The 144,179-nt window shown below is 44.2% G+C and overlaps 2 protein-coding genes across 8 annotated transcripts in view; both read right to left on the bottom strand.

Moving 5' to 3' along the window:
- Window positions 1-31,350: 31,350 nt before the first annotated feature.
- Window positions 31,351-109,026, bottom strand: septin9b (septin 9b). 5 transcript variants are annotated; one of them, XM_084164520.1, is made up of 11 exons: window positions 108,946-109,026; window positions 77,346-77,996; window positions 45,724-45,900; window positions 42,991-43,119; window positions 42,820-42,901; window positions 42,590-42,727; window positions 38,153-38,270; window positions 35,513-35,608; window positions 35,302-35,398; window positions 33,192-33,243; window positions 31,351-33,043 (listed from the first exon to the last, which is right to left on the bottom strand). In XM_084164520.1, the coding sequence occupies exons 1-11, from the start codon at window positions 108,968-108,970 to the stop codon at window positions 32,860-32,862; spliced, it is 1,749 nt and encodes a 582-aa protein (XP_084020646.1). In that variant the 5' UTR covers window positions 108,971-109,026; the 3' UTR covers window positions 31,351-32,859. The 5 variants fall into 5 exon arrangements, with proteins under 5 accessions (XP_084020646.1, XP_084020647.1, XP_084020645.1 ...); XM_084164521.1 differs by lacking the exon at window positions 108,946-109,026 and adding an exon at window positions 93,124-93,184; XM_084164519.1 differs by lacking the exon at window positions 108,946-109,026 and adding an exon at window positions 86,200-86,417.
- Window positions 109,027-129,216: 20,190 nt separating this feature from the next.
- The window catches only part of LOC311130529 (uncharacterized protein), a 15,859-nt gene continuing 896 nt past the window's right edge, over window positions 129,217-144,179 (bottom strand). Inside the window, exons 2-11 of one of the 3 annotated variants that reach the window (XR_014613359.1) lie at window positions 142,048-142,130; window positions 141,494-141,838; window positions 140,377-140,697; window positions 139,356-139,490; window positions 136,893-136,940; window positions 135,805-136,490; window positions 130,838-130,950; window positions 130,386-130,715; window positions 129,891-130,060; window positions 129,217-129,552 (exon numbers count right to left, since the gene is read on the bottom strand). Coding sequence is in view for 2 of the 3 variants with exons in the window: in XM_084163293.1 (XP_084019419.1) it covers window positions 136,447-136,490; window positions 136,893-136,940; window positions 139,356-139,490; window positions 140,377-140,697; window positions 141,494-141,838; window positions 142,048-142,120 (966 nt within the window). In the remaining variant the exon portion in view is untranslated. Of the gene's footprint in view, window positions 129,553-129,890; window positions 130,061-130,385; window positions 130,716-130,837; window positions 130,951-135,486; window positions 136,491-136,892; window positions 136,941-139,355; window positions 139,491-140,376; window positions 140,698-141,493; window positions 141,839-142,047; window positions 142,131-142,233; window positions 142,318-144,179 lie in introns of those variants that run through there. The other 2 variants (XM_084163294.1, XM_084163293.1) reach the window with 2 other exon arrangements.

Below are 144,179 nucleotides of genomic sequence, written 5' to 3'. Positions count from 1 at the left end.
GAAGGGGGCAAAGAGAGAAATAGAGACAGATGGGCATGCCAGGCAGGAGCAGGGGCGCCACTGCAGCTCTCATTTCTGGCATAAGCTGCATGTGTCTTGGTGTGTGTGTGTGTGGGGGGGAGGGTTATTGATGGCCCTCCATCTGATTCCGGGGCCGAGAGGGAGGAATAATACAACACCAGAGCTCTGACACCACTGGACTGCTGCTTCCTAATTAACTCTATATAAGACAAGAGGCAGAAATGTGTGTGTGTGTGTGTGAGAGTGAGTGAGTGAGTGTGAGAGTGAGAGTGAGAGTGAGTGAGAGAGAGGAGTGGGTTTGTGATACGATTAAAACAAGGGCGCCTATACCTCTTCACGTCATCCCAACACTAACACGTCACCACATCTCATGCTACACCTCACACTAGTGTCAGTTCAACTCTCTCGGGATTGAGTACATTATGTTCCTCGTCTGAGGGATAGCCTGCAGTAGCACTGGCTGTTTTGTGTGTGTGTGGTGCCCAGGTCATCTGCAGTGACGAGTGACCTTTGAGTCTAATCTGGGGTTGATGACATTAATCTACTGTTGTTAGTCATGTCATACACATATACATAGGGTGGGTTGTGGTGGCGGAAGGGTACGTGTGTGTGACAGGGACACAGAGGGGTGGGGGGGGGGGGGGGGGGGGGGCATAATGGGGTCAGTGAGCCAGCGGAGTGTCAGCGAGGAGGGCTAGTTGCGGTTCGCTCGAGACAACCAGAGAAATCCCTTGACTGCTTCCCCTTGTATCAACACCCTAGTCAAAGTGCAGCCAGGGAGAAAATTAATTTCTTATTACCTGATTATATTATTAGGTTTGGCTTGGAGTGTCTGTTAAATATTCCACATCAGCGTTTCATCAGTAGTAGGGCAGGCAGACCAGGGCTGCATGGGTTAGGGCTGGGAGGGGAGGGCTGTAATCACCTGAGCCGTCCCCATGAATATAAAGACTGGCGTTGGCAATATGCTGGCAGAAAGTAATTTTCTCGAGCGCTATTCCCTCTAGTCTATACTCGGCAGGCGCACACACACATCCAAATCAATGCCCGTTCTTTCACAATGGGTCCGGGGTGTTCCGCTCGAGCATTTAGGCGCACACACACACGGACATACACACAGACCCACATGAGCCGTGGGCTTTCTTTCCAATAAACTCGAGCTGACTGGATTCATCAAGCCTGCCCTCAGTCCACTTTTCATTCTTTCATCCCCCCGCTCCTCTCCTCCAAACAGCGAGGGTTAAAGACATGTGCCTTGGAGGGCCCCCCCGCCCACCAAGATGCTTGCCAAAATTCCACAAACACACTACCCTCATGACGGAGTTTAGAGGGCCATTAGAGACGAGGGAAAATGAAAAAATATATATATTTTGAAGACCGCCCCTGGCAGCAACAACCCCCCAAATAAGTAAATAAATAAATATACACACATTACAAGAAAGATAGACGTTTCTAGGCCTAAATCAAATCTTAGGTTATGTACCCATGGCTTAAAATAGACTGGTAAGAGCTTTAAGGCGGGTAGGGTAAACAAAATGTATCATTACCAAATTCATGAGGTCCAGAAATCCCAAACGTGGGTCTGTATCTTCCTACAGGGCAATGTTATTATTTTTCTCTACACCGCAACAAATCTGTGTGCTCAGTGACCAAGTCTCGGAAAAGGGCACATTTGCATACAGTCCATAAGGAAGTGAAAATCTGATCATATAAATGTAAATAAGGTGAGCTTAACTTATATTTTCCTTGAAAAAACAGTGATAAGATGAGTGAGAGGCAGGGAGAGAGGGGTGGATGGGGTGGAGAGGGCTCAGAGCGGGCTCATGAATCAGAATATGCATTAGTGTCAGAAATAAATTAGCTTCAGTCCATGGTGCTGGTAAACAGGCAGGAGGGTGAATTACTACCAACATACAGCAGGGGGCAGTGTTGCAACACCATCAGCAGAGCAATTGCCTATGCACATTTGTACTGAAATACATGAGCACCGCCAAATTGATCCCTACCAAAACATAGGCTGTGAATTCTTAAAATGAATAAAACCCTGTACATTGTTCCCCAAATAATCTACATTCACAGATTTTGCTTCAAAAAGAACATTGACGCAGCAATTTGCTTTAGTTTCACAAAAAGAACAGAGTTGTACCTTGCCTGCTTGCACTACAGCATGTGATGTAGCTGTAGGAACAAACATCAACCTTCTGAGAAAATGAAAGGACACAGCCTGAAGCACCGCTGCCCATCTTAGACGGCAAGAAACAAAAATACAATCTGTGTGGATGCCAACCTGGTCTATCCGTATAACTGCCTATTTCATTGACATGACTTTCACAGCACCGTTTTTTTCTGGTTTTTGTCCTTGGTCTATGAGGCCACCCTTGGCTTGCATCTGCCCACCCCTTACCAACCCCCTACTCCCATCTCAATACAAACATCCTTGGTAGGGTTGGCCCCTTATCTCTCTACTTTCATTGTTTGTGATTTATTATGCACCCCCCCCCCATCCTTAATACGTTCCACTGGAGCTGGCTGCATGCCAACAGTCCCACCCTCCTACCCTCACCCACCCCTCTGGCCTCACAGTGTGCACACCCACCCATACCTCATCCACGTCCCCTTAGTGGACCCATATACCACCACCTTAGCCCTCAGGGACTGCAAAGGGGACAAACTGAGGAAGACAATACACTTTGTTTCAAGTGTTGACGATGCATGGGGAGAAAGCAAGCACTCCTTTATTTGGTTCAAGGACTGTGAAGCGACAGTTGCACATTTCACCTCCCAGTGTAACCAAACCTGAGACTTGAGGCTTTGCAAAGCGTCTGTGACATCACAGAACCATTGCATTCTAGCGTCAGTCTGTGAATGATTTCACTCTCAATTTGTCTTGCTATCGTCACACAACACATTTGTGTACTACTGTGTTAGCTTTACCCTCCAACCAACGAGCCAGTCCAGTCCATTACCCCCCAAAGCAGGCCCTAGGCAGCTCTTATGTTCCACTCTTTTAGCTGCCTGTTTCCATCTGAAAACAGCAAACACTCACAACATTCACTAAGCTAAACAACCCTCCACCTCCCTGGAGATGCAGCATGCCTGATCCTTGCTTCCTTTGTGTGTGTGGTGCCGAGTTTAATCAAATATGCAGCTGTCTTTTAATCAAAACTAGGCTAATTTGTATACGGGCAGGGCGGGGGCGACGGCCCCTCATCTCCGAGGGCCGTCTGAGGGCTGGCTACGAGCCAGGAGATGGAAGCCGAGGGAGTGTCCTGACGTGGTTATGAATGCCGGGAATGAGGGGTTTGTATGTGTGTGTGTGTCTGTGTGCATTTGTATATGTGTGCTTGTGTGCGTGTGTGTGTGCATGTATGTGTGTGTGTGTGTGTGCATATGTGTGTGTTTGTCGAAGGGTGATGAGGGGGGTGATAACATGGCTGGAAACAAGCAAAACCTGAATTAAGTAAACGAACAGATGGACGATGGGGCATTAACATAGATCAACAAAAAACAGGGGTACGGAACGCTCAGCCGTTTGGGGAGCAGGGCTCTCAAGGGTAAAGTGGGCAGAATAAGTAGGCGACAGGGTGTCTGGGGGGTGGGGGGGTCCCGCCGCCACCAGATGAACCGGGGGTGTCGAAAACCACCCAAAACACTAATTTTCAAGCAGCTTATTAACAAACGGCGAGGGACAGAAAAACAAAACATTCACGCCTGCTTTAAATGCAATGCCATTAACAATCCCGCAATTAATTAGCGACAAATTACCTTGTGTTGATTATTTGCGTCGGGCAGGGGAGAGGAGCGGGCAGGGGTGGCGATCGTTTGTTTTGGCTTGAATGGGCTGTTTTTCGCAGACGACGAGGATGGGGAGTGGTGACGACAGACTGACTAGACTGACTTCTCCTGTACTGCGTGTCTGAACCTCTGGAAGAGAGACTGAGAACGAGAATCACAGGACATTTCCTCTGGTGCTATATTACCAATACAGACAGTGTATCAGCCTGTCAAATCTGCCTAGCAACGACATAGCGAGCAATCAGCACGACTACATGCAGAGGGATTGTAGAGGCACCAGACAGTTAACACTGTGACTGTATGTACGCCGTCTTCCCTCTCTGCTACCCAAACAACGCTTTCTCTATATGATGACACCGTCTGTGTACATACGATGACAGGATTCAGAAGCGAACCGTCTCTGTGCCAAACGACCATGGCACCATGCCACGTTAAAGCAATATGTTGTGAATACGGTGTTGCACGCATTGATGCGGTATACGAGTCCCTATAGACCCAACTCGCTGTTACACTTGGCATGAGTACCAATGTTGACTCAGCACTGGAGGGAAAAGGTGTGGTTCGGACAGTTCCCCTTCCTGAACGCCACCCTCAGCTCAACATTAGTGCTCAAGACGCCATCACTCACTCTCCCATTGCACTGTTTCTCGTGACAGACTGACTGTTAACAAAATCAAGATTTAGTTCTGGGTTACCCAAGATTATCCATTGCATTGATTTATTTACACAACTATCAATTTCAATGCTTTATTTGTGACAAAGAAGTCATTGCATTGCCAAATCAACAATGTTGAACTATCTGACTAAATCCCTTCCGCTACAAAGGCACAGATAGTCAACCACAGACCACACACCCTGTCAAGAAAAATCGGAAACCTTTTTGAACCCCTGCCAAATATGCATGTCGACGTCAGCTGCCCGCAGCCTCCAGCTTATGTACATTAGACTGTGGGATTGTCTCATTAATGCAGACCACCCAGTGTTTCTCAGTGTCACACCATGTTGACTCCCCTGGTGCCGTGTAACAAACAACACTGGCACTGCAGCAACATGGGGGCATCGCCCTGACACACACAGCGGAGGAGACACACCCATACAAAAAGGAGACACACACAGCACGCACACACACACACACACACACAGCGCCAGAGAGAACTGTCTGGGACACAAGACTAGGGCTCCCTAGAGCGTTATAAGCTCAATGGGGTTTCTTGCTCCGTCTGACAAGGGTCGCAGATACATGGTGGAAAAACAATCTACAGCTGTTTGATTACTAACTAACAAGTATGGTGCTACACTGCCCAGCCTCTCGCGAAACACACACACACACACACAAACAATCCATCGGGTCTCTGCGCCTGAAAAGTTTCACTGAATGGCAAATTAATTTAATTACACAACGGTGCTTTGGCAAATAAAAGGGAGGGGAGGAGGGAGTGTGTTTGGGAACTGAGTGAACGCTCTGCTGCTATGGATCTGAGAGCAGCACATTTCTCTCTCCCTCTGTCTCTAAGGGATACGCCGGCGGCACTGTGTTGGAAAGCGTGTGAGAGATAATGAGCTGCTCTTTACCTGGCAGTAGCAGACAGTGTGAAATCCTAAATGTACTAGCCAGAGGAAAGGCCGTGAGAGAGGGATAGAGAGCGCCCGCCTGGCTGGCTGGTTCAGAGAAAAAGGTGAGAGGAGAAAGAGCCAAGGCGGGCACCATTTTGAGTGCAGCGACCTCGACGTCTCGCCATTTTACAAGAGAAGAGAAGGGGCATGAAAAGTCCCTGACCCACACACACTTCTAAACAAAAGCATTTGCATACCAACACAATAAGCTTCGCTGTTCACTGCCAAGAGGATTCAGTTAATTAGCCAACAGACGACTTGGGTTGAGGACAGAATGTTTTCAAGGCGTCCTTTAATGAGGGTGGTGGAGTGGTTGAGATAACTACTAAGTTGTGCTGCGTTCATAACAAGTGGGGAACTAATTGTAAACTGGGAGCAACGAGTTGTGTGTGTTCTCGTGCTTTGAACTCGTTGAGAATGCCATTTGGCTAATGGCAAACAAGCTTCATCAACTATAAACGAAAAGTACAGCTATCGTGCTTGTAAACGATTTATAGTGTTCAAATACCATATAAATAGATTGTCATTTATTTCATAAATAATGTTTTGTTGCTCCATTTAACGCTGAAAATGCTGTTATCCAGGTCATTTCCTTAGTAGGTGACGTCAGGTCTCAGCATGTGGGAGAAGTTGGAGCTCAGAGATGAGACAAGTTTAGTAATAATAATTACGAGTTGAAGGGGCGTTCAAGTGGATTTTTCCAGGTCGTATGCTCATATTTGCGAATTTACGAGATGTTATAAACGCAGCATTAGGTACCATTCTGGTATAAGTACCAATATATCTAGGATATGGCAGGTGTCATTCGAATATACAACATTTCTCTGTTCATCATTAGCCTAGTGTTACACAGCCAGCATGCCTTACTAACTTGAACACAGTTGTGTATAACCCATCAATCACCTCTTATCCTTAGTAGTAGTCAGCATCTGCATCAACGTCAGTAAAGCAGATGATTAGGCTTCTTCCGTTTTCAGGCAGGTCTTCCAGAAGCCTGGGGGGTGGCAGGGAAAGGCAGAGAGGGAAAGTGTGAGAGACTGACCTCTTCAACTGACCAGCTAGTTAAACATGCCAACAAGGATTTAGGAACTGATGGTACTTGGCAGCTGAGAAACGGTGACAGGAGAGGTATGAATGAGTGTACCCAGTGTTGCGTGACCAAGGTGTCATGCATGAAGCTCCTGTTTGAAGCTGGACATGGCCTGTCTTGAGTTAGTTGCTATATTCCCACTCTCCCTGTCTGGCGTTGACAATTGAAGAGTTGTCAGACCTGCAATTCTACTAGGCTACTGTGAAATGACTAAATCCGTTCTAGAAAACAAAAAGTAGCCTAATGTCTTCTGTTGTAGCCTAGACCTACACTTGTTTGCCTTGGAACATTTTGGAATAACGTTGTAGCTTCTCTATTGTAGTTTATTATCCAACATTGTTTATTAGGCCTATAAAAGGCAGTTAAATACATTGACCACCTTCCAATACTAGAATGTTTCCATTAATTAAATTCCCCAAAGATGTGACTGATGTTTACTTGCAACGGTACAACTACATCATCACCAAGCTAAAAATATTCAGAAGTTGTTTACATTTCATTGCAATTTGGTAGGCATATTTCACCCCCATCAGCCCACTTCCAGTACCATATTGTTTGATTGTTTTCTAAATACCTTGTAACTTGGTTCTCCTCGTTATGACTTTGCAAAAATACTCCGTTAGGACAATAAAACACAAACTTCAAAGGCAAACGCGACATAAATGGTAAAGCTTTGGTAAAAAAGCCTTTCTGGTAGTTTTGGAAATGAACATGTGAACTTGTTTTGCAGGGTTTAAGACATGCCAAAATGCGCATGAGGAAAGGGGCTTTTGTGATTGGTTGAGTGAGGTCAATAATTGGCAATCAAGACAGAATAAGTGTAAACAATAAAATAGTCTTTATTTCTTTGAGATAGCATATCAAAGATAAATCTTAATCTATCATACCATAAATTACACAACAATAAACATTGTATTACCTTTTGTCATTTTTTATGTAACGTAAGCTACATTGATGAATTAATAGTACTCTTGGTTTTGACCTCTGTCCATGAGTTTTTGGCTGAGTGAAGAATTGTGTTTGGCTGAATGGCACATTTATGATGTTTTGGAATTAACGTTTAGTAGGGAAGATAAGGAAGTTATACATTGACTACACCGGGAATGCAAAACTGTCGGGGAACTAAATATTATTTCAAGCTGTGTATGTAGGCTACATATTCAACCTACCTGTAGTCCTATTCTGTATCATGTCCAAAAAGACAGAACATAAATCTAGATTCATACAATTCCCTATAAATACAGGGGAGACAAAGTATGAGGGCAAGGAGATACTCCTAAATACAACCAAAGAGGGTCTACATAGGTTTTCCTTTCCTGGCTAACCAGACCCCTTGATTCGGTCAAAGGCTACGCCCACGGACATTAGTTTCTTCTCGGTAGTGAACGACAGAGCCATGTTTTGTGAAGCTTGAATTCAATTGCCCCTCCCTGTGGCACACAATTTTCCATTCCCCTGTTACAAGGGGATTTATGGCTGATTTAAGATTAAATAGTCAACCCTGTGATGGTCAACCGTTACTTGATTTGGCATTTAATAGGCACTTACTATAGTAATTTTTTTATTTAACCCTTTGAGATGGGGAAAACGTGTTTTTAAATTAAGTTGAACATCTGCTCTTTATGACAGAATGTTAAAATTAGGTGAAATAAAACTCTTCACCAAGTTACACTACCCAAAAGGGTCTCATTTCGTGGAACAACCCATATGTGCGTGTGTGTTTCTGGGGTGGTTAGATGTCTACATCTCATGGGTCAGAACTGTGCTGTCACTGCGTTGGCCTGCTGTGGCTGTGGGTTGACCAATGTGTTGAGTGGCTGGCTGTTGGGCTGGGCGTTGGTCTCATTTAGCCTGTGTACACAGTACACCTCGTAGTGGATGCTACTGGTGATGTCTGTGATGTTCTGCATGTGGGTCCTGACAGAGCGGAAACGAAGATGGGATTTAGTTATAAATGTTTCCCAGAGAAACATCAACCCACTGGGCACACTGGTTGAATTAAGATTGTTTCAACGTCATTTGTCAACCTATTGTGACATGGAATCTACGTGGAAAATACCTCTGGATTTGCAAAAAGTCGACCAGTACTGTTTTCATCTAATTTCAACCAGCATTGTAAACATTGAAATTAGATTGAAAACTTCAATTGAAATACAATTACTTAACCTACTAACAGGTTGTTGCATCAATATTTCAACATAGTCATCAGAACTATGTATACATTGAAATTGCGTTAAATTCCACGTAGAAAAGTACAAATCCTTTTCATCCTATATTCAATATATTTTGGGTGGTTGAAATTATGTTGAATTTCATATTTGATTAGACATTTTATTTGACCTTGTTTCAATGTTGATAGTAAAACGGTATGTTTGAATCAACATCATAGTTTCAAGGTCATGCCATCAACCTAAATAGAGGTACAGTATATTTAAATAAAAGGTGAAGCCACAGTCCAATGATTCCTGCCTGAACAGTGACTCCTACTGGTATATGACAGGTACTGCACTTAAGTGAGAACGAGTCTACCATCCAGAGGCCTACCTCTATGTACCTTGCTTAGCTTTGGAAACAAGCTGTGTTTGTTTTAGCTGAGCTATCATGTCATAACATTTAGACATTGATCAGCTTCCATACTCATTTGCGTAGACTACCTAAATAACATTGAATAGTTGAAAGTAGCCTAACGCTAACTTTTCTTACACAAGCTGTATGTGAAAGTACATTTGGAGTGAGGTTGGGTTTATGTAGGCTATTGACATCTGATTTGCCCAAAGGTATACTATCATTCATCCATGGTTGATTGGGACTTTGGAAGTTATCAGTTATCCTTAGCCCTATGAATAGGATGCCATATTCATGATATTAAAACTAGAATCCGCAGTTGAAACCACAACAAAGCCACAACCCTGCCGTTGTTTTGATTAAAAGCTGAGGGATGGGCCTCCAGAAATGTAAACATTAAATTCATAGACCGAGCTATGGCTGAAAGGACGGACCATCCATGATATCGAAATGATAGTTTTAACCATGTTTTGAGGCTATACAGTGCTTGCTTAAATTTACATTGTTTACAAACATTGGAGTAAAACAATATTGTATTTAGGGTTTTAATGGAGTACAACAGTTGAACTAAGCTCATGAGGCATTTATAAGTTATATTCTTCAAGAATCAATTGATTTATACAATTAATTTATAAGTCAAAAAATTGATTAAGCAACTGCAGATTGCCTCTTTAATAATACACTTTTACCTTTAGATAGTATTTTATGTGCCTTCAGAAAGTATTCACCCCCCTTGACTTTTTCTTATGATGGAGATGCAGACGTGCCCAGCAGCTCTCTTCCTCTCACTCGCTCGCTCCCGCCATCCACCCCTCTCCCACTGCCTGAGCACACCGCCTGGCCAGGGGGCAACCACATTTCTCACATCCATGCTCCCACAAACACACCTTTGTCTAAAGTTCAATTAAAGTCCATGGGTGTTTTAACCCCATGGAGTCTAAACCTTGGGGCAAAACAGATAATAACAAATTAAATCAGAAGGAAGTATGTTTTGAAGCGTCTGTCCTATATTTTTTGCCATATTTAACCCTTTTTTTGGGTACAAAACGACTTCCATACACAGACGACTCTAGTGAAGCTTGTGGGCGTCGTAGAGCAAAACAACATGTTCGTTAGAGTCTCAGCTTTTGATAGTGGGGTCATATGAGTTTGTGGCTCAGACCGAAGTTGGCACACTGTCGGTACCGAAAGCCTGTGGGGGTCGTAGAGCAAACAAAAGCCCAAACTGCTCGGACTCTGCAGACGTTTCAGTGAGAAAATCGATTTTCGGGATGTCTCCTGGTCTGACAAACACCGCTGTAGCTCTGCCACCTTCCAGCACAGATGTGGAAGGCCGATTGAGAAGCAGACCTCTAGATTAACCTTTACGAGATCGGTGTCCCATATATGGGACGGTTGAGCTAACGTGCGCTAATGTGATTAGCATGACTGTTGTAAGTAACAGCAAACTTTCCAGGATATAGACATGTCTTATATGGGCAGAAAGCTTACATTCTTGTTAATCTAACTGCACTGTCCAATTTACAGTAGCTATTACAGTGAAAAAATACCATGCTATTGTTTGAGGAGAATGCACAACAAAAAACTTATCACGGCAACTGGTTTGATACATTCACCTCTGAAGGTAAATAATGTACTTACATTCAATAATCTTGTTCTGATTCGTCATCCTATGGGTCCCAGAGATAAAATATAGCATAGTTTTGTTTGATAAAATCAATTTTTACATTCAAATGTAGGAACTGGGTTCTACAGTTTGAACCCCTGCTGTCTCTGGCTCCACACCCACCCCGCCCGGCCATCTAGATGTGTGAAAGTTAGTGTATAATCTAATGATACATCATGTATGACATTCCTGGGAGTGTGTAAACTTATTTTGTATTACCATATCATTTTTGTATGTTCTCTATAGTTATGTACTTGAAAATGTATCAATTTAGATTTTGCAGTGTGTGTGCAAAGTTTCAGATTGACCAATTCGGCACATTTGGGCAGACTTGATACAAAATAGTCCAGTATTGCAATGCTTCACTGGATCAATCTGAAACTTTGTATACACAATGCTGCCATCTAGTGGCCAAAATCTAAATTGCGCCTAAACTGCAATATTATATTGTGGCCTTTCTCTTTTTGTTTGTATTATCTTTTACCAGATCTAATGTGTTATATTCTCCTACATAAATTTCACATTTTCACAAACTTCAAAGTGTTTCCTTTCAAATGGTATCAAGAATATGCATATCCTTGCTTCAGGTCCTGAACTACAGGCAGTTAGATTTGGGTATGTCATTTTAGGGTCCGATCCTTAAGAGGTTAAATAGACAGATTATTTTTCTTATGCTAATTAGATTGAAGAGCGGGCGGGTCAATCGACTATGGGGTTGTGGGTTCGATAAAATAATGTATGCACTAACTGTAAGTCGCTCTGGGTAAGAGCGTCTGCTAAATGACTAAAATGTAAATGTAATGTAAATGTAGGAGACGTTGCTAGTTCAAGAGCAGGACCAAAGTACTAGAACACTAGAAAACGATTTATGCTAAGCTCACTGGTTGGTTGGTCCTTTGAACAGACCTAACAGCAACAGAGGTCCAGAATAATATAGCTGCTCTTCAGCCGTCTGTCTACAAGTGTGGAGTGATGACAGGAGCATTCACCCAGGGCCAAGAGGGGCCCTAGAGGGGCCAGGTGCAATCTGGGAAGGAGACAGTCGGTCCTCCAGTAAATAGGAGCTTTGACATTCCCCCCCCCCCCCCTTTTCAGACCTCCTCCTCCTCCTGTTTGTTCTTCCCATCATCATCTCCCCCTTCGCCCCCCCCAGGGACGACCCCCAACTTGGCAGTAGGATTGCTCAGTGTAGTCCAAAAAACGTAAACACTATGATAGTTTGTGTGTGTGAGTGCACGCATGCTCTCAACTACAGTATAGTACACCTGTGTCTGTCATAAACATAAAAAATCAGTAGATAGTGATAGCACTGACGTCATCCACATATTCCTATGGAAAACTCCCGATGGCGCATGAAGCCGGAAGTATTTTAATTTGAAGTGTGCAATATTGCTGAATGGGACTGAATGGCAGCAACAACAAAAATCGCTAAGGATCATGGTGAAAGTGACCGTAACTAGCAAAGGATCATAGTCGATGTAGTTATTTTCATCCTGCCTGAGAGAGTCAACTGTAATGTCTACGGCATGAGGGTGCAAGCCTCCTTGTGTGGACAAATGTAGTAGTCAGAATGGATCACTACTTTAAAAAATATCTCGATTTGTAGCGAACTTTAAAATAATTCACCGTGGGGATCGAATAATAAACACACTTTAAAGGCCAAAATGACGTAGATTTGTTTTTTTGGGGGAGCGTTCTAGCAATTTTATTTTACATAGGCTTTCTAGGGTGGACCAGGGCTTTTGGCACCGCTAGGTTGCTATGCAGTAGCCGACCAGCAGAGCTCATGACTTTACATTCCAGACCGGACACTGGGGGCCTGGTGTCTTTGCACAATTTCCCAGATTGTGACCCGGAATCAGACGGTTCGGTAAATCGTCCTCCTCGCGTCTATTACTCCTAAATCTGTTTAGTCACAGACAGACCAGAGAAACGTGGATATGAGTTAGACGACAGATGTTTAAATCAGTTGGCTGGGATTTAAACATGTATTGGCAGCAGTAACATAAGTATGTATGGTTGAGCTGCTGTACTGTGCAGTCCAGTCAGGCAAATCTGCTTCAACCCATTTTACATGATTCATTTGACAGGGATAGTAATGGATGTGTGTGTGTTGAATTACCTTCTATGGTGCCCCACTTTGTTTTTCTGCCCAGAAGCTTCTTTCCATTGACCTGGTACTCCTGATCCCTCCCCACCACAGCAAATGGGATCATCTCCTATGACACACACAACACATAGTTTAAGACCAACAATGCTTTATAATGAATCCATGCGTCGGTCGGTCAGTGGTGTGTGTGAGTGTGTGCGTATTTACAACACTGTAAACTCCCCGTGATCTTCTCATTGATCCATCCTGTCATCAGCATCCTCATCAACCTCCTTCTGAAGGTAGACGTCGATCCCGTTGGCTTGCAACTCTTCCCTGATCTACACACACACAGAAACACATCAGAATCTAACAGCAGGTTGCAGTGTTACATCAATGTACTGTAGAACAGCAGTCAGGGCAAAGACCAGGTCTGAAACAATGGCTGTTTCCACCTCATATCATCCACCAAGTAATCTAGTCCTGGAGGTGGAGGAGTGTGTCCTGCCCAGTACATCACACACCAAAGCCTTTCACTCACCACCGGGGGAAAGACCGGGGAAGGGAGGCTGTGTCACATCATAAAAATTATTGATGTAGATTTCCAGATACCCTGATTGTATAAGGTCACCATGATTGAAAAAATATACAAGTATTTAATCTCAGAGAATATGAACTGATTTGAACTGATGAACTACATTTCGACCATACTGTAGCTCACTCGGGTTCCACCATAAATACTCCATCATGCTGTTAAGGCTGGTGTTAACCTTAAACAATCTATAATGTTCTCTAACATGGAGACTTAATGTGGAGGTTAACAACCATTAATCAAATATACAACCAGACACAAAATGGCCGCCTTCTTTATAATGACTGGAACACAGACAGGCTTCTTCTGCCAGCGGTGATGGCCTTTAAATGAATGACCGTTCCGCTCACAATTACTACTTTGACAGTTTCCACTTGGTCGATGATCAAACAGATTTTCTACATTTCTCTGTTTATACTTCTTGGAAAGTTTAAATGTGTAACTTTTTTAACTTTCTCAGCCTTAGGCCTACATTATAGGATGAACTGTAAACTGACAAAAAAAAATTAAGCTACAACAGAGCATGCACGCACACACTGTTGGACACAGATGGTAAAACTTTAATAAAAAGCTCTCTTGTTCCCTTTGCATGCATGTCAACTGCTGCAGGGAACAGAGAACAAGAAAAAAAAACATCAAAAAAACATTAAGATCACAATCCCAGGGTCGTACATTGCCCAGCCCATGCAGCCAACCAAAACAAGCAGGGTTACAAGCCCCAGAGCTTCCACCTTCGCTCTGCCTTGTTCTCATTGGCCGTTGTTGGGGGAAACGGTAGCCAAGTCGCCCAGCGTGTTTCCTCCTCCAGAATTAATAAAGCTGTGTCGCAGGATGCCAGAGAGAGGGAGACTAGCGTCCCTCGAGAGAGTGTGTGTGCGTGTACATGTGCATGTTCCTTTTCTTGTGTGTGTGTGTGTACATGTTCCTTTTCTTCTCCCAGGCTGACCACTGGCCAACAGAAACAGAGGAACAGAGGGGGGTGCAGAGGCCTCTTTAGACTGAGCCAAGCAGGTAGTTTAGGCCTGTGTATCCTGGTATGGTGTAGAGTTAAAGTGATAACAGGAAGAGAAAGCAGCATTTGAGAATTCCATTGAATTCTAAATCATTTAAACTTCCATGTAAATCAGCAGAGGGCCTCTAGACTCTGTACCATAAGCATGAGTCAGTCATCAACAGAAAGGGTTATGCTTTCTATCATGGAGGAGTAGCTACTAGACAGCCTCTACCAAGTAGCTACTAGACAGCCTCTACCAAGTAGTTACTAGACAGCCTCTACCAAGTAGCTTCTAGACAGCCTCTACCAAGTAGTTTCTAGACAGCCTCTACCAAGTAGCTACTAGACAGCCTCTACCAAGTAGTTACTAGACAGCCTCTACCAAGTAGTTACTAGACAGTCTCTACCAAGTAGTTTCTAGACATCGTCTACCAAGGAGTTTCTAGACAGCCTCTACCAAGTAGTTACTAGACAGCCTCTACCAAGTAGTTTGTAGACAATCTCTACCAAGTAGTTAATAGACAGCCTCTACCAAGTAGTTAATAGACCGTCTCTACCAAGTAGTTACTAGACAGCCTCTACCAAGTAGTTACTAGACAGTCTCTACCAAGTAGCTACTAGACAGACTCTACCAAGTAGTTACTAGACAGCCTCTACCAAGTAGTTTCTATACAGACTCTACCAAGTAGCTACTAGACATCCTCTACCAAGTAGCTCATAGACAGCCTCTACCAAGTAGTTACTAGACAGAATCTACCAAGTAGTTTCTATACAGGCACTACCAAGTAGTTTCTAGACAGCCTCTACCAAGCAGCTACTAGACAGCCTCTACCAAGTAGCTACTAGACAGCCTCTACCAAGTAGCTCATAGACAGCCTCTACCAAGTAGTTACTAGACAGAATCTACCAAGTAGTTTCTAGACAGCCTCTACCAAGTAGCTACTAGACAGCCTCTACCAAGTAGCTTCTAGACAGCCTCTACCAAGTAGTTTCTAGACAGCCTCTACCAAGTAGCTACTAGACAGCCTCTACCAAGTAGTTACTAGACAGCCTCTACCAAGTAGTTACTAGACAGTCTCTACCAAGTAATTTCTAGACATCGTCTACCAAGGAGTTTCTAGACAGCCTCTACCAAGTAGTTACTAGACAGCCTCTACCAAGTAGTTTGTAGACAATCTCTACCAAGTAGTTAATAGACAGCCTCTACCAAGTAGTTAATAGACAGTCTCTACCAAGTAGTTACTAGACAGCCTCTACCAAGTAGTTACTAGACAGTCTCTACCAAGTAGCTACTAGACAGACTCTACCAAGTAGTTACTAGACAGCCTCTACCAAGTAGTTTCTATACAGACTCTACCAAGTAGCTACTAGACATCCTCTACCAAGTAGCTCATAGACAGCCTCTACCAAGTAGTTACTAGACAGAATCTACCAAGTAGTTTCTATACAGGCACTACCAAGTAGTTTCTAGACAGCCTCTACCAAGCAGCTACTAGACAGCCTCTACCAAGTAGCTACTAGACAGCCTCTACCAAGTAGCTCATAGACAGCCTCTACCAAGTAGTTACTAGACAGAATCTACCAAGTAGTTTCTAGACAGCCTCGACCAAGTAGCTACTAGACAGTCTCTATTAAGTGCAAAACCCTTACCCTAAACTTTGGAGGGGAACTCCTCATCTGAGGTCCTGTGGTGGTTTCTCCATCTCCTGTACCCAGTAGCTTCTTGCTAATAAGAGACTAGCCTGCTACAGTACACTGGCATCTGTGCAGAAGTCAGCTGCCTCTGAGGTTTAAAGAAAGCTGGAATACTGCAGTGTAGCCCCGTTGTAGCTCAGTTGGTAGAGCATGGCGCTTGCAACGCCAGGGTTGTGGGTTCATTTCCCACGGGGGGCCAGTATGAAAATGTATGCACTCACTAACTGTAAGTCGCTCTGGATAAGAGCGTCTGCTAAATTACTAAAATGTAAATAAACACTTCTGACTCTCTGTGGTCACTAAAGATCCCATGGTGGGGGGGGGGTGCTTGTGCATCCTACTCCAAAGATCTCAAGTCTTAGAGCTTCACTATCTACTCTCTCTTATATACCTTCTCTCTTCCCCATCTCATCTCTTTCCTATATACTCTCTATTCTCTGCTCTCTCAGAGTAGAATGCATGAGAATGTTCAGGCTATAGCTAGCCTGGCAGTGCCTCTGGTTGTTCCATATGATTCTGAAACACATTTTCACATTAATTTATTCAACATTAAAATATTAATATGAATATCTCAAAACTACCCTTTTTGATTTTGTTCATTTTAAGACATATCGTTTGGAACAATACTCTCTACAAGTACATCACAATTACAGAGTGGGCTCTCTGTTAATTTCTGAATTTCTGATAAATTGTATGAGCACCACCAACAAAGTGAACGGTAAATGGATTCAAAAGGGAACTCTCTCTGCTGGTGATTTGCTGAATGTGCAATCCTAAAGGTTGGCTATGATTGGTTAATGACCTATTACGTTAATTTCTGTGTATAAAATGGGCAATATCATTAAAGGTACCAGAGAGCCCACTCTGGAAATGTGATGTGTATGAAGAGTATATTGTTCCAAACAATATGTATAAAAGTAAAGGAAAAAAAGCTAAATCAAAAAGGGTAGTTTGGAGATATTCATATTAATAGTTTTAATGTTAAATAAATTAATGTGAAAATGTGTATTTCAGAATCTAGACATACTCCATATGTTAGAGCACACTATAAGGAGTATAATGACACCAAGATGTCTGTATCATGTATGGTTCACAGATCATTGGTCTTACAGGAGGCATGTATAGGTCAAAAAGGGCCTAAAATGGCCACTTTCATCATGATAAAAAAAAAAAATGTGTGATTCAAATGTAAAAAGCATTTCAAACATTCTTTCTCCCAATTAAGTTTCTATGTGAGAATTGCCAGAACAATCTGAGATACCCCAAAATATTTTCCGCTCCCGCTAGCGTAGAATCACCCTGCATCCACTTCCATTGACTATGCCTGCATCCCAAATGGCACCCTATTCCCTATATGGTGCACTACTTTTGACCAGGGCCCACAGAGAATAGGGTGCCATTTGGGTTGCAACCATAGTCATTTATCTCAAACCGCTCCAGCTAGTAAAAGGAAACCTTGATGTTGAGGCACACACACATTAATAGAAACAACATGACACACATTTAGTCCCTCAGCAAAAACAGATGGCACGACAGGGGATGAGGGGAGACGCACTAAAACAATGTGTTGAGTAGCCAATGCTGCTCTTTAAGGAAATATGAGGATATAACTCTCAACCCTGGTGTTCTACATTTTTACATTTTAGCAGACGCTCTTATCCAGAGCGACTTACAGTTAGTTAGTGCATACATAATTTTTTTATTTTTTCAAACCCCCTGTAAGAATCGAACCCACAACCCTGGCGTTGCAAACGCCATGCTCTATCAACTGAGCTACATCCCTGCCGGCCATTCCCTCCCCTACCCTGGACGACGCTGGGCCAGTTGCGCGCCGCCCCATGGGTCTCCCGGTCGCGGCTGGCTACAACAGAGCCTGGATTCAAACCAGGATCTCTAGTGGCACAGCTAGCACTGCGATGCAGTGCCTTAGACCACTGTGCCACTCGGGAGATGTTCTATAAGGACTATAGATCTTACTGTGGGTGGAACCTGGCTCATGTTCTAGACTTGAGAAGCTTCTGGAACTATTTTTAAAATTCTCCCCAAAAACCAAATTCTCCCCATTCTTCTTTCTCCATTCTTCTTTCACCCCAGACAGACAGTGAGATACCCATAGTAGTAGACCTCTCAGCAGGTGGGGCAGAATCCAGACCAGTGAGTGTGTATGTCTGTTTCCTGATTCACACTATAGAGGCTGATCCGAACCATACACTATCCTTTTCATAACGTTTCCAGCAACTATGGTGGATGTGTGACCAGGTCAGCACAGTGCAGCTCAGCTTGGCTCAGTAGTGTGAAAGAGGTGTATGCGTGTGTCCATAACTCACCAGTGTCCAGTAGGTGGTATAAAGTATAGAGTAACACAGTCATAATACCCATAAAACTTAGCGGTCAAACAGGGAAATGGTTCCAATCGTTTTTTCCACCATTCATTTTTCCCATAGGTGATAGATTAATTTGTATTTTAAGAATAATGACTAAAGGATTTCACCCCAAATACAGTATAAATGTGTGAACGGTGTTAGAGTTATAATGTAGTGGCAACCCACTAACAGAGGGGGGAGGGACTAAACGTTCCAGGGTGAAGGGGACTGAGAAAACTGGTTTAAAAAAAGCCTCCTAAAGGTGGGCGGAGCAAAGTGCCTTTGTTTGTCAAGCGGTATAAAGCTGTATGTATGTTTTTTGGCGGCAGAGCTCTCCATGATTAAAAATACAGATCATTCTTGCTGGTTGTGGACCTTGAATCATTTATGATTATAACCAGAGCCTTACAACCCCTGGTAATGATTCAAGCTTGGGTTGAATTAGAGATAGAAATTCTCATGACAATAGGGGATTTTTGAAACACTTAAAATATGGGCTGTGTTTCGTGTAGGCTTACCCTGGCGTGAGGTTTTGTTAACCGTGTAAATCTCTCTAGGACAAGGTGACAAAAAAGGTCACACCCATCTATACATCCTTTACATTGTTTGCGAGATCAGACATAATATCACTATAATGCGAGTGTTCATTTTCTGAAGTTGTTTTCATTTCAGCGCATCTAATTTGTAAACATTTCTACGGTATTAAATTATAACTTTTTTAAATTCCACAGAAAATGAAGTTCTTTCTTCTCTTTCTTGTGATGCAAGTGTTGAGACGATGCATTAAATCCCAGATAAAGCTTTAGCGTTCTTATTAATGCAACGGAAAGACAATATATTCATTTTTTAAATATTTTATTTTACTGTGTTTGACAGGTCATTACAAACATTTCCGCGGTCATAACATTAACGTGAAAAAAACTACATGCACAAGCAAGAGAATGAAAGAGTCGCAGGAGTAAAATGAAAGCAATCAATCCATCGAGATTTAAGTGACAAGTGGATTTTGCAGCCTTCAAACACAGGAAACAGCTGGCTGATGGGCAGGGAATGCGCATTGCTAGTATAAGATTTACGGCATATTTATTTGTAGTCTATGTATATAAACATTTGAGAATATTGCCTGTTCAGAATTCCCTGATCTGTGACTTGGAGGTGGGGAGAAGGCATTCGTGGCAAGGGTGCCCTCTACCCAACTCTATGGTCACGTGAGTACGGAGGGCACTCATGGTAGGTGTGCCCTCTATATTACTCTATGGCCAGGAATTTATATGGGCAGCCAGTGAGGGTGCCTCCTTTTCAATCCGGGTCCTTCACCCAGTGAGAGTTGAGCAGTTGAACACGCCAAACAACTCTCTCACAAGAAACATAAGGTTACTTCCTTACACTCTTGCGAGTAGGGGAATATGGCGAGATGTCTCCCATAATATCAGAGAACTGGGGTTACGCAAGTAACCCTAAGATCTCTTTAAATGATTTGTTTTGACATCTCACAGGGGGATATGGCCAACTCCCATATCACACATGCTCTCTGGAGCCAGGTAGTCTCCATTCCCTTTGATGGGGATTCCCTCTGGACAATACGTCTGCTCCTACGTTCAGTATGCCCGGGACATGAGTCGGGCGTAGTGACAGTAGATGTGCTCTGCTCCACAGAATAATCCTGATGGATAGTCTAAATGCAGGGAGCGAGTGCCACCCTGGCGCTTGATGTATGCCACTACAGTCGTATTGTCCGTTCTGATCAAGATGTGCCAATTCTGAAGAAGGTAGGGTAAAAAGTGTTTCAGTGAAAGAAGCACTGTCAGCAATTCGAGGTAATTTACGTGAGCAATGCAGAGTTGTGGAGTCCATACTCTGTTTATTGCATTTCCCTTGTGAACTGCGCCCCAGTCTGTGAGTGACGCATCTGTCGTCACCACTTTTCTTTTTGCCACTACCCCTAGGGGAGTGCCAGAAACGATGATCGAGGGGCTCTTCCAGTGACTGGGAGCCAAGAGACATGCAGATGTCACCTCTATCCGGCGACTGACAGACGACAGGCAAAACCCAGCGCTGGAAGTCTCTTATCCTCAGTAGGCCGAGTGGTACTACTGAGATGTTGGACGCCATTAAACCCAGCACTCAGAGGCACGTCTTGAACATGACCGAGTGCCCCCTGTGGAATAGGGAGAGGCACTGTCGGAACGACGCAATGCAGTCTTCTGAAAGTGTTGCCCGATAAGAGAGAGAATCCAGCATTACGCCTAGGTATTCTATTTTCTGTGTTGGCACCAAACAGCTCTGTTTCTGATAGATCTTGAACCCTAGCTTGGAGAGTTGGGTTAAGCTTACCATATACTTCCCAGTTTAAACAGTTCGCACATATGACAATTTGACATTTTTGTTCATTTTGGTGTTCGGCAGCGTTCGGCAGGGGTTCCAGCACACAACAATTTCTCTTGAGGCAAGCCGAAGTTCGGTAGCCGAAGTTTACGCCCCTTCGTCGGTGATTGGTAGGGATTCTTCAAATAAGTGTTTGTCATTCAACAACAGACTATTCGTTTTATACAAATATTTTCTATTTAAGGGAATATGCGAGGCACATACATTTGCGTCGCCTAGCAGAGTTCTGATAGGATTAAACCGAACCTAGTATGCAGACGCCTTTACAAGGGAAGCCGTGTCTCGTACCGCTTGCTCCCGGGATTGGGAACAAAGCAGGTAATCGACTCTCAGTCCCTCAGGAATGTGAGAGCTGCCTCTACACAAATGCTGAATGTTTGGGGAGCTAGCGCTAGCCCAAATGGGACAGCAAGGTTTTCATAGGCTGTGCTTTAAAAGCAAACTTCAGAAACCTCCTGTTTGCTGGCAGGATGCTTATGTATTGAGGACCCATAGGTCCAGAACAGGGTGAACCACTCCCCCTTTCTTGGGAACCAGGAAGTACCGGCAGTAGAAACCGAGGTGGCTCTCTGCCACTGGTATCGCCCTGATAGCCCCTTTGCTTAGTAGAGAGGCGATTTCCTGCTCTAGTATGCGTACCGAGTCGCGAGTCGCTACTGATTCCAAAATTCAGTTGAAAGCGGGTGGTCTCAGAGCAAACTGCAGTCTGTACCCCTTCGTCACTGTGGACCAGATCCAGGGCTGGACTGCATGCCAGTTCCCTGCTTTGCTGGTGAGTCACCCACAGGTCGATAGACTCATGGTCACCAGTGGTGCGGTGATGGATCGAATCTCCTTTCATTGTATTTTCAATCTGTGTCTGTGGATGCCTGGATACAGCAGAGTGAATGCATCAAAATGGGTCGCTGCACAGATGTGCCCCTTCCCCATAGTGGGGTGAACTGTTGGCTGCCCCTCTCTGCCGCGTACCCCTAGGTCTGGCACCCCTTCCCCGCAGGGGAATCAAATGGGCGGAACCTCGATGCTGCTTCAGGGAAGGAACTTTTTCCCCAATGTCGGCCCGTTAGGGGATCCGAACTGTGGGGTCGATGACCGCTGTGTCGCTGGGGGCTTCTCGCAGAAAGCTCTGCCAGCAAATTGCCCTCTCTCTGCCACGAAGCCTTGGCTTCTTGACGGGTTGGCCGGGTAACCACGATTCCCAGATCTACGGGGCAGACAGAAGTTGAAGGCTTCGCCCTCCTCCTTTCGAAGTTTGCACTTCTGCCGAATGATGGTGACAAGTGGTCCAAACAGTCATTTCAGCTCGACAGGAGCGTCAAGGAAATCTGCTTTCTTCTTGTCTGTTAGCCACAGGGCTCTCTCCCCTACCACTGCAAGGCTCATGGCATGACCACAGGCTTGAATGGCACCCCTGGAGGCTTGGAGGTTGAGATCTGTGACGACACAAATCTCTTCCCAAAGGTTTGGGTTAGGCTTGCCAATTGATAGGAGATTATGCATCTCCAGCATCAAATCGGCCTGGTAAGATAGTAGTAGGGACATAACGTTCAACACCCGTAAAGAATGTGCAGCAGAGACTTAGACATTTTGGTAGATAGATGTGGAGAAGCGGTTTGTCTTAACAGGGAGAGAAGTGCCCGTCTTTGACGAGGTACTGGGGTTGAGGTGGTTGGCCAGTGACCACTCAACCACCGATGGCTTGTCCTTGACATTCATTTTGGCAAAAAGTCTGGTTTGGACATTGCCAGTCAAAGGTTTATCCCAATTGCATTTTGCTTCAGCCACGCAAGCTGGGAGGAGTTGTTTGCCTGGGATGGTGCTAGAGGGGAGTTTACTAATGTCGTACCACTCCCTCTCTGTGATGCCACCCCCCATGGGTATGAGTCACTTAATACGCTGCACATTTGCTGACATCAATGAGCGAATATCTCATCCGCCATCGATGCCCCGCTAAGCTAGCAGGTTCCATGGCTCCAAAAAACAGCTAACAAAGTGAAACGTAACTAGCGTTCACAACTTGGGCTAGTAGCCTAGCTAGTTAAGAGTGCTGGCCAGAGAAGCTAATCCTTTAACAATGTGAACGTAGCTAACGTTCGCCACGAGGGCTAGTAGCCTAGCTAGTTAGCACAAAATTAGCCAAAGGAAGCTAGCACTATGTTGGTCATGCGACGAACAAAAGCGTGGCTCTCGACCGATAAGCAGTGACGCTAGGATGGTAGGTCTAGTCAACGCTGATGAAGGGTTGAACTAAACGAGAGAGCAAACTAGTAATTATACCCTTCCAGATAGCTAGCCTTGCAGCGAGTTAGCCAGGTTAGGTAAGCCTTGCAGCTAAGCTAGCCAAGTCTCCGCAGCTAGCCGTGTGATGCTAGCTACTAAAGGAGACAAAGGAAGAAAGGCGCTGAAGCAAATTCTTACCCGAAAATATCACCCAACACAAAAGACGAGAGCTGATAAGGTTACGCCACCGAGCGCAGGGTTAACGGCACACATGTGAACAGTTAAACAGGAAAAATTATCAAGTCGTGCTGAGGAGAGCCAAGTAGAACTCTTCTGTGAGGAAGAGATGTGAGAATGATAAGAGGCCAGGTGAGTGGCTCTTTGGTATGAGAGGAAGGGCTCCCTCATACGCCACTCGACTGGTCTGATTAGTCCTTCGAGCTACTTACAGGATTCTAGTGAATCCCAATGAGATGTCGAAACAAATAATTGAAAGAGAACCAGTGTGCGTCTGACATTTAAGTACCTGCCCTTTTATCATGTAGAAGAGGATAAGAAGAGAACTCCCTCACCATTGTTGTTCATAGGCCAAAGAGCTACAGTATATTTTCCTCTCATACAACAAATGTAAATACATTTTGCACTCCCGAGTGGCGCAGTGGTCTAAGGCACTGCATCGCAGTGCTAGCTGTGCCACTAGAGATCCTGGTTCGAATCCAGGCTCTGTCGTAGTCGGCCGTGACCGGGGGACCCATGGGGCGCCGCACAATTGGCCCAGTGTCGTCCAGGGTGGGGGAGGGAATGGCCGGCAGGGATGTAGCTCAGTTGGTAGAGCATGGCGTTTGCAACGCCAGGGTTGTGGGTTCGTTTCCCACGGGGGGCCAGTATATAAATAAATGTATGCACTCGCTAACTGTAAGTTGCTCTGGATAAGAGCGTCTGCTAAATTACTAAAATTTTAAATTTAGAAAATGTCAAAATATTTTTGATGTGCTGTTAGCTTAGAAAGAATACATTGATGATTAAACATAATAGGTTTGTGCTGTACTGACATAGATTGTTTAACATAACAGGCTGTGATTAATGTGGGGAACTATTAGGGGGTAGGCTGAGATAAGGCTTGTGTCTCACATACACACTGCCTCTTTGTTAGAACGCTCAAGGACATGTGTTCTGCTACAAAGATGTCTGAGGTTGCTGACTCGAGACAAGTTGCAAAACAACTAAACACCTGGCAACAGTGAAGCGCCAAGGGGATGGGACCAGCCTGTGCGCCAACGATAGGCTGAGTAAGTCTAAACCACGCTCAGCCTCTACTCTGATAGGCCAGCAGGGAGCGGGAACTATCTCTGTTAGAGTATTTAAAGAAGAACTTATAACAATGGACCAGTTCTCTGAGTGCCCTGCGTGGTTTTTCAGTGGACCCGTATATACGAACATCATATTTACCATTGAAGTGTTTTGCATTAATTAAAATACTAGTCTATTTTAGAAGACGTGTATTGACCTCTTTTTGTTCCAATACCAGATTTGAATTGACGCATTATTTTATCAGGGAGTCATACTGAGACCAAGGTTTCTTTTACAGATGAGCCTTGAATTTCATAAATTACTGAAAATAAACACATCAATATAAATACAAAATGCAAGAAGAAAGAAAAACAGTTCATAACTTTCTGAATTGCCCTAGAGGCACCAAAACATAAAATGTAAGAACATTTTGAAGATTGTTCCACAAATAAGGTGCAAGAAAACTAAAAGCTGATTTACCTAACTCAGTAGAGACCAAAGGAATTTCCTGAGTTAGCCATCCCTGAGACCGGGTGTAGTAACTCGTATGTCTAAAGTTTAGTAATGATGTTAGGTACAGTGGGACTTTTTGTAAAGAGGCTTTATAAATGAAAACATAGCAATGCATCAACCTACATGTTTGGGCCATTATGCTTCCACTGGTCCTGCGGCCCTTGTTAAGGTCAACAGCATAGTGAACTACCCAGTACCAGGACATTTTAGCCAAAAACCTGGTTGCCTCTGCCAGGAGACTGAAACTTGGCCACAACTGGCTTGTGATAAGAGCGTCTGCTAAATGACTAAAATGTAAATGTAAATTGTACTGCATGACAATAACCCCAAGCACACATCAAAATCCACAAAGAAATGGTTAATTGGCCACAAAATCAACATTTTGAAATGGCCATCTCAGTCTCTGGACTTGAAACCTATTGAAAACCTGTGGTTTGAATTGAAGAGGGCAGTCCATAAGCGCAGACAAATTATATCAAGGATCTGGAAGGATTCTGTAAGGAGGAATGGTCTAACATCACTCCCAATGTGTTCTCCAACGCATAAATCGTTTTAGAAAAAGGCTCTGCCGTTATTCTCACAAGGTAAGGTATTGAAAGGTATTGAAAACAGGGGTGTCAATCACTTTGACCCCTACGTTTTTGAAAAAAAAGTATTACTTGTTAAACAAAATCTCTTTCTCTGAGCCATTGTATTAGTATAAAACAATATAATTTCCCAATTTTTTTAGCATACAATATAGCTCAGTATTATAATTATTTATTTTATCCAGTCATTTTTTGCTAATCTTTATCAAGGGTGTCAATATTTTTGGGCACCACTGTATGTGTGTGTTACCGTAACTGATGGACTTGATCTCGATGGTCTTGGGGATCCTCTCCTCGGGGGTGGATACCACAGACTTCCTGCTGACCTTAGACTTGAACAGGGTGTTCATCAGGGTCGACTTCCCCAGCCCACTCTGACCTGTTAGGGACAACCACACCCAGGGGCTTAGTTTGCTATAGGTCTGGACGGACACGCACACATACACACACACACACACACACACACACACACACACACACACACACACACACACACACACACACACACACACACACACACACACACACACACACACACACACACACACACACACACACACACACACACACACACACACGATTTTCCGAGTTCATACATGATAGCAATGAGAGAAATTAATACTTTTTGACTTTGCCCAGATAGGTCTTCATTGACATTCCCCAAACACTGTTTGTAATGGTTTAGGATCTCCTCAGAACCACTATGACATCTAGTATGTATACAAAACACACTCCCGCAGGACTCATATACAAACACACCGTGTGTGTGTGTGTGTCTGTGTATGCGCTCTACTCTACCACCATCACCACGCACACATGAATACCGTTGTATCAAGTCTGACACCAACAGGCTCCTAAACAGCTTCTATCCCCAGGCCATAAGACTGCTAAATAGCTAACAGAATGGCTATGAGGACTATCTGAATTGACACAACATGCACACACATTTATACTGACTCCACACATGTGACATTAAAACTTGAAACTTAAAACACTGAGTGATATCTAAGCAGGGAAGAAAGACTTAAGGTCTTTCAACATGCTCTTTGTTGCTTCAATCACTTCTCAGTGTGTTCTCACCCCCCTAGATCCATCTGCTGGCTCAGGCTCTGCACACTCTTGGATTGCATCCTACCTGGCAGGTCGCTCCTCCCAGGTGACGTGGAGAGGATCTGTGTCTGCACCACATGCGCTCACTACCGGTGTCCCCCAGGGCTAGGTTCTAGGCCCTCTCCTCTAAACACCAAGTCACTCGGCTCCATCACAGCCTCACAGTCTCACCTATCATTGCTGTGCAGATGACACGCAACCACTTTTCTCCTTCCCAAACCTTCTGACACCCAGGTGGTGACATGCATCTCTGAGTGCCTGGCAGACATCTCAGCCTGGAAGTCTGCCCACCACCTCAACCTCGACAAGACAGAGCTGCTCTTCCTCCAGGGGAAGGCCTGCCCACTCCAAGTTCAAAGAACTTTGGCGTGACCATGGACAACAATCTGTCATTCCCTGCAAACATCAAAGCAGTGACTCGCTCCTGCAGATTCATGCTCTACAACATCCGTAAAGTACAACCTTTCCTCACACAGAAAGCGACGCAGGTCCTAATCCAGGCACCTGTCATCTCCCGTTTGGATTACTGAAACTCTGTTGGCTGGGTTCCCCGCTTGTGCCATAAAACCCCTGCAACTTAACGCCAGAACGCCGCAGCCCACCTGGTGTTCAACCTTCCTAAGTTCTCCCTTGTCACCCGCTCCTCCACACACTCCACTGGCTTCCAGTCGAAGCTCGCATCGACTTCAAGACCCTGGTAATTGCCTATGGAGCAGCAAGAGGAACTGCCCCTCCCTACCTTCAGGCTATGCTCAAACCCTACACCCCAACCGGAGTACTCTGTTCTGACACCTCTGGTCTCTTGGCCCTCCCACCCCTAAGAGATATATGCGATCGTATACAAATGTAAGCAAGGTTTGAAATTATTATGCTTTAGTCAAATGTTATATCCGTTTGGGCTTCTTGCAGTTAATTTGCAGTCTACAAATTATTTGTAATAATGTTCCGGCCCCCTGACCATCCGCTCAAGAAAATTATAATTATAGTTGATGATCCCGGTCATACACATACGCGGGCGCACACACACCCACGCTCACTCGCATGCACATGCACACACACAAGAAGCGCATGCAACATTTCTAAAAGGCAATGTTGTAATAGGCTGCGTTTATGAGCCCCTATTCTGTGTGTGTGTGTGTGTACGTATGTATGTGTGTGTGTCTCTGTGTGTGTGTGTGTATGAGTGTGTGTGTATGGGTGTGTGTGTGTGTGTCTGTGTCTGTGTGTGTGTGTCTCTGTGTGTGTGTGTGTGTGTGTATGTGTGTGTGTGTGTGTGTGTCTGTGTGTGTGTGTGTATGGGTGTGTGTGTGTGTGTATGAGCCCCTATTCTGTGTGTGTGTGTGTATGTATGTATGTGTGTGTGTCTCTGTGTGTGTGTGTGTGTGTGTGTCTCTGTGTGTCTCTGTGTGTGTGTGTGAAGAAAGGGCACAGATTTGGTGGTGGCATTTAATTGGCCCTTTTGAGCTGTTGATGTTCTCTTAATGAGTGTGCTTCAGCTTGTTACAGTATGGGCATCATTACTACTCCATCTCTCTGCCTGACAGCTTTCTTTTATCTACTGAAGGATGCATGCCACTATGTGTAGTGTGTACCAATCTCAGGGGCACTCGGGGTAAGGGTTCCCCAATGGGGTTTCATGCTAGTATTGAAGAACAAGCTGGAGTGTGTGTATGTCTACATGCATATTAAATGCCTCAGCAACAATCATGATGTTGAGCTCAAAGCCCTGTTTCATGGCTTTCTTCCTCATCTGCTCCAGGGCGGTATTGATGCCCAAGTAGCTGAAGTCGCCAGCGCCATGTAATGGCAGGGTGCGGATGTGGTGGGATGGACATGTTACTGTGGCTCGGATTGACCTCTGACCCTGATGAGGCAATAGGAGAGAGAGAGACCAGTTAGTCAGGGTTCTGTGACATGATTTTGGAGGAACCCGTTTTAACTGATGCTTTGTCAGCATGGAACATTGTAAAGGAACATTTTAAATAGGATAGCTCCATGCTGACACACATTATGATAAATATTTTCCATCTCACTCTTTTGAATGAAATGACTCAGACATCCAAATCCCTGAGGGATCAAACCGAGCCAACAACCTGCTAAAATGGAAGATTCCAGAGGGATCAAACTGAGCCAACAACCTGCAGAGAACAGTAAATCACACAGAGCAGCTTACAAAACACATCCGCTCCCTAGCGTCGTATAACTCTGAAGATACAGTGGGGAAAAAAAGTATTTAGTCAGCCACCAATTGTGCAAGTTCTCCCACTTAAAAAGATGAGAGAGGCCTGTAATTTTCATCATAGGTACACGTCAACTATGACAGACAAATTGAGAAGAAAAAAATCCAGAAAATCACATTGTAGGATTTTTAATGAATTTATTTGCAAATTATGGTGGAAAATAAGTATTTGGTCACCTACAAACAAGCAAGATTTCTGGCTCTCACAGACCTGTAACTTCTTCTTTAAGAGGCTCCTCTGTCCTCCACTCGTTACCTGTATTAATGGCACCTGTTTGAACTTGTTATCAGTATAAAAGACACCTGTCCACAACCTCAAACAGTCACACTCCAAACTCCACTATGGCCAAGACCAAAGAGCTGTCAAAGGACACAAGAAACAAAATTGTAGACCTGCACCAGGCTGGGAAGACTGAATCTGCAATAGGTAAGCAGCTTGGTTTGAAGAAATCAACTGTGGGAGCAATTATTAGGAAATGGAAGACATACAAGACCACTGATAAGCTCCCTCAATCTGGGGCTCCACGCAAGATCTCACCCCGTGGGGTCAAAATGATCACAAGAACGGTGAGCAAAAATCCCAGAACCACACGGGGGGACCTAGTGAATGACCTGCAGAGAGCTGGGACCAAAGTAACAAAGCCTACCATCAGTAACACACTACGCCGCCAGGGACTCAAATCCTGCAGTGCCAGACGTGTCCCCTTGCTTAAGCCAGTACATGTCTAGGCCTGTCTGAAGTTTGCTAGAGTGCATTTGGATGATCCAGAAGAGGATTGGGAGAATGTCATATGGTCAGATGAAACCAAAATAGAACTTTTTGGTAAAAACTCAACTCGTCGTGTTTGGAGGACAAAGAATGCTGAGTTGCATCCAAAGAACACCATACCTACTGTGAAGCATGGGGGTGGAAACATCATGCTTTGGGGCTGTTTTTCTGCAAAGGGACCAGGACGACTGATTCGTGTAAAGGAAAGAATGAATGGGGCCATATATCGTGAGATTTTGAGTGAAAACCTCCTTCCATCAGCAAGGGCATTGAAGATGAAATGTGGCTGGGTCTTTCAGCATGACAATGATCCCAAACACACCGCCCGGGCAACGAAGGAGTGGCTTCGTAAGAAGCATTTCAAGGTCCTGGAGTGGCCTAGCCAGTCTCCAGATCTCAACCCCATAGAAAATCTTTGGAGGGAGTTGAAAGTCTGTGTTGCCCAGCGACAGCCCCAAAACATCACTGCTCTAGAGGAGATCTGCATGGAGGAATGGGCCAAAATACCAGCAACAGTGTGTGAAAACCTTGTGAAGACTTACAGAAAACGTTTGACCTGTGTCATTGCCAACAAAGGGTATATAACAAAGTATTGAGAAACTTTTGTTATTGACCAAATACTTATTTTCCACCATAATTTGCAAATAAATTAATTAAAAATCCTATAATGTGATTTTCTGGATTTTTTTCCCTCATTTTGTCTGTCATAGTTGACGTCTACCTATGATGAAAATTACAGGCCTCTCTCATCTTTTTAAGTGGGAGAACTTGCACAATTGGTGGCTGACTAAATATTTTTTTCCCCCACTGTATATATTCAACTCGTCATGCCTTACAATAGCCATTTATTATGTTTGGATTCAGACTTTTGCGTTCCCCAGAAGAGCATTTGGTGAACAATGATGGGAAGCTGTAAAATGGAGTGTGTGTATCTGTAGCTGGCTGCAATGTGTGTTGGGCGTATGCGTGTACACACGTGTGACTGTGTGCTTGTCACTAGGAGGTGGAGTAAGGTCCCCTACTGCAGTGGTTCTCAAACCTCTCCTTGGGTACCCCAAGATGTTTCACAATTTTGTTGTAGCCCTGAACTAACTCACCTGATTCACCTACTAGTCAAGGGCTTGATGATTAGTTGACAAGTTGAATCAGGTGTGCTAGCTGTGGAATAGTTCAAATACATGGAACGGCTGGGGGTCCCCGAGGAGAGGTTTGAGAACCACTGCCCTACTGTGCAGGCAGCCTCTCTGAAAACTGAGAGACAGGGTACAAATAGGCACTAATGATGATATTAAAGTTCAAGCTTTAGCCATCCCGCCTCTGGGTAAAACGACAGTGCCAGCCAGCTCCCCCTGTGCCATCTGCTGGGTTATGTGACGTCTGTGTTCTCCAATAATACAGCTGTGTAGTGCTAGGGCAAAACCCAAAAAGTTCACCCCTTGGGGTCCCCAGGTCTATGGGCCCTTGGCCATGAGCTTGTAGACATGAAAAACGTTGGCATTTGAAGATCCAATAAATGGGGCATCAAACTTTTATAGAAAGCATTGCCTTCCTTTTATGAGTCAGGATAGCGGCCAGGCGTAAACATTGTTCTACAGAGCACTGGTAGCCTTTGAAGCCTGCTGGGTCCAGACAGTCAGACATCTCTGGCTGAATCACCTAATTGCGCGTGAGCATAGGGGCTTTTGTGATTGGTTAAGAGGAGTCACCTGCACAGGTGAAACGGATTGGCAATCAAGACATAATTGTAAACAATAAAAATATCAATCTTTATTTCTATGACATAGCATATCAAAGATAAACCATACTCTCATCATACTATAACAAATTACACAATAACTATACAACAGTAAACGTATTACCTTTTGTAATTTTTGATGTTATGTAAGATACATTGCTGAATGAATAGTACTCTTGGTTTTGACCTCTGTCCATTAGTTTTTGGCTGAGTGAAGAATTGTGTTTGGCTGAATGGCACATTTATGACTTTTTGGAATAAACGTTTAGTAGGGAAGCTAAGGGAGTTATACATTGACTACACCGGGAATGCAAAACTGTCGGGGAACTAAATATTATTTCAAGCTGTGTATGTAGGCTACATATTCAACCTACCTGTAGTCCTATTCTGTAACATGTCCAAAAAGACAGAACATAAATCTAGATTCATACAATTCTCTATAAATACAGGGGAGACAAAGCGTGAGGGCAAACAAATACAACCAAAGAGGGTCTCTATAGATTTTCCATCCTCTCTGGTACAACTACTCTCTGAGAACAACGGGCGTGTGTAGGCCGACTGGTAGGCTATATGAATATCAAACTCAATTAAAAAGTGAGTACATAACAAGCATAAATATATATTTATAAATCAATTCTATATATTTGCTTCTCTTTAAAACAGAAATGGCATTTATTTGGTTTAGAGAAAGGTCCGATAGCATAGGGATGTCTGTTCCCTACATCCCCACCATCCAGATAATAAACAATACAATATTATAACACAACAGTAAATGTAAAATGCACTGTATGCATGAACATGATACGTTTAACATATGACATTGGCATATTGACAGGATGGTTTGGCAAGAGGTCTTAAAGATATGAAAACACAATTGAAAAAGAAAGGGATTTCAAAGCTGCTCCACACCGCATTGCTGCTTTTCTGGGCAGTGCAGATGTGTCAAAACATACAAAGTACCTAAACCCTTCCCACCCCTACCTCCCAATATCTCCCATATCTAGACAACACTATACAGCACAACACACACGTAGAACAGGTCATTTCGACCAGTTATTTCTAGTTTAGCTAAATGATGATGTGCTATACTTAGATAGCTGTTCTGTACACATCTGTATGCTATACTATTGTGGCATCCCATCTCCCTAGGGGACATATTGTACTGTTTACCCAACAGCTCTGACCTACAACTACCTACACTAGAAATGTCAGGTAACAGAAACTCTGTTTTGGCAGTTGGTCATGTAAGAATTGTTATTGGTACCCTCTTTGGAGTGTATACAGTTTATGTCAGCCAGTTTTGATGGGTGTTGGTGTGTGTGGATGTGTGTGTGTGTCACATGTGTGTCACGTGGTGTGTTTGCATGTTTGTGTGTGGTGTGTCACAGTATGCCAACCATTTTATATATATATATATATATATATATATATATATATATATATATATATATATATATATATATATATATATACACACACACGTGTGTGTGTGTGTCTGTGTGTGTGTTTCTGCAGGTGGTCAGACGTCTACATCTCATGGGTCAGGACTTGGTGCTGTGCTGCCACCCCATTGGCCTGCTGTGGCTGTGGGTTGACCAGTGTGTTGAGTGGCTGGCCATTGGGCTGGGCGTTGGTCTCATTTAGCCTGCGGACGCGGTACACCTCATAGTGGATGCTACTGGTGATGTCCTTGATGTTCTGCATGTGGGTCCTGACAGAGAGGAAACGAAGATGGGGATTTAGTGAGAAATGTTACCCAGAGAAACATCAAGCGTCATCAAAACACCGCTCAAACACAGTCCTAAATCACAAGTGAATTACTCATTATCCCCATCACTTAAAACCCTGTTAATATTCACCTGATGAGAAGGTCTCGCAGATAGGCAAACTCGCAGTGTGCAATGTTCTCAACTGCAAAAAGAAAAAAAAAGATGTTTTTTTTACATTCTATAGGATAAACAGCAAGTGTTTTTTGTTTACAGTTACTTAAATAATATTCAATCCAATAGCCCACGTACCAAATATTTTGTGTATCAAGGTGTGTATATTTATGCATAGTCACTTTAACTCTACCCACATGTACATATTACCTCAACTAGCCGGTGCCCCCGCACATTGACTCTGCACCGGTACCCCCCTGTATATAGCCTCCCTACTGTTATTTTATTTTACTTCTGCTCTTTTTTTCTCAACACTTTTTTGTTGTTGTTGTTTTATTTTACTTTTTTATTAAAAAATAAATGCATTGTTGGTTAAGGGCTGTAAGTAAGCATTTCACGGTAATGTCTACACCTGTTGTATTCGGGGCATGTGGCAAATACATTTTTATTTGATTTATAACAAGTTCAATGCCGTGTGCTATTCTACACTCTGCCACAAGATGGGAGTGTTGCGCCAAAGACAGGTCAAGGATGCCCATTTAACTTGACATCTGCAGCAATGTTCTTAAATCAAGATTACACCCTCCACTACAAGTAATTTAATACATCTAGGCCCCCTTAGCAAGTCAGACAGTTTAACAAACTCTCCATGACAATTTGCTGGAGTCCACAAAGGGTCCAACACATGTTTGAATGATAGATTATGTCAAGTCCACAAAATGAAAAAGGAGAGCTATTTATGTGAAATCGCAGCGCAGGAAATTACATTTCATCCCTCCTAGGGAGGGGCAGGGGAGAGGAGGGGGGGAGAAGAGGGTGCTGCTGTGTAACCACCATAGTCTGTGAGTGATTAATGTGGTGGTAGGTCTCCCTTAATTTAAAACCAGGCTGGTCTCTCTTTACAAACAGGGGATTAACACAAGAACCCATGTCAAACACACAGAGACGGACACGTTTTATATATGTTGCTGTATAGGTACCAGCCCTCTAGATATGTATGACTGTTATGGAATGGAATGAGGAGGAAGAACGGTAGCGAATGTGAAAGAGGGAATGACATTGGGGCAGCGGTAGAGACGTGCCCAGCAGCTTCCTCTCCCTTTCTCCCTCCCTCCCTCCCTCCCTCCCTCCCTCCCTCCATCCCTCCATCCCTCCATCCCTCTCTCCCACTGCCTGAGCTGGCTGGGCTAGATTCATTGTTCCCTCAGCCAGGGGACAACCACATTTCCCACTTTTATCACATCCATGCTATCACAAACACACCTTTGTCTTAGAGTTCAATTACAGTCCATGGGTGTTTTAAAGACACCTTGACAGTTCAAGAGCAGGTCCTAAGTACTAGAACACTAGAAGGCTGTGTATGCTATGCTCACTGGTTGTTTGGTCCTTTGAACACACCTAACAGCAACAGAGGTCCAGAATAATATTGCTGTGCATCAGCCGTCTGTCTACAAGTGTGGAGTGATGAGAGGAGCATTCACCAAGGGCCAAGAGGGGCCCTGGAGGGGCCAGGTGCAATCTGGGAAGGAGACAGTCAGCCCTCCAGTGAACAGGAGCTGTGACATTCCTCTCTTTCCCCCTCTCTCTCTAGACCTCCTCCTTCTCTTTGTCCTCCACATCATCACCTTCCTTAGATGCCACCCCCCCCCTTCAGGGTCAAGAACACTCACTTGGTACGACCCCCTTCTTGGTAGTAAGAGTGCTCAGTGCAGTCCAAAAAACATAAACACTGTATGGAAGTTGTTACTGTGAATTGGTGTGTGTGTGTGTGTGGTACAGTATCTTTGTCTGTGCACATTTCTCCCACTGTGTTATGGATGCAGACAGGTCAGTAGATCCTCCTTGTGTCTGTGACTTAAAAATGTCTTTAGTCACAGACCAGAGAAACGTGGATATGAGAAACACTTGCTCATAGTCACACAAAAGACTACATCATTTGGCTGGGATTTAAACATGTACTGGTAGCAGTAACATGCATGGTTGATCCACTGTACTGTGCAGTCCAATCAGGCAATGGCAAATCTGCTTCAACCCATTTTACATGATTCATTTGACAGGGATAGTAATGGATGTGTGTGTGTTGAATTACCTTCTATGGTGCCCCACTTTGTTTTTCTGCCCAGAAGCTTCTTTCCATTGACCTGGTACTCCTGGTCGCTCCCCACCACAGCAAATGGGATCATCTCCTATGACACACACAACTCATGGTTTAAGACCAACAATGCTTTATAATGAATCCATGCGTCGGTCGGTCAGTGGTGTGTGTGAGTGTGTGCGTATTTACAACACTGTAAACCCACCCTGATCTTATCATTGGTCATCCTGTCGTCAGCGTCCTCGTCAAACTCCTTCTGAGGGTAGACGTCGATCCCGTTGGCTCGCAGCTCTTCCCTGATCTGCACAAACATAAAACAGAAACACGTCACAATCTAACACCAGGTTGCAGTGTTACATCAATGTACTGTAGAACAGCACCAAGTCATCTAGTCCTGGAGGTGGAGGAGTGTGTCCTGCCCAGTACAACACACAACAAAGCCTTTCACTCACCACCAGGCGAAAGACTTGGCTGAGACTTGTGTCACATCAGAATCCATCAACAGTAAGTAAGCTTACTCATTCTTCCAACTCAACTTTCACTGGCTAACTGCCAACAATAAAAACATAAATTATTCATGCAGATAGCCAGATTGTTAGACCAGTATGAGGTCACCATGACTGAAAATATAACAGAATAGGAAATGACTGACTACAATTCTAGTGTAGCTCACTGAGTCCATCATAAACACTGCTAAGGCTGGTTTTGATGTTAAATGATCTAGAGTGTTCCCTAACATGGAGGGTTAATGTGGAGGTTAACCACTATTATACAAATATACAGCCAGACATTGAGGTTTACAAAATGGCCGCCTTTCTTCTTCTATGACTTTATAATGACTGGAACACAGACAAGAGAGAGTGAGAATGACTTCTGCCAGCGGTGATGGCCTTTAAATTAATGACCGTTCCGCTCACAATTACTACTTTGACAGTTTCCACTCGGTCGATGATGAACAGGTTTTCTAAATTTCTCTGTTTATACTTTTTGGAAAGTTTAAACTTTAACTTTCTCAGCCTTAGGCCTACATTATAAGCCTACAACAGTCGGGGGAACCTGAACAGAGCACACACATGCAAGCCCGCACTAACTGTTGGACACAGAGGGTAAAACAATAAAAAGCTTGTTCCCTTTGCTTGCATGTCAACTGCTGCAGGGAACAGAGAACAAGAAAGAAACGTCAAAAAAACAGTAAGATCACAATCCCAGGGTCGTACATTGCCCAGCCCATGCAGCCAACCAAAACAAGCAGGGTTACAAGCCCCAGAGCTTCACCTCGCTCTGCCTTGTTCTCATTGGCCATTGTCGGGGGAAACGGTAGCCAAGTCGCCCAGTGTGTTTCCTCCACCAGAATTAATAAAGCTGTGTCGCAGGAGGCCAGAGAGAGGGAGACTAGCGTCCCTCGAATGTGTGTGTGTGTGCGTGTTCCTTTCTTCTCCCACACTGACCACTGGCCAACAAACACACACTGGACAGAGGGGGGTGCAGAGGCCTTTTTAAACTAAGCCAAGCAGGTCCTTTAGGCCTGTGTATCTTGGTATAGTGCAGATTTCAAGACACAGCAGGAAGAGAAAGCAGCAACTGAGAATTCCATCGAAGTTGGCCTCTATACCATAGACATGAGTCATCAACAGAAATGGCTGTGCTTTCTTTCATGGAGGAGTAGCTACTAGACGGACCACCACTGGACAGCCTCTACCAAGTCGTTTCTAGACAGCCTCTACCAAGTAGTTACTAGACAGCCTCTACCAAGTAGTTACTAGACAGCCTCTACCAAGTAGTTACTAGACAGCCTCTACCAAGTAGTTACTAGACAGCCTCTACCAAGTATTTACTAGACAGCCTCTACCAAGTAGTTACTAGACAGCCTCTACCAAGTAGTTACTAGACAGCCTCTACCAAGTAGTTTCTAGACAACCTCTACCAAGTAGTTTCTAGACAGACTCTACCAAGTAGTTTCTAGACAGCCTCTACCAAGTAGTTTCTAGACAGCCTCTACCAAGTAGTTTCTAGACAGCCTCTACCAAGTAGTTACTAGACAGCCTCTACCAAGTAGTTACTAGACAGCCTCTACCAAGTAGTTCCTAGACAGCCTCTACCAAGTAGTTCCTAGACAGACTCTACCAAGTAGTTTCTAGACAGCCTCTACCAAGTAGTTACTAGACAGTCTCTACCAAGTAGTTTCTAGACAACCTCTACCAAGTAGTTTCTAGACAGACTCTACCAAGTAGTTTCTAGACAGACTCTACCAAGTAGTTTCTAGACAGACTCTACCAAGTAGTTTCTAGACAGACTCTACCAAGTAGTTTCTAGACAGACTCTACCAAGTAGTTTCTAGACAGACTCTACCAAGTGCTGCATAACCCTTACCCTAAACTCTGGAGGGGAACTCCTCATCTGAGGTCCTGTGGTTGTTTCTCCATCTACTGTACCCAGTAGCTTCTTGCTAATAAGAGACTAGCCTGCTACAGTACAGCTGCCTCTGAGGTTTAAAGTAAGCTGGAATACTGTGCTGTAAATAAATAACTTCTTAGAATGCTCCTTTCTGGCTAAAAACATCAGTTGTTAAGTGTTCCAGGGTTTCATACCGCTACTCCCTAGACTGGGCAGAGTACAGTAGTTCATCCAGATGGCTGCTGTTTGTAATGACTGGCATGGCTTCATACCGGCCTGTGTGTGTTCTTACCCTCGTGTTACCCTGCTGTAAAGGCCTAATGCCAGCCCAGGTCAGGTTGTTGTAGTGCAAAAGGGACTAGTTTAAAAGCAAATCTACAGATCAATGTCATAGGCTATTTGTGTACACACACGTGCATGTATACACATTACGCACGTGCACACACCTTACCGTCTGTTTGAAGAAGTCCCTCTCTTCCAGGGTGAGTGTGTCTGCCTTAGCGATGACAGGGACTATGTTGACCACTTTACTCAGACGACTCATAAACTCCACATCCAGGGGCCTCAGACTGGAGAGAGACAACATGGAGGGAGAGAGAGAGGGGGGAGAAGGAGAGAGAGAGAAATATGTTAATAAGATAACTTCAAGAGTAAAGGAGATATTTTCTTGGTAGGTTACATTGTAATGCAGCACTGTGGTATAATTGAAAACACATCCAAAACGTGTATTCAATCACAAAATACATTTATTTTGAGACGTATGATAAAGCAGTGTATTGTGAGGGAATATATGTCACATCCACTGAAGACTCTTCAGTCATAGATGATATGAGACAGATATACCACTAGGGGGAAATGATGGTCCACTGTCTATTCTTTTCTGATCAATGACAATGTGATTGTGCAGCAGTGTGCCAGTATAATCCTAGTTCTCAAATTTAAAAAGCAAATCACAACCTCTTTCCAAGGTTAAACACAAAATGGTTAAGAACTGAAACTGATATAAGCCTGCAAACAGATAATGGTCCTCTCAAGATGTTCCTCATGGATGGCAGTTCTGGGAGCTAGAATGTGTGGGATAATGCAATTAAATACATATCTATATTGAGCAGAATGTGATGAGGAACCTTGACCTCATATGACCACTCACACAAAGCTTGTGCATCCTACTCTGGATCTCAAGTCTTAGAGCTTCACTATCTACTCTCTCCTATAAAACTTCTGTCTTCCCCATCTCATCTCTTTCCTATATACTCTCTCTTCTCTGTTTTCTCAGAGGAGAATTCCTGAGAATATTCAGGCTATAGCTAGCCTGGCTGTGGTTCTGGTTGTTCCATATCGAGTATGCCTAGACTCTGAAACACATTTATTCAACATTGAAAATATGAATATGAATATCTCAAATTCACCCTTTTTGATTTTGTTCATTTTAAGACATAGTTTGGAACAATGCACTACAAGTACATGACATTTACAGAGTGGGCTCTTTGATCATTTTGAATTTCTGCTAATTGTATGAGCATCACCATAGTTAGCCTGGCAATGCCTCTGGTTTTCCCTCCTCTTCCTCCTCCCTCCTCCTCCTCTACTTTCTCCTTTCTATATGCTCCCTCTCTTTCCCCCCCAATCTCTTCTCAGTCTCTCTCTTTCTTATGGTATCACCACTCTCCGCTTGGCTGGCAGTAGTGCCTCTGGTTGTTCCCCTCTCCAGCTCCTCCTCCTGCTCTCCTCTCCCCTCCAATTATCCCAGCCATGCCGGGTCACCCTGGTTCAAAGACCTGGAGCAGCTGGAGTGTCGAGGGGCCACCTCAGGAGAGAGGAGAGACATGCACACGGAACACTGAACGGGGCGGAAACAGAGAACCGTACACGTGTCAAGTCCGAGAGAGACTGGTAAGAGAGAGAGAGAGGAAGAGAACACCACTTCATGTTAAGGGACAGAAAATGAAAGAGAGGGATGGTGTGAGAGAGATCCCCAATAGACCAATGATGCAGCTCTCCTGGGCTCCTCCTATAATGTGATCTACTGTTCCTTTCAGGAGTCGTGACCTCAGCTTTGTGGACTGTAAGTCAGACACACACGTGTTACATGTGCATCAGTGTTATGTCCACACATCTGTAAATACATACTGTAGATGTTTGACTATGAAGATGTTCACACGCTTCTGAACAAATAGATGAGAGGTTACAAATTGACGCACTGCACAGATAGACATGCACATGTCCACACACAATATAGCCATACTCCAGTTCTCTAGTTAAATGGGAAATTATCAACAAAAAGGTCAACACACACATGAAATGCACTCCTACACACTAAACATATGTACGCAGACACACGCCATATGCTCAAATTTCCACTTCAAAAGGGAAGTAGTCAACTTGGTAGCTGTGTCTGCAGAGGGAGGGCTGAGCTGTCACTGCTAATTCTCTGAAAGCTGTTCTGTGGTCAAAATGGAAGCTACCATACAGAGGAAGGGGGTGACCACACTGTAGACAGCTCTCTTCTTCCTTCCTCTTTCTCTGATGCCTTTGAAACCACCTCACGGGTCAAGAGAGTCCGAGTGCAACATTGCCTGGCGTAACCGTGGGATACCCTGGTAGTTCTCAAGGAAAGCATCCTTCATGAGGTAACAAGAGGACAGCATTGAGGGAAGGAGTCAAGACTGCATCAGCTTCCGTTGGCTACAGGTGCGACCAAAATGGCATCCTATTCCCTATATAGTGCACTACTTTTGGCCATAGCCCACAGAGAATAGGGTGCCATTTGGGACGCATACTACGTCTATCGAAAACCGGTCTAGCTACTAAAAGAGACAGCAAATTGCTGACACTTAAAGTACTCCTACTAACCCAAGGCCTAATACGTTCAAATTGCAGTCAAGAAGTTTGACAATAAAAACACAGAGCCACAACCATTGGGCTATAAAACTTGATATCTCTGCTATTATTTGGTAATATGGGATACCATATTACTGAATATTCAGCGGTGTCTACCATCGAATACTTTTTTTCTGCTTGGGATTTCTCCATTATGGACATAATGGCACCAAAGCATGGAGCTGTCCTAGACACATGGGTTGCTTCCCAAATGGTACCCTATTCCCTATGTAGTTCACTACTTTTGACCAGAGCCATAGGGGCCCTGCTCAAAACTTGTGGACTAAATTGGTAATAGGGTGTAATTTGGGACACAACCATGGCTTTGGCATTGTGTGTTAGTAATTGGTTACAGGCCCTTGTTGCAGACCTCAACCATAGAGGAGGAGTCATTTGTAAGAGCAATGAAGAGGAAAGAAGAATGGGAGTTGGAGTCTTTTGGTTTTGGGACAGTTTGGGAGAATTGTTCCAGAACTTTCGAGTCTAGACCATGAGCCAGGTTCATCCCACAGTAAGATCTATAGTGCTGTAAGAACACCATGACACCAGGGTTTCATCCTTAGATTGTCCTGTAGATGAGCATTGGCTACTGAACACATTAGTGTCTCTCCCCCATCCCGTGTCGTCCCATCTGCTTTTGCTGACTGTGTGTATGTTTTATACATCCCTATGTGTGTTGCTTGTGTTCTCTAGCCCAGTGCCAGGTTGTAGCTTCAGCCCCACAGTGAGTGGTGGTGAGTGGAGGAGTAGGACTTCCTCTTTGTACTCCTGCTCTGAAGTCTCCTGTTGGCAGTAAAGAAGATCCTACTTCCTGCTCCCCCCGTTTCCAGGCCTGATTAAGAGGGCCCTAGAGGGGACAGGTGCTTGGAAGCTTCCAAGAGAGCCTGTTTAGGGGGGTTTTAGGGGGACTGGCAGAGAGGGAGGGGATGGCAGGGGAAAAGAGGCATTTTAGCTTTTGTGACGAGAGAGAACGAGGGAAAAAGCCTTGGCTCATGCGAAAGAGGGTCTGGACAATGCACTGACTGTACAGCTGCCACATAGGCGGATACAACAACCCCCCCAATATGCAGCTGTGGTGTCATAAGGAGGAGGTGACGGAGTGTGTCAAACAGTGGGATACACACACTCAATACACTCCAGAGAATCACTAGTGGACAACTGTTCAGCTACAGGTCAAGGAAATTATGTGGGAGGATGGAAGAGACAATTTTGAGCCAGTAGATGGAGTCATGATATTTGCTCAGACGGGGTGTGTGTGTGTGTGTGTGTGTGTGTGTGTGTGTGTGCATGCAAGTCCACCCAGGGGGCACACAAGGACACTTTCATCCCTGTTAAATGAATCTAACAAACTGCAGACGTGAGTAAAGGGAACATTTGCTAAATCACTAGCAGAGCGGCAGGGAGCAATGTCGTTGGTATTATTAAGACATGAGAATGTGTCTTTGCAAATGTCATGAAAATTAAACAAATGGCCACCATCTGGGTGTTTAATACAATTCTGCTAGTAATGTATACATGTGTAGAAGACTGCAGGACGTTGACACAATCTTGTATGCTCTGAGACATACTGAAGTCACTTATCGATTTCCCCATCTATTAGAATAAACGCTTTTAACTTTGCATGAATGTCTAGGATTTTGATGTCTATATTTCGGTTGGTTAATATGAAGTAATTCTCTAATTTGCCAAGTCGCGGTTCCTGGTCACATACACAAATGTCTCCTAAATGCTTTGTTGTACATCATCTTAGTCTCCCTGGCACACCCTGCTTGCTTTCACAGTCTATAGGATTGGGTACACTAGTTTTCCCAGACAGTGGGTACTCTAGTTCCTAAAGTCAAAGGAGTCTTTGTGAAACCTGATTCCCAAAGCGATACCTCCGTGTCTCTGTGGACATGATGACTTCTACATGTGGTCGAAAGAAAAAGGGTGGTGGTCAGACTAGAGGAAGTGGTGAAGTCCCAGACGTGCTTGTGTGTGTGTGTGAGTGTGTGTGTCCATAACTCACCAGTGTCCAGTAGGTGGTATGAAGTACATGCAGCAGTGAACCCGTGAGTCTGGGATCCTCTTCTTCCTGTTGATGTTGATCTCTTCCTGCAGGTACTGCTCATACTGGTCGTTGATGAACTTCATGATTGGCTGCCAGCTGTTGGGGGGCATATGGGAAATGGAGTTCACAGACAGGCAACGACACATAGACATTCACTCTGTGGTAGGGATAAAAGAACTACAACTCACCAGTTCTCGTTGTTGATGTGGTCCCCAAAGCCGGGAGTGTCGATTACCGTTAGTTTCATCCTCACGCCCTTCTCTTCGATGTCTAGACAGAGAGACAGGAGAAATCCATGACATGTATTACATTGTTAATGTATACTGCATACCACAGATCTCTGTGTGTGTGTGTGTTACCGTGACTGATGGACTTGATCTCGATGGTCTTGGGGATCCTCTCCTCGGGGGTGGATACCACAGACTTCCTGCTGACCTTAGACTTGAACAGGGTGTTCATCAGGGTCGACTTCCCCAGCCCACTCTGACCTGTTAGGGACAAACACAGGGGGGTGAACTATAGGTCTGGACACACACATGTATTGGACACACACACAAAAAACAGAGGGGCTTTTCTTCAACCAAGAGGCTCTTCTAACCTGTTGTGAATGTACAATAGCTTTCCTGACTCTGAACAGAGACCCTACACACAAGTAATGTGAAAGATCGAGATAGGCAAAGAGTGTGTCCTCATGCACTCACTGACTATGACAATAGGGTCATTCCAGCCTGCTGTAAGTTCATTCTAGCCTGCTGTAGGGTCATTCTAGCCTGCTGTAGGGTCATTCCAGCCTGCTGTAGGGTCATTCCAGCCTGCTGTAGGGTCATTCCAGCCTGCTGTAGGGTCATTCCAGCCTGCTGGAGGACAGGTGGACCGGCAACACACTCCTCACCAAGACCCAGAAGAGGACTGGCCACCCCTCAGAGCCTGGTTCCTCTCTAGGTTTCTTCCTAGGTTCCTGCCTTTCTAGGGAGTCTTTCCTAGGCACTGTGCTTCTACATCTGCATTGCTTGCTGCTTGGGGTTTTAGGCTGGGTTCTGTATAAGCACTTTGTGACAACTGCTTATATACATACATTTGATTTATTCCTCTACCTCCCCATAGGCATCCATCAGCAGCAGGCCTGATAGTGGGCATCGGCAGCCCAGCCGTGCCAGCTTAATTAGCCTTTATGCATAGGGGACACTGCTGCGGTCTAAGAGGCTTTAGGGCTGGGATTAGGGTAATACATCTCATAGAGAGGCCTTACGAGATTGGAGTCTGATTACATCTCCACTGACCTTTCACACAATGCCTTTAGAGAGGGACAGAGAGTACTGCTGCTGTGTCATAGAAGAGCAGGGTTTACCAAACTCTGTCCTGGGGCTCCCCATGGGTGCACGTTTTGGTTTTTGCCCTAGCACATCACAGCTGATTCAAATAATTAAAGATGGATGATGAGTTGGTTATTTGAATCAGCTGTGCACCTGGGGGGTGGGCAGGACAGAGTTTTGGAAAAACTGTCATAGAGGATAGACAAAATGGCCACTTCAAAACCAATCAGAGTTAGGCATTTGTACAGTAGTAAAATGACTTCACATCAAGTGCTACCCTGTATACTGTAGGTCATTGGATCAACTATATCCCTGTAAAAGGACAACCTTATAAAATGTCTTCTTTATCTTAATCATCAGGACTTGATTCATAATCATACTGCTCATGTATATGGACAGATCATATGAACAGATAGGGACGCGTCAACAAGCAATAACCCTCTCTATTCTAACCTGGAATTTATCATGTGATTCCAATATCCACTATAACATGTATGTGCACAATTGCACAACATACCCTGGGCTTGTGAACACAACTATCACATTCACTACAGGTCTGCCTTTCTCCAACGTTACAACTCCAATTCAAGTGGGCACACGTTTCTGACGTCTCTGATGTAGCGCTGACTGAATGCTGCCCTTTTCCAAAAAGAACTATGAGGATTGGGATGCTTATCAGTGACGGTGTGCCAACAAGATAAAGATATAGCCTAGTCAGAGATTATTAGCAATGACAGAAATTAATACTTTTTCACCTTGCCCAGATAGGTCTTCATTGACTTGGTGCCATGAGATGCCACCCTTATTTTAAACAACATTCCAATGGTTTAGGATTTCCTCAGAACCACTATGACATCTAGTATGTATACAAAACACAGTCCCGCAGGGCTCATATACAAACACACCGTGTGTGTGTGTGTGTGTGTGTGTGTGTGCGCTTTACCACCATCCCCACTGACTGCCACGCAAACACAAATACACAGAGACATCTAAGCTGGGAAGAGAGACTCGAGGTCTTTCAACATGCTCTTTGTAGCTTTAATCACTTCTCACCGTGGTAAAGTACAGGTAACTGCCAAAATAAAGGAAACACCAACATAAAGTGTATTTAATAGGGCGTTGGGCCACCACGAGCCAGAACAGCTTCAATGCACCTTGGCATAGATTCTACAAGTGTCTGGAACTCTATTTGGAGGGATGCGACACCATTCTTCCACGAGAAATTCCATCATTTGGTGTTTTGTTGATAGTGGTGGAAAACGCTGTCTCAGGCGCCGCTCCAGGATCTCCCATAAGTGTTCAATTGGGTTGAGATCTGAGCCGCACGCACGCGAGCTGTGGTGAGCTGAGGACAGAGTAGAGTGTGCTAGAGCTGGTCAACATTAATAGGCATCATTACTCCACCATCTCTCTGCCTGACAGCTTTCTTTTATCTACTGAAGGATGCATGCCACTATGTGTAGTGTGTACCAATCTCGGGGTAAGGGTTCCCAAATGGGGTTTCACGCTAGTTAGTCCTGGAAGAACAAGCACTCACTCCAGGCTCATTTCCCAATGACAGTTTGGCTTTGAAAACATTTAAATGCAGTGTACAGAAAAGAAAGTGTCTCTCTCTCTCTGGCGATGGGTAGATGTAACAGATGTGATGTTGAGGATGTGTGTGTGTGTGCGTTCAAGGGTGGGTTCAACACCACTTATCCACTACCATGATCTCAAAAGGGTGTGTGTTGCATGTGTGTGTGTTTTGCTTGTGTGTGTTCACTGTTCAACACCACTCACCGACAATCATGATGTTGAGCTCAAAGCCCTGTTTCATGGCCTTCCTCCTCATCTGCTCCAGGATGGCGTCGATACCCACGTAGCTGAAGTCGCCAGCGCCATTTGATGCCCCCTTGGCAGGGGGGTGCGGATGTGGTGGGGCGGACATGTTGCTGTGGCTCGGATTGAACTCTGACCCTGATGGAGAGAGAGAGAGAGAGAGAGAGAGAGAGAGATCAGTGTCAGCATGGAACATTGTAAATAGGAGAGTTCCATGCTGAGAAACATTATGATTCATTTTTTCCATCTCACTCGTCACTGTAGCTGCCGATCGAAGAGTAGATATCACGACTGTTCACTGAATTTCAGCTGGTTATATCAAACTGTACTGAACTCAAACTACACCAGACAAATGTAACTTCAACTGATTCTAGTCAACAGTAGTGGCATGTTTGGTGAGTCGTGGATGCCATGCTTCAGCAGCATCAACATGAGTGTCAACTCCACCTCACACAATAAGTCAGACTCTAACAAGAGTCCAACTGTAGCCACAGAACAAGTCACTCAAACAACAACATAAAATAGATGCATCCGGATCCCTCAGGAATTAAACTGAGTGAGGCAGCCAACAACCTATAGAGACTATAGCCCAATAAATTACACACAGAACAGCGGACAAAACACATCCTCTCCCCAACGACACATAAATCTGAAGATACTGTATACATGTGTGTTTTACAATAGCCATTAATTTTGTTTGGATTCAGACTTGTGAATTACTGTGTTATGGTGGACAATGGTGGCAAACTGCAGCTGTAAAGTGGATGTAGTACTCACAATATTTCAGACTACAAAAGTTACACAGATTCTTGTTGTAGAGGAGTAGCAGTTACAAGTTAAAACTCACCTGAGCGAGTGACTGGGAGGCAGGTAGATGAAAGGTACAGTCTACAGTGAAATAGACCTAAAATAGTGCAAAGTTGTTGAAGAGAAGGTATGACTGCCTATCGTAGCAAGGCTAACTGCCAAAGCAGTGTCGGGACGAGCCTACTGAACAGACAACAAGCTGCTTTCAACTGTTGCATGTACACACACGCATACACGCTGGCGCACGCACACACTCACATGTTAGCACCGGCGGGGTGGGAGGAAACAGTTGGGGGTTTTCTCCTCTGACAGTGTGCTGTGGTATTATCTGCTGCTCAAGGTCTACAGACCCTCCAAATCACAGACAGAGACATATCACAGCCACTAAAATTGCTGTGAATGAATTCAAACCCTCAAGCAGAAGATACACAGACAAACTTTAAGACTAATGCACATACTGTAATCACAGACCACTATGAACATACTCCAGATAAGGGGAAATGTGGCTGTTGTTTCCAGTGCTTTAAATTCTAGTTTGTACAGTACAGTACACTCACAGTAGGAGAGAAAGTATAACTCACTTTTGCGTTTGATAATGTCAGCTCTAGCTGTATGTGACATGTCATTGTAACCACCTCACCCTGCTCCTGTAGCAGTGTGCCTGTTGACCTGATGAATATGGATGAGTATCAACAGCCATATCTGTCTTCACAGTGAAATCTTCACCGCAGTCTCTGGGTTTCCTGTTCATCACACTAGCATCCACATCCTCTCGCTTTGACAGAGACAGACCTCCATCTCTGGCAGAGGAACAACAGTATCTCTCCTTAGCTTGCTGGGTCTGATGATTAAAGTGTTGCGTTTTGTTTCACCTTGCACACTGGAAGTCATTGTCACACTGCACCTTATTTCCTGTCCAAGTCTGATAACGACAATTGTGAGTATGCCCATAAAACATGACGCCTCAGATCTGACACTAAATGCAATGCCATGTATAGAAACTTCTCCAATGGCTTTCTACACAATATGTAACCATTTTGTTTAACCATTACAGTATGAGCTTTCTTTTGACTAGGAAGTAGTAAACTTTCCACAAGAAAGCCCCGGGAAAAGTGCTGCTAATAAACTTTGAATAAACACAGAGCTATAATTTCAGGGCCGAACCCGGACCCTTGTCCAGTAACTACCACACGCGCATACATCGCCTACACACACTTCCCGACCACACACCCTTCCAAACCCACCCACTCAGACACTCATCCCAGAATGTAGGACTCCCACTCCCAGTAGAATCTCTGAACGACTGAATCTCTGAACTGAATAGTCAGACAATACAACTGAAGAGAATGAGTAGGTGGTGCCAGTTGGGTTGGACCACACCTTCACTAGCCAGTATCTGTGAGGAGCTGCAGTCTCGACCTTCAGTTTCCCAGACCCTGTGATGATTGATGGAGGCTAAGATACCACAGAGCGGCTTGGCTGAAACATCCTGGGAACATGAACTTTGTAGAAGAAAAATCCATTCTTCTTTACCGTCATCAATCAATACACATCACCGTCAGAGTATTAGGTTTTGTTTTTGTATTCCCTCAACCGGCAAAGCACTCTTCAACTTCTTTATGCTTCTTCATTAAGCTTACATTAAAACTCTGACATTAAACATTCTATCAAATGGGGAAATGTGAACCCTTTGGTCGGTTGAAACCGCATTAGCCCCTACTGTATATGTGAGAACAGACAATCCCCTGTAGTGGGAATAAGATGTAGAAGAACACACAGAGTGCTCATTTGATGGTAAAAGGGAGATACAGCATGACACAATGGCATGTACAGGGCCTGTGTTGATGTTATGGTGTCATGTGCACATCTGGCAGGGTGTGTGTGTGTGTGTGTGTGTGTGTGTGTGTGTGTGTGTGTGTGTGTGTGTGTGTAGCATGTCTCGGTAGAGCGTGTCTCAGCAGCATACCACCCTGCATCCCATTGCTGGCATGCCTCTGAAGCTAAGCCGGGATTGGTCCTGGTTCGTCCCTGGATGGGAGACCATATGCTGCTGGAAGTGGTGTTGGAGGGCCAGTAAGAAGCACTCTTTCCTCTGGTCAAATAAATATATCCCAGTGCCCCAGGGCAGTTATTGGAGACATTGCCCAGTGTAAGGTGCTGTCTTTCGGATGGGACTTTAAACGGGTGTACTGACTGTCTGTGGTCACTAAAGATCCCATGGCACTTATTGTAAGAGTAGGGGTGTCCTGGCTAAATTCCCAATCTGGCCCTCATACCATCATGGCCACCTAATCATCCCTAGCTTCCAATTGGATCATTCATCCCCCCTCCTCCCCCCTGTAACTATTCCCCAGGTCGTTGCTGTAAATGAGAATGTGTTCTCAGTCAACTTCCCTGGTAAAATAAGGGTTAAATCAAATAAATAAAAGAGTAAGGACCCTACTGCGTAGGAGGCAGCCTCTCTGAGAAAGAGACAGGATACAAACAGGCACTAATGACATATTAAGGGTCTATAAGCCATCCCACCCCTGGGTACCACAATGCCAGCTCCCCCTGTGCCATCTGGTGGGTAACGTCTGTGTTCTCTAAGAATAGAGACAACACACACACACACACACACACACACACACACACAAAACACACCACACAGAGAGGAGAAAAAGGGTGCAGATGGCAGTAACGTTACTCAGGCTTAAACAGCGGTCTGAATTCTCTGTTCCTGTTTGACTGGCACAACAGAAGAGAACGATCAGTTTCGCTCTCCTCAACAGCAACCACTGATAATGTCCACTTCTTGTCTCATCTCTAGCCTAGTCTGGCCTTAGGCCTAGCCAGAAACATTTCACCTTCCAAGGACCCTTCCTCATCATGTATGATCTACAAGAAAAACAACATTGGCATTTGAAGATCCAATAAATGGGGCACCATCAAACTTTTATAGAAAGCGTTGCCTTCCTTTTATGAGTCAGAATAGCGGCCAGGCGTAAACATTGTTCTACAGAGCACTGGTAGCCTTTGAAGCCTGCTGGGTACAGACAGTCAGACATCTCTGGCTGAATCACCTGATTAAAACTGACCAGTGAAAATATGACTACTACACATTCTAAACTTAGCTCACGCTAATGAACCTAATTTGATGTGAAGCTCCCTCCAATACACGTTGCATCCAAAGTGAAGACGAAGGGCCCCCTAAGCCCAACAAAGCAGCTGTTGCTTATTCAAATGAAATAAGATATTTGACCTGTAAAAACCTGTGCCTAGCTGACCCCAGAATGAACCCTCATAAACACAACATCAAAGCATTTTCTCCACTTATTAACACTTCAAACTGACTACCAAACACAGTGTTTACCAGAACTCTGAAAACAGACAACTGTTATGACTGGGGTCGAAAAAAGGCTAACTGACATTTCTGACTTGAGTGTGAAAAGAGATTGAAGTATTAACGGAGAGAACGTGGCGCTTTCCTGAATGGACATAGCTGAGTTTAAAGGTTCAGTCCATCCTCCTTTTCCTTGCATGGATGAATGAAGGAATGGACGAGACCCTAAGAGCTGCTGTTTCCAGACTCCACATCCAGATTCGCTCCATTGAGAAACACCTCTGATTCATCTAAACACTGGTTCATTACACTCATCCTAGATCAATGTGGACCATATGGAGACCCAGCACCTTGGTCAAATGAGGAGGATTCTATTTAAAAGACATGAAAGGATAAGGGTGGAAATAAGATGTTTAGAAGTTGAATTATCTTGTGTAATGAAGAGGTTGAGATCTGAATGTTGAAAGCTAATCATGCTACATAGTATGGTAGGTGACCGCATTTCTGGTGGTTATGGCTAGGGTATGGGATGGTACCAGTGTCTGTGTGCCACATCTAACCTCTTTACTGTCATGTATAATGAATGTGAATGAGAATATGGGCTCATACAGAGATATGTAAATCTGTGTTTTCTAGTAGAGATTGAGCATGAGCTACATTTTTCAACCCCATACATAAGGTTTCAGGCTCGGTGGTAAATTCATGGTTTCCTGTTTGTCAGTAGAGACACAACGGAAGAGGCCTAGACGAGACAGCGAAAGAGACATCAATGTGAAATGTATCAACTCATATGCCACCTGAAGACTATAAAGGTCAACGTGTTAAAAAAATAAATATATATGATACAACATTTCAACATCTGATAGCACTTCTGATTCATTTCAAATGATAACTACACTGACCATTTCAAGACCTTAAACATAATCCCCCAATTTCCCTGTTAATAATGGCAACTGACAGCAGTGTTGCACTAGTACTACTATAGAGTTTCAAACCACAAACCTCCATCTTAAAAAGCACAGCCACCACATTCCCCACTCCCCTCAAGGGTTGGGTTCAATACCAATTCAATTCAGTCAGTAATCCAGTCAGTGAACTGAAATTCAAATTCTGCTCGTTGAAAAGCAATCCCCTTACCCTAAATGCACCCTTTGCCCACCCGGTGCTCCTGGCCAGCCAACACGGCGTTCCCAAAGGAATGTTCTCTCTCTCCGGAATCTCTCCCACATCCCATTCGGATACAATCCGCCCACAGTCTGCACCGGAGGATCCCTTACTGATTTACATACACCCATAACCAAATATTGTTCTGCTTTCATTCTGCCATTCAAATATTCATAATATCAGGCACATCCTGACCCAAATACAATATTCAAAGAGTGTAATTCATATTATGAATTTCATTCAAACTTGTTTGTAGAGTTATGAAACAATGGGTTGGTTGTTTGCGGAGAGCTGTGCTTTCGGTTTGTTTTGGTTTTAATATATTGAATATACTGTAATACAATTTGGCGGAACCTTATTCAAAACGCGTTAAAAACCAATAGGAAACTCCAGAACCTTTCCAATTTAAACCACAACCTCTTTAGTTGCCTTTCTGTTGTGAATGATATGACAAAGTGTTTGTTTTTCTCCCTTCTTTGAGGCAAATCCAACCTTTGATGACAGCAGAACTCTGGATACCACAGAGAAGTAAGGGGAAAATGGAGGAGAGAGACCATGACAATGATTAATCTCATGCACAACGTGTAATTTGGCCTGATGTTGGGCCATGCTGTTTAAATTGTGTGGTCAATGATTGAGCTGGTCCATCAGGACTGGTCTGTGGGAGAGAAAGAGAGAGATCTGGACCAGGACCACATGTCCTCCTCTCTTCACAAGACAACGGTTCATAAAAAATTTGAACTCTACAGCACCAGTCATCCAATCCAGTTTGAAGGTCTCTGGACTTCTGAGGAGATCACACCAGTTCAGCTGCTTCCTCATAATTGGTGAAACACACATTGTGACAGATCCTATTTGCATGGCTCAGATTAGAGACAGTCTATGCCTCCTCTTCAACCCTCTAGCACATGGATGCCAAGGATGTCATGCCTCTCTGTTTGGGCTTTGGGAGGAAGCCTAGGCATCATCCGCTTCTTGGTCACACACCGTTACTGATCCCCTTAACAACACGGTCTGCTCTTTTAAAGTCCCAGTTCGTAGGGGGTGACCTTGTGTCCCAGTAGCCTGGTCCCAGATCTGTTTGTTCCATCTTGCCAATTCCATTTGTGTCAATGTCACGCCAGGACTTGGCAAGACAGCACAAACAGATCTGTGATGAGGCTAGGGTCTCAGCCCTGTACCGACCAAATGGTCAGACTCTCTCTCTCCCTCCATCTCTCTCGCTCACCCCTTCCCCCTCTCGCTCCCTCTCTTTTACAGGAGATGACATTTCCATAGATTTGGCGGCTGTCTCTCTCTTGAGGAGGAAGCGATCGTTAAGCATTCTGCTGTCTTGAGCAGATATATGGATAGTCGGATTACATGGGGCAGTGTGGGAGAGAGGGCTGACGGACAGGCACGGCAGGAGGGCACCGGATCCTACTATTGGACATAGAGCAATAGAGACTACTGCAATAGGAGCACCTCATCCTCTGTATAGATTACTGTACAAGACACGCGTGCAAGAGGAATTCTAGACTACATAGAGTACAGTATTGTAAAGTCATTTACGAAAGTTCAAATCAGGAAGGCTGGTCTTAATGCTGGTTTAACTTCAAGCAGCATAACATAATTCACTCGGTTTCCTATTATTCGGGCCTAGTGGGAATGAATAGAAACGTATCATCAGCATCTCATTCTTCTCCTCTTCCTATTAGCCATGTGCAGAATGTCATTCACCTATTGACCTTATAGCCTATAAGCACGGCACAATGATACACATTCCACACGCTAGCTGTTTAACCTATGGGCTCACTCTTGCAATTATCACTTTCCTCTTTCAACCAAGGGGTGTAAATCTTGGGATGTATTTATATGTCAACTTACCCATGTTCTTTCACTTGCTGGTTTTCAGCAACAGTTTGACAACCATCCACCTCCCCACCACCAGTTATAATAACCGTGAGGCCCGTCATTGGAACTCCTTTCCGCGTTCGATGCCAGCTGCCCAGCAAAGGGCCACCTGTCATTAGCATACCCCAAACTATTTAATAACATTCCATATTGCATTCGGTCTCTGTTGTTCATTCACTTAGACCTGTACTTGATTGAACTTGGGTATCAAGAAACCTTCAGATTCTAAGGTAGGAGATATCTGGCAACCACTGGAAACTACTCCTGTTGGTTAAACCCATGCTGTATACTGTAAAAGTCCTTGAGCAGAAAAGAGTGGAGAGCAATGATGGACACCCTGTTTCCCAAGAGGACTAAGTAAAGTACTGTGTTTCATGTTCCAAGTTTTATTAGTCGTATGCACAGGATAAACATGGTATACACCGTCCAACGAAAGGCTTACTTGCAGGTTCCTTCAACAATGCAAAAATAAGAAATAATAAAAAATACAAATAAAGTAAATGGCTCAGTAGAATAGAATAAACATTTTAGCATTAAGTATAATACAGGAAGGGTGAACTGTGTGATGGAGATAAATAGGTAATGTTTGGGTTGGTAAACAACTGGGGGTCAATGGAAGGCTGGAACAGTCAGTAGAGGTGAGGCTAGGTACAGTAGGAGGATATACGTAACTGTCCTGTAGTGTACATCCAAGAGGATATCCCACTCACTCAATCTCCCATCCGTCCTTTGAACCAAAGGGAACCAGCTGATTAAGAAAGTCAACGTGTCTCTTTACTGCAATAACACCGTGGCAGGCGATACAGTGGGCTTGAAGAATAGAACAGTGGACACACACACACAGAAGCACTCCCCCTGCCCCCTCACACATACACACACCACCGCTTCAGATGAAGGTGGGTGAAGAATGCTACCGGCTCACTTCGTCTTTCACTCCTGCCGTTGCTCGTCGGCCCCCTGAGAATGTGACCTTTGGCCATGTGCGGCCCAAAGCAGATGGTGTTAAAAGACAGCTTTCCACACAGGAACACAAAGATAATGACCTTTCCCCTTTACCCACCAAAGAGGCCGTGACAGAGTGAGAGAGTGAGGGATGGAGGGAGAGAATGGAGAGAACATCTGAGAGGGGAGGCAGGCCCATGCTGTAAATACAGTGACAGAGTGAGAGAAAGATGGAGAGAAGGAAACAAAGTTGAGGAAAATATAAAGGAGGAGAGAGGTCCGTGCTACAAGACAATGAGAAGGTGAAAGAGAGACAGAGAGATTGAGAGAGAGAGAGAGAGAGAGAGAGAGAGAGAGAGAGAGAGAGAGAGAGAGAGAGAGAGAGAGAGAGAGAGAGAGAGAGAGAGAGAGAGAGAGAGAGAGAGAGAGAGAGAGAGAGAGAGAGAGAGAGAGAGAGAGAGAGATGTCAACTAGAGATGGAGTAAATGAGAGAGAAGAGGAAGGCCCGGCATAAGTGCAGCCATTATTGTGTTGTTGAGTGCCATGGCGGACACTGTGTGGGAACCAGCTGCTTTAAGTCACATACCTACCACAACACTTTAAAACCCTCCAGGCCTCTAAGGAAGAGGGAAGAGAGACTCAAAAGAACCCAGCCACAGAATGGTTCATAGCAGCATTATCGGGAACTGGGGGAACTGGTGTATGGCAGTGGGAACATGGTAGACTGCGGAACTATAAATCACACAACCACCAAGTATGAAGTGGGAAGGAGTTGGGTGGTTTGAAAAATATTGTATCCCCACTGAAAACTGTTAGTCTTCCTTATTAGAGGAAAATGTAATTACGTTCAGAGCGGAGGCCTGTGACGATACGGTGGCCTGAGACGAGGACTGAGACGATATGGTGGGGAATATCTTTCCAAGATACTTGTTTCATTTCGTGCCCGCGTGTGCTGCAATTAGCTACACATAAAAATGTGTTTCCAATTAGTTTTATTAGCCAGTTGCCCCCTTTATATTTCCACACATTTTGGTATTGGAAGAAATGCAATTATGATCTCTCCCAAGGCCAAAAACAACCACAATAGTCAAATTAATATTCCTTTAAGCATTAATAGGGGGCTTAAATAGACTTGAGAAAAAAGGGTTTACAGATGTCTGGACATTAATCAAGTTGTTTGCTCATATCTGCTAAGATGTTCTACAGGGCCAGAAACATTTATCTAATTTCCATGTTAATGACCTGAACATATTCCACTACGTAAGAGTAATCACACAACCGGGTTCAAACAGACTGTTGGCTGTATCCTTCAGACAGCATAAACAGAGGAGGCCAGCAAACCGGACATATAGGAATCAAATAAAGAAATCCTGTTACACCAGAGGTAGACCTAATAGTCTCCAATTCTGATCTATAGAGAGCACTGAGAAATTAATGACAGCTGCAATGACTGGCTAATCCTGAAAGATGTTAGTTTCATGTCAGTCAAAGGATACACATAACCCAGAAGCTATTCCTCGTAAAATCATCCAAACTGATTCATTGATACTTGGAGTCAATAGAGTGCAAGTATGTGTTGTTTACGAACACTACACAAAGGAGGACCACGTGTACTCCATCACCCAGTACTGTTAAAAACAATCATGATGGACGTCCTATCATGTCGTCGTCATCATAACTCTGTGTAGATGACATACGGCGGTTCCTATAGCCTGCAGTACATATGCTGCCACAGGCCCCTCGCTGTCTCGCTGGCACACAGACAGCAACAGTCACCTCTAACAGGAAATGACACGTCTGCTGTTCCTCCCTGCTCACGTCCTCCCTCCCCTCCCCCCTGTCTCATCCTCCTTTCATCCACCTCTCATATACACTAACAGTACTGTTAACAACCTCCCAGTGTGGTCTGGTAGATAGAGGAATAGAGGAGTCTGTCATGACTCCTGGATGAGAAAAGGAAAGGCTATGTTTAGGAATACGATTCATTATGGTGTTTATGGTATAACAGGCCACAGATCCACCTCTTAAGGACTCTCTACCTCCAGGAGAATCACCTGAACAGGGTCGGGCTCAGTAGAGAGAAAAACTTTTTTTTAATTCACAGGTTTTTGCTTTCCCGTTGCAAAGTGTTTTGTTACAGTGTGTGACCCACGTTCAGTCCTGCCACCTTGCCTGTGAGCTGAATAGTAACTAAAGCATGAAACAATGGTGGACGCATTAGCGAACAGTTATATTGTAATCACAATGCAACTACTCCCTTGTGGGCTAATGTAGCTAATTAACTGTTGGTTTATTGTGTTGATCGCTAATAACCGTAGCGGCTAGCCTTGAACCTGTAAACACATTAGAACTTAATTACTTTTTTATTATGTCAGTGTCTCCTACTCTAAAGCAGTGTTTAAATAATGAATGATGGACTAAACACGTGTAACAGGGTTGGTTATGTTTCCACTTGACACTGCAGAAATATCTATTCGATGTTTACGTATTTCTAATGGTTGGTTGAATTTACATTTTACATTTTAGTCATTTAGTATACGCTCTTATCCAGAGTGACTTACAGTTAGTGAGTGCATACATTATTTTTTATATTTTTCATACTGGCCCCCCGTGGGAATTGAACGCACAACCCTGGCGTTGCAAACGCCATGCTCTACCAACTGAGCTACATCCCTGCTGGCCATTCCCTCCCCTACCCGCTGGGCCAATTGTGCGCCACCCCATGGGTCTCCCAGTCGCAGCCGGCGGCTACGACATTTACATATCAATAAGGTGTTATGACATAGGTCAGAGGGAGATCGCGTAAATTCTTCCCAGTCTGATATTGACCCGCAAGCGGTAGGTCACGTTCTGAAATACTGCTTTATTTTCATATTTACAATGTGTACGAGTTCATGTCCTGATGTGTATATACACTGAGTATACAAAACATTAAGAACACCTGCTCTTTCCATGACATGGACTGACCAGGTGAATACAGGTGAAAGCTATGACCCCTTATTGATGTCACTTGTTAAATCCACATAAAATCATAGATTTTTAAGCCTTGAGACAATTGAGACATGGATTGTGTATGTCTGCCATTCAGAGGGTGAATGGGAAAGACAACAATTTTTAAGTGCCTTTGAACGGGTTATGGTAGCACCAGTTTGTGTCAAGAACTGCAACGCTGCTGGGTTTCTCACACTCAACAGTTTCCCATGTGTATCAAGAATGGTCCACCACCCAAAGGACATTCAGCCAACTTGCCAACTGTGGGAAGCATTGGAGTCAACATTGGCCAGAATCCTTGTGAAACGCTTTCGACACTTTGTAGAGTCCATGCCCCCAATGAATTGAGGCTGTTCTGATGGCAAAAGGGGGTGCAACTCAATAGTAGGAAGGTGTTCCTAATGTGTGGTATACTCAGTGTATATGTGTACGGTACCTGTTAGATATTGGCCAGAAGTCTGGGATGTGCTTTTATGTTATTGCTGTATGAGTGAGTTAGCTAGCTCGAGATTAGCCCCTGCTAATTCACAGTTATTTCCATGCTAACAGACGAATCATGAATCTACAGCCATCAACATACTGTGTCCTGCACATCTAATGTGCTTCCTTGTGTCTATCGTCAGGTCCTTAAATGTATTGTATTTTGTACTGTTTTTGTCATCGTTATGATGTTTGATTACAAAATACCCAGTCTGATATTGACATGCAAGCGACGAATCATTATCTACAGCCATCAACATACAGTTGTCTTGCATATTTAACACGCTTCCTTGTGTCTATCGTCAGAATAAACACCAATCAACTGGGACCGCTGGCTGGGCAGTTACAAAGTACGATCACATCTGTTACACTGGTGCTGAGACCAGTTTTCTTGTCTTTGCTGCATAGTTGTTATGCGCGCGTGCACACACACACACACGTTAACTGCACGCAGTTAAGCTAACAGTATCCCTCCTTGGCCATATAGGGATACAGTGTGGCTAACACCCCAAGGCAAGGACATCTAGAATATCTCTGACGTGTACTATGGTTTGACGACAACAACTGGAGCAGAAAGTTACACTGCTGCTTCTTGTTCTACTTTCTTCAATGATAGTTGTCTATTGGTGGATTGTGTCAATACAACCTGTTGAATGCTGGGTAAAATTGAGGTCATGTGACCAAAAACTGGAACTACTGCAAATAGAAGCAATATGGCTGATATTTCAACAGCAGAAACAGGGAACCGAACATGGTCAGTCACATAAGATGGGGCACAAACGTGGTTCTTTCTTTTTTGGGAGGCAAGTGAAGCAGGAGGAAGAGGAGGGGCTGGGGGTGGGTTGTAAGGAATGGTCCGATCTTCCATTGAAGAAAGTCTCATGCAGAAAATGTGGCCTGACGCTTCAACTCACCTTGAACTTGCTACAGCAATCCACCAGTGAGCAGAAGCATGGGGTTGCCAAAATTAAATCATGTTGAAAAGTTGGCCTCTACATCTTACTTACTAATCCACTGCAATGGATCAAAGTCAAGCTAGAACGATCCCTGATGGGAGAAATTTAATAAAAAAAGGGGAACTGAAAAAAATAAGAGACACATACCAGTGACCTTAAAACACGAGACACAGGGAGCAACTAGGACTAACATGATTGGTCAATAAATACTCCCCCCATCCATTTTAGCAGATTGATTATTCAAGCTGAATGGAACCGAGCACACAAAGGAAAGAGACAAGGGGGAGAAGACAGAGGGGGAGAAGACAGAGAGAGAGAGAGAGAGCGAGAGAGAGAGAGGGGGGGGGGTAACCTAAAAGAGGGGGAGCAGTAACCCCCCGAACTGTCCCGGAAAGCACAATGGAACAAGAGAAAGAAAGATAGAAAAAGAACACCACTGCAAGTTCTGGTCTGCATATTATTATTACACTGTTCCAAGCCCTGACAAATACAGCTCACACACACTACACGCTTCAGCTCCAAAACCCCGTCCAGACAGGACACCTGGCAAACTAACTTTGACACACACACAAACATTGAACAACCCCGTCATCCCTCTCTTTCCCTCATCCCCCTCTTTCCCTTTCTATCACTCCTCCACAGTCTCTCTACAAAAGGAAATCCCACACAATCAGAGAAACAAGTAGCATGTTATGAATGAACAGAAAACAAGAGACACTCACCCAAGCCTCTCTTTCTCTCTTTCCTCTCAACCACGCTGATCTCTGCTGCTGCTCCCAGGCCCCGCCCCCACAGCCCGGTCACATGACCCACCACTCCACACCCCAGCAGGCCAGCAGCAGGCATTCCACACCCCTCATTCAGGGAGAGTTGAATGGAGAGCATTGTAAATGTGCTGGACACAGGGAGAGTGAGTGAGTGTGTGTGTGTGTGTGCAGGGGGGGCCAGTTGGAAATAGGAGGAAAGGAGTGTGTTTTAAGAGTGCATATATATGAGGAATGGAGAGAAAGGGGTGTATGCGTTTGACAGAAAAATGTAGTGTGTGTTTAGTGTAAGAGGTGGAAACGGAAAGATTGGAGAGAACATTTCTCTGTGACAGTATGCATGTGCTTAAAATGGAGAAAGAAATTGAACAAATGTGTATTCAGTGAAAGAGTGAGTATGTGTGTTTATGTCCATCTGTCCCTTCCCTCCCAATGCTCAGTGCCGTGTGTCTCTCCCTGTATGTCTGTGTGTGTGTGTGTGTGTGTGTGTGCGCGCAGTGTTCATGATGTACTGTGTGTGTACTGTGAGGAGGACACTGGGTCATCTCTCATCCTGTCTCTTTCTCCTCCGGGGCTACAATGAGTCTCCATCACATTAATGCCTGCCTCATACAGCCCCATGACTAAAGGAATATGTCCCAGATAACAAATGAATACCATCCCATAGAGTCATCAGACTCAGCATGAAACATTCTATGGAAAACAGCTCTGTAGACTGTAATTCAAACATTATGAATTGTATAAGAGTACAACATCTGATTCTCTTTTGGTCTCATACGTTCACTTGTTGCATGCAGTACTAAGGAAGTCTCGAGGTTTTGCTCGCCTGAGGTAGAGTATCTTATGATAAGCTGTAGACCACACTACTTACCAAGAGAGTTTTCATCTATATTTTTCATAGGTCTATTTACCACCACCAACCAATGCTGGCATTAAGATTGCACTCAATGAGCTGTATAAGGCCATAAGTGAACAGGAAAACGCTCATCCAGAGGCAGCGCTCCTAGTGGCCGGGGACTTTAATGCAGGGAAACTTAAATCCGTTCTACCTTATTTCTACCAGCATGTTAAATGTGCAACCAGAGGAATAAAACTCTAGACCACCTTTACTCCACACACAGAGAGGCATACAAAGCTTTCCCTCGCCCTCCATTTGGCAAATCTGACCATAACTATCCTCCTGATTCCTGCTTATAAGCAAAAACTAAAGCAGGAAGCACCAGTGACTCGGTTAATAACAAAGTGGTCAGATGACGCAGATGCTAAACTACAGGACTGTTTTGCTAGCACAGACTGGTGGTAAGGGTAGGTAACAACACATCTGCCATGCTGATCCTCAACACGGGGGCCCCTCAGGGGTGCGTGCTCAGTCCCCTCCTGTACTCCCTGTTCACCCATGACTGCATGGCCAGGCACGACTCCAACACCATCATTAAGTTTGCCGACAACACAACAGTGGTAGGCCTGATCACTGACAACGATGAGACAGCCTATAGGGAGGAGGTCAGAGACCTGGCCGTGTGGTGCCAGGAAAACAACCTCTCCCTCAACGTTACCAAGACAAAGGAGATGATTGTGGACTACAGGAAAAATAAAGAGGACTGAGCACGCCTCCATTCTCATCGACGGGGCTGTAGTGGAACAGGTTGAGAGCTTCAAGTTCCTTGGTGTCCACATCACCAACGAACTATCATGGTCCAACAACCAAGACAGTCGTGAAGAGGGCACGACAAAGCCTATTCCCCCTCAGGAGAATGAAAAGATTTGGCATGGGTCCTCAGATCCTCAAAAAGTTTACAGCTGCACCATCAAGAGCATCCTGACTGGTTGCATCACTGCCTGGTATGGCAACTGCTCGGCCTCCGACCGCAAGGCACTACAAAGGGCAGTGCGTACGGCCCAGTACATCACTGGGGCCAATCTTCCTGCCATCCAGGACCTCTATACCAGGCGGTGTCAGAGGAAGGCCCTCAAAATTGTCAAAGACTCCAGCCACCCTAGTCATAGATTGTTCTCTCTGCTACCGCACGGTAAGCGGTACCGGAGCGCCAAGTCTAGGTCCAAAATACTTCTCAACAGCTTCAACCCCCAAGCCATAAGACTCCTGAACAGCTAATCATGGCTACCCGGACTATTTGCACTGCCCACCCACCCCAACCCCATCTTTTTACGCTGCTGCTAATCTGTTAATTATTTATGCATAGTCACTTTAACTCTACCCACATGTACATATTACCTCAACTACCTCAAATAGCCGTTGCCCCCGCACATTGACTCTGCACCGGTACCCCCCTGTATATAGCCTCCCTACTGTTATTTTATTTTACGTCTGCTCTTTTTTTCTCAACACTTTTTTCTTGTTGTTGTTTTATTTTACTTTTTTATAAAAAAATAAATGCATTGTTGGTTAAGGGCTGTAAGTAAGCACTTCACGGTAATGTCTACACCTGTTGTATTCGTCGCATGTGGAAAATACAATTTGATTTGATTTGATTTGCTTACAATATCTGTGGAGCTATGTCTTTATCTTATGTCTACATACACTGTGAAAGACATCAGTGTGGTATTTTCTTTTGGTTTCATAGCTACATTCACTTGTTGCGTACGCCTATCCATGCAATATCTGTGGAATTGTGTCTATCATAAATCTGCATTCACACACTATGAAAGACACAATCCCTTCAATGCTGAAACAACACGCTTCCTTCTTATCCGATTACTGGAATTAAGAGATCATTTGTTTTATCACAAGCGGGTGGAAAGAAGGAAAGAGAAACATCTCTGTACTGCACTTAACAAGCTTTTTTCCACATTTGCAAGCTGATGAGAGGCCCAATATGTTCTCATATTCAGCACAAACACTTCCTTCCTGTCATGGTTTCGGTGGTTTGTGTATGTATTGGACCACATGGTTTGTGCACCTGGCCCTATAGGCATCCGGTCTCAGTGAGAGATAGATATGAGAGAGCAGTCCTACTGAACTAATACAGATCATCACCTGCATGCTCTTCAATTGAGGCTCTATTAGGAATACAATATTAGTGTGTCAGTTTATTCTACAAAAAATATATACACCACCAGTCAAAGGTTTTGGACACACCTACTCATTCAAGGGTTTTTCTTTATTTTTACTATTTTTTACATTGTAGAATAATAGTGAAGACATCAAAACTATGAAATAACACATATGGAATCATGTAGTAACCAAAAAATTGCCACCCTTTGCCTTGATGACAGCTTTGCACACTCTTGGCATTCTCTCAACCAGCTTCATGAGGTAGTCACCTGGAATGCATTTCAATTAACAGGTGTGCCTTCTTAAAAGTTCATTTGTGGAATTTATTTCCTTCTATAGGGCTGTGTTTGAGCCAATCAGTTGTGTTGTGACAAGGTAGGGGGGGTATACAGAAGACAGCCCTATTTGGTAAAAGACCAAGTCCATATTATGGCAAGAACAGCTCAAATAAGCAAAGAGAAACGAAAGTCCATCATTACTTTAAGACATGATGGTCAGTCAACACGGAACATTTCAAGAACTTTGAAAGTTTCTTCAAGTTCAGTCGCAAAAACCATCAAGCGCTATGATGAAACTGGCTCTTATGAGGACCGTCACAGGAATGGAAGACCCAGAGTCACCTCTGCTGCAGAGGATAAGTTCATTAGAGTTACCAGCCTCAGAAATTGCAGGCCAAATAAATTTGTCCTTTGGTCTGGAGTCCGAATTGGAAATGTTTGGTTCCAACCGCCGTGTCTTTGTGAGACACGGTGTGGATGAACGGATGATCTCTGCATGTGTATTTCCCACCGTAAAGCATGGAGGAGGAGGTGTTATGGTGTGGGGGTGCTTTGCTGGTGACACTGTCTGTGATTTATTTAGAATTCAAGGCACACTTAACCAGCATGGCTTGATGATACGCCATCCCATCTGGTTTGGGCTTAGTGGGACATTTGTTTTTCAACAGGAAAATGACCCAACACACCTCCAGGCGGTGTAAGGGCTATTTTACCAAGAAGGAGAGTGATGGAGTGCTGCATCAGATGACCTGGCCTCCACAATCCCCCGACCTCAACCCAATTGAGATGGTTTGCGATGAGTCGGACGGCATTGTGAAGGAAAAGCAGCCAACAAGTGGTCAGCATATGTGGGAACTCCTTCAAGACTGTTGGAAAAGCATTCCAGGTGAAGCTGGTTGAGAGAATGCCAAGAGTGTGCAAAGCTGTCATCAAGGCAAAGGGTGGCTATTTGAAGAATCTCAAATATAAAATATATTTTGATTTGTTTAACACTTTTTTGGTTACTACATGACTCCATATGTGTTATTTCATAGTTTTGATGTCTTCACTATTATTCTACAATGTAGAAAATAGTTTAAAAAATAAAGAAAAACCCTTGAATGAACGGGTGTGTCCAAACTTTTGACTGGTACTGTACATATTGAAGCTAGGCAGCTGCATGTGGTTTCTGATTCAATGTAGAGCAGTATGCACTGATTTGACCATGATTTGTTCATCTGCAGTATAAAACACTGCAACACAAAAGTCGTTTGTTTGTTGCTCTCCCTCGTCTTGTGAGAACCCAGAGATCAAATGTGACGGAATCAATGACCGCCATACATTCAGTTAGTCCTGTGGAAAAGCAGCTAGCTCTGAATGATCACCTGTTATGACGAGCAAATCCAAATTGGAACTCAAGCTTTGCTCATTGACTGAGTCTATTTCAGTGCTCCAATTCATCTCAAAATAACTAAGTCGCTGGCCCATAGAAATAGTCCTAGAACAGGCATTCTCCGCTTACTACTGTACGCTCATAACCATAGGTAATAGACGTCAGAATACCTTTTTGGCAAAGAGAAGCTCTGTGGGTGAGAAATCACATTCAGACTTCCTTCCTTATCTTGATTATACGCCATGATAACGAGATGAGACCCTAGAGCCACTTCCTTGTTTCGCAGGAACAAACATTGGAATTATTGTGCCAGAACCTTATTAAATGACCCAGCTCTTTGGCAGCTGTTGCTCTGTTGGCTGAATGTCTCTCCAGAGCTTTGTTTGTTTGTCATTCTGTTTGTGTTGTCATTTACCCCACTTCTGGAGGCCATTTTGAGGCCAGCTTCGTATAATCACATCAAACTGTGTGGGCCGAACAGGCAACCGGAGACCCATGCAGGTTCAACCCCAGAGGGGAGCTCTCTGATTGGACAAGAGGTCAGGTCTGATTGGAGGAGGCCCACACAGTGATTAGAACACATGGAGTTGATTAGCCAAGTCACCTCAATGACTCAGCAGAGAGATTGACTCACACAGACATACAGCCTCCCACCCAGAGAGATGGAAGAAGGGATGAAGAAGGGATAAAGAAGGACAGAGGAGGAGGAGGGAGAGAACATCTGGGATCAGGGAAGGAGAGAAGACAAGCGACTTCCTGTTGAGCTGTACCCGAGGCTGCTCTGCTCCCCTGTGGTGCAGATGGAGACAGCATGTGAGGACGCATGCAACCAGATGAAAACATCTAAGGCCTGGGTGCATCTCTCTAGTCCAAAGTGGCTTCCTCTCCTCGTCTCCTTCTCTTCGTCCACACTCATCTGAGGGAACCGGATAAGTGATAGCAAATTCCCACTAGGATTAGATCAGTGCAGGTGAAGGAAAGCAGACGGAGAGAGGTAGCCCCTTAACACTATTGAGATGAACCCATAATCTCATGGCAGACATAGGAGACATGGTATTGACAGAAAAAGGCCAGTTTAGAGTTCATTTTAGGGACAGACTTATTCCTGACTGTGTGACCTCAGCAGGATAAACTCTGATCCTAGTCACATGGTCAGGAAACTCCCTAGCCCTACTTGTTCTTCTCTCTCCACCCTGAAGACATGAAGTTAATTTCTAATCCTCCTCCATATACACACTGTACTACTCCCTCAGGAACTGTTCTGCACTCCAGCAACGCTACACGATCCCTCCAACTCTGCTCCTGACACATCTCAGACCTCAGCTTGTATGTTGCTCTTCAAGGTTACCGTAACCCTGGCCTTGTTTGCTTTCATCCACACTTTTCTGTACTCTTGAGGTACACACACACACACACATACAGACACACATACTCTCTCTTGAAGGGCCCGTGCGCCTGTTGTTTGAACAGCGGCCGCAAAGCAAATAAACTGTCGAAATTTGTGGTCGGAGGTTTGTTTTAGCCAAGGTGTTTATCTAGTGGATTGTTTCCCCTCAGTTTTACAGTGTTAAGACACTTCCCAGCTGTGTTACCTAACATAGCCTAATAACTCCCAGAGATATAGAGAGACAGAGAGACAGAGAGACAGAGAGACAGAGAGACAGAGAGACAGAGAGACAGAGAGACAGAGAGACAGAGAGACAGAGAGACAGAGAGACAGAGAGACAGAGAGACAGAGAGACAGAGAGACAGATAGACAGATAGACAGATAGACAGATAGAGAGAGAGATAGATAGATAGAGAGAGAGATCTGTTGAGTCTGCTTTACTGAAAGGCTAGCATGTATAAGGATTTAATCAATCCCACATTAGAAGTATGCAGACTCAGACATAACACATACTGTGTAAATACACAAACTATTCAGTCCACTATCGAATCAAGGACATTCTTAGTGATACATAACTTAACTGTGGACATGGAGCCTTAATGCAACATACAAGAGTAGCACAAAACAACACAGACGATAAAACAAGACTTCAGGGAGAGAGAAATCAATGCAGGTTTTAGGGGGAGAAGAGGAACTTTAAAAAGCATATTGGGAAGTCCCTGAATGCCTTTCCACTTCCTCAGCGTCTAAAGTAGAGTTAAACATCATGTAGCCCTGATTGGCCTTAATAGAAACCAGTTGTCTCAGTCACCCCAGTTATGTCTCAAGGCCCCCCTTCACCAAGGCTGCATCCCAAATGACACCCTATTCCCTACATAGTGCACTACTTTTGACCAGATCCCTATGGACCCTGGTCAAAAGTAGTGCACTATAGAAGGAATAGGGTGCCATTTGGGATGCAGGCCAACAGCCATACTCACAGAGGATCTCCATCTCAGGGTTAATGTGCATCTCTGCACCACATGCAGCCATGTCTTCCAATCGCAGTCCCAGTCGAATCACCACAGTACAGACTATTTCCGACGTGGAAGTAAAAAAATCCCCAAACCTAAACTGCTCCCCAAACCTAAACTCTTCAGTGTGACAGCTGGGAGTGCCTGGGAGCGCTTGGGATCTAATGCACAGTTTCTGTAACTCTTCCCGACGTTCCCAACTCGACGTTCCTAACCCGGAGCCTCAAGACTGAACAATAAACAGAGCTCCACGGATCACATCGGCCTTCCGGGGGAATCCCTGCCCCTAATTCCAGCTGGAATGCTAGGGGGAGCCGGATGACTCAGCTTGGAATGGAGAAGAAGTAAGAGAGGAAGACGGGACTCTGTGATTACACACTTTCTCTCTGTGCGGTCGTTCCAGAAAACTTCCCATAGTTATGATGATAATGATCCATAATAGAAACCTTGCTATGTGCTGTACTGGGAGAGACAGAGAGAGAGAGTTTATCAGTGCTAGACTAAATGAAGAGCAAAAGATCTAGTCATAACATGACAAGTTGGCAATGGTTTTTCCAATGATAGATTTACTGTAAGTTTGATGATTTAAATGATGGTGTATCTTCTTTCTAAAAGACAGTACAGTCTAGAAAGGGAGAATACGACTAATTGTAGACGTGTACTACTGTACTCAAAGCGGCCTCTACTTTTTGTCTACAATGCAATGACTTCACGTAGTTAACCAACACTGCATACTGTCAGAGGCAGTAATGTTGCCCTTTCCCCTAAATCTTCAGCTGCTCTTCCTTGTTCCATCTCCTACTCTCCTCCATGTCTTCTCTCCCCTGCGTCCCATCACTGAGTACAACGCTCTACACATCGTAAAGGTGAAAGTTCACCCAGAGTTCCTCTGAGCCAAGCTATTTTAGCTAAATTGACAAAGCAAGCTACTTCCACAGGATAATGACTCCCAATGTAGCGGTGTTAGCTGTGTTTAGGCAATAGAGGACTAGCTGTTCACCATGGAGGTGAGAAGCCAGTCAGGCAAGTAAGCACTGTGTGTGTGTGTGTGTATGTGTATGTGTGTGTAAGGCTAATCCAGTGTTGTTTGATCTAGGGCTGTTCAGAGAGGATTAGGGTTTAAGACTAGTCATAATATTACCCCTGTCAAACACACCTCGAGGCACTGTACCATGTGTCAATGGGTGAAATGATGACTTCATTATGGAGTGGTCTTATTCACCTCAATGTAAAGTGAGCATCAGCAAGGAAGTTGTTGCCTCAGCTATTATCAGCCTGGGGCACCAGCCTGTGCAACTGATACCATTTTGTGTCAAAGACCCTACAGTACTTGCATTATGTCCTGAAGAAATGTATTGAATGACAGATCAAATCAAATCAAGTAAACATGGGTTGAAGTGGCTATACGACCAAATCGATAAGATCTGTCAGTGAGACATTTAATTAACATGGATGAATTTCTTCGTGTTCTTTAAAAAATATATATAATTGAAGATGAATAAACAATTGATCATAAAAAGTAACTGGTTTCCTCTTCTATTGAACAGCTAATGATCAATAAGCCCCTGCAGTACAGTGTCTCCACCATCCACACCACCACCCAATGGACTAGTGGCTGATAGAAATAGAATCACAGAACATTGACTTGAATGGGGATGCCCGTTCTAGTAATTCTATTTCTATGGTGGCGGATTACTATTATTACTGTACCTCCTTAGGAGAGGTCCAGCAGAGAGAGGTGGTCAGCAGAATGGTCTCCTACACACATACTGACCCCACACACACCTGCCCTGCCTCCCATCTGCCCACTGCCCAGCCTAGCAGATGGCACAACAGTGGTACGTATGGCCATCTGTCCAGTGCCCACTCACAATGCATGCGCGCGCACACACACACACTCTCTCTGGCCACACAGCAACAGCTGCTGGTTGTGAGGCACTGCCCTCGACAAACACCTATACATGACGTCAATATCTGGGAATCTTGTATTGTTATGGTGAAAGAGAGAGTTTAATTACAGCAAAACACCATTAGCATTCCAAACAGCCAGAGAATGAGGAAAACATCATTATCAGAGGATGTTGAGAGCCGAGGAACTGACCCAAAGTTGACCTTCTCTTTGTCAACCAGCTGTACAGTTTGCAAAACTTAGAAATACAGAGCTCATCCTGGTCAGCCCGTAGCAGCTGGGTGCAGTCTATAAGCAGGACCAGACAGGACCAGACAGGACCAGACAGACACCTCTAGAAGATAAAAACTGAATAAACCAGATAAAGACTGTGGTGGAGCCAGGGGAGAGTCCAGACACTGATAGTGATGATAGTTGTTGGCTGGTGGTCAAGTGGTCAGGAAAAAGTCCTGGCTCTACCTATTGTGTACGGTCATGACTAGTGTCAGGCCAGCTTGACCAGCATTCAGAGAACTCACTAAGGAAGACAAGAATGGGGACTGGGAGAGAGCGGCTCAGGGAGACTGGAAATAGGAGGAGAGGGGAACTGGGGTAGCTTTAGTGGAGTGTGTGTGTGTGTATGTGTGTGTGTGTGTTGCATGGGAACCTTCTTTAACCCCTGACTTCCACCAGGCGGAGCAGAGTAAACAGAAGCTTCCGGAAACCTTATCTGGGGACCCTGTCCTGTTTCCACTTCTCTCAGCTCCGCTCCACCCACAGTGGGAGACCTCAATACAAACAGACAGACACAGGTTTTCCACTGACCCAGTCAGTGTCCACAGCCTCCAAAATACTTAAAATCACATCAGGGATAAATGCCACACAACACAAGCAGACACATTCATTCAGTTTCAGTGAGATACAGAACAATGTGTGAGTGAGAGAGTGAGAGAAGAGAACGTGGGGAGAGAGAAAGAAAAACAGAGTGGATAAGAGATGTACTTAAAAATGCACCTTTAAGTACCGTCTATGCCCTCAGCAATGTCCTGTATAAGATGCAATCATTATCAGCAAGCCAGGTCCCATAGCTAACTCCCCTAAGCCAAACCCTAACCCTACACGCCACTCGTCATACTGCACCTCCTGCTGGCCTCTCTGAGCTCTGCACCCACATACATTATATTATGACCTAACACTGTTAGCACTCAGGGGAGCTGAAAGTGAGTGGCCAACACTGCAGTCTAATGACCTCACTCTGTAGTTTTCCTTGCCCACTAACGCTAACCCTGAGAGGTTTGGAACCTGTAAACAGTTTAAGATGAGCCATGATGATATACTCTAGCATGAGGCCTTCTCTCTCTCTGATAATGACACAGCAGGTCATGCTGAGTGCAATTAAACTGTGAGACGCCTGACCACTGTCTGAGGTGGTGTGTGTGTACGTGCATGTGTGTGTGCGTGCGTGTCATAGTCCTCCCTTGTCATCAAGTCCATGCTTGTTAGCTATGTAAAAGCAAAATGTACACCAGCCCAAACCCTGTTGCGCTCCCCTCTCCCCTAAGATGTTGACCCCTTCCTAGTCCTGTCCACAAACTGAAAACAAATATGAAGCAAGACTCCAGAGTGTTAAGAACACCCAATAAGCATCATCTCCAGTTCAGTATCTGCCTGGTTAAAATGAGTGGGGCCTCCTTTCTCTCTTCGTACCATAATGACTTGGTGAATGACTTCATGAATACCTCAAATCAAATCAAATTTTATTTGTCACATACACGTGTTTAGCAGATGTTATAGCGGGTGTAGCGAAATGCTTGTGCTTCTAGTTCCGACAGTGCAGTAATACCTAACAATTACACAACATATACCCAATACACACAAAAAAGTTAGGAATGGGATTTAAGAATATATACATATATGGACAAGCAATGACAGAGCAGCATGGACAGTGATTTCAATAGGCAGCAGCAGCCTCTAATGTGCTAGTGATGGCTATTTAACAGTCTGATGACCTTGAGATAGAAGCTGTTTTTCATTCTCTCGGTCCCAGCTTTGATGCACTTGTACTGACCTCGCCTTCTGGATGATAGCGGGGTGAACAGGCAGTGGCTCGGGTGGTTGATGTCCTTGATGATCTTTTTGGCCTTCCTGTGACATCGGGTGCTGTATGTGTCTGGGAGGGTGGGTAGTTTGCTCCCGGTAATGCGTTCGGCAGACCGCACCACCCTCTGGAGAGCCCTGCGGTTGTGGGTGGTGCAGTTGCTGTGCCAGGCGGTGATACAGCCCGACAGGATGCTCTCAATTGTGCATCTGTAAAACTTTGTGAGGGTTTTAGGTGATAAGCCAAATTTCTTCAGCCTCCTGAGGTTGAAGAGGCTCTGTTGCGCCTTCTTCACCACACTGTCTGCGTGGGTGGACCATTTCAGTTTGTCGGTGATGTGTACGCCAAGGAACTTGAAGCTTTCCACCTTCTCCACTGCGGTCCCGTCAATGTGGATAGGGGGGTGCACCCTCTGCTGTTTCCTGAAGTCCACGATCATCTCCTTTGTTTTGTTGATGTTGAGTGAGAGGTTATTTTCCTGGCACCACACTCCCAGAGTCCTCACCTCCTCCCTGTAGGCGGTCTCGTCATTGTTGGTAATCAAGCCTACTACTGTTGTGTCGTCTGCAAACTTGATGACTGAGTTGGAGGCGTACTTGGCCACGCAGTCATGGGTGAACAGGGAGTACAGGAGGGGGCTGAGCACGCACCCTTGTGGGGCCCCAGTGTTGAGGATCAGTGAAGTGGAGATGTTGTTTCCTACCTTCACCACCTGAGGCGGCCTGTCAGGAAGTCCAGGACCCAGTTGCACAGGGCGGGGTTCAGACCCAGGGCCTCAAGCTTAATGATGAGCTTGGAGGGTACTATGGTGTTGAATGCTGAGCTATAGTCAATGAACAGCATTCTTACATAGGTATTCCTCTTGTCCAGATGGGATAGGGCAGAGTGCAGTGGGATGGCAATTGCATCGTCTGTGGATCTATTGGGGCGGTAAGCAAATTGAAGTGGGTCTAGGGTAACAGGTAAGGTAGAGGTGATATGATCCTTAACTAGTCTCTCAAAGCACTTCATGATGACAGAGGTGAGTGCTACAGGGCGATAGTCATTTAGTTCAGTTACCTTTGCTTTCTTGGGTACAGGAACAATGGTGGCCATCTTGAAGCATTTGGGAACAGCAGACTGGGAAAGGGAGAGATTGAATATGTCCATGAACACACCAGCCAGCTGGTCTGCGCATGCTCTGAGGACGCGGCTAGGGATGCCGTCTGGGCCGGCAGCCTTGCGGGGGTTAACACGCTTAAATGTCTTAATCACGTCGGCCATGGAGAAGGAGAGGCCACAGTCCTTGGTAGTGGGCCTCGTCAGTGGCACTGTGTTATCCTCAAAGTGGGCGAAGAAGGTGTTTAGCTTGTCTGGAAGCGAGACGTCGGTGTCGGCGACGTGGCTGGTTTTCTTTTTGTAGTCTGTGATAGTCTGTAGACCCTGCCACATACGTCTCGTGTCTGAGCCGTTGAATTACGACTCCACTTTGTCTCTATACTGATGTTTTGCCAGTTTACTTACCTTGCGGAGTGAGTAGCTACACTGTTCGCACGGTGGTTCGCGCTTTCAGATTTGCGCGAATGCTGCCATCTATCCACGGTTTCTGGTTAGGGTAGGTTTTAATAGTCACAGTGGGCACAACATCACCTATACACTTCCTGATAAACTCAGTCACCGTTTCAGTGTATATGTCTAAATTATTTTTGGAAGCTGCCCGGAACATATCCCAGTCCGCGTGATCAAAACAATCTTGAAGCGTGGATTCCGATTGGTCAGACCACCGTTGAATAGTCCTTAGCACAGGTACTTCCTGTTTGAGTTTCTGCCTATAGGAAGGGAGAAGCAAAATGGAGTTGTGGTCAGATTTGCCGAAAGGAGGGCGAGGGAGGGCCTTATAACCATCCCGGAAGTTTGAATAGCAATGGTCGAGGATTTTAGCAGCACGAGTACAACAGTCGATATGTTGATAGAACTTCGGCAGCCTAGTCCTCAAATTTGCTTTGTTAAAATCCCCGGCTACAATAAATACAGCCTCAGGATATGTGGTTTCCAGTTTGCATAAAGTCCAGTGAAGTTCTTTGAGGGCCGTCGTGGTATCGGTTTGAGGTGGGATATACACGGCGAAGATAATTCTCTTGGAAGATAATACAGTCGGCATTTGATTGAGAGATATTCTAGGTCGGGTGAACAGACGGACTCGAGTTCCTCTATGTTACTACAATTACACCATGAGTTGTTAATCATGAAACACACATCTCCGCCCTTCTGCTTCCCGGAGAGATATTTATTCCTGTCTGCGCGATGAACTGAGAACCCATCTGGCTGGACCAATTTCGACAGAATATCCCCAGAGAGCCATGTTTCCGTGAAACAGAGTATGTTACAGGCCTTGATGTCTCTCTGGAAAGAAATCCTTGCCCGTAGTTCGTCGACTTTGTTAACCAAAGATTGAAGATTAGCGAGTAGAATACTTGGAAGCGGTGGGTGGTGTGCGCGCCTCCTAAGTCGGACCAGCAGGCCGCTCCGAGTGCCTCTCCTCCGCCAGCGATGTTTTGGGTCAGCCGCTGGAATCAGTTCAGTTTCCCTGGGGAGAGCAAACAAAGGATCTGCTTCGGGAAAGTCGTTTTCCTGGTCGTAATGCTGGTGAGTTACCGCGCTCTGATATCCAATAGTTTTTCCCGGCTGTATGTAATGATGCAAAACACTTTCTGAGCTAATAATGTAAAAAATAATACATAAAAAAACTAAATACTGCAAAGTTTCCTAAGAGCTAGTTGCGAGGCCGCCATATTCGTCGGCGCCTTGTAAGCGCCTTGTAAGCGAGCGAGGCGTCTCTTGCTATGATGGATACCAGGGGCATATTCATTACGCCGATTCTGTTGCAAAACGTTTTTTAAACGGAAGCAAACAGGGAGGGACCTGAATTTGTCCAATAGAAACTCTAGTTTTGCTCTGTTTGCTTCTGTTTGGTTCTTAAACGGTAAACAGTTTCCATAATGAATACACCACAGGCCCTGCTGTCAAGAGCGGCTTTATCACAATGACTTTACTAGAGATACCAATCAGACTGCTTCAACTAAGACCCTTTTAAAGCTGGAGTAGGTTTAATCACATAACGCTGTAGGTCATTCTAGTTCCACATATGTGGCGCAGCATGGAATGACATGGGGAAGGGGAAACTGGATACAGTACTTCGGAATTCTAGGGAATTAGTACAAAGATTCTTACTTTGGGAATGTCTACCCTCGATTCCACGGTACAGGCCCAGTGTGTGTGTGTTGTCATCAGAGACTGTAACTAGCGTGAACTTAGCCAGATGGGAATGGCAGCCCCCCTGTTCCCTAAACTTCCCTCCTGGGGGGTCCACTACTAATCATGTTAATCAGCCTGGGATCTCCCTACCCTTCTGGCTCTCTGTTTGTGTGTGCATGTGGAGGGATTCTCTGTAGAGAGGGGACAGTGGGGCCCTCATCTGGTGTGACGCTGCAGAAGGTCACATGGTGACACAAGGGGTTAGGGGACAGGGACAGACAACACACAGGCAGGCCACCAGAGGAGAATGAAGGGGTATAGAGGAAATCCTTCGTCGCAACTTTGTTGATCAACCAAAGATGTCATTTCAGGGCCAATGAGACACTATGAGAATTTATACAAACAAATTCAATGCTGGGTTAGAGGGCTTGAACTGGCAGAAATTATGGTATAACAAATTTAATCTCAATGGGCCTTCCTCTCTGTATTGTTACAGTATAATGTAACAGTAATGTACAGTATAATGGACCTCTGGTTGTGGGGAGGTCAAAGGGCAGTCAACCGTGGTAAATCATAACCCTGTCAATCTACTGTAAAGGTCAATGTAGACGTGTGAATGGGAGCAACAGTGCACTGATTCAATTGAAGAGTCTTCCAATTCCTTATACAGTACATATAAAACATATTGAAACAGGTTATTTTGTGTTCTATAAACATCAGTTATCTGTTGATATTTAGAGTCACCTACAGAGATCAGAGACTGACATGTTGATCCTTCAACTAACTACAAATGTATCCAGATGTACTCCATTGTACTCTATTGTGGTGAGATCACACAATTGGCTGGAAGTGCCACCGACTCAGATCACATGACTTAGGCTGAGAGAGGAAGAGCGGCGAGGTCAGGACAAGGGGAAACAATCGCCCTGACGGACAGCACACGGAAGGAAGGAAGCCCGGGAGTGTGTCTCTGATGTCATTACCCGTTTGAAAAACTGAATGGACAGGAAAATGGCTTATCACTCACAAAAACACAGCTGACGGTAACATAGAAAACTTCACAAAAGGCACTGAGTCAACAATCTGTACGCCAATGAAAAGAGTTTCATATCCACCATTATCTAGGCAATATCTTGTATTGAAAGAGGATCAATATCTCTTTTAAGTCACTTGTGAAACCATCACATCTATCACTCATAGTCACCTATTGAAATTAATTACGGCCGACTTATGTATTATGTCGGAGCCACTTTCTCCTACTTGACACAAAATCTGATGGAAACTACCCACAACCAGTCCACTACAGTGCTGTGTTGTTCATGTTTCTGCTCCACTGATGCCATCTCCCCACATTGGCAGACGGAGCAGGACAAAGCAGGGGCCAGAGTCACTCAGTCAGTCAGGGTGGGCCCCGGCCTCAGGCTCTCCAGGCAGGTCACCCTTCATTTAGAGCCCTAATAAGGCCCTCTCCCCCTGGGCAAATAACTAGCCCAGACCTCTGTGGCCTGAGCAGGAACCAGGCTACAAGACTTCCAGGTCCAGAGCGGAAAAACACACACACACACACACACACACACACACTATTGGAATATAGCCTACAAACTTGTACTGAATGATAAAGTATGGTCATTTATACCAATACTGTTCCAATCCAGGAACACATAATGCTAAATGGTCTGTGTCAACAGGAAAAAAGCCTACAGAATTATAGTTCATTAAAACCAAGTAAGTCATGAATACTTGGAAATGTCGCTAATAGCACTGACTGGAACATACTGGTTTATTAAATACTGAAAGCCATGATTTATTTGATAACTTTGGATTTAGAGTTTGAGGAAGCGAACGACCAAGGCTAAGTAGAATGCTTTTCTGCATGTGGCTGCGTCCAAAATGGCACCCCATTCCCTATATAGTGCACTACTTTTGACCATAGCCATAGCTCCACTATATAGGGAGTAGGGTGCCATTTGCGACGCAGCATGTGTGTTTGTCCATCTGATAAACAAATCAATGTGTCTAGCAGCTGTAGTTTCCCTGCAGCTGGTCCCATACTGTGTGCTCCCTCAGTCTAAGGTCTAAAACGTTGTCTTAACGTTATTTAAACATTCTCTAAACGCTCTCTAAAAATGGCTTAAATGCAGTCTAAAGACTGTAAATGCTGACACATTAGGTCATATTTGGCTCCGGGTTTTATCCCTCAGTTTACAGGAATCTAACTTGGCTCGTGTCGGTTGCCCCTTCTGCGGGCCGAGACACGCTCAATCTGCACAGGGAGGAAAGAAGAGGAGTGGTTGTGTGTGTTGTAAGAAAGAGAGAGGAGGAAATAGAGGGATAGACAAAGAAAGAGTGAAAAGCAATGGAAAGAGTGAGTGAGTGAGTGAGTGAGTGAGTGAGTGAGTGAGTGAGTGAGTGAGTGAGTGAGTGAGTGAGGGAACCCAAATGTGTCAGATGCTGCCGACTGCTAAAACACCCTGGTTTGCCTTGAGACAGGGTTCTCTCCATCCATTTATACATCCATCGTTTGCACATGTAGGAGAATAAAACAATATATTGCGGTTATCGCACAGTCTACCAAAAGTGCATGAATTGAAGAACAAATTGCCTGAATATTTCCTGTACATTCAATGATACGGGACTGAGTTGAGAGGGAATTGAAGAACAAAGCAGCTTAACATTTCTTGTACATTCACTGATAGCGGACTGAGACTCTGGGCTCCAGACAGAGCAGAGTGGGACAGGAGGGACAGGCCGTACTGACAGACAGGCCCAGGCTGGGCTTTAATCAAACAGACCTCTCCTCTTACAGGCCCACTCTGGGGACCCAGAGTTCTCCACTCTGTGTGTGATTGGATCTTCCAGTCTCTCTGTGAGGTAGAAGAGGAGGGCGACTGGAGGGGGATGATGTGTTCTGTAAAATGTTCTGTACCTCCACCACTGGAGGTTTGAAAACTAAATGTGTATCCAAAATGTGGACACCTACACTACTGTGTACTGTGGAGTTATGTGCATATTGCCAATAGTCTTAAACAGTAAGCTGACATGAATACAGGACCATTGCACACTTTCTCTATATACCTAGCCTCACTGGTCCCAGGTCATGTTTGGCATGACAAAAAACCTATTTGAGTTGGCTATGTAGCACAAACAGATCGGAGACCAGTCAACGATGCACTCTTTGCTTACTCATACCACTTTTACAGAGTGGCATCTCTCCGCCAAGTCAGCCTGTATCAGACTGGAGGCACTCAGCCACAGTGTTGGAGAGGCCAGTCTTCTTATTCTAGAAACAGGCCCCAGATCAGTGGTGTGAGCCCATTACTGCCTCCACGCCTCATTGGGCCTCTCTGCTTTCTCACGCCAAGCCTCGGCTTAGCAGCCTGTGCAATGCCACGGGGAACTCAAGCCCAGATCAAAACACACACTACCATACACACCAGATCCCATGAGCGGTGGTTAGCAGCTCACACACACCAGGCCCAAAGCCTCAAAACGCTGCTTTACATTTACATTTACATTTTAGTCATTTAGCAGACGCTCTTATCCAGAGCGACTTACAGGAGCAATTAGGGTTAAGTGCCTTGCTCAAGGGCACATTTACGTCATTTAGCAGACGCTCTTATCCAGAGCGACTCACAAATTGGTGCATTCACCCTATAGCCAGTGGGATAACCACTTTACAAATTTTTTTTTGGGGGGGGGGGGGGGGTAGAAGGATTACTTTATCCTATCTCAGGTATTTACTCTCATGTATATCCTGGTCATCTCCAAAACAACTTCACAGTGAGCCAATTGGAAGACAATGGAGAGTTGGGGCCTTCCTACAAACCCAAGTATGTCTAAGGCTGCTTCAAGCACCTCACTCTGTTAGAGTGGCTAATTCCAGGATCACATGTGGAACCTAAGGAGTTAGAGGGTTCAGGAGAAGAAACCTAGGGTTGGTGGTGAGAGCAGTACTGTTAGAGGTTAGAGGTCACTTACTGTCAGGGTTGGGGGACTTGGTGCGGTTGGGCGAGGAGCAGCGGATGGTGGTGACGATGGTGTTGTGGTGGGGGTTGGGGTGTTGTGGGTGGTGGACCGGTGCATGATGACCATGGTTCTCGTGGTTGTTCTTTCCATTCCCCGTTGTCTCGGGTGCTTTGGTAATGTTGATCCCTGGTGTGGTCCTTGTGGCCGGGCCGTCCCCCGGACTAGGGGGCTCAAACCTCCGGCCGTGGCTAGGGGGCTCGGGGGTCCGGGCCCCTCCACGAATCACCGCATCCTGGGGCGTTTTAGCGAAGGTCACCTCCCGTTTGTGGCCCATCTCGGGCGTCTTGGAGTGGCCTAAGACCTCGGGTCGTTTCGCGCCGAATCGGAGGGAACCAGGGCTGGTTGGATCCACCTGCTTGGAGGAAATGTCGATGGAGAGCTCCGTACGTCCCCGGGATATGGGTTCAGGAGGCTTGGAGCCGCCCCCTCCCATGATGGTCTTGGGGGTGGAGCCGTTGTTGTTGTTGGCGCCCAGCTCACGGTAGTAGATGCTGGTGGGGGACATGACGGGGCGGTGGTTGGTGTTGTTGGGCGCCCGGCGGGAGCCTGGCGAGGAGTTGGCCGAGGTGTCCACATCCTCCACCTCAAACGACCTCTTTAGAGCTGCATGGAGGGTGAGATGAGACAGACACACTCAATCAATGAGTCATCCATACTTGACCATTTCTGACATTGCTGATAATCAGAGTGCACTTAGGGCCGGTTTCCTAAACAAACATTACGGCTAGTCCAGGACTAAACACATACCACAGGAAATATATGAACAGGGTATTCTAATTCCGGAGGAGCAACATTAACTGTATTGACGTCCCTGGCATCATAGCTGCTTGAGGTTAGTGGGTAGCAAGAAGCTGGAAAAGCAATCTCAGCGACATCACAAAGGAAAATGGCAGCAACAAGCAATTAAGCCAAGCTCAACTCATTTCAATAACTCTTTACTAGTGTTGCCAATCTGTCACTACATACGACTGCATATGACACTGTATAAGTTTATACAAGTTTAAATGGTGCCAGTTCTATGACACAGTGTGGTACTGTATGTTATAAAATGTTTTCATGTTTTACTGTGATGCAATTTATACACCCACTTGCCTGGGCTCAAATGACCTTATACTCGCATGACCTTATATAAATTAAAGTCATATATCTGCCCTGTATTCTCTGCATGCATTCTTTAATATTGAATGAGATATGGATGAGTCATGGATGAGTAGTAGTAACGGATGCATAGCCTATATACAATGCATTAATACCAAATTAACAAAGGAGACATGCTTCCCCCAGGTTACTGGTGGCTTTCTTAGAAAATCCTAATAAATACATTTGAACAAAAACTTCAGGCTAGTTTGGCCTTGTAGGCACTGCCTCTTGGAAGTCAACTTGAATCCCATGGAGAAGATGCTAAGCTAGTCACTGTGGTTACGAGCTGGTTATGACATCACAGTCACATACATCCATATCCTCTCTGTAACACTCATCACAATTCAAAGCTGATGATCAGTTCTATTATGGCCTAAAGTGTGTGTGTGTGTGTGCCTGCACGGGTGCGTGCATGTGTGTGTGTGTGTACACCCACAGAGAGGGGGTACTCAGCCCCTATCCCATTGCCCTCTCCATAAACCCAGTCCTAGCTGTGAAGGGACCCAGAGAGCTGGAGACAATCATACCAAAACATAAATTATGGGCCTGATCTAATTTTACTGCTATAAGCCTCTTAATTTTATGACAGAGACACTCAATACTCTTTCTCCCCCTAAAACAAATCCTCTTCTTGCCAAACTATAATTTAGGGCGCTGGAACAAATGTCTTGCTCTTCTCTGACCGTTCAATTGCATTTTTCCAGTTCAAGGACATATTTATGGCCTCATAAGTGTCCATGATGTCTATATGCTGTCGTATGATTGGTGTTGCTAGTCCCCTTCCCTCTGTATCTCTCTATTTAAAACACTCACTGCCATGGTTACCATACACCTTTCCATTTTCCTTTGCTGATCTGCCTTTCCTTGTTCTTGCATTCCCTGTGCATTGAAACAGCTAGCTAACCAACGTTAGCATAGCAGCATTAGCAAACTGCTAAATCTCCTAACTGTATTTGAAGGGTCTCATGTGTACATACTGTAGGTGTTAAATGCTCCTAACTACCCCCAAAACACCTTAAAGTAATGGTGGTAAGTGGAGTTCTCAACTAAACATTTATTTCCAATGACTAACTGTTATTCTCTCAAGCTTCCTCCATTACGCTGTCATGACTTGGGGAATATTGTAGTTAAATTCCGGAGTCTACGAGGCATTATAAAAACGTTTTGATCCTCCACTTTAAGGATGTGTGTTGCTTTTGCTATTACTGAAAACACGTCCCATCTCCCATATCTTTAATTAGAATGGGAGACCCAATCCCTTATGCCGCTTATAAAACATAACACGGTTATAAGTTATTTCCATGTCCAAACCACTTTGCCACTGGACTCCATCCCCCATAACCCCCCTTTCCTCCCTCTTGTGTTTTATGATTGTGCTGAGTGAGTCCAAGGTTGCGGCTACTTTCAACTCGGTCCAGGACTAGGACTTGACTGCCAAATCAGTTTGCTGCTTAGTGCTTAGCAAACAGTGAGCAGGAAGACCATTGGCGTATTCAGTGATCTGAAATGTTCTGAACGTTGCAGATAGAAATAGAATGAATAGAGCTGACACGATTCCCTATTCAGATAAACAGTCAGTCCTTACTTTTCTACAACATACATTTCTATCTGAATGTTCTGTAACGTTACATGCTCTTGAACAGGCCCCAGGGTTGCCTGCATAGAGAGAGAGTCAGTATAAGCCTAACACTGAGTGTTATTATCAGAGAGAGACTGTACAATGTATGATTTAATGCTCAATGCTTAAAAACAGTCGGATGGCTGTAAAACCAAAGACCATGGTTGCATAGAGAGACTGTCAGACACACATAACACTGATAGGACTTAAGTGTTATCATAACATCCAAGATGGCTGCATATAATTTAATATGACCTAGAAATTCAACTTACTCAACGGTCACCATATGCCTTAGAATGACTTGGAAAGAGAGACATTACAGGGATTATTATAGTAAAGAGGAACGTTCCTCGACTCAGTTCTACCATGCGGTTTTCCATGGTTTTCCATACATTCAGAGGTCACTCTTTCCAACATCATTCCACTAGAAGACAGACAGAGAAGAAGGATCACGTATTTCCGAGGAAGCATCCAAAGATATCCCTGTCATGGATTTCACACGTGCTAGATTGGCCTGGGATCACGGCGCACCAGTATCCCGACATGAGCGAAGGCCAGATGAACGATACCGTGTCATCCCTCCAGTGAAATGGCATTCCCAGACAATGAGCTGGAAATACAGAAAGTCTCTGTGGAATCTCCTTCACAACAGTTCAGAGTCTACTTCTCTCTCCCTGTGTAGCCTACCTCTTAGTGTCCAGTATCTCACAGTCTCTTGTGAGAGGATGACCATAACAACAGCCAAAGGGCCAGGCATTCTTCCTGACCAAGAACAAATCTGGGCTGCTGTCCAGGCCTATAACTGGGCCAGCAGAGTTTTTCCTGGTCAGATCATGTGGTCAGGAAAACTCCTGGTCCTAGCATGGCACAACACACTAAGATGGAGGTTCTCTCCCACCTGGCCTAAATAGTAGGGCCGGGAAGATACCAGTATCGCAAAGAAATGTCAAAAATGAAAACACGAAGCAGACCAAACTCTTTGGTCCTTTAAAAACCTGCTGTAAAATATTGTGTACTAGCTTGGAAAATAAATAAATGTGACTCTGGATGACAACATAATGATGTTTGTTTCCAACATTAGAACTGTTTTCCTAAAGAAGTTAAATCAGCTTCGTATTTCGTTTCCTTGCCACGACACTAACGAGTATCGCGATACTGGTATCGTCCCAGTCCTACTAAATAGGTTTAAATAGAGAAGAAGAAACATACTTTTGTTCTGTCTCCCACCCTGCTAGGCCCAGGTGCTAGCCTTGACTTCCTGTCCCTGTGTGCATCACTGGCGTTAACTCATCTCGTCAAGGACACACAGATACAGATACAATAATGAACAACAGATTCTGTACAGCTCTGATGCAGCTATAAAGAGATGCGCTTATGATAAACATCACACAGTTATGCAGGTGCTTTTATCTAATGGTTTGAGTTAACTGTCAGTATGCATTTCACTGTTAGTCTACACCTGTTGTTTACGAAGCATGTGACAACTAAAATTTGATTTTTATGCAGGATATGGGTATCGAGCTGAGAAATGTAACTATTGTGAGAACCATGCTCCAACCAAATGAGACATCAGAACCACATCGTATTGTTTCCTGTTTACAGTCTCACGGTAGTTATAGAAAGAGACTGACTTCATGGTTGTGTTTTGAGCCAATGCGGTGATCTGCTTTTACAGCCAATCAAGGTGTGGGTTCTGACTAAGGTCAGAAAATTCAGAGTCATCACCGCATCCTGTTGTGGGGTTTAGTGAGGCTAGAGAAAAGATTGAACACTGAGGAAAGAGAGGGCGAGAGAGAGATAGCCCATAGACTTATACTAAAACTGACTAAAAAGGTCAAGACATGAGGTTGTGTTCTCTAGGGTCCACTGTTGCACTACTGCCCATCAACATCAGTACAGGATCCCACTAACAAGGCAAAGGGACGTCATGGTGGCCTTCATGTTAGAGTCCAAGGCCTTGATCAGTACTCCTTCTCTGAGATGCTTTCTGAGTATGGGCCCAGAGTTCCATGGCATGGCGTCTGAGTCCTGATGTGACCGGCTAGATCAGCTTCCTCAAAGAGAGGGGTCTAGACAGGGGCCAGACGGCCTTCAGACGGCCTCTTAGAACTGAGGAGTGAAGGGAGCTCTCCTGGGGACCGCAACTCTGAGGCCCAAATGCTAGAGTTTCATCAGTGTGTGTGTGTCTAGTCTAATTTATGTCTATTGGGCTGGATGTGCAAGTCTGTGTTTTGATGGTTCTTTAGGGGAGAAAGGCCAACTGTACTGTAGCAAATATATAGTATTACACAATATCTATGGGATACTGAAGAAGATATTGCCAAATAATATTGCTGATGTTTCTCTGCTCATATAACACCATGCTATTAAGTCTGGAGTCAATGGTTGTCTCACTGAACCACTCACCCATCTCTTACATTCCAGCCTCGCTCACTTTCTGATCAGTATCACATGACGGTAGAACTATGAGGACGCTGATAGTTACTGTAATACTGCCAGATAATGGTCTGTGAAAACATAAAGAGGCATGATGATATAATGCTGGCATTTAAAACTGTACAGTGTCAGACGTATACTACTGTACATACAATGCCAAACCCACTGGCAAAACAGTGATTATGGCTTGAATTAAATGTCTATTCAAGTATTTGAAAACACTTTATCTTGATACACTAACACAAACTATAATGGTCATGTTTAACTCCATGGTACTACATACAAACGTTTACGCACATAGCGGTTCTGCCAGTGTCAACAGAAGCGGGCTACAACATTATGCAGTGGAATTATAATATCATAGAAATCTTTCAAAACCAAGTCTGACAAGGCAAGGCCAGTGAATGACCGATAAAGTTACACAAATCCTCCCCCTCTGATATTTCACTTGGTCAGTCCAAAGCTTAGCCACCGCTAATGTTAGGGTGTCAAACATACACTTCCTCCTGTCTTCTCTGGACAGTGTTGGGTTTATGTTGACACACGCCGTGTGTGACTCACTCGTGGTCAGGCTGACACCCGGTTCAGCACAAAATAATTCTAGTAGAGAGAGCGAGCGAGCGAGACAAAGGGAGAGAGAAAGAAAGATATGGAGGAACTCAAAGCGAATGCAGCTGTTGGTAGTTCAGTAGTAGCTGGCTCCATACCCTTCAGTCTGAACCCCTGGGTGCTTGGCAGGTAAGGCCTAGTTCATTCCTTTGAACAGGCAACAGCCACAGGTTAACGACTATAAAGCCTTCTGTACTGCAGGCTACTGCCATCCTGATTTACATCACTTGTTGACCACTGGAGCCGTTTACAATGTTAGAAGTATCAAGAGTGGACGGATTCCAAACAACACCTGCAGCTATTTCAAACTCCACCATAGCAAACAGATCGTGAGAGGGCTATTCACTATTGATGAGTAGGCCTATTCACTATTTACAGTGAGGGAAAAAAGTATTTGATCCCCTGCTGATTTTGTACGTTTGCCCACTGACAAAGAAATGATCAGTCTATAATTTTAATGGTAGGTTTATTTGAACAGTGAGAGACAGAATAACAAAAAAAAAAAGGGACGATGGACGGGGCCATGTACCGTCAAATCTTGGGTGAGAACCTCCTTCCCTCAGCCAGGGCATTGAAAATGGGTCGTGGATGGGTATTCCAGCATGACAATGACCCAAAACACACGGCCAAGGCAACAAAGGAGTGGCTCAAGAAGAAGCACATTAAGGTCCTGGAGTTATTCTGTCTCTCACTGTTCAAATAAACCTACCATTAAAATTATAGACTGATCATTTCTTTGTCAGTGGGCAAATGTACAAAATCAGCAGGGGATCAAATACTTTTTTCCTTCACTGTAGTTGATTCACTATTCAGCTGATTCAATTTATCAGAGAGCAATAAGAGACCTTATGACTTGATGTTGATCTCAGATGCACTCAAAAAGAAGAAATAAAAATCCATACCAAAGCACTTACATGAACCACACAATCTAAAAATACACACACTGTCCACAAACATTAAGCCTCTGGAAAATCCCCACACTTCTAGTTTGAGCTGAGAGACAGACAGATAAGAGACTGGAGACCAGACTGGCCAGTAAATAGCAGAGTATACCTACGTCAGCTGGGCTTCAGCAGCAGTGTGTGACCAGTATTGACATTTCTACACAGTTCCAGATCAGATACCAGGGAGAATCAGATACCAGCAGAATCCACAACTGCCTGAGAGGACAGACTGAGTGACAGAGTTGTTGACATCATCCTGTTACCATGGCACTGATATGGTATTGTTCATCCATTTGATCATACAGTACTGATAATGTAAAGTTAACATTACACTGTACCTACAAAATGTGTGCAACGCAACCTGCATAGTAATAAACTGAGTCTTACAAAAAAGTGGTGTACAAGACCCCAGAGATGGTCATAAAAGTGCACGCACACTCTACCAAATATACATAAACAAATGCCACTTTAAAAGAGAGCCCAGGCAGTAGAACACATGTTTACTCTACCTATTGTTGGCAGGGTAACACACACACAGGCTCTCGGTGGAATTGCCTCTCCCTGCCCAAACGCCCAGTTCCATACTACATCAGCAAGCTCCCTCAGAACACATCATCACTCACTAAAAAACTAGCTGGAAATAAACCTACAGATGTGAGAGATAGAGTCTGGTCTGTCTGGTATGGAGAGAACACCCATAGCCACAATCCTTTCTCTCAAAAGAACAAGGTCTTACCCTCATGCAATGACTGATATTGTTTTAAACTTCATCGACTCTAAACTACTTTCTGAAGCAGGACCACACATCCAGAAGAGTACATCTAAGGGAGTGACTGATCTGACCAAGAGAGCGAGAACCCAACGCTCATCAAGTTTTGGACTGTGTCCATCTAACCCTAAAGAAATTAATTAATAATACTATGTTCAGTCACACATTCAGATTCTCAGATTTGAGGGAGTAAACTCACTTTCAGTTCAATGTGTGTGTGGTTTGGTTTAACTATCCTTGAGGGGACCAGAGTCCTCACAAGGATAGTAAAACAAGGACAATGTAGACAAATGGGTACATTTTGTCAAGCCCACAAGGAAAAAGCCTTTTTTAGGCTTATGGGTTAGGTTTAGGGTTACAATTAGGGTTAGAATTAGAGTTAGGGTTAGGTTGAGTTTTAGGGTTAAGGTAAGATTAAGGATTAGGGGTTAGGGCAGGGTTTCCCAAACTCGGTCCTTGGGACCCCAAGGGGTGCATGTTTTGGTTTTTGCCCTAGCACTACACAGCTGATTCAAATAATCAACTAATCATCAAGCTTTGAATCAGCTGTTTAGTTAGGGCAAAAAAACAAAATATGCACCCCTTGGGGTCCGAGGACTGAGTTTGGAAAACGCTGGGTTAGGGAAAATAGGATTTTGAATGGGAATCAATTGTTTGTTCCCCACAAGGATAGCAAAACAAACGTGTGTGTGTGTGGCTTCTGTGTGTGCGGCATCTGTCAGACCTCTCACAGCTGGAGGGAAGGACACACTCGGACCGGAGGAGGAAGAGGAAAGGAGGAAGAGGACAATAACAAAGGAAATCAATGGCAGCTTCACAGGACAGCTAGGAAAACAAAGGAGAGAGACAGAGGACACACTGAGGAGTTGTGAATGAATGGGGGTTTGGTGTGGTGGCCAGATGTGAGGCTTTACTATGAGTCCCTTTAATGCTTTCAGCTGGAAGGTTTCCTGTGGTGAAGTAGCACTGTCAATACTGGGGTACTCTACTGACGTAACTAGCATATAATCAATAACAGACTGGGATTAAGAGACTGAGGGGAACACATGCCCACTGCGCACACACACATGCATTCGTATGCACACGCACGCACGCACGCACACACGAGAAACAAAAACAGAGAGGGAGAGACCAGTACTGTTAAGTGAAGAATAGGCTAGTGACTCAATTGTAGATTCGATCTAGAATTAGTCCATTTTTGACAGCAGTTATCTTCAGTTGTTAGTCATCACTGGCTGTCGATAGGAACGTCTGTGACAAATAAAAGAGAGTAATCAAAACAAGACAAACCTTCAAAGTCAGAGATAATTCCGTCCAAGTGAGCAGTAACCTTGGAGTCAGACATCTTGCTGGTTTTGATATCAAAGTAAAACAGAATTCCCAAATCCCTTCCCAATCAAGGTAACGTTCCAGAGTCCCTCTACTGATTCTAAACAAATCCCAAATTAGGAGCCAGTGTAAAAAACGAGACTGCTGTGTAGTAGATCTGATCCAAGCCCACAGCTTTCTTAAAGGAGCCACTTATTTTTCTCAGCTTCCTATGCCTGGCACTACATCGAAGCGTTCAGTCTTCAGAGAGTGAAAGGCAAGCCCTCCTCTCCTCAGAGAGAAGCTCCCTCCCTCTTTTTTTTGTGGATCTCCCTGCCTGCCGTTTCCCTCTCAATAAGTGTGTGTGAGCGCATGACTGTGTCTGTGTGTCAAGTCTGATCCCATAACATTGTACAACATGTAAAAAGATATGAGCCAACAGGGGAAATGTCACACAGCCACTTCACCAACTTAAACCAAGTTCCTGGCTTCATGTAATCAACCAGCAAGCTCCCCTTTCTTAAACCTCAAGCCACTCAGTCCCACTCCACTCAAGTGAACACGAACTGACCATCTCAGAAAGTACGTCAGTAGTTATAGATAAACATGGAATTCTGCCTCACTACCACTAATTAAAGAACACTCACTTCTCTGGTACTTTCCTAACACATAAAGTAGGTCTGCATTTGCAATGGCACCCTTTTCCCCATATAGGGCTCTGGTCAACATTTTTGCACTATATGAGCCCTGGTCAAAAGTAGTGCACCATATAGGGAATAGGGTGCCATTTCAGACTCATCCTTAGACTCACTACCTCTCTAATTAAAGAACACTCACTTCTCTGGAAGTTTCCTGACTGACAGAGAACGACTGACTACGCTGTAGGCCCTAGAGCGGCTAGGGAGCGAGTCACACAAACTCGCTCCCTGTAAAAAAACTGTTCCAAGAGAAACACAGGAAGTTAAGATCTGTGGGGATCTCGGAGAGTGCGTAACCTAATAACACAGCGCGGGAATGAGATTGATAACAAGACAGCGTTTGATCTGGGTAGTGATTACATGTCCTTACGCGTGGATTGGGGACTACTTTTTTGGAGTGAGTAACAAGTTCTGACAGCTTGGAAAACTGTTGATGTAAAAACAATAGAAAGTTATGAAAAATAACAGATTGTTGACCTTGTGTTTCTTACTAACGTCTGCACCGCTGTCACCCTGCAGGATATTAGCATTAGGAAGCATTACCAGAGCTATCTGCTTATGATCTCCCGATAGCATTCTACGCTAACAAAGCAATAGCGTAGCTAGCGATGAGTGACTCATGGCTTTTCCAAAGCAATTCACTTCCTATTTGGAGCCAGACATGTTGAGGCCTATAGGAAGTCAACATTTTAATCACACAGTGTATTACACCCTTAGTGGAGCATATGGACCATACAGAGGACCACTCTGATGCCAACAACCCATACAAAGGAAAAAAAGAGCTTGTTAGCAGGACGCCACAACGTCTTGTGAATATGTACTATGTATACTAGCCTGCTGTATGAATGAAAAGGTATTTTTGAGAAGGTCAATGTCAATATAGGAGCCTGGTCCCACCTGGTGGCTGGCGTCGTCTCACCATAACACCAGGTCAGGAGAGGTCCTGTTGTGTTTTATTGTGTGTTCTGGTTCCTTTGTATGGTCAGTGTCTAGAGACCAGGGCCAGAGGCTGCCAGGTAGAGAGAGAGAGAGAGTGTGTGTGTGTGTCTAAGGACTATGGAGTGTGTGTGTTTATGATATATACCAGTTATAGGACTGGAATACCTCTGCTAGACTGCTACCATGTTTTTTACCACTTGTGCTGTTTTGGAAAGGTTGCAGTCTCCTATGGATTGTGTAGGGTGCCTCTCAGTGCTGAAGGCAACCATGGGTTGAGTCAGCCTCATAAGTACGCACATAGCCACATTCTGTGTGTCATACATCCAGTAACCGGTGTATAGGCGTGTGTGCGCGCGCGTGTGTGTACATGCTCACTAACCCATGCATGTGCATTCATTTACACATCTTTGTTCAAATGTAGCAGTGTGTGGCCCCCTGGTACTCAGCCCCAGTGGCAGGACTGTAAACCATATGCCACACAGCCTCAGTCCTCAATTAAACCAAAACACACAGTGTGAAATACACACCTTCCCAGCCAGCATATATTTATCTAAACACGCACGCAAACACGCACACACATGCATATGATGGCTCCCTCCCAGGCATAGAGAGACAGATTTTCAAAACAACATCTGGAGCGTGTGTATGTGTATGTGTGTGTGTTTGTTTCAGTACCCCTGAAATAGCCCAGTAAACAGTGTTTGAAGGCTCAGGGCTAAACTGTAGAAAAATCCCCACCAAAACAATACAGCCTGGTCCTGGATCATGGGAGAGAGAGAGAGGAGACAGGAGAGCTGTGGTGTAGATTCATGTTGCTTGTGTAAAAGAGTGCCGGTTTGTCAGTACAATGTACTTATAGGATAGCCTGGTCTAGGACTCTTCACACATTCAACTATTCACACTGACTACTTCACATCATCCCTCCACAGTATTGACGTGGTTTAGCTTTGTCACTTACTGTGTAGGCCTCCTAATACTTCACTGGTTGTACCTGCAGACTTGGTTGTCAGGTCAATTTCAGATGAATAGGAACACACAACCATAGATGTTCATCATCAGGAAGTGACACAAAACCAGTTGCCCCACATCAATTCCATTTATGAGTGTATGTGTGTGGGATTAGACAGTTTAGTTTCTCTAAAAGGACACCTTTTAAAAAGTGATTGTCCTGACCTTTCAGTCCAGACAGTGTGGCAACACTACACTGCTGACTGCTGATGGAATTAACGGAGCTAAATCCACATGGCTTCAATAAAAGCTTGAGTAGAGAAACGCTACGTAATTAAACGGTATAATAAAACTCAGAGAAAGAGGGAGAGAGAGAGAGCGACAGAGAGAGCGAGAGAGCTGTCCAACTATAACTTGTAAACATGCCAGGCCTCCTAGCCTGACTGGATCATTTCACACTTTGCCCATCAGGCATAAAACACACTCTGTGCGATGAAGTGTGCCTTTTCACACGTCATGTTATGCTGCGTTTAGACGAGGGACGCAAAAACTGTCATACCAGTCGTCATCAAATCACATTTTATTTGTCACATGCGCCGAATACAACTGGTGTAGACTTTACCGTGAAATGCTTGCTTACAAGCCCTCCCAACAATGCAGAGTTCAAAAATAAAATAGTAACACAAGAGGAATCAAATAAAGCACACAAGAATGGAGCTATATACAGGGAGTACCAGTACCAGATCAATGTGCAGAGGTATGAGGTATTTGAGGTTGATATGTACATGAAGGCAGGGTAAAGTGACTAGGCATCAGGATAGATAATAATCAGGTATTTGAGGTAGATATGTACATGAAGGCAGGGTAAAGTGACTAGGCATCCGGATTGATAATAATAAGACAAAAATAAAGAACAGAACATAGCGAGACAAGAAAGCAAGAAACATGGCGATGGCAAAAGCAAGTCAGCACAATGGTATGCATTGCCATGGTGATTTCAGTAAACAAACAATTCAAATCAACATCCGGTAAAAAAACAACGCTATGGCAGACGGCAAAAGTGTAAATATTTGAACTCTGGCGGCAATTCCCATCTACCGTTGCGGCTGACTGTCGTGCTCTCATTGAAATCAATGACATCCGGTTTGCCATCTACCATCTACCTCGTACCATCTAAACGTACCATTATTGTAGCATTCCCTACACGTTACATTAGCATTTTCCACACCTTCAAGGAATGTTTGTTCCACTAGTGCAAGGCCCAGTCAGACCCATAGATCATACAAGGGTCAAACAAGAGCTGGCCTTTGCTGTGATACACCTCCAAGACTACCAGTATCCATTGACGAATATATCATGACTAACCTAACCCCAGATTTGACCCCCGTTCCGTCATTTCCATATAATAGCCTAGTACCAGCCAAACTCCCAACACCAAAGGTGGGGCTTCCATAGAGCCTGTCCACCCAGTTTCCTACTTTCCTGTTCTCAATGTCCAGGGCCGTGTTCTTTGGGCCCGGTCTTATCCTAGTGGAGAAATAATAATATTAGCAGACAATAAAAGGTAGGGTGCAGAGAGGTGGGAAGGTAGAAGTGTCGACAGCTGACTCATGGAGGAAATCCTGTACACTGCTTTTATGGAACACAAAGAGCCTTGCAACTTCCTCTACAGGGGCTAGCCATTGGGTAGTGTGTGTGTGAGTGGAGTCTTGCATGTGTTTGTATGTCGCTCTGGATAAGAGCGTCTGCTAAATGACTTAAATGTAAATGTAAATGTTTGTTGTGCTGTGTCTTTAGGGTACTGCATTGGCTATCGTCAGCATTCACTGCACTGTTTAAATTGTGCAAAACCCAAACCACTTCAAAAGAATATTCACATACAGCAGCTGAAGGATGAGTAAGCTGATGTGTGACACACTGAACAGGCCTTGTGTTGATCCAGAGAGCATGTAAGAACCAGTGTTCAGAGCAAAGCCCTTTACTCAAGGGCTATCTCCACCTCCCTCCCTCCGCATTGACCTCATTTTACATTACATTTTAGTCATTTAGCAGACGCTCTTATCCAGAGCGACTTACAGGAGCAATTAGGGTTAAGTGCCCTGGGGCACATCGACAGATTTTTCACCTAGTCGGCTCGGGGGTTAGAACCAGCGACCTTTCGGTTACTGGCACAACGCTCTTAACCACTAAGCTACCTGCCGACCTCAACTGGTCTATCAACTCACACCTCAGCCACCAATAGCCTGCCATGGCTGTGATGAGTGTCACCCAAAAGGATATCCTGTTCTGATCATATCTCTATCTCAATGTCACAATACAGACATTTACATGGTATTTCTGATCTCCTCTCAGTTCAAGTATTAAATGTCGGTTTTCATTTTTCCGCTGAAGCAGCAGCCAGTGACATTGAGTGAGTCAACTATCTGCCATTAGAGCACAATGTGCTGACCATATGTAGAGATGATCAATGAGACGTCACATTGAACATATTATCTTAAATCCAGCACAGCCGAGCGTAGACAGGCTACACCATGGCCGTAACTCTGAGGTCTGATGCTATGGGTTATAGCAGTGAGGTTTGAAACACTACAGAGCCAAAACAGAGAGCGGAGACTGAGGCTCAGAACACAAGTCTTAGTGGGACATTTTGGACCTAATACTGTAGCTCATATCGCTTTTTGGGGGGAAAGTTGGTTGTCATAGCAGCAACCCCATAAAAAAATAAAGAGTTGAGCAGAAACAGGAAGTTGCTCAGCCCAGGGCTTCCTGGGTGAAAGGCAACTGCTGCCACCAAACGCTTGAGCTGTTGAACAACCTCCGCACCCCCACCAACGTCCGACTTTGCTAAATTCTTCCAACTCACACAAGAAAGAAATCCCTGTCTGCAAAATATGAATCATCCACATGGAACTTTTCACAGAACTCAGTGAAATGGTGGTGCACTCCACTGACTGCCTGCAGAGAGAGACAGGAAAACTCACATAGCAACACTGCCTCCATGTGGTCTAATCTAGAACTATACAGTGAGTGCACAGCAGATCAAATGCGTTCTGAGCTGAAGTGGAGCCATCTCATGAAGGCTAATTTTCAGAGTGACGCTCAGTTTGATATCCGACGCTAATCTCCACAAGCCTGTTGGATTAGCCTTATCATCTTAATCCAGACTGAGCCCATATAGGCCAGTTAAGAAGCCCCTCTACACGCAACCCTCATCAAAATACCAATGAAAGATTTGATTAGGCAGGTCTATGGATCAGAGATAGTGCTATGACTGAGGCTATCTCCTATGTGTAAACAGAGAGAGTGACATTAACAGGGGAAGTGGAGGAATATCAACCCTGAAGCTCAGAGCAACAGCGGGGAGGACACAGAATGACAAGACACGCATTCTGACAGGACACATTGTGTGGGACATACTAGGCTTTCCTGAAAATACGCTAGCGGAGGCCACAACCGCAAAAAAAGCATATTAGCGACGACATGAGACATGAGCTCATGCCTCATCCCATAACTAAAAATAGACTTTCCCATCATCATAGTTAATCCAGATGACTGAAACCAAGCATAAACTCCCTCGTATGCATGGCTATGACATTATTCAGAGTTAATCATGTCTATAGCCTGGCTCCCACATCAGGGTCAGCTGTAGTGAATCATTATCCCATCATATCCAATGCAATCCTACTGCAATGCCTCAGTCACAAATTGCATATTTGGTTTGTGGCTTTTACACATATCTTTCAATAGTAGTGTCCAGGATACCTTGTAGTCATGGGGCTTAAGGATTTAAATAGTAGTTATATATCTGACACTTCTTCACATGATGCCCACTCACTCTCACGCACACTCATGCAGACAAGCACACTCAGTAAAGGCAACCGTACAGTATCTCACAGCTGACAGTGCCAGAAAGAGAGACAAAGATTACCAGCTGAAGCAACAGTAAACTGTTACAACTCAACCCTTAAATGGAGAGAATTTAAAAACAAAAAAGTGTCCAAAGTGAAAAGACTGAAATCATCATTAGAGCAGATGATCATAAACTTGTGGAATTTACTAGCAAGATGAATTCGTTAGTTCTAAACTCTTTCAAACAGTAGTGAGGCAAGCAGACTAGACAGACAGAGTGCCCCAGCGCCTACTGTACTGCCCGACTAAGCAAACCGAACCCCGAATGACTCGTGGCTTCCTCTACACAGGCGAGGAAGCAAACTTTAAAGTTACCAAGTGAGTTAGAAAAGAGAGAATTAAGCAGCTTTTCTTCATTGAAAAAGACTCCAAACTATGCACAAAAAAAAACGTTTGAGAGCCCAGAACTTACCGGCTATTCTGTCTCGCTCCATTACTCACTCGCAGCCTCAGATAGCCACATGTAACGTCTGTCTTTTTTCTCTCTCTACCTCCCTTTTTTGCTGGAGACTTCCCCTTTCTCTGTCTCTCTGACTTAGTCACCCCTCTCTCTCTCCCTCCCCCTCTCTGCCTCTCTCCCTCCCTCCTTCTGTAGTTCTAATGTCTTCAATCTGCCATGATAGTGTTAGTACTGTGTGGCCATGTGCTGATCATATAGAAGTTCTCTCGCTCTCTTTTGTTATTTTGTTTTTCTTCTCCCTCCTGCCTTGACCAGTCGACCCATGTGACTGATTCTCCACCACTAGGACACTAGAAGGGTCCTGGTACTCAAGCACCCCGCTACCTCTATTCAATGGCCCCCAATCACACTCTCTCTCACACACACAAACCCTCTCTGATACTGTATGTGTAGGGACCTTCGACACCATCCTAAGACGCCATGGTTACAATGTAAACATTGGGTAAGCGGATGAAGAATACTCTCAAAACAGTATCAGAGATATATAGGAACTTTAACATTTCCTGATCAGAGACTGTGTATTCTATCCTCCCAGAGTAGCTCCAGTTCTATTGACTGGGGTTTAATCAGGAAAAACAAACACTGGAGTCACTTAACAGACCTGGAGCATTCCATAGTGCCCACCCCTAACCCCACTCCATTTCCAACCCCTCCCCTAATGCCGGGAGAGCAGGACACACTCTGTCCTCTGACCCTCCACCTTGCTCTCCGGAGAGGTCACTTAGCGAGCCGCCGTTTGGGCGAGAAAACGGACAAACAAACACACCCGTGTGTGTGTGAGAGTGTGAGTGTGAGTGAAAGGGAGAGGGCGGTCCAAGTTATAAGCTCTCCACTTCCCTTTCCATTTGTTCTCAAAAGGGACATCCGATCCCTTCCTAGATACTGCAGAGTAAGCGATTTTAGCTAGCCAGAGTTAGCGACTTAGCTATCTAGATAGCTTTAGCGTAAACATGACTGGAGACAAACCCTTTGGCTCTTTCAGATGAATGTGACCTGTCCTGGGCTGTTTTAGTTTAGTCTACAGGAACCGCGGCTGGGTGAGGACAGTGATATGCTACAGTTGCGATACGGCAAGTTGTTTCTCTTGGCTCGCCCTGATGACAAACGCCCGGCTTTATCTGAGGTGAGATGATGATACAAGAGACGGGGCTGGGGATGATGTACGTGTCGACGGGGGTTTGTCATACGCTGTCAAAAGCATAAAATTGAGCCAAACTTTGCACTGGAATAACAGTCTCTCTGCCAAAGAGTGTGATCAGAAGTGAGTTCACACCCATTCATAATAAACTTCTCTGGGATTTCCACTCTGTCTTGTAAGATCCTGTTTTTAAATAGCCCACTCTACTGTATGAGTGACCCAAGGAAGTTGGAAGCAGTCATGAAAGGGTGCCCCATGGCCAATAGATTACAGAGTTTTGTGGCACACACACACAAACACCCCACTCTACACACACACACATACCTGATCCTAGTGGGAATGAGACAGTCATGGATGAGCAGTGGAGTTATGTGTATCTACATAGCCCTTTTAAAAGAAACCTGTTATCTAGGGTCCCTTCTAACCCAAACCATCTCTGTGGAGTTGTATGTCTCTTCCCCCTCTGCTGCACCTCCTGCCTCTGGCTCTCCTCACTCCCCCACTGCTCATGTCATATAGCCATATGTCTGTGTGGGGGAGTAGAGGGACTGGATGGAGGGATAGGGGTGTGTGGATTTGTGGATTTGTGTTTGTGTGTCCATATGTGTGCGTTGGTGTGTCCATGCATGCTCTCTCACACAAACACACACTGTGTGGTTACTAAAGGTCACACAAAGAAACAGATCAAAGCTACTCTGGATAAATTCTCACCTTTTTGATGCTGAATTAAAGAGGAACTCAGTCATAAGGAAGAAGCCAAATTACATCCACATGGTGTTTTTCAATGTTACGTAAGTCTGTCAAAAATAGAGGCCCGGCTTTAAGGCCCCTGGCTGATTCTGCCTCATCCTGCACTCTGTGCGTGTGTGTGTTTTAGCATGTGTGTGTGTGTGTGTGTGTTTTAGCGTGTGTGTGTGTGCGTATGTGTGTGTTTTAGCGTGTGTGTGTGTGTGTGTGTGTGTGTCTTATGCTGCTCAGTCCTCAGACATTTGAAGCAGAGAAAATCAGGGTCAAGACTAGCAACATAAAAAAACACCCTTCCCTTTTCCGTTAAAGCTGTTGAGCAATAACAAAGTTAGTAGAACGCAATGACTGCTTATGACGTGTTTTAATTAAGGAGAACTCTTTAGGGCAGTCAAATGGCAGCACTAACCCAGTCTACCCTGGAACTAGTCAGTGCTCAGCTGGTCAGGCGAGATAGAGTCAGACCCTTGGCCTGAGCCCAAAAGCACTGTGGTCTCTCACACACAGACATATGCAAGCAGGCACGCACGCGGCCACGCGCACAAACACACACACAGAAACACATATATGCACACGTGAGAATCTGTGACTTCTTATTTGTGACACTCAGACAACTAACAAGACAGCAGTATCTTTTGGTGTCACACTTTTTGATTTGTGATATGTGTACAGCATTTAAACAGTGGTGCTACGGTAAACCAGCTCTGATTCAACGTTGGTTTACTATAAGCCTCAACAGGGTTGTACTGTAGTGGCTGCATGCTGAGACCTAATGGATGAGAGAGAGACCAGCTCCAGTGTCTATCTGTAGAGAGAGGAGAGAGTCCAGCTCCAGTGTCTATCTGTAGAGAGAGGAGAGCGAGACCAGCTCCAGCGTCTATCTGTAGAGAGAGGAGAGAGACCAGCTACCGTGTCTATCTGTAGAGAGAGGAGGGAGACCAGCTCCAGAGTCTGTCTGTAGAGAGAGGAGAGCGAGACCAGCTCCAGCGTCTATCTGTAGAGAGAGGTCATTGAGCTTGTCTGGTGCTTTAAGCTCACTGTTTGATGAAATAAGACACATATGACTCAAGAGGGAGCCAGAGATCAAGAAACCAGAAGAAGAAAACCTTAACCTGTCCGGCCATCCAACCCCCGCTCCTGCTGCCTTTCGCAGATTCTGACATTACTCTCCTGAAGTTGCCGGTAATAGGCTGCACGAGGAGTCGGCAAACTTTCTCACTTGGAATGCCAATTTATCTTACCATTTCTACTGATCTGCATGCCAGTTATGGTTTTCATATGCACATTTTCGTGGAACAGTTTCATTTCATTTATAATAACGTCTTCGTATCTCAAAATCATTGTCATGTGGTTAATCAAAATTCTATCCAAATCTAAATTAAAATAATACAAACCTAAAAAGGCCTGTCTGCAACGAACTTGAAACATTGTATCAACTATTAACTTGGGTCTGGCCTGAAGCACCTTGCAACATTGTATACATTATTCTGGGCCCTCAGCTGTAGGCTATTTGTGCAAGGGATAAGAAGTAATCAAGTAGGCCTATTTTATGAAGTTTCCACTGTATCAGAGCATGACATTTTCTCTTTCACCCCGAGTGGTTTTCAAAAGGGACAGAGCTGGAAAGATTTTTAAAATACATTGAGGAATTATTGTCATTCTCAATGGATGTAAAAACAGACTTTGTTTCCTCACTGTTTGAGGTGAAGAAAACTTTACTTTGAGAAGCCTATAAGTTTACTTCTATGCGTAATAAGGTGCGCGTCCATACTCAACATTGACAGAACTCTTAAATGGAATGAAAGTGTTTCTTACAAGTGTAGCATAGGTTAAGTGCTCTGCAAACAACGTGTCCACTCCTACAATGAGAACGGTAAAAGACTGGAATAATAATATATTGAATGCATTAACAGACATTACCGTAACCAAACAAACATTTTAGATTAGAAATGATAGGAATTAACGGTAAATGTACTACTGGTGATATACAGTTGAAGTCGGAAGTTCAACTGTAGCCAAATACATTTAAACTCAGTTTTTCACAATTCCTGACATTTAATCCTAGTAGAAATTCCCTGTCTTAGGTCAGATAGGATCACCACTTTATTTTAAGAATGTGAAATGTCAGAATAATAGTAGAGAGAATGATTTATTTGAGCTTTTATTTATTTCATTACATTCCCAGTGGGTCAGACGTTTACATACACTCAATTAGTATTTGGTAGCATTGCCTTTAAATTGTTTAACTTGGGTCAAATTTTTCGGGTAGCCTTCCACAAGCTTCCCACAATAAGTTGGGTGAATTTTGGCCCATTCCTCCTGACAGAGCTGGTGTAACTGAGTCAGGTTTGTAGGTCTCCTTGCTCGCACACGCTTTTTCAGTTCTGCCCACACATTTTCTATAGGATTGAGGTCAGGGCTTTGTGATGGCCACTCCAATACCTTGACTTTGTTGTCCTTAAGCCATTTTGCCACAACTTTGGAAGTAAGCTTAGGGTCATTGTCCATTTGGAAGACCCATTTGTGACCAAGCTTTAACTTCCTGACTGATGTCTTGAGATGTTGCTTCAATATATCCACATAATTTTCCTTCCTCATGATGCCATCTATTTTGTGAAGTGCACCAGTCCCTCCTGCAGCAAAGCACCCCCACAGCATGATGCTGCCACCCCCGTGCTTCACGGTTGGAATGGTGTTCTTCGGCTTGCAAGCAACCCCCTTTTTCCTCCAAACATAACAATGGTCATTATGACCAAACAGTTCTATTTTTGTTTAATCAGACCAGAGGACATTTCTCCAAAAAGTACGATCAATGTCCCCATGTGCAGTTGCAAACCATAGTCTGGCTTTTTTATGGCGGTTTTGGAGCAGTGGCTTCTTCCTTGCTGAGCGGCCTTACAGGTTATGTCGATATAGGACTTGTTTTACTGTGGATATAGATACTTTTGTACCTGTTTCCTCCAGCATCTTCACACGGTCCTTTGCTGTTGTTCTGGGATTGATTTGCACTTTCGCACCAAAGTACGTTCATCTCTAGGAGACAGAACGCGTCTCCTTCCTGAGCGGTATGACGGCTGCGTGGTCCCATGGTGTTTAGACTTGCATACTATTGTTTGTACAGATGAACGTGGTACCTTCAGGCGTTTGGAAATTGCTCCCAAGGATGAACCAGACTTGTGGAGGTCTGCAATTTATTTTCTGAGGTCTTGGCTGATTTCTTTTGATTTTCCCATGATGTCAAGCAAAGAGGCACTGAGTTTGAAGGTAGGCCTTGAAATACATCCACAGGTACACCTCCAATTGACTCAAATGATGTCAATTAGCCTATCAGAATCTTCTAAAGCCATGACAACATTTTCTGGAATTTTCCAAGCTGTTTAAAGGCACAGTCAACTTAGTGTATGTAAACTTCTGACCCACTGGAATTGTGATACAGTGAATTATAAGTGAAATAATCTGTCTGTAAACAATTGTTGGAAAAATGACTTGTGTCATGCACAAAGTAGATGTCCTAACCAACTTGCCAAAACTATAGTTTGTTAACAAGACATTTGTGGAGTGGTTGAAAAACAAGTTTTAATGACTTCCGACTTCAACTGTATGTAATGGGGAATTGAAAGACACTAACAATGAAACGCAAACAATTCACACAATTAAGTTATGAAACAATGAATGTGAACAAATTGACAGGAGAGAGCGCATTCTGGAGAGAGACGTGCATTGTGCAGCCACACTCCCCTTCTTCTTGGACTGTGCCATCCCCAAGGCCTCCGTAATGGATTAGCTCACTGAAATGAGCGCAAATAAGACAGGTGTCTCGTGTGCCATAAGAAAAATATATCTATATTTTCTACTGCTCGACAAAAAAAAAAATCTCTGTCGACCAACAGCCTATCGACCAAACAATCGACCAGTCGAATAATTGGAGTCAGCCATACACCGCACACACACACACACACACACACACACACGGACATGCGCGTGCACACACACAAATGGGCATGCACACACACACAAACACACTCATATGCAGAAACACACACACACCACCCAGCCTAGGGAGGAAGGCTATTATCCAGAGCAGATTCCTCTCGCATGACCGTACATCCTGTAAACATAGCCGCACACACACACACACACACACACACACACACACACACACACACACACACACACGTTGTGTAGTAGGGCAGATGGGCATGAAACACAGACAGCCACGTACACAGAAGCACCCATGCAAGTCCAAACACACCAAACACACAAGCCCCAAAAAAGCTGTAGGCTACACGGTGATGGACATTGCATGGTGAGCCTAAGGGTTCACATGAAATGTAAGCCGTCACTTTAGTACATGACCTATGGCCAAACGCGTGACTACAAACACGCTACATTTTGTTACATACGGGTTAAGGACTGGACCAGCACACATCGGGCCACTAGTAAAGACATGCATATGGGGCGGTGATGCACTATGAAGGAGAAGGAACAGTCAGAAGGAGGTAAAAGATGATGGGGAAGAGAAGAGAGATATATAAGAGAGGAGGAGGTAGTGAAAGGGCTGAGGGTCAATGGAGAGGAAGAAGAAAGGAGGAGGAGGAGAGGAGAGATCAGGAGGTTCCCTCTGTAGGAGAGTGTCTTCTGCACATCTGGGGAAGGGCCTCGGGGGGCCGATGATACACACACAGGCATAATCGCACACACACACACTTTTAGACCGCCTTCCTAAACATACAGGAAGAGCTGATGATGCAGTAAAGAATCCACTTTTCACAGAAAAAGGGGAGCGAGGGAGAGAGAGAAAATAAAAAAACAGTGTGCCCGATTCATCGCTGCAGCCACAATCTATGATCTCATCTCAGCGCTACGCAGTGCAGTTCCTTATTCTCTGTCAGACAGACAGGCCTGTCCTTCTCATTGGTCTACTGCCCTGCTCCTACAACCAGACCTGCTAGCCTGGGGATCACTTACATTAAGGAATCAATAAGCTCTACATATTCATTTCTATCTGCAATGTTCTAAAAAGTGTCACCATCCTAAATAAAACTACTGCTTCCCCTGCTACGACACATATAGCAGCTGCTAATCTAGGGGCCTATGACACACTCACACTCACTCACACTCACACTCACACTCACACTCACACTCACACTCACACTCACACTCACACTCACACTCACACTCACACTCACACTCACACTCACACTCTGCCTGATTGAGGGACCTTGATTTGATCCAATCACCCGATTCTCTCTGCTCCCGATGGCAGCCACATGCTCCAGCCCTTTCCCAATCCCCATCCCCAGATTCTCCACTGATGGTGTCCAAATGCTGGGGGAGAGGGGATGCGTGAGTGGGGCTCACTGGGGCTATGGGGGATCGAAGGACTCTTTCTCACACACACACTGATTCCCACTCGCTAGATTGGCATTTCCTGCCATGGGGCAGATAGAAGGCAATTGAACCAGTGTAAAGACGCAGATTGAGATTGCGATTATGTGGAGTCAGTGTGGGTGAGTTAATGAGTGAGGCCTGGATTCAATAAGACAGTGATTAGACTTGGTCCTTGACGGTTCTGTTTGCTAGCAGTTTCTCATGGTTTTCATTGGTTAAAGATGACCTGGTGTAAACCAGTCAGTGAGAGAAGTTACACTTCCCAGTTCATAACCAAATAGAGAATTAATTTCTTGGCCAATATATAGCTGAATAAGCATTGTCCCAAAGGATGAGTAATCACTCTTGGTATGGCTGCTCACAGTACCAAACAGATACAAACTAGTATCTACAATCTAAACCACTCCCCTCCACAGGACAATAATTTCTCAACTCTAACTCAAAGACAGACTTTTTTCCTTCCAAAAGTCTGACAACCCCCAACCCCAATTCCAGGTCAGTAATATGTTAAATCAAATCTTGTGCTGTAAAAGTGCTTGGACTGCAGTCCGTCTGTCTGTCCTTCCCAGCTTGGCTGTGGTAGTACTGGGATATCTGTTGGATATTTACTCACCATAAGGTAGTAATTAGAGTCTGGAGGAAGCTGGCAGCAAACAGGGCAGAATGGGATATCCTCACAGTCTCTGGTCCAGGAGTCTCCAGCTATACATAGCCCAGACCTAGCCTGAGTCTCTGATCTGTTTGTGCTGCAACTTGTTTGGCGTGACACTCATAACAAGGGAGTTGGCAAGACAGCACAAACAGATCTGGGACTCAGGCTATCTAATACCCAGGTCAGAACCACACTTAGCATTTTGAATAACTAATAGAGTTGAGAGTTGATGGAACTGACAGATGGCGTTAAATACTGACACATGTTGACATTGAGAAAATGAATCATCAACAGTGGCTTGGATGCGTTATCAATTCACTAAGTACTGCCTAACACACAGCAGGGTACAGAGTGTATGGACAGACAAGACTGAGGGTTAGGTAGTCAACAATAATGTGTGTTTTGAGATTCCACCCACACACACCTCTGTCCTGTCCCTGCAAATTAGACTGAACTGAGTCATGGTGAGTGAGAGAGAGAGAGCGAGAGATAGAGGGAGAGAGGGAGAAAGCATAGGGAAAGATAGAGAGGAAAGAGAGAGCAGGAGAGAGGAGAAATGGAGAGGCAGAGGGAGAGAAAGAGAGTTCCTGTGGTTCCGTGTGGCTTGTGCCCCTGTAATCAGCATGGCAGGCTCCTGATGTCTAAATCCGCTGCACTGACCCAGACAGTCTCCACACACATACACACACACACACGAGCGCTGTGGTAGTGTCTGTGCATGTGGAGTTTGGCAACAGAGCACTCCCAGATAAATACAAGACCGCAGAGTGTTAAATATGCCCTACGTGGCTTCTACTGGGACATTAAGCAACTAGTAATTGACATGGCCATCCACATTACCTACCATAGTACTTTAAAATCGACTCTTTTTAAAAACACATGCTATTACTCAGTCAATTACTGTTTTTAATGCATCTGCGGAAATGCAATAAACAGTTTTGGGGGTAGAAACTGTTATCTTGATTAGATGACTGACCCAGTCTGTTACCCCCAAATATGACTGTCCACATTATGTTTACAAGCTCATTTGCATGGCAATAATGACTAGCTCATTAGTAATGCTTTGTTAATGACAGCTGCTCTCAACAGAAGGCGTGTGTGTTTTATTTAAGTTATATAACTAAATAATGAATAATGCTAGAGGACTGCCCATCACCCTAAGCCATAGTGACATGGCCCTGTTTTAAAATCAAATCAAATTGTATTTGTCACATACGCTGAATACAACAGGTGTAGACCTTAACGTGAAATGCTTACTTACAAGCCCTTAACCAACAATGCAGTTAAAGAAATAGAGTTCCGAAAATATTTACTAAATAAATTATATAACAATAACGAGGCTATATACAGGGGGTACCGATACCAAGTCAATGTGTGGGGGTACAGGTTAGTCGAGGTAGTTTGTACATGTAGGTTGGGGTAAAGTGACTATGCATAGATAATAAACAGTGAGTAGCAGCAGTGTAAAAACAGAGGGAGAACAGTCTATGACTTGGGTGACTGGAGTCTTTGACAATTTTTTGGGCCTTCATCTGACACTGCCTAGTATATAGGTCCTGGATGGCAGGAAGCTTGGCCCCAGTGATGTATTGGGCCGCATGCACTACCCTCTGTAGCGCCTTACGGTCGGATGACGAGCAGTTTCCATACCAGGCGGTGATGCAACCGGTCAGGAAGCTCTCAATGGTGCAGCTGTAGAACATTTTGAGGATCTCGGGACCCATGCCAAATCTTTTCAGTCTCCTGAGGGAGAAAAGGTGTTGTCGTGCCCTCTTCACGACTGTCTTGTGTGTTTGGAGCATGATAGTTTGTTGGTGATGTGTACACCAAAGAACCTGAAACTCTCGACACACTCCACTACAGCCCCGTCGATGTTAATGGGGGCCTGTTCGGCCCTCCTTTTCCTGTAGTCCACGATAATCTCCTTTGTCTTGCTCACACTGAGGGAGAGGTTTTTGTCCTGGCACCACACTGCCAGGTCTCTGACCTCTTCCCTATAGGCTGTCTCATCGTTGTCGTGATCAGGCCTACCACTGTTGTATCATCAGCAAACTTAATGATGGTGTTAGAGTCGTGCTTGGCCAATCAGTCGTGGGTGAACAGGGAATACAGGAGGGGACTAAGCACGCACCCCTGAGGGGCCCCAGTGTTGAGGATCAGCATGGCAGATGTGTTGTTGCCTACCCTTACCACCTGGGGGCAGCCCGTCAGGAAGTCCAGGATTCAGTTGCAGAGGGAGGTGTTTAGTCTCAGGGTCCTTAGCTTAGTGATGAGCTTTGTGGGCACTATGGTGTTGAACGCTGAGCTGTAGTCAATGAACAGCATTGTCACATAGGTGTTCCCTTTGTCCAGGTGGGAAAGGGCAGTGTGGAGTGCGATTGAGATTGTGTCATCTGTGGATCTGTTGGGGCGGTATGCGAATTGGAGTGGGTCTAGGGTTTCTGGGATGATGGTGTTGACGTAAGCCATGACCAGCCTTTCAAAGTACTTCATGGCTACCGACATGAGTGCAACGGGGCGGTAGTCATTTAGGCAGGTTACCTTCGCATTCTTGGGCACAGGGACTATGGTGGTCTGCTTGAAACATGTGGGTATTACAGAGGTTGAAAATGTCAGTGAAGACATATGTAGCATGCCTTGAGTACATGCCCTGGTAATCCGTCTGGCCCTGCGGCCTTGTGAATGTTGACCTGTTTAAAGGTCTTGCTCACATCGGCTACGGAGAGCGTGATCACACAGTCATCCGGAACAGCTGGTGCTCTCATGCATGCTTCAGTGTTGCTTGCCTCGAAGCGAGCATAAAAGGCATTTAGCTCATCTCGTAGGCTCGCGTCACTGGGCAGCTCACGGCTGGGTTTCCCTTTGTAGTGTCAGAGCCGGTGTAGTAGCATTAAATCTTAGTCCTGTATTGACGCTTTGCCTGTTTGATGGTTCGTCTAAGGGCATAGCGGGATTTCTTATAAGCGTCCGGATTAGTGTCCCGCTCCTTGAAAGCGGCAGCTCTAGCCTTTAGCTCGGTGCAGATGTTGCCTGTAATCCATGGCTTCTGGTTGGGATATGTACATACGGTCACTGTGGGGACGACTTCGTCAATGTACTTATTGATGAAGCCGGTGACTGAGGTGGTATACTCCTCATTGCCATTGGATGAATCACGGAACATATTCCAGTCTGTGCTAGCAAAACAGTCCTGTAGCGTAGCATCCACGTCATCTGACCACTTCCGTATTGAGCGAGTCACTGGTAATTCCTGCTTTAGTTTTGTAAGCAGGAATCAGGAGGATATAATTATGGTCAGATTTGCCAAATGGAGGGCAATGGAGAGCTTTGTATGCGTCTCTGTGTGTGGAGTAAAGGTGGTCTAGAGTTTTTTTCCTCTGGTTGCACGTGACATGCTGGTAGAAATGAGGTAAAACAGATTTATGTTTGCCTGCATTAAAGTCCCTGGCCACTAGGATTAGCATTTTCTTGTTTGCTTATGGCCTTATACAGCTCGTTGAGTGTGGTCTTAGTGCCAGCATCGGTTTGTGGTGGTAAATAGACGGCTACCAATAATATAGATGAGAACTCTCTTGGTAGATAGTGTGGTCTACAGCTTATCATGAGGTACTCTACTTCAGGCGAGCAATACCTCGAGACTTCATTAATATTAGACATTGCGCACCAGCTGTTATTGACAAATAGACACACACCCCCGCCCCTCGTCTTACCAGACATAGCTGCTCTATCCTGTCGATGCATGGAAAACCCAGCCAGCTCTATATTATCCGTGTCGTCGTTCAGCCACGACTCGGTGAAACATGAGATATTACAGTTTTTAATGTCCCGTTGGTAGGATAGTCTCGAACGTAGATCATATAGTTTGTTTTCCAGTGATTGCACTTTGGCCAATAGAACCGATGGTAATGGCGATTTACTCATTCGCCTACGAATCCGAACAAGGCACACCGACCTTCTCCCTCTGTATCTCCGCCTTTTCTTCATGCAAATGACGGAGATCTGGGCCTGGTCTCCGGAGAGCAGTATATCCTTCGCGTCGGACTCATTAAAGAAAATCTCTTCGTCCAGTTCGAGGTGAGTAATCGCTGTTCTGATGTCCAGAAGCTCTTTTCGGTCATAAGAGACGGTAGCAGCAACTTTATGTACTAAATAAATTACAAACAATGCGAAAAAACTAACAAAATAGCACAGTTGGTTAGGAGCCCGTAAAATGGCAGTCATCCCTTCCGGCTTTAAGCTGAAACGTCATCCGTGTTACACAAATCAACATCCCTATATATAGCTGAACACAGTGGCTAATGATGTCATAGAGCACACCACAGTATTTCCGGCATTTTTGACGGCATTCCGAAACAAAACGTCAGTGGGCATTCTTGCACAGCGAGGCTAATTATAGAGGCATCTGGACCTGGGGAGACAGGAGACAAATTAGTCATAATAAGTAATGGGTCACTTCCTATGGGGGGCTTAAGATTAGGCTAATGAAAGCTTAAAGCTTCTCCAGCAGGAAATGGAGATGTAACCGTTTGAGGGGATACGCAAATTCACAGAACACCAAGTCCCTTTGAGAGCCATAGGCTAAGTAGTGGGTTTTTCTGAGTGGGAGTTCTGGTGTGATACTCATCAACGAGAGAGCTTAATAGGTCATTTAGCAGACACTTTATTCTAAAGATACTTCCAGAATGGTTAACATTCCAATGACACAGGCCGAACATTTAAAACAATGGCCCGTGCGGGAAATCGAATCCACAACCCTTGTGTTGCCAGCACCATGCTCTAACTCACTGAACCATTGGAAGCACTATCCACAGTGTGTATTAATGGAGTTGGAGTTGGTCCAGTACAGAGTGTCTCAGACTCAGGGAATGAGCTGGCTTCACTGTAAGGCAGCATTGTTAAGGAGACATAAAGAGCAGTATTGACTCCTCATCTGCTGCTTGGTCACTACGGGACCTGGATCTGCCATTGTTCTACTGAGTAGGAGGACGCCTGACACACTGGAGCCTAATGAGAAAAACTAGATACACAAAGTTCCTTATTACATACAGGGTTGCTCAACTTGTCCACCCACACAGAGGGTTGATACACAGCATCCCGTTACTATGGTGTTGCTCAATTCTGGTCCAGACACACTCACACAGTATGCAGGCATTTGTTCCAGCCCAGCACTAATCCGATTCAGCTGATCCAGCACACCTTATTCAACTGGTCAATGGCTCATTGATTAGTTGATTCAAGAGTTAGTGTTTGGCTGGAACAAAAGCCTGCACTCTCTGTGTGGGGGTACCCAGGACCAGAGTTGAGAGACTCTGCCCTACTTTCAACTGTCTGTGTCCAGGAACCAGAGATGCCTAGTGGTCCCAGTTGCCCCCAATGCACATCTGCCAGGGCCAAATTGGGGCCAAACCTAGGCCAACAGCCTCCTTAAGCAAAATACTGTACACAGGGCTCACCCTGGGGACTGAGATCATTTTGTCACTTCCTCACATCAATGACATCACTGTGAGTGCTGCTCTCTTAAGGACGACTACACCACACACAAACAGACACACCTGACAAACAAAACACAAACACTGTTACAGATTAGTAACTCATACACACTAACAATAAATTAATTTATTTCCTGTTAGTACTAACTTAGCCATTTTCGTGGTGAAAATCATTTTATTTGCAATTAAGTCTTTGAAAGGCTTGCTGCTAATGCACATCAGAGACCTGACACCCATTTCATTATGGAGGCAAGTATCAGAAAATGGCAAGTGCAACCAGTTCATAACACCCCCTTAAGCAACTCCGTAACACAAAAGGTCCATTCAGTGTGAGGATGAATCCTTAGAGGAGTCAGTGTACAGCGCAGCTGACTGGGTTCGCTCATGTGTACAGAGAGAGAGATGGGGAGTGCATTTATTCAGCTCAGCCCCCACCACGCTTTCATTTGGAGTTTGTTACTGGAAAATAGGCAACAACATGGGTACATCCAGCCCATTAGTTCTCAATTTGTGTCCCAGACAGACAGACAGACAGAGGCCTCTGTCCAGATGAAGATTCCCTGGCCTTGCCTTCATAGGAGACATCAGACACAAAACAAAAGTATTCCTCTGTGTGGACAAAAATATCTAATAATATCTATGTCCACTGGTCATTAGTAATGGAAGACTGAGGAGGAGAGTAGATGAGGTAGAAGGACCCCCCACTGTTACACAGCGATGCAAAATAGACCAGAGCTAACCACAGTGATGGGAAATAGACCAGAGCTAACCACAGCGATGGGAAATAGACCAGAGCAAACCTGAGGCAGGTTATTTTTCACCATTGCGGCAGGTGCTTTTTTAGCCTTTTTGGTGCAGGTGCTTTTTTACATTTCTCCCCATTTCTCTCAACATCTCCACTTGTGACAACTACACAAGCCCAGAATTGCCACTAGAACAGAGCATCCATCCAGCATCATCATAACTCATGAAGAATCAGCTCAGAAATACAGGCAACAGAGCCAGTGGCGGCCCCTTAATCAGGACGCATCCATGCAATGCTTGAACTAAGCAGAAAAGCCCCAGGGTGAGTTTCCCCTCAGAGTGGGTCTCTGTTCCGTCTCAACCTCACAAACAGAGCACTGGTTTCAGTATAAGCAGATCTGAAGGGTCTGAATAGGTATCAGCAGTGTAGTGGGGGAGCTTCCACCATTTTGCTAACACCTTACAGATTTAACATTGAAAGGAAAGGCCCAAGGAGAAGGGTTAGGGTGAGAATTGGGACAGGCTGTCTGGTTTGTCTCAACACCACCACTAAGAGAGGGCTGGAATCCGTATCAGAGGTCTCCCAGGTCTCTGGGATGATAAACAGAGATAGGAGCCGACATACAATGATAATCACTGATAACACTCCATAAACTGCTGAGGGTAATGCTATGTTGGAAAAGGTCCTGCTTTAAAGGCCATTCTCCTTCCCTCTGAAAGGTCACACACTGATTTAACGATGCTTAGCCTGGTTCCAGATCTATTTGTGCTGTTTTGCCAACCGTGATCTGAGTATGAATCCCAACACACTAAAAAACACTGTGACATCAGCATGTGTTCTTTTCCGATTCTCTGATCCACTTGATCCCAGGAGCCAGTCCTGTGGTCCTGAACGTTGGGAACGAGTGGGAAGCACAGATGGGGTCTGAGAGGAGCCAGTGAGCAGAGGTATGCTGTGACAGATATACACACACACACACACCACTATGTGTATTAATAGAGTACAGCCTAGAGAGGGCCAGCACATCACAGCCATAGAGAGCGGGAAGGAGAAGGACAGAGGGATGATGCATAATGAGACAGACAGAGGCCTTAATGGCTAGAGAAGTCCAGGGGGCTGTCCTCTAGATGGAGAACACGCAGTCTGCATACACACACTGGTCAGAGGGGAGAGAAGAAAAAGAAAAAAGAGCTGTGTAGAGAGAGAGAAAATAAATAAAAGGAGAGAAAAGGAATAAAGGGGTGACTGACCTGTACTGCTCCCTGCGTTTAAGTATAGGCTATCTTTGATTTGTCTAACGACAAGTCATGCAAGTAATGAAAATACAGGGAAATCCAGGCATATGGTACACATGCAGACATGTAGGGAAAAACACTAGCTCATAGATCATTAAACTAAAATGTATTCAGAAATGTATATAAAAGAGGTTCAAATTAAAATACAAAGGAATCAAACTAAGTGCTGAAAATACACAGTAGACAGACATGCACTCAAAAATATCACATCAGCTACAACAAGCCGCCAAGATATTTTGGAAATAAAGCAACTTGGAATTGAGGGGCGGGAGCACAAGAGTGCATTCCACACTAGTGAAATAACACATTTCCCAACATACCCGAATTCGCAGGACTTTTCTTCATGTTCTGGTCGTTTGGGTGACACTTAGTCAACGTTTTCCTATAAAAAATAAATCGAGTATTCGTCCAATTATTTTTGTACTAGATCCCGTTTCTCCTTTCACTATTCTCACTGTTGGAGAGTCTGCCGCGGCTCACGCGTAACCGTTCGCCGTATCACAATTCAAACAATCGAGTAGCCTACTCTAACTTATTGTAGCCTAGCCTGTATTATTTCTCGTCGCTGGATGTTTCACCAAGCCTGATGTGCACTTCGTGGGATGCTCCAAGTTTCAAGGACCACACGAGCGTGCATATGGAATCACGCGCTCATCAGTGGCACGAATGGATGTTGATGTGCCTTTTACGCACGTCCCACTTATGACCATGCTGTTATTTTAGTGATGCGCTTTCCATGCATGACATCATCCGTGCGTAAGCATCCAATCAATCCATGTGAAGAGAGAGAGGTCGCAGAGACGACGTCATGGGTTGTTGCCCTATGGAATAAATGTGTTTGATCTTATTGGCGTCCCCAAAATGTCGCTTTACTGACCATTACATAGAAGATTGAGGAGGTTCTATTCGTAAATTAGAACACATTCATTGCATTTTATTGTGGTGTAAAATGTCACAAACACCCTATTTAGGCCTATAAATATTAATTTCTCAGATGTTTCTATTACTGAACAAAAATATAAACGCAACATGCAACAATTTCAACGATTTTACTGTTACAGTTAATATAAGAAAAGCAGTCAATTGAAATAAATAAATTAGGCCCTAATCTGTGGATTTCACATGACTGGGCAGGGGCGCAGCCATGGGTGGGCCTGGGAGGGCATAAACCCACCAAATTGGGAGCCTGGCCCTGCCAATCAGAATGGGTTTTTCCCCACAAAAGGGCTTTATTACAGACAGAAATACAGTATTCCTCTGTTTCATCAGCTGTTCGGGTGGCTGGTCTCAGACGATCCCACAGGTGTGGAAGCCGGATGTGGAGGTCCCGGGCTAGCATGGTTACATGTGGTCTGCGGTTGTGAGGCCGGTTGGAAGTACTGCCAAATTCTCTAAAACAACTTTGGAGGTGGCTTATGGTAGAGAAATTATGATTCAATTCTCTGGCAACAGCTCTGGTGGACATTCCTGCAGTCAGCATGCCAATTTCACGCTCCCTCAAAACTAGAGACATCTGTTGCATTGTTGTGTGACATAACTGCATATTTTAGTGGCCTTTTATTGTCCCCAGCACAAGGTGCACCTGTGTAATGATCATGCTGTTTAATCAGCTTCTTGATATGCCACACCTGTCAGGTGGATGGATTATCTTGGCAAAGGAGAAATGTTCACTAACAGGGATGTAAACAAATTTGTACACAACATTTTAGATAAATAAGCCTTTTGTGCGTGTGGAACAATTCTGGGATATTTTATTTCAGCTCATGAAACATGAGACCAACACTTTACATGTTGCGTTAATATTTTTATTCAGTATAGTTGTAGTAATAATTAAACTAATTAAATCAGGGCATAGACCTAAAAATATTGGACTTTGTCTAGCTGAAATAGCCTTTTCCCCCAAATGCAATGTGTCATAATTTCTTCAGGGCACTGACAAAAACTTTAGCTCAAAACTTTTTCTCATAACACAGGATAGAGGAGAATTTAATGTGGATGAGATTAGTCACTTGCTTAATCTTATATATATATATATATATAGCTTTAGTTTCACATTTCACTTGCAATAGGCAGGTTAGCTCCTATTGTCTGGGCCTTATGTAAATCCACACTAGCTCTCGAGAACCCAAAGGGTCTTATAGCCTTTTGGGTTGTCAGCTGAAGGTATGGACAACAGCTGGCTCCTTGTAAACTACAATCCCGATGCTCTGTTTTAACGTTTAGAAACGTTCATAATCCTAGCTTGCAATACGGTTTTGGAAACCTTTGGAACTTAACTTTCATACCAGTGAGTAAGAATCTCTCAAATACAAAATATTCACCTTGCTTCATAAATAACTATTAATTATTATTTGTAGATCAATCATCATTTACCAACAATACATCATCGATTTGAAGCTCTTGTACACAGCCAATTTGCTTCTCCTCAGACACCAATATATGCCTATATGACCATGGTTTTGCTGCCCTCTAGTGAGCATTCATTTAACTACTACAGTTCCTGGTACTGTCTGCAAAATGACAGTCATCTCTTATGGTTTACAAGGGAGAGGCCACAGCAGAGCATCTATCACAGTAAACTTTGAACACATCTCATACCTGTGTGATGAGGCAGCCTTAGCCTGATCACCATTTTAAAAGGTATTTTATGAAGTTAATATTATCTAAAATGCTTGAAAGTATGTGTGGTTAGGATAAAGTAAACTAGTCCATTGCATTGCTGCCATTTTAGGTGTGCCTGAACTTAATTGGTTGCTACCAAGATGATTGCTCAGGTTGAAGCCAGGTGTGGTGAGTTAGGTAATTAGTGAGTAGCTCACACATGCTTTCAGTCTCTGAGTATTAGCTCTAATCATATTCTACTTGATGCAGCTCTATGTCTTTTAAACTAAAGTCTACTTGACTAAATATGGTAGTTTAAACAAATGAATGTAATTAACTGAGAAAAAAAATCATAATGTTGCCTGGTCTAATTAACAAAGTAAAGTTCAGCTAATTAAATGTACACACTCATTGGTTAATCAATATGGGATTGGTTTAAGCGCTATGGTAGAAATGCTATCCTTTTCTCTCAGCTTAGGGTTGAACACCATTTTACAATGTGCTCCATAGCAGTTTGTTGTGTCCTGTATGTACAGGAAGGCTGTCCTGGTAGACTCTCTTTAGTCCCAGTAAGGGGGAGAGTTAGGCTCTGTTTAGAGCTAATAAAGGGGTAATCCCTAGTTATGCTGTTTAGCATAGACAGGTTGGTTGTTTAGCAACAAAACTGATGCCTGTGCAACTATGGGGCAAAACAGACTGGGTTGGTCTAGATCATGGTTTCCCAAACTCAGTCCTACCCTAGCACTACACAGCTGATTCAAATAATCAAAGCTTGATGATGAGTTAGTTATTTGAATCAGTAGTGTAGTGTTATGCCAAAAACCAAAATGGGGGAGGGTCTGCAGGTTTTCACTCCTCACTTTTACTTGATAAAATAAGGTCACTAATTAGTAAAGCACTTCCCTCACCTGGTTGTCTAGGTCTTAATTGAAAGGAAAAACCAAAAACCTGCAGACACTAGGCCCTCCATGGAATGGGTTTGACACCCCTGGCCTATTTAGGATAACCTGTCTATTTAGGCATAGTCTTAGCTGCAGTAGGAACACTATTGCGGGGCTGAGCTTCAGACTCGCCATCGTTTTTGTATCCTGAATATTACTGCTATGGACAACTGTTTTTCAAGACAAGCCATGTGTCCTGAAATTCTTCATCTGCAATAAATTCAAGTATTGCTTTTCTACAACCACGGGTCCTCTTCATTCCCACCTATCACCTCCCTTGGCTACTCTGGGTCTGCTATTCTACAACCTGTCATTTTCTAGCAGCTTTATCTCTCTGCTTGCTATATTTCCTGTGTCTTTGTCAGTAAGGCCAACCACAATCTCTTCAAAACATCTTAGGTGTTAGTTTCACTCAGCTGCATGTGTTTACAAGGTAGAGAGAGAATAGCTGTAGGTTAATATACATTTACATTTTAGTCATTTAGCAGACGCTCTTATCCAGAGCGACTTACAGGAGCAATTAGGGTTAAGTGCCTTGCTCAAGGGCACATTTACGTCATTTAGCAGACGCTCTTAAACAGAGCGACTCACAAATTGGTGCATTCACCCTATAGGCAGTGGGATAACCACTTTACAATTTATTTATTTTTGGGGGGGGGGGGGGGGGGGGTAGAAGGATTACTTTATCCTATCCCAGGTATTCCTTAAAGAGGTGGGGTTTCAAATGTCTCCGGAAGGTGGTGAATGACTCCGCTGTCCTGGCGTCGTGAGGGAGCTTGTTCCACCATTGGGGTGCCAGAGCAGCGAACAGTTTTGACTGGGCTGAGCGGGAACTATGCTTCCGCAGAGGAAGGGGAGCCAGCAGGCCAGAGGTGGATGAACGCAATGCCCTCGTTTGGGTGTAGGGACTGATCAAAGCCCGAAGGTACAGAGGTGCCGTTCCCCTCACTGCTCCATAGGCAAGCACCATGGTCTTGTAGCGGATGCGAGCTTCAACTTCAATATGTAGATTTGATGTAGATCTACAAAAGGGTACATGCCATGGTTGCAAGACAACAGAATGAACAGAAAAACAACAGCTAAGAATAGAGATGTAAAGTTTCACAAACAACAAGGCTGCTTCACCACACTTTTCACACAGTTGATATTAATAGACTTTGACTGTATTAATGCATACCATACATCAGGGGTAGGCAAATAGATTCAGCTGCTGGGTGATTTCTGTAGGAGCGAATGGCAGCGGAGCCGGATTGCACTGAGACATTCTCTTGAATTGATGGCGATTATAGTCTTTTTTGATCCCCCACTCGCTGACCGATTTTGGCACGAGGGCCACCTGTTGCCGACCCATGACATCGTCATTGGTGGTATAGGCTCTAGGCTGACTTTTGCCCCAAATATAATTATGTAGGCCCTAATACTGTGTTTGAAAGTCAAACAGAAGCTATTGCAGTTCAAAACAAATGTTAATTTTCATAACAACTTGTGATGTTCTACAGTGGGGGAAAAAGTATTTAGTCAGCCACCAATTGTGCAAGTTCTCCCACTTAAAAAGATGAGAGAGGCCTGTAATTTTCATCATAGGTACACGTCAACTATGACAGACAAATTGAGAAGAAAAATAGGATTTTTTATGAATTTATTTGCAAAATATGGTGGAAAATAAGTATTTGGTCACCTACAAACAAGCAAGATTTCTGGCTCTCACAGACCTGTTGTCACGATCGTCGTATAGAGATGAGGACCAAGGCGCAGCGTTGCAGGCAAACATACTCTTTAATTAGAGACACGATCAAAAACAACAAACGATACTTGACAGTTCACGGTCTAACATAAACAGACTAGAAACAAGATCCCACAAACACAAAAGGGAAAACAGACAGTTTAAATATGGCTCCCAATCAGAGACAACCAACGACAGCTGACACTCGTTGCCTCTGATTGGGAGCCACTCAGTCCAACATAGAAATACACAAACCAGAACTCCCAACATAGAAATACACCACATAGAATGACCACACCCTGGCTCAACAATTAGAGTCCCAGAGCCCGGGTGTGACAGTACCCCCCCCTAAAGGCGCGGACTGCGACCGCGCCTCAACTTGAACAAAACAGGGGAGGGCTTGCCCACCACCCTCCAATAATCCCCCCATAGCGCCCCTGGTCCGGTCTGGCCCCGCTGGCCGGAGCTGGACTGCACACTGGTGGAGCGGATTGCTCTAGCTCCGGCGTGAAGCATCTGACCGGTTCCGGACCAGCCACCGGTGGAGCAGGCACGGGCCGTGCCGGACTGACGACGCACACCACTGGCTTGGTGTGGGGAGCAGGAGCGGGCCGAGCCGGGCTGACGAAACGCACCACTGACTTGGTGCGGGGAGCAGGAGCGGGCCGGACCGGGCTGACGAAGCGCACCACTGACTTGGTGCGGGGAGCAGGAACGGGCCGAGCCGGGCTGACGAAGCGCACCACTGACTTGGTGCGGGGAGCAGGAACGGGCCGAGCCGGGCTGACGAAGCGCACCACTGACTTGGTGCGGGGAGCAGGAACGGGCCGAGCCGGGCTGACGAAGCGCACCACTGACTTGGTGCGGGGAGCAGAAACGGGCCGAGCCGGGCTGACGAAGCGCACCACTGACTTGGTGCGGGGAGCAGGAACGGGCCGAGCCGGGCTGACGACGCGCACCACTGACTTGGTGCGGGGAGCAGGAACAGGCCGGACCGTACTGGGGACACACACCACTGGTCCTACACAGGGATCTGGAATGGGCCGGACCGGACTGGTAACACACCCCAGTACCTCTCGCCGTGCCTCTACACCTTCCATCCCCTCTTCGACCAGTGGCCCCCGTAACCTGGCGGCCTCCTCTGCCAACCCGCTGGGCCGCTCTATCGCGGCCTCCTGCTGCCCCAACGTCGTGAGCCCCCCCCTAAAATTTTTCTGGGAGTCTCTCTTCCCCATGGGCCAGGCCTCTATAGTTCTCGCCCAACTCTCGCTCTTCTGCTTCCAATTCCCGCCATTCAGCTCCTCATTCGGCTTGACCCAGTCGAAGCTCTTCCTCCACTGTTCCCAAGTCCACCCTCTCTGCTCCTCACTAGGCTGCTTGGTCCAGTTCTGGTGGGATCTTCTGTCCGAGCCGAGCATGTAACCCTGGTGCGACGTGTATTGAGGAGGCTGTTGGATCACGACCTATATGTCAAGGCAGAGAAATGTCTGTTTTTCCAGGAGTCGTTGTGGACCGGTTCTCTAAGGCCTGTCGTCTTCTCCCTATGTCGGGTCTTCCTACTGCCCTACAGACCGCTGAGGCCCTATTTACCCACGTCTTCCGGCATTACGGGGTCCCCGAGGATATAGTGTCTGATCGAGGCCCCCAGTTTACCTCCCGTGTGTGGAGAGCGTTTATGGAGCGTTTGGGGGTCTCGGTTAGCCTTACCTCGGGGTACCACCCGTAGAGTAACGGGCAGGTAGAACGTGTCAACCAGGATGTGGGTAGGTTTCTGAGGTCGTATTGCCAGGACCGGCCTGAGGAGTGGGCGCGTTACATTCCATGGGCCGAGATGGCCCAGAACTCTCTCCGCCACTCCTCTACCAACCTAACCCCTTTCCAATGTGTACTAGGTTACCAGCCGGTTCTGGCACCGTGGCAGCAGAGCCAGATCGAGGCCCCTGCGGTGGATGATTGGATGAGGCGCTCGGAAGAGACGTGGAACGCTGCCCACGTCCACCTGCAGCGGGCCGTCCTTCGTCACAAGGCGAGCGCCGATCTCCACTGCAGTGAGGGGCCGGTGTACGCACCCGGAGATCGAGTCTGGCTCTCTACCAGAAACCTACCCCTCCGCCTGCCCTGCCGGAAGCTGGGTCGGCGGTTTGTGGGGCCCTTTAAAGTCCTGAGAAGATTGAACGAGGTGTGTTATAGGTTACATCTACCTGTTGAATATAAGAATATTAACCCCTCGTTCCATGTGTCTCTTCTCAGGCCGGTGGTAGCTGGTCCACTCCAGGACAATGAGATAGGAGAGACTCCTCCGCCCCCATTGGACATCGAGGGGGCTCCGGCGTACACCGTTCGGTCCATCTTGGACTCCAGACGCCGGATGGGGGGTCTCCAGTATCTCGTGGAGTGGGAGGGGTACGGCCCGGAGGAGCGGTGCTGGGTGCCGCGGAGGGACATCCTAGACCCATCTCTCCTGTCGGAGTTCCACCGGGACCATCCCGCGCGCCCTGCTCCGCGTCCTCCTGGTCGTCCCCGAGGCTGGGGTCGGCGCACGGCTGGAGCCGCGCGTCAAGGGGGGGGTACTGTCACGGTTTCGGCCGAGGCTGCTCCTCCTCCTGGTTCGGGCAGGCTTCGGCGGTCGTCGTCCCCGGAGTACTATCTGCCACCGATCTATGTTTCATGTTCGTTTGGTTTGGTCTTGATGTTGTACACCTGTGTCTAGTTAGTCCTCGTTAGTGTTCTATTTAGTTCTCGTTGTGTGTGTCTGTGTTTGTGTGTGATTGCGCTTCTGTTTCGTGTTGGAGCTAAATTTTCCCTCCAGTGTTTTGGAGAGGTTATTTTGCACATGTTTGTGCGCCGTTTGTTTTGTCGCCTGTGTGCGCCGTGTATTCGCCTTCGGGCTTATTGTGCTTTTGTCTTTTATGAATATTGCACTAAAGCCTTTGGACTGAGCCTCTGCGTCCTGCGCATGATTCATACACCACACCCACCTTCAGCACCCCTTGACACCTGTAACTTCTTCTTTAAGAGGCTCCTCTGTCCTCCACTCGTTACCTGTATTAATGGCACCTGTTTGAACTTGTTATCAGTATAAAAGACACCTGTCCACAACCTCAAACAGTCACACTCCAAACTCCACTATGGCCAAGACCAAATAGCTGTCAAAAGACACCAGAAACAAAATTGTAGACCTGCACCAGGCTGGGAAGACTGAATCTGCAATAGGTAAGCAGCTTGGTTTGAAGAAATCTACTGTGGGAGCAATTATTAGGAAAAGGAAGACATACAAGACCACTGATAATCTCCCTCGATCTGGGGCTCCACGCAAGATCTCACCCCGTGGGGTCAAAATGATCACAAGAACAGTGAGCAAAAATCCCAGAACCACACGGGGGGACCTAGTGAATGACCTGCAGAGAGCTGGGACCAAAGTAACTAAGCCTACCATCAGTAACACACTACGCCGCCAGGGACTCAAATCCTGCAGTGCCAGACGTGTCCCCCTGCTTAAGCCAGTACATGTCCAGGCCCGTCTGAAGTTTGCTAGAGTGCATTTGGATGATCCAGAAGAGGATTGGGAGAATGTCATATGGTCAGATGAAACCAAAATATAACTTTTTGGTAAAAACTCAACTCGTCGTGTTTGGAGGACAAAGAATGCTGAGTTGCTTCCAAAGAACACCATACCTACTGTGAAGCATGGGGGTGGATACATCATGCTTTGGGGCTGTTTTTCTGCAAAGGGACCAGGACGACTGATCCGTGTAAAGGAAAGAATGAATGGGGCCATGTATCGTGAGATTTTGAGTGAAAACCTCCTTCCATCAGCAAGGGCATTGAAGATGCAACGTGGCTGTGTCTTTCAGCATGACAATGATCCCAAACACACCGCCCGGGCAACGAAGGAGTGGCTTCGTAAGAAGCATTTCAAGGTCCTGGAGTGGCCTAGCCAGTCTCCAGATCTCAACCCCATAGAAAATCTTTGGAGGGAGTTGAAAGTCTGTGTTGCCCAGCGACAGCCCCAAAACATCACTGCTCTAGAGGAGATCTGCATGGAGGAATGGGCCAAAATACCAGCAACAGTGTGTGAAAACCTTGTGAAGACTTACAGAAAACGTTTGACCTGTGTCATTGCCAACAAAGGGTATATAACAAAGTATTGAGAAACTTTTGTTATTGACCAAATACTTATTTTCCACCATAATTTGCAAATAAATTAATTAAAAATCCTACAATGTGATTTTCTGGAAAAAAAATTATCATTTTGTCTGTCATAGTTGAAGTGTACCTATGATGAAAATTACAGGCCTCTCTCATCTTTTTAAGTGGGAGAACTTGCACAATTGGTGGCTGACTAAATACTTTTTTTCCCCCACTGTATATCTCTCCACTATGTAGGCCTCATATTTAATCTTGATTTCACCAAAGATGTTTACTAGTTTGAGTGATGCAGTTCAACTGGAATGCACATACACATATATATATACACAGTACCAGTCAAAAGTTTTGACATTATGTTGTGGAACTTAATCACTATACTTAAAAAAAAAATCAAAGTTCTTATGGAGTTTTTGTTGAATCAAGATTTACTTTATTGAATTTCAATAAAAGGAAGCTGGTCTGCAGAGTAGCCTCCCCTCCCTCTTCAGTTTCCCGCTCTTTTATTGCTTCGCCCACTCCCTTTGTCTATGGTGGCGGCTAAATTCGATTTTCATTCAGTTCAGAATCACATAGTACTACAATCAATCACTCCCCTGTCTTGCAAAAACAATCATGTTTAGTTTAAACTCTGTTCAACCCCGGCTCTCCCGGGATTAACCTGAAGACCGATTGTTGGACATGACAGGTCCCTAAATACTTGAAACACACCAACCCCACCCCATCATGCTGTAATCAATCAAGAAGATAGCCAAGGAGTGACAAAGGTCTAGCCCAAACTCCATTCAACCCTGGTGCTGCTCCCTTCACTGTGTTTGAAGAGAGAAACAAAAGGCCACAAGCTAGTTTCAGTCTCTGATGAGATAAGACAGCCATGGATTTAAGTAAGAGCGAGCAATTTGACCCTAGGTCAGATTGCCTCTTTACCCCCCCACACACAGTGAAATGACCCAATTAAATTCCTGGCCCAGTAACAAATAATTCTAACTCTATGTTTGTGATTACCCCAGGTTAATCTCATAGTCCATTAAAAATACACATAAACCCTTGAATAAGTTAGTGTTGTTCTTTATTTTTACTATTTTCTACATTGTAGAATAATAGTGAAGACATCAAAACTATGAAATAACACATGTAATCATGTAGTAACCAAAAAAGTGTTAAACAAATCTAAATATATTTTACATTTGAGATTCTTAAAAGTAGCCACCCTTTGCCTTGATGACAGCTTTGCACACTCTTGGCATTCTCTCAACCAGCTTCACCTGGAATGCTTTTCCAACAGTCTTGAAGGAGTTCCCACATACAGTTGAAGTTGGAAGTTTACATACACTTAGGTTGGAGTCATTAAAACTCGTTTTTCAACCACTCCACAAATGTCTTGTTAACAAACTATAGTTTTGGCAAGTCGATTAGGACATCTACTTTGTGCATGACACAAGTAATTTTTCTAACAATTGTTTACAGACAGATTATTTCACTTATGATTCACTGTATCACAATTCCAGTAGGTCAGAAGTTTACATACACTAAGTTGACTGTGCCTTTAAACAGCTTGGAAAATTCCAGAAAAGGTTGTCATGGCTTTAGAAGATTCTGATAGGCTAATTGACATCATTTGAGTCAATTGGAGGTGTACCTGTGGATGTAATTCAAGGCCTACCTTCAAACTCAGTGCCTCTTTCATTGATATCATTGGAAAATCAAAATAAATCAGCCAAGACCTCAGAAAAGAAATTGTAGGCCTCCACAAGTCTGGTTCATCCTTGGGAGCAATTTCCAAACAACTGAAGGTACCACGTTCATCTGTTCAAACAATAGTACGCAAGTATAAACACCATGGGACCATGCAGCCATCACACCGCTCAGGAAGGAGACACATTCTGTCTCCTAGAGATGAAATTACTTTGGTGCGAAAAGTGCAAATCAATCCCAGAACAACAGCAAAGGACCTTGTGAAGATGCTGGAGGAAACAGGTACAAAAGTATCTACATCGTCATAACCTGAAAGGCCGCTCAGCAAGGAAGAAGCCACTGCTCCAAAACCGCCATAAAAAAGCGGTTTGGAACCAAAAATCTCAAATTTGGACCAAAGGACACATTTCCACCGGTCTAATGTCCATTGCTCGTGTTTCTTGGCCCAAACAAGTCTCTTCTTCTTATTGGTGTCCTTTAGTAGTGGTTTCTTTCCAGCAATTCGACCATGAAGGCCTGAGTCATGCAGTCTCCTATGAAAAGTTGATGTTGAGATGTGTCTGTTACTTGATCTCTGTGAAGCATTTATTTTTGCTGCAATTTCAGAGGCTGGTAACTCTAATGAACTTATCCTCTGCAGCAGAGGTAACTCTGGGTCTTCCTTTCCTTGTACCGGTCCTCACGAGAGCCAGTTTCATCATAGCGCTTGATGGTTGTTGCGACTGCACTTGAAGAAACCTTAAAGTTCTTGAAATGTTCCTGATTGACTGACTTTCATGTCTTAAAGTAATGATGGACTGTCGTTTCTCTTTGCTTATTTGATTAAATAGGGCTATCTTCTGTATACTACCCCTACCTGGTCACAACACAACTGTTTGGCTCAAACGAATTAAAAAGGAAAGAAATTCCACAAATTAACTTTTAACAAGGCACACTGTCACGACTTCCTCCGAAGCTGCCTCCTCTCCTTTTTCGGGCAGGCTTCGGCGTTCGTCGTCACCGGCCTTCTAGCCACTGCCGCTCCTCATCTCATCATTCCATTTGTTTTGTCTTGTTTATTACACACACCTGGGTCATATCCCCTCATCAGTACCTGTATAATTATTCCCTCTGCCCCCCTTCACTTTGTGTGTGATTGTTTATTGCAGAGGTTACTATAGCTCGGTGGAGCTATATTGTATTTTGTATCGCCAGGATATTCACCCGTGTGCCTTGTTGTCTCCGTAATACCGCACTGTTTTCGCATTGCTGCGTACCGCTGTCTTCCTGAATAAACAATTTATTCTGTGATTTACCCTCCTGCGCCTTACTCCATCCAAATCACCCGCCACACACACCTGTTAATTGAAATGCATTCCAGGTGAATACCTCATGAAGCTGGTTGAGAGAATGCCTCCCATCTCCTTTTCCCACCACTCTGTAAAAGCCATGTCTCCCCAGAGATTAAAATTAATATTGAACTCTTCATATTTTGGTTTTGTTTGTAGGCTAGTAGCCACACTTTGCTGGTTAATGAATGGGCGGCAGGTAGCTTAGTGGTTAAGAGCGTTGTGCCAGTAACCGAAAGGTCGCTGGTTCTAATCCCCGAGCCGACTAGGTGAAAAATCTGTCTGTGCCCTTGAGCAAGGCACTTAACCCTAATTGCTCCTGTAAGTCGCTCTGGATAAGAGTGTCTGCTAAATGACATAAATAAATAAATAAAATGAATGAATGGAATTCTGAGTGTTTACAGTTCCCATCTGGACAAAAGGAATGCATATGTTAGGATGCTCTTCATCGACTACAGCTCGGCCTTCAATACCATAGTGCCCTCGAAACTCACCACAAAGCTCACAGCCCTGGGTCTGAACTCCTTCCTATGCAACTACAGTGGGGCAAAAAAGTATTTAGTCAGCCACCAATTGTGCAAGTACTCCCACTTAAAAAGATGAGAGAGGCCTGTAATTTTCATCATAGGTACACGTCAACTATGACAGACAAAATGAGAATTTTTTTTCCAGAAAATCACATTGTAGGATTTTGTATGAATTTATTTGCAAATTATGGTGGAAAATAAGTATTTGGTCACCTACAAACAAGCAAGATTTCTGGTTCTCACAGACCTGTAACTTCTTCTTAAAGAGGCTCCTCTGTCCTCCACTCGTTACCTGTATTAATGGCACCTGTTTGAACTTGTTATCAGTATAAAAGACACCTGTCCACAACCTCAAACAGTCACACTCCAAACTCCACTATGGCCAACGATAGTTGTCTGCTGCCACCACATCAGAAGCCACTGTCACCAGCAGCACACTGAGGTCTGGCTTACAGGATATGTGTCTTTGTGATATTTATAGAGTACTTGACTTATGGTTATGATTTTGTATATGATTGTAGAATATAGTATGTCGAAAACAACTTAATGATGCTGCTCATGTATATTGAAACATAAATTGGACATTAAAAGTGGTTCCGGAGAAGATGGCTGCCGTTTTACAGCCCTCTAACCAATTGTACTATTATGTGTGTTTTTCCGCGTTATTTGTAATTTATTTTGTACATAATGTTTCTGCCATCGTCTCTTATAACCAAAGAGAGCTTCTGGATATCAGGACAGCGATTACTCACCTCGCATTGGACGAAGATTTTTTCTTCAACGAGGCGTTCGCGAAGGATATCCTACAGACACCCGACAAGGCCCAGATCCCCGTCATTCGCGTGAGGAAGAGACGGAGATATCGCGGACGCAGATCCGGGTGCCTTGTAAGGATCCGACGGCGAGCGAGTAAACTGCCTCTCCCATCAATCCTATTAGCCAACGTTCAATCTTTTGAGAATAAAATTGACGATTTAAGATTACGGTTATCCTACCAACGGGACATTAAAAACTGTAATATCTTATGTTTCACGGAGTCGTGGCTGAACGACAACAATGATAACATTCAGCTAGCAGGCTATACGCTACATCGACAGGACAGAACGGCAGACTCTGGTAAGACAAGGGGTGGCGGTCTTTGTATATTTGTAAACAACAGCTGGTGCACAAAATCAAATACTAAGGAAGTCTCGAGGTTTTGCTCGCCTGAGGTAGAGTATCTTATGATAAGCTGTAGACCACACTATTTACCAAGAGAGTTTTCATCTATATTTTTCATAGCTGTCTATTTACCACCACAAACCAATGCTGGCATTAAGATTGCACTGAATGAGTTGTACAAGGCCATTAATCAACAGGAAAACGCTCATCCAGATGCAGCGCTCCTAGTAGCCGGGGACTTTAATGCAGGGAAACTTAAATCCGTTCTACCTAATTTCTACCAGCATGTTAAATGTGCAACCAGAGGGAAAAAAACTCTAGACCACCTTTACTCCACACACAGAGACGCATACAAAGCTCTCCCTCGCCCTCCATTTGGCAAATCTGACCATAACTCTATCCTCCTGATTCCTGCTTATAAGCAAAAACTGAAGCAGGAAGCACCAGTGATTCGGTTAATAAAAAAGTGGTCAGATGACGCAGATGCTAAGCTACAGGACTGTTTTGCTAGCACAGACTGGAACATGTTCCGGGATTCTTCAGACAGCATTGAGGAGTACACCACATCAGTCACTGGCTTCATCAATAAGTGCATCGATGATGTCGTCCCCACAGTGACCGTACGTACATACCCCAACCAGAAGCCATGGATTACAGGAAACATCCGCACTGAGCTAAAGGGTAGAGCTGCCGCTTTCAAGGAACGGGACTCTAACCCGGACGCTTATAAGAAATCCCGCTATGACCTCCGACGAACCATCAAACAGGCAAAGAGTCAATACAGGTCTAAGATTGAATCATACTACACTGGCTCTGACGCTCGTCGGATGTGGCAGGGCTTGAAAACTATTACAGACTACAAAGGGAAGCACAGCCGCGAGCTGCCCAGTGACACAAGCCTACCAGACGAGCTAAACCACTTCTATGCTCGCTTCGAGGCAAGCAACACTGAAGCATGCATGAGAGCACCAGCTGTTCCGGACGACTATGTGATCACGCTCTCCGTAGCCGATGTGAGTAAGACTTTTAAGCAGGTCAACATTCACAAGGCCGCAGGGCCAGACGGATTACCAGGACGTGTACTCCGAGCATGTGCTGACCAACTGGCAAGTGTCTTCACTGACATTTTCAACATGTCCCTGACTGAGTCTGTAATACCAACATGTTTCAAGCAGACCACCATAGTCCCCGTGCCCAAGAACTCTAAGATAACCTGCCTAAATGACTACCGACCCGTAGCACTGACGTCTGTAGCCATGAAGTGCTTTGAAAGACTGGTCATGGCTCACATCAACAGCATAATCCCAGAAACCCTAGACCCACTCCAATTTGCATACCGCCCCAACAGATCCACAGATGATGCAATCTCTATCGCACTCCACACTGCCCTTTCCCACCTGGACAAGAGGAACACCTACGTGAGAATGCTATTCATTGACTACAGCTCAGCATTCAACACCATAGTGCCCTCTAAGCTCATCACTAAGCTAAGGATCCTGGGACTAAACACCTCCCTCTGCAACTGGATCCTGGACTTCCTGACGGGCCGCCCCCAGGTGGTAAGGGTAGGTAACAACACATCTGCCACACTGATCCTCAACACGGGGGCCCCTCAGGGGTGCGTGCTCAGTCCCCTCCTGTACTCTCTGTTCACCCATGACTGCATGGCCAGGCACGACTCCAACACCATCATTAAGTTTGCCGACGACACAAGTGGTAGGCCTGATCACCGACAACGATGAGACAGCCTATAGGGAGGAGGTCAGAGATCTGGCCGTGTGGTGCCAGGACAACAACCTCTCCCTCAACGTGACCAAGACAAAGGAGATGATTGTGGACTACAGGAAAAAAAAGAGGACTGAGCACGCCCCCATTCTCATCGACGGGGCTGTAGTGGAACAGGTTGAGAGCTTCAAGTTCCTTGGTGTCCACATCACCAACGAACTATCATGGTCCAAACACACCAAGACAGTCGTGAAGAGGGCACGACAAAGCCTATTCCCCCTCAGGAGACTAAAAAGATTTGGCATGGGTCCTCTACAGCTGCACCATCGAGATCATCCTGACTGGTTGCATCACCGCCTGGTATGGCAACTGCTTGGCCTCTGACCGCAAGGCACTAGAGGGTAGTGCGTACGGCCCAGTACATCACTGGGGCAAAGCTCCCTGCCATCCAGGACCTCTATACCAGGCGGTGTCAGAGGAAGGCCCTCAAAATTGTCAAAGACTCCAGCCACCCTAGTCATAGACTGTTCTCTCTGCTACCGCACGGCAAGCGGTACCGGAGTGCCAAGTCTAGGTCCAAAAGACTTCTCAACAGCTTCTACCCCCAAGCCATAAGACTCCTGAACAGCTAATCATGGCTACCCGGACTATTTGCACTGCCCCCCCACCCCATCCTTTTTACGCTGCTGCTACTCTGTTAAGTATTTATGCATAGTCAATTTAACTCTACCCACATGTACATATTACCTCAACTACCTCAACTAGCCGGTGCCCCCGCACATTGACTCTGCAACGGTACCCCCCTGTATATATAGCCTCCCTACTGTCACTTTATTTGACTGTATATATAGCCTCCCTACTGTCACTTTATTTTACTTCTGCTCTTTTTTTCTCAACACTTTTTTTGTTGTTGTTTTATTCTTACTTTTTTTGTTTAAAATAAATGCACTGTTGGTTAAGGGCTGTAAGTAAGCATTTCACTGTAATGTCTGCACCTGTTGTATTCGGCGCATGTGACCAATAAAATTTGATTTGATTTGATTTGAGATAGGAAACGTCACGTATTCGTTTCACCATTTATTAGAAAAGATTACAATAGATTCAATATGTTAGTCTTGGCATTAGGCTCTGTTCCTTCGGGGTAGCTCACTGCCAGAGCATTCATAATGATAACATAATAATAATAATAATAACAGACAGCAAGGTATGCTATACAAATCCCCCTGACTAAAACAAAAGCAATGCCCAAACAGGTGGAGTCTGGGGTGGATGGTCAGAAAGCAGACATGCATGGCGAGTACCGCATGTTCCAGCATAGCATGTCACCAAGAACACCAGAGCATAGCTTGCGTGCAGCAGCCATCAGGGAATGAGTGTGTATTACCTGGTTGACTAAATAGACCACGATATTACGGTTGAGTGAGTCTAATTGTTGCTATATCAGCTGATGCAAATAGTCTGGTTTCCTGTCTGAACTTGTCTTCGCTTGGTTTAGATAGAAGGCTTTCCAAACATACAAATAATGTAAGCCATATACCTGAATATCACCAACGCGTACCACACACACATATACAAATACAACATTAACATGAATACACAAGTTGAATATCACATGACTATAAATTATGTATCAATATTTTTATTAAAAGGCAAACACAATACCAAAAAAAAACACAATACACATTAACAGGTATTCAAAGTGAAAATACCTGTTAGGAAGTTGAAACATTGGTAAAAAACAGTGACTCGTAGAGTAAGACAAATACTATGTCACTTGGTAAAAATGAATCATTGTTTTTCCAACCACAAGATGCACTCATTACTCCGCATCAGCATGAAAACAATGTACTCAGACCATAATGGTTTTAACCTACTAGCTATCTCAACTGAAACCATAGAATAATAACATGTAATGTAAAAAATGGCTTATATCCTAGGTAATGCATGATGTACCTGATAAAGTTTAGGCGTCTAAAATATTTGTACCCATGATAAAATATAATAGAAGTCTTAACAAACTGTTGTCGTTTAACATTCAAGCTCTTTTGACTTTGTGGCAGACTCTATGCACAGGAACAGCTTCATGAGTGGTCCAGTGACCTAAAAACAGTAGAGAAAAAACACCACAGCCTACAGCATTGTTTAGAACTAAAACCAATATAAATCTTATCACCTGATGTATTGAAAAAAAGTATAGGTAGAACTCAGTGGCGGCTCCTGAAAAAATTCTCAGGGGGGCCAATTTTTCCCCCACTGTAGAACATCACAAGTTGTTATGAAAATTAACATTTGTTTTGAACTGCAATAGCTTCTGTTTGACTTTCAAACACAGTATTAGGGCCTACATAATTATATTTGGGGCAAAAGTCAGCCTAGAGCAGTGGCGGCTCCTGAAAAAATTCTCAGGAGGGGCAATTTTTCTGATGATTTAGGTGACCTACACACATTTAAAAAAAGATATGTCCAGCAACAACATGAAGACAGGGGCAGCATATAAGTCAATACCAGAAGCATTTATTGACTGATCTCAAAAGTGTTGGCTTACCAGGGTTGGTGGAGCCCTCAGTTTCATCTTTGCCTCGCAAAGCTAACTCAAACACTCCGCAAAACTTCACACACTGGATTAGCCGGCTGAGGATGTGGCGGTTCTTGCTAATGTCGTAGTAAATATATTTGTTATAGTGAATATGGAATATGATATGTTGAGTAAAATGTTGTGCTAAGATCTATTTAGGTCAGGAGCTGGTTATAAGTTCTGTTCCTATCCAATAACAATGGACAAAAGGGTCCTATCTTGTCAGCCTTGTCAGCAGGTGGCCAAGGACAACACCCACGCCATAGGCCTCTCAGTTCTTCCAACTCACGAGTTCTTGCTCTGAGGACACACACACACACACACACACACAAACACACACAGACACACATCATCACTGTTAAACACACACACACACACACACACACACACACACACACACATCATCACTGTTAAACACACACACACACACACACACACACACACACACACACAAAAATCCCCTCTCTTAGGCTGAACATTTGAAGACAGAGAACCCGACTCAGAGCCAATGCAACAGTGACACTAACCTGGAGGTGACCTCGCCCAACTCATCAGGACCAATCAGAAGATCAGAACTACTAGATTCAACCTACTTCATTTATTGCATAAAATGTCTGCACACAATGAAACATTGTCTTCAGATAACGAACGGGTCCGTGCACGCGATTCCAGATATCTTTACCTCTGAATAAACTGCCTTTATTATACCATATCCACCCTGTCCAAAGTCTCTACTTGGTCTCAGTTCTCCAGTAAACTTGTGATTATCAACACTAACCTCATCGTTGTGGCGGCGGACAGCTAGCCTGTATCCCTCATCCAGTTGAGTGGCAATGTTCACTCCCCAAAGCAGACCATCTCAAACAGCTATCCATGTGGGTCTTTGACAGCTCATGTTTCTTAATCTTTCCTGAAAGATGGTGCATGTCCGTTACACACCAGTCGCTGTCCAAGCGGTGCTGTCTGCCGTGCCACCTTCAGGGTGAAAGAGTAAGCAGGGGGTAGCAGAAGACTGCATTAGCTACATCGCAGCCTGCTAGCCAGGTTTTTCGTTCGTACTAATTTTTGGAAAATCCTCGGGTGTAGGACTTTCCGCCTTTAGTAGAAACCTGTTGAATTATTAAATTTGGTCTGGGAGGTCCTAATTGTTTCGTTGCCAATTTATCTTGATTTGTTCGCCGACAAAAAGTAACTTATTTCAAAGAGACAATCGAGTTGCACTGAACGCTATAGCAATCTTACCAGTAGTACGTGAATTGATTGACGCTGCTACCCGCTCTTTTCTTAGTTACGTTCATGGTTACGTTACGTATGACGAAAGCGCGTAAGTGCAAGCCCTCAGAAACCCATAGAGATTGTATTGAAAGCTCTGATATTTGAAAAAAATAGATTTTACATGGGAGTCTATGACAGACTTCTGGGCGATTTTCAACCTGACTGAAATCGCCCCAAAAGGGGGGGGGGGCATTTGAAGCACGACTTTAGCCTGATTGGACATTTAGTGGCAGATCAGACCAGACGTCTAGATTACAACACTGATAACTACTGTTGCCGTGATATAATTGATTAGAAAAAAAATCCCTTCCTTTTCCCGTTTGGCAGTGCGTCGCCCATATCGCCCTATTGAACACACCGCCCCTGGTAGAACTCCATTACTATCAACTGTACACCTTATGGACTAAAACAGGGATATTCAACTGCCGGCCCGTTTAGTGATTTAGACTGGCCCTTTGAGCAATTCTGAACATTCATAAAATATTTGCGCCAAAATCCGACGTCCAGTGCCAAAATTAAAAGCACTATGGTTGTTGTCTGTTATTTATTGAGATGCTTCATTTTCAGATGATTTTCAAATCACCTAATTATTTTCAAGAATCTTTTAATAGTTAAAATGGTGAGCAAGCATTGAGCTTTTTCCTTATCAATGATGAGCACATTTTTTGGTTGCAACTCAACTCACGTTGATCGAGCACTTTCCACTTCTTCCTAACTACTTTTAGCAACATTTAATTGGAAGAAATGTGCTTTATTGGTGTGTGTGCATCGCATGTGGAAAATGTCCGGCCCCCCTGCAATGAACCTTTTTTACATTTGGCCCCCGTAAGAATATAGTTGAATAGCCCTGGACTAGAACATTGGCTGTTCCCTCCTTCTGTTGAAAGACAAATACTGTCCATATAGAGATTTTATTCACACACATACGCATGGTATGGTGCAACACACTCGCGCACACACACAGACAATTTACCACTACGACTTGCACTGAGGCTAGAACTGCGAAATACAGCAGAACAGGCTTTTCAATTCTGAGAAAGCAAAGAAGCAATATTCAGAGAAAGCATTTCAAGAAGCGGTCCTATGTCCTCATTTGGTAGACACAGAATATGGGTACGATTCTACTAGCTGTGTCTCTGGTGGAGAAGTGTGATTCCTGGCCATGTCTACATAGATCGAGTCAGGAAAGACCTGGGGTGTGTATCCTCCCTGGTTGCAGCACCTCTTCACCTGTGAAACAGGAATGTTGCTTAATTGATATGTTATAATGCGCTACAATCAATCAATAATTTTTACTAATTCAACCACTTTTTAATTATTCTTGGACATTGATTAAAAATATATATATATATATTGCCCTTTGTCCATTTCAGTCACTGCAATGACTGGCATTGAAAGGACATTGTGTTTTGACAGAGTTTAGAACAAAATGTAAATCTGCATACTGTTATGACCCAATGTGTTTAGTAGGACTAGGACAAAACTTGTTAATAAAGGAAAATATTTTGACAGAGTTTGACACATACACGTGATTGACCCATCACCCGGGCAACTTTCAGCACACTCACCTGTGGAGCGACCCAGATGAGGAAGATGACAGCACACAGCAGGATGGTCAAGATGCTGGTGATGATAATGATGTTTACCCAGCCAGATAGGAACGGATTCTCGTCGGCTGGGTGAAAGGGGGTCAGCGTTACCGCAGTAGCTGTAGGGCATGGCAGCTGTAGGGCATTGTCTATGTAAGACATTACCAAATGGGGAAATCTAATCAGTATGCTGCGGCACTCACACAAAATCGCTATCAGAGACAGACATGTACAAAATAAAAGTTACTGAATAACAGTGTTTCTTAACTTTTTTGTATGGGGACCAGCAGGCTATGGTTGTTTAGATTGAAACTAACACTTGAGAGCTAACTAAATTGGTCTGAAACACCTCTGGGACCGCTGCCAGTCCATGAACCACAGATTGAGAAACACTAGTCTGGATTCTGTGAAATTGACTGTCCATTGAGAAGAGTAAAACATATCACATCCCCTAGAGTTTAAACATACACCTACCATTCACCACGACCTGAGTGGAGCCTCTTCCTTGGTTGATATCATTGTCGAATCTGGCTTCATTGAATTTTGTGTAAACACACCAGTAGACTCCTGTGTCCTCTATGGTCAGTTTACTGATGGTGATGGTCAATTGGTCCACAGGTCCATCAGTCTTCACTCTGTCCCAGTAGCCTTTCCTGGAGGTCATCTTGGAGTCACGTTGGTGGTAATACAACACCTCCCTGTCCCTGTCCAGCCCAACATACAGGTACATTCCATCCTGGTCTTTTAGAGTGGTGGAGCAATTCATGGTAAACTGCGCCCCTGTATTCACCCAGAGGATAGTTTCTATAGAAAAGAGAGGGAAGAAAGAGAAACCATGCTTGTTAGATTAGGTGATATATATGTCCAATACTGATGATTTAACACAGAATCAACCTTGATTGGTGGGAAGAAACAGCTTTCCTTACCTGCTGCTGTTGACAGTTCATTGAGTGACAAGTGGAACAACAGAAAACACCTCAGCAGTGACATCACCATCACCACACCTGGCTGTGTACTGCTGTCTGTCTCTGTCTGACATCTACTTATAAAGACAGGAAATAGGATACATCTGACATTTACATTTACATTTACGTCATTTAGCAGATCACAGTCAACCACACCGGCATGTATTACTGCAGTCTAATTTAGAATTCTAAATTGAATACAATTCTATATATGTTATTATAATTTCAATGGTTTAATGTGTTAGACAAAAAATATGGTGAGTGGAGAGTTTAGACGGATTGCATTGTTATAAACACAACAGACCCAACTGTAAATCAACTTTATTGTATTCACATATCTACAGTTATGTTAAAGCAGATCAACGTTACATCATGTTGTGTTCATGTTATTCATCTTTCAGATGTACATTTTTCTCAATATTAATAAAACTCAGCTCATATCTCTTCTCACGCTTTGCATCAGAATTTTAATATGAGGAGAGAATTCCCTCTAGTGGACATGTTGCCTTCTGTTCAGTGTCATATCTCTAACTTGAATTGAATCAAACCAGGGTTTTATTCACAAGGGACGAAATGAAAGCCGCTGTAGAGGGACCACCTGAACTTAAGATAAGAATACGAAACATTTGTTTTTGTTTTCCGTTGCGAATTGTTTTGCTACTGTGTACTAATGTACTGTCGCTGGGCAAAAAGTAGTCTTCAGGTACATAATGATGAAAAATATATATATATCTTTGTGCAGTAATTATATACATTTTCCTCAAAATGGGTTTCCCGCTTTTGGTTCCTTAAAACGTATTAAAACAGTTTAGATCTTAGAACATGAAAGAATGCAGATTAGCCTCCCCATCAATTATGATTTTCATTTATTTAAAGACTGTAGTAATTAAAAACAACAATTGAAAATCTCCCTTTAATTCTATTTACAAAACTTTCCATGTAACAACTTTCTTACTGCCCTATATTTAATTAACAGTATCAAGGTGTGAGATTTGAATAGGAATTTCACAGTGTGAAATATACCCAAAATATTATACAAAAGATGATTTACATGTTTTATCTGAACAAAGTAAAAAAGCTTTCATCTCAATGATCTCATTAATAACAAACAAAGTCACATATAAAAACATACAAAATGTAGCAACAATAAAGTCTGTTATATGGGGTAAAGGGCGGAGTAGGCCTCAAGCAGGTATATCTATCGGCCGAAAACAGGACCTTGTCTTTTTTTTTAACCTATTAACAAATCACATGATAATCACTTCATATACAGACAGGAGTCCGCTCTCATCTCGGCCTCTTACATTACGAAATAACATGTCTTATTTTTGTTAGAAATGGGAAATAAATGTAACTTTACACACAAACATCTCAAGCCACCATAGTAGATCTAAGCTAAGATCAACAACAAAAAAGTCCCTGACTAGTGCCATGCAGGCTGGCATAGAAATAGGTTAATCATATCTTTATCTACAGTGCCAACTGCCAAGTCTGCACTTAAGCAAGAAGGAGCAGATACTGTAGAAGATTTGGCAGGAATTGTGGGAGGTGGAGTCTTGTTATGGACGGCATTCACCTCAAGTTGCCACAATACAACAACAGATTTCTCTGTTGATATGTAATGCCATCACCAGCAACATGATATCAGAAAGAGGGAACTGAAACAATCATTATATAACTAAGACAATAGCTGCCTCTTGCATAACACAAAATGTTTTGAAATGGTTTTCCAATATTATCATAATCAACCACCAGGTGAAAATGTCTGTGTTAAATTGAAGCTGATACCAATTCTCTCAGATTAATAAGACTCTAGTCCATTGTTTTTCATGTTTACTGTTGCGTTCCATTAAACAGACCTCATGGAGGCGAGCCCTGGTCAAGACATAGATATAGACACAGATCAGACATAGATATAGACACAGATCAGACATAGATATAGACACAGATCAGACATAGATATAGACACAGATCAGACATAGATATAGACACAGATCAGACATAGATATAGACACAGATCAGACATAGATATAGACACAGATCAGACATAGATATAGACACAGATCAGACATAGATATAGACACAGATCAGAATTTTCCACCAGCAGAAAAAGGAAGGACAAAACAAAAGAAACTGCTGCAGTAGAACTGTTGAAGCAACAGGCTGGCTGTTGGTAACAAGGTTGGTTAATGTTACAATACATTCCAGAGATTACACAAAGTCAAGTCAAAGGTTGAATTCCAAATGGCACCCTATTCTCTCTAGTCAAAAGTAATGCACTATTTAGACTAACATTTCTTCCCATACACATTGTAGCAGAATCAAAGCTCAGGGAGCATAGTGCCAGGCACAGTAGTATCCATCAAAACCTGTCGTCACGCTCGTTGATTGACGGCTCGGACCAAGGTGCAGCGTGGTATGCGAACATTATAATATATTAACTGAATACAGATCAAACAACAAAATACAAAGAACCAAACCGAACCAAACGTTCTGCATGCTACACAGATACTAACTATAAACAAGATCCCACAAACTAAGGTAAGAAAATGGCTGCCTGAGTATGATCCCCAATCAGAGACATCGATCGACAGCTGCCTCTGATTGGGAACCACACCCGGCCAACATAGAAATACAAAACCTAGAATGGACACCCAAATCACACCCTGACCTAACCAGCTAGAGAATAAAAGGGATCTCCAAGGTCAGGGCGTGACAAAACCTGATGATCAACAAATCTTTGATGAAATGAAACATGTACAGTCTTACGAAACCAATTTTACTTAATGTTTATGGAAAAGTACAGTGTTCACTCGTTAACAATGTTCCCTCGCGTGGGCGCGCAGATCCCCGGGAATGCCGTGCAGAATAAATATCAGCCCATGCAGAGAAGCACGAGATTGAATTTCACTTAACTTTCTCGTTTTCCCCGTTAGTTAACACTATCAATGTTTCCCTTTACTGTGGGAATTGTGATCGAATCAACGCAATAATAGCTACTTTCAATGCAACTTACCGAAACAAAATTAACTTTATTTTGTAAAGTGCTTTCTTGCATCAAACACAACATTTTCAGTCACCTCCTTGTCTGAAGGACAAGTGGATAAACAGGTTAATGTCAAGCCCGGCATGTTTTTGTCTCATTGAATGTAGGCCTACATTGAACACCACACATTGGCTGCTACTGTAGGCTGAACAATAGAACAGCTATTTCCATGTTAAAATGTTATGGGATGCATTTGCTCCATTGTTTTTTATGGTAGGCCACTCTGGTAGGCCTACGTTATGATAGCCACACTAGCCTACTTGACCACTGTTAAAACAAACTTAAAACGGGTACAGCCTCAGTGTTCACAGTAAACGCTCGCCAGAGGTTGCACAGAATTTTTGCAACGTTCAAGTTTGCGCTCAGCAGACCTGAAATTTGCTCAGTCATGAAAAAAACATTGCTGTATAGAACCGTTCATGTTAGGCTTTTAAACTCATTAACCACAGTCATCAACCACAGTGCTTAAAGGCTGGTATTATCAGTAGATTAAGAAGAAACAAATGCCTCAATCAGAATGACCTGAGTGCCAAAGTGACTGTCATCGGACACTTAACAGGAAACAGTCCATCAAACGATAGTGATGGTGACAAGCCCCTTATTGATCGTCAAGGAAACAGTCCCTTCCAGAGACTGCCAGTTAACTAATCAGTTACTAGCAGTGGCGGCTCCTGAAAAAATTATCAGGAGGGGCAATTTTTCTGATGATTTAGGTGACCTACACACGTGCACGAGTCCGTGCACGCGATTCCAGATATCTTTACCTCTGAATAAACTGCCTTTATTATACCATATCCACCCTGTCCAAAGTCTCTACTTGGTCTCAGTTCTCCAGTAAACTTGTGATTATCAACAGTACACAACGGTAACAAACAATTGGGGGAACTCACGGGGCAGATAGTAACCACTTAAAAGGAAGCGATTCCCAAACCTTCCATAACAAAGCCATCACCTACAGAGAGATGAACTTGGAGAAGAGTCCCCTAAGTAAGCTTGTCCTGGGCCTCTGTTCACAAACACAAACAGACCCCACACAGCCCCAGGACAACAACAACAACAACACAATTAGACCCAACCAAATCATGAGAAAACAAAAAGAGAATTACTTGACACATTGGAAAGAACAAACAAAAAAACAGAGCAAACTAGAATGCTATTTGGCCCTAAACAGAGAGTACACAGTGGCAGAATACCTGACCACTGTGACTGACCCAAACTTAAGGAAAGCTTTGACTATGTACAGACTCAGTGACCATAGCCTTGCTATTGAGAAAGGCCGCCGTAGGCAGACCTGGCTCTCAAGAGAAGACAGGCTATGTGCACACTGCCCACAAAATGAGGTGGAAACTGAGCTGCACTTCCTAACCTCCTGCCAAATGTATGACCATATTAGAGACACATATTTCCCTCAGATTACAGCGATCCACAAAGAATTCGAAAACAAACCCAATTTTGATCAACTCCCTTATCTACTGGGTGAAAAACCACAGTGTGCCATCACAGCTGCAAGATTTGTGACCTGTTGCCACAAGAAAAGGGCAACCAGTGAAGAACAAACACCATTGTAAATACAACCCATATTTATGTTTATTTATTTTCCCATTTGTACTTTAACTATTTGCACATTGTAACAACACTGTATATATACATAATATGACATTTGAAATGTCTTTATTCTTTTGAAACTTCTGAGTGTAATGTTTACTGTTAATATTTATTGTTTATTTCACTTTTGTTTACTATCTACTTCCCTTGCTTTGGCAATGTTAACACACGTTTCCCATGCCAATAAAGCCTTTAAATTGAATTGAATTGAATTGATAGTAAGGTCGCAATGACACAGAAAGCAGTTCAATGTCGGGGTACAGAGTCGCTCTCTTACCAGGATCGCGGTCCGCTCTGACCAGGGTGAAGGTGGCCGGCTCCACTTCTCTGTCCGGGACTCTGTCATCCAGCCAAGTCTCCCAGCTGTATTGGGATTCAGCTGCCAGCAGCGTTTTCATTATTTAGTCCGTTCGTAGCGGGTATGTACACGATCAACAAGATCAGTCCAAAACCAACCACTGGAAATCCATGGTTGGCAGAATGTTTGTAAACTAAGTCTACAAATTAAAAACATAAAATAACGCCACACTGCAGGTCACAACAGAGACGCTGCTATCCGCCATTGTCTTAGTTACGTTCAACGTTACGTCACGTATGACGAAAGCGCGTAAGTGCATGCCCACAGACACCCATAGAGAATGTATTGAAAGCTTTGAAATGTGAAAAAAATTGATTTTACATGACAGGCTATGAGAGACTTCTGGGCGATTTTCAACTTGACTGAAATCGCCCCAAAAACGGGCGGGGCCATTTGAAGCACGACTTTAGCCTGATTTGACATTTAGTGGCTGGCAGATCAGACGTGAACACTGATAACTGCTGTTGCCGTGATATAATTGATTAGAAAAAAAATCCCTTCCTTTTCCCGTTTGGCAGTGCGTCGCCCATATCGCCCTATTGAAAAAGCCGTCCCTGGTTACTAGAGACTGGAATGCTGGTCCTGTGGACTGTCACTGTTTAGACCTGGAGAGAGGGAGAGGGAGGGAGGGAAAGAGACAGAGAGTGAAAGAAAAAGAGACCGACAGAGACAGGCAGACAGAGGAGGCGAGAGAGAGAAAGATGGAGAGAATGAGAGAGAAATATGATATTGTTACAAAATAATAGAAAGTAAAAACAGGAGACACCACTAATCATTACAAGGAACAAGGACAGCATGTAAACTACATGATAACTACAAGGTTAACTACAAGATAATCAATAATTTAAAAAAACATGTCCCCATGAAGCTATGATACTGAATAGAAAGAGCACTATTATAAATACAGTAGATGTAGATACAATATACTTTAGATAGATATATTCATTATAGATGTACAATATAAATATAGGTATATTAATTGTAGATTGAACACATGGACACAGTACCTTTTGCTTCAACATCGTCATCATGCCTGGTATCTGTTTGGTGGCCACCTAAAAAAGAAAAAGACTAAGTCAGTGATCGTGATGTCTGTATGTCTCATCATGATGTCTGTCTGTTGGATGGCCACTGTGACCTATAACTGACAAGGACAAGTGAGAAGCTGATCTGTGACATAATGTGGAGGAATGTCATCTAACATTTAAATCTCCAGAGGAGCATTGCCTCCTCCAACGTTCAGTGGAATTAAGAGTTGGGCAGAAAGTGATGGAGATTCTTTAGTGGACTATGAGATAAAACTGGGTTAATCACGAACATAGAGTTAGAGTTCTTTGTTATTGGGCCAGGAACTTAATTGGATAATTTCACTGTGTGTGTGGGGGTTTGTGTATGTTTCAAGGATTTAGGGACCTGTCATGTCCAACAATCCGTCTTCAGGTCAAGAGTTTAAACAGAGTTTAAACTAAACATTAGTGTTTTTGCAAGATAAGGGATTGATTGATGGTATTATTATTGATTCTGAACTGAATGAAAGTCGAATTTAGCCGCCACCATAGACAAAGGGAGTGGGCGGAGTAATAAAAGAGCAGGAAACTTAAGAGGGAGGGACTATACAGCTAGGGTGTGTGGAGGGCACTATATAAGATGGAGAGAGGGCGGGGGAGGCTGGGCTACTCTGCAGACCAGCTTCCTTTTATTGAAATTCAATAAAGTAAATCTTCATTCAACAAAAACTCTGTAAGAACTTTTATTGTTAATAAAGTATAGTGATGAATTTCCACAACAAAAGAGAAAAGTTAGTCAAGACAGCAAGTCTTCCCTCACAGTGCAGATAGGCCCATATTTCACCCAACATTACATAATAGTAAGACCCAAATAAATAATCTCCCTTCACCACAGCCACGCAGCTAAACTACCTTAATTAGGACAGGGGTGAGTCAATTATTACGATTTCCCCATGAGAACAGTACAAAAGTGGAGCCATCATCATCGCCAACTGGTTTGGTAAACAATTAGTAATCATCCAGCCTCCATTTTATACTCCACTTGTGACGCATGTGATGAAACACTTCCCTTTGACCTACATTCAATCACCCTAGTAGTCATATCAGATATTATACAGGGACAGATACAGGGATGGACTGGGACCAGAAACCAGGCCCATGTTTGCCCCTGGAGGCCCCCATACCTGCCCTAGACTGATAGGACAGATACTGTGTGTACAGCATATCAGACATAAGGGCCCAATGTAAACAAAGTATCTCCCTCTGAAGCTACAGTAAAGAGGAACAGAGAGAGGATGTGGTTAATAAGGAGATTTGGAAGGGTGACAACAGACAGACATGTGTTCCGGGTGAGTGGCCACTGTTTCACAGTTTTACTGACTAAGGACGAGTGGCTAGTTTCACAAACCAAAAGCATGTGAATGTTAGCCTGGTCAAATAGCTGTTTGTACTACTCTTGCCAACTCCATAGCTCATTGTCAAGACAAAGATGTTACGCATGACGATGAGTGACAAGGAGTGATAGCCCAAACAGACTGGCACTCAGGCTATGTGAATGCATTATGGAGTATTGCTTTTGCCTTGGAAAATTTTATAATTTGTTGAGTTATAATTTTGATCAAATCAGGTGAATCCAGGTGAAAGCTATGATCCCTTATTGATGTCACCTGTTAAATCGACTTCAATCAGTGTAGATGAAGGGGAGGAGACAGGTTAAAGCTAGATTTAAGCCTTGATACAATTGAGACATGGATTGTGTACGTGTGCCATTGAGAGTGTGAATGGGCAAGACAAAAGATTGAAGTGCCTTTGAACGGGGTATGGAAGTAGGTGCCAGGCCCACCGGTTTGAGTGTGTCAAGAACTGCAACACTGCTGGGTTTTTCACACTCAACAGTTTCCCGTGTGTATCAAGAATGGTCCACCACCCAAAGGACAACCAGCCAACTTGACACAACTGTGGGAAGCATTGGAGTCAACATGGGCCAGCATCCCTGTGGAACTCTATCAACACCTTGTAGAGTCCATCCCCTGACAAATTGAGGCTGTTCTGAGGGCAAAAGGAGTTTGCAACTCAATAATAGGAAGGTGTTCCTAATGTTAGGTATACTCAGTGTATATTATAATATAATAGTATTATGGATTGTGTTAAGTATTAACTATACTGTTGTTCATGGTTAATAGTATGCCACAACATGCCACTGATTTGACTACTCTAAACGATTGGCTGAGTTACCAGACAACATTACAGGTTGTGTAAACCCCCATGCAAAGCCAAAACGGATGGCTGCCAGAGCATGCAGGCTTGGCAGAGGAAGGGCCTCTGTACAGGTTAATCTAGCACTAGCTAGCATGACAAACAGATACATGATCAGATACATGATCAAAGCTCCATGTAATGATATTATGGAGTTATACACACACAACAGTCTCTACTTATGAGTATGACAATTCATGTACTTACGTTGGGCGGAGCGCTTCTTAAAAAACAGCAGCAAAGCAAGGAGTCCAATGATCAGAGATCCTATGACTACAACCCGGACAAGCCACTTGGTGTTGGACACAGAATCCAAGTTGTCAGCTTTACTACCTGGACAGACTAAATTGACAAAAATTGGGAGTTACAAAATAAATAGGCAATTCATATGAAGTCAAGAGAAAAAGGTTAGCTATGCTTGGGTCAAAGTCAGAATCAGGGCATTTCAGACACACAGACTTGAGCTCTGTTCTAATCTAAATGCATCTTAATAACCTTTTAGTGCAGTGGGCTAAATCAGGATCACACAGAGAGATTATTGGTAAAAACAAATCTAGAAGACTGGAATATAACAAAACCGTTTGACATAGAAACACCGGATTTTCTTAGTTTTTTAAAATAATATTACATAAATGCTTCAAAATTCACAAAAGGTTACGTTAACTGATGAAGATTATCTCATAGAACAAAACGTATAAGATCTCCTAAGCCTATGTTTACCACAGACCTTATTTTTGCAGTTTATTCAAAAACACTACAAAAACTCCATTCATTTTCTCAATAGGCTTTGTCCAACGAACCGTGGTGGAGTTAGTGCCTACAAAAAGACGCCATTACTATTGCGCTCTATTGTTTCTTATCCAAACAAAGACAAACATTTTCATTTCGTTCGAGTTTCAAGGAAGGTGTTCAGTCAGAATCGGGAGCATGTTATGGCCTGACCTAGGGCAGTGTTATAATTCTTTGTATCTACTCCACTCTTCAGTGACATGTTGTTCTCTCATTATAAGGCTGACTTTTATTGCGTTCAGAAATCTGATAAAGACGTCGTAAAAAAGACCAATGCTAATAAAAGTAGACTAGATTGAGGCTGAATTGTTTTACAATTATCAGGGTCAGGATGAGGGAATACGAGAAACTGGCAGGTTTTAGACTTCGCCCTGCTTTCACAAAGGATGACATCACCAATATATTCATACCGTTAGGTAGCAGCCATGGCAGAACATACCTAAGTTTCGGGAAACAAACTGGATCTCAAATGATGCCTTCCCCTCCAGGGCTCCATTGACATTGAGCACTTTGCAAGTGTAGTTCGTGTAACTGGATGTTGCCTTCAGCACTGTGAAATTACTGGCGAGGCTAAACAGTCCATCGTCGGTCTCTTTGGCCACCAGTTCAGCACTCTCTGTGCAGTTTGTGCCAAACTCATCAAACCACCAGATCAACCCTTTCTGGTGCCCGCCTGTAGAGTTGCAGAAAATGGTCACATCTGTGTTCTCTTGGATGTTGATGTCAGGGATGGAGCTCATGGTTGGAGTTTTGTACTTAGCTGGAAGAGAGAGAGAGAGTAAGGGGAAAGTATATTATACATGTGGGTGCTATTTGGTACATCAGTAGTTATACAACGTCAGCGGGTAAACATTGTCTAGACGGACTCTGCACCTTTTCAACGTCAATCCAACGATTATAACTTGGAATGAGATTACAGTAGGAGTGATTTTAATAAACTGGAATGACCTTTTTTTTATCACTCAGATGTTCTAATTGAGTCTGTGTACATTATTTGTAAACACTGATTGCATGCCATGGGCAGAATGGCATTATGGAGGCTAGTTGTGGACGTGGTACTACTGTGTACCATTTGAGCACTGTCATTCTGAAACAGAAAGTAAACAACGCTCCTGCTGTGCTGTTCAATCACACACCTACAAATAGATCTGAACTCCCCCTGAACATATTCCAGAATAAACATCCTTAACAACTTTGTATCATGGCTGTATGGAAGTGCTTTCTCAGAAATGAAAAGTCTGTTCTACTGTATTTCACAAATCTATCCTCGATGCAAGACTTCGTGGTTGTATGGTTGTGTGCACGTGTGTGTGTGTGTGTGTGTGTGTGTGTGTGTGACAACAATGGAAGTTGAATAGAACTTTCCAAAGGATTTCAGCGTATGGGCATCATAAGCTATGAGCCGAGACACATTTAAAAAAAGAAGTTGTCTATTCTTCTATTGCACTCCAAGCTTGGCTGAATATCTCACATGTTTAGTTTGCTCCTTTCATGAACCGGTGTTGAAAAATGTGTATATTTTCCTAAAATGACACTGTAGACAGTCTATGACTCACCTGTGACACTGAGGCTGGGTGTAGCTTTGGCAGTCCCAACATTTGTTTCCACCTCGCATTCATACTCCCCATTGTCGGCCATCTTGGTATTTGTCAACAACAAGGACACATTCATATTCTTCTTGTTCCAGGATGGCACGGCAAATTTAAACCCAGGGATTGCGTCCATTTTATCTTTATGGTATTCCAACAAATTAGCAGCAGCTTTACCAGCAGCTCCCACTCTCTTCCAGGTCACCGTTATGATGGTCAAATCCTCAACCACTGGTTTGACAATGCATTCTACAATTGACTGCTGACCATAAACCCCATGGTATTCTGTTTTACACTCCAGTTTGACAAATGCTGTTAGTAAAATATCAGAGAAAGAAATTGACATTAATACAAGAGAGAATTACTGTTATTGTAGTCAGTGTTATCATGTGACCAATCTTATTGAACTTTTGGTTTAAAAAATAATACACAGTTCTCCCAAACCACAGAGAAAGGTAACAATCATCTGAAAACTATTTTTGTATATAACATTTTATAACCATTATTATGGCATAACTTACTCTCAAAGGAATTTCCAGCTCTGATACAGGCAAAATGGATCGCAAAAAACAGCAAGCTGGTAGCTGAAGTCATCTTTGGATTCCTGAGTAGGAAGACAGAAATGTACAATGACAACACTTATCACAGCAGTATGAGGTCAGTCTATAGACTGTGTAAGGTAGGTTAATAGACTGCCTGTCACTCACAATGGCTCTGGACTGTCATCCGAAAATAAACATAAAACAGTTGCTAACAGAAACCAGACAGAAATTAATTATAATCCAGTGCTGAATATGTCTTAACCAGTGCTTGACTGTCCGGAACTGTCCGGCACACCATACTGGCACTTTTAATTTTGGGGGATTTGCGTACCAGCTCCTTTGTAAAAACAAAGTAGCCTGTCGCTGGCCCAGATTCACACACCGAAGAAAAAAAGGTTAATCAAACCGGATTTATTTTTGGGTGTATTTTATTAGGATCCCCATTAGCTGTTGCAAAAGCAGCAGCTACTCTTCCTGGGGTCCACACAAAACATGAAACATTACATAAAACAGAACATTAATAGACAAGAACTACATACATATTTTTTTTTAAAGGCACACGTAGCCTACATATCAATACATACACACAAACTATCTAGGTCAAATAGGGGAGAGGCGTTGTGCCGTGAGGTGTTATCTGTTTTTTGAAACCAGGTTTGCTGTTTATTTGAGCAATATGAAATGGAACGGAGTTCCATGCAATTATGGCTCTATATAATACTGTACGCTTTCTTGAATTTGTTCTGGATTTGGGGACTGTGAAAAGACAACTGGTGGCATGTCTGGTGGGGTAAGTGTGTGTGTGTCAGAGCTATGTGTAAATTGACTATGCAAACAATTTGGGATTTTCAACACATTAATGTTTCTTATGAAATGAAGAAGTGATGCAGTCAGTCTCTCCTCAACTCTTAGCCAAGAGAGACTGGCATGCATAGTATTTATATCAGCCCTCTGATTACAATGAAGAGCAAGACGTGCCGCTCTGTTTTGGGCCAGCTGCAGCTTAACTAGGTCTTTCCTTGTAGCACTGGACCACACGACTGGACAATAATCAAGATTAGACAAAACTAGAGCCTGCAGAACATGCTTTTTGGAGTGTGGTGTCAAAAAATCAGAGCATCTCTTTATTACTAAATTACGTAAATGTAAATGTAAATGTATTACAGACAGACCTCTCCCCATCTTTACAACCATTGAATCTATATGTTTTGACCATGATAGTTTACAGTCTAAGGTAAAGCCAAGTAATTTAGTCTCCTCAACTTGTTCAACAGCCACACCATTCATTACCAGATTCAGCTGAGGTCTACAACATAGGAAATAATTTGTACCAAATACAATGCTCTTAGTTTTAGAGATGTTCAGGACACACCATCACACCTCCTCCATGCTTCACGGTGGAAACCACACATGCGGATCATCCTACTCTGCGTCTCACAAAGACACGGCAGTTGGAACCAAAAATCTCACATTTGGACTCATCAGACCAAAGGACAGATTTCCACCGGTCTAATGTCCATTGTTCGTGTTTCTTGGCCCAAGCAAGTCTCTTCTTCTTATTGGTGTCCTTTAGTAGTGGTTTCTTTGCAGCAATTCGACCATGAAGGCCTGATTCACACAGTCTCCTCTGAACAGTTGATGTTGAGATGTGTCTGTTACTTGAACTCTGTGAAGCATTTATTTGGGCTGCAATTTCTGAGGCTGGTAACTCTAATGAACGTATACTCTGTAGCAGAGGTAACTCTGGGTCTTCCTTTCCTGTGGTGGTCCTCATGAGAGCCAGTTTCATCATAGCGCTTGATGGTTTTTGCGACTGCACTTGAAGAAACTTTCAATGTTCTTGAAATGTTCCTGATTGACTGACCTTCAAGTCTTAAAAGTAATGATAGACTGTCATTCCTCTTTGCTTATTTGAGCTGTTCTTGCCATAATATGGACTTGGTCTTTTACCAAATAGGGCTATCTTCTGTATACCACCCCTACCTTGTCACAACACAACTGACTGGCTCAAATGCATTAAGAAGGAAATAAATTCCACAAATTAACAAGGCACAACTGTTAATTGAAATGCATTCCAGGTGACTACCTCATGAAGCTGGTTGAGAGAATGC

The sequence above is a fragment of the Coregonus lavaretus genome (assembly GCF_964263955.1).
Source record: "Coregonus lavaretus genome assembly, chromosome: 6".
In the NCBI taxonomy this organism is placed as follows: Eukaryota; Metazoa; Chordata; class Actinopteri; order Salmoniformes; family Salmonidae; genus Coregonus; species Coregonus lavaretus.
Note: the sequence above shows the minus strand (reverse complement) of the source record. Positions and strands in the feature narration are given on the sequence as shown.

Bases quoted from the DNA above. Each gene is read 5' to 3' on its own strand.
- septin9b (XM_084164519.1), bottom strand. From the start codon at position 86,254: ATGTCTGACTCCAAGGTTACTGCTCACTTGGACGGAATTATCTCTGAC. The intron at 33,244-35,301 runs GTAATTCAACAC...TTCTTTTTGCAG, and splicing joins AAAGTGGGGCACCATAGAAG to TTGAGAACATTGCACACTGC. The intron at 33,044-33,191 runs GTGAATATTAAC...CCTCTCTGTCAG, and splicing joins CTGCGAGACCTTCTCATCAG to GACCCACATGCAGAACATCA.